At 44.7% G+C, this 144,179-nt stretch overlaps 1 protein-coding gene across 1 annotated transcript; it reads left to right on the plus strand.

The window, feature by feature from the left end:
• The first annotated feature begins 7,867 nt into the window (after nt 1-7,867).
• LOC134431553 (protein fem-1 homolog C-like) lies at nt 7,868-109,698 on the plus strand. The gene is given in 5 exon segments (XM_063179560.1): nt 7,868-8,411; nt 108,399-109,220; nt 109,223-109,415; nt 109,417-109,562; nt 109,565-109,698. Coding segments are annotated over 5 exon segments (1,839 nt in total).
• The last annotated feature ends 34,481 nt before the right edge of the window (nt 109,699-144,179 follow it).

A 144,179-nucleotide genomic window follows, 5' to 3' on the forward strand; every position in this document is an offset into this window, starting at 1 on the left:
AAATTGTGAATGGAATGACAAAATTAGACTTTGTTGAGTTAAAAGCTCTGGAGCTAATCCTTACCAATCCTTGGGAGAATTGAGAAGATATTGTAAAGAACCGAGAAATACAAATATCAAGTGGAAAGCCCCAGACGGAATTTATTAGATTTGTGGAAAGAAAGTGTACAGTGAACTACCCCCAAATTAGAAAAGATCATGCACTTTAGAGATGATTCAGCCTGTATTCTTCACTCTCCCCAGAACTAAGAGCAGCCTGTTAGGGGCTCCCCTGTATGAGACCCTGAATAAGGAAAAGAGAAGTCTGAAAAAGAAACTTCCTGCCATAGGCAGCAGCCAAACATGGGGAGAGGAGAAATGGCCAGCTGAAAGAATAATAGAATATTATAGCCCTGCTACATGGGCCCAAGACAGAAGCTGAAGATACAGGACCCCAATTTATCTACTGAACAAGTTAATTAAGTTACAAGCAGTTGTAGAAATAGTCTCAAGCCACACTTTGGAGGCCCTTGAGTTATTGAGCTGACAGCATTCTCAAATGCAGGCTTTTGTATATCAAAACAGAATAGCATTAGACTATTTGTTAGCCGAAGAAGGGGGAGTTTGTGGGAAGTTTAATGAGTCCGAATGTTGTATTGAAATGGATGACTATGGAGAAACCATCAGGGGCCTGGCAGCAGAAATCAAGAAAGTAGCTTATGTGCCAGTTCAAAAATGGAACTCTATCCTGCAGGCATCTTGGTGAGATTGACTATTCGAAGAAGCCTGGTGGAAAAAGATAGTATTTTTTGTAATGTGTTCAGTAGCCAGGGTCGTATTCTTACCATGCCTAATACCATGTTTTATTAGGCTGATACACTCTGTGGTAAAAGACATGCAAATAGTAGCCATGCCTATGGACCCTGAGCGGGCTTCCAAAAACAGCAAAGTATCCAAAATAATGAACTTGGAAGAAGGTGAACATGAAAGTAGAGCAGCAGAAGTCCTAGCAAAATTTGAGAAAGAATTAAAGAGTGATAAAATAGTTTACAGGATATACCAAGAAGTACCACAAAGAGAACAGGACACTGAGGAGGTCTGAATAGGTCCCTTGTTGGAACCCGGGAAATTCCTCTGGCTGCCCTGGAGGACTCGAGCCCCTGCCAGGGGCCTCAGAGACCTTGGCACAGAGCCCAAGACCCCTGTGCCTTTGACTTAGCCCTTGGAAAAAACAATTACCAACCTTATATGAAGAATTACAAGCCACGAAAGTTTAAGTAGAATGATAGTCAATTTATCACAGGGTAAAAATAGATTTTTGAGGTTTTTAGAATGGGAGTTCAGGGGGCAAGATGGAGGAATCTGGGCATGTCCAGCCTTTCTCCTTCTTCTTGGCCTCCATCTTCTGCTGTGACGTTGGCACTCTTAAATTGGTTTAGAGTAGAAGCTCACTGTCTAACATAGGTGATAGGTATTGGAAAGTAATTGTAAATATTGTACACATAGTTTTTAGTATAAAAAGATAACACTGCCCCGGGGGCAGGCAGAGTGCCTCAGACTGTCTTGCTGAGCGGATCTCGGGTGGGCAGAAGAAAGACTTTTATAGATAAGATAAAATATACAGTCTTGACACCGAGAACTGAAGAGCTCTGACTCCTTCGACTGCTGGGCTGGGAAAAGAGACTTTTTAACATATCTCAGGGTCACTCTGACCAGCTAGAGTCCCAAGAGTCGCTCTTCTCCTTGCAAAAAATTCTTAGAGGTGAAAGGTAGCTTTAGCAAGACATCGATAATAGAATGTATTATTTATTGCTCCCTTTTCAGAAGAAACTAACTTCTTCCTGCCTCACTCAGCCCTGAAGATGCCTCAGGATTAAGAGGAAGAAGTTGACACTGACCAGACAGAATCCTTTGTTTGAATGGAATTTATGCATCATGTATGAGATTTATGAATATGCAACAGGCTATTGCTTTTAAGGGTTAATCCTCTGTTAATGTGTGTCCTTTTTCGGGCTTATTTTGCCCAGAAAGAGGTACCTGGACTGTCAGTAACTCTTTGCTTTTATTGTCTCATATTGTCCTAACCCTAATTGTCCAAATTTTTATTACTCTAATTTTATTACTATTTTTTTGTATTCATTTTATTAATTTTAAAATTTTAAAAACAAGTGATTGGTGTTTTTCACACATGCATTATCCTAATTATATACCTATATACATCTAGATAAAGGCAGTGTGACGAACAGTTAACCCCAAAACAAGGTCCCCTTGAGGTATGTGTTGTCTCTTCATCCTTCTGCATCATCCACTGTTGGGAAGGATGAAAGTTTGACAAGAAAGTCTCACAGATATGTATGCTTGGCAGAAAGATTTTTGAATGTAGAATCTGAAGAAGGAATAGAGATGGAAGCAAGTTTTGATATGGAAAAAAAGAATTGCTGAGCCAGTCTTACTGGATAACCAAGGAGGCAAAGGGTGTGTTAGCTAGAAGGGGGTTTTTATGACTTAGAGCAATGGATAAACCCACCTCAAACAAGATGTTTTACCAAGCAGAAAGATAGCACAGGCAAGCAAGTCAGAAGATGCTGCAAGTAGAAAAAAGTCTCAGAATTTTCCACTGCAAGAAAACTGAAAAACAACTTCTAGCTTAAACTGTAACATACTATTTTTTAGTGACTGGAGAATAATAACATTAATATGGTAATTATAGTAGTTATGATAGACTATAGATAAAAGTTGAGGCATAGATTGGTTCTACTGTATTAAGATGCTCAGCAAAGAAAAGTATATAATGCATTTGTAACCTAAACTAAGGGTCTCCAGGCCTGCCTGCAGCTGGAGCTGACAGCTGTAGGCACAGGCTCTGTCACTCATGACCCTGGACTGCTGTAACATCTTGGATGCAATAAACTGCATTTTGAAGAGCCGCCTGGAGTCCCACATCCCTCATTTCGGCTCTTACAACCCACTAGGTGCAACCTGCTCCCTGAGCAAAGACAACCCCACTGATCGGTTTTTCTTTGCTCGAGGCAGAATTAATCCAAACAGTTTTTCCTAGCATACCACTCATGCATATCACCAGAACCTTATCCCTGTCTTTTGTATACAGGAGTTCAGATTGGGCAGGGCCAGCTAGGTTGGTGGAGCTTCAGGTGTTAACTAACCACATAGCCTTTGCTAAATGCCACTCCCAATTTTTGAAAGTCCCCCTGCTCAGTGCCTTCAAGGTGATTTTAAGCAATCCGTTGCACCACTAAAGTTTCCGAGCAGCTGGTTCATGGTGAGGAATATGCTACACCCACTCAGTACCATGTTCTCTAGCCCAGGTGTTTATAAGGTTGTTCTCGGAATGAGTCCCGTTGTCCAACCACCCTGGACACAAAACAAAAATGAAAATGGATATGAGATTAAAAAACTATCCCCAAGACATCGTCAAGTATATTTTGACAGAAATACATGTAGGTCCTGGAAATCAGCTTTGCCATGAAAAAGAGCAAAGTCATGAGACCTGCCCTAGAGATCCAGTTCCTAGGAGTGAAGTGGCATGACGGACGGCGTGAGATACTCACTGGGGTCATCACTAAGATCACAGCCATATCTCCACTGACCAGCAAGAAGGAAACACACACTTTCCTAGGTGCCATAGGTTTCTGGAGGATGCACATCCCTGAGTACAACCAGACTGTGTGCTCTCTACCTGGTAACCCGTAAGAAGAACAATTTCCACTGGAGCCCTGAATAGTAACAAGTCTTCACCCAGATCAAGCAGGAGATTGCTCATGTGGTAGCCCTTGGCACAGTCAAGACAGGGCCAGAGGTGAAGAATGTGCTTTACTTTGCAGCTGGGGGCAATGATCTGTCCTGGAGCCTTTGGCAGAAGGTGCCTGGCGAGACTTGGGGTTGATCACTCGGATTCTGGAGCCAAAGTTACAGAGGATCCAAAGCCAACTACCCTCCAACAGAGAAGGAAATCCTGGCAGCCTTTAAAGAAGTTCAAGCCACCTCAGAGGTGATTGGCACAGAAGCACAACTTCTCCTGGCACCCTGACTACCAGTGCTGGGGTGGATGTTTATAGGAAAGGTTCCCTCTACCCACCACGTCACTGATGCCACATGGAGTAAGTGGATTGCCCTCATCACACAGCGTGCCCATATTGGAAACCGAATCGCCCTGGGATCTTGGAAGTAATTATAAATTGGCCCAAATGTAAAAATTTTGGTCTGACTGACGGAAGAACAGGAGCAGGTGACCCATGCCGAGGAAGCTCCATTGTACAACCAACTGCCACAAGAAGGAACACACTATGTTCTCTTCACCGATGGTTCCTATCGCATTGTAGTTGTTACAAATGGATGTGGGGGTTTAGATAAGCCCTTGCCTTTTGCCCAGGCCTCCAGCAGCAGGCAGTCACTTTATTAAGGTGGCCAGCACCTCAAAACCCACTCTCATTTGCAAGTTCTTCAATAATGTCTGATTTGGTCTAATATAGAATGAATTATTTATTTAATAGACAGAAAACTAACAGACATAAGACTTTAATACTACACAGGAATTTTACTGGAGACTTCAGTATTGTTCGTGCTTAAATAAAACATACTTAAGGACAGCCCGGCCCAGGAAATAAAGACACTGCTTTTTGGAAGCTTAGAGCTGTGCATGAAGGATAAAGAATACCCCTGGATGATCAAGATAATGCCAGCATCCTAGCCCATCTAATGTGTGTCTGAAACTCTCCCAGCACTGTGTGGCATCATAGCTAAGTAACTAGCAAGACTGACTCCAGGGACATTTGAGTCAAGACACAAGCAGCGAGAATATTGCAAAAATATAGTTGCTTTACAAAATTTTACTATGATTATTAATGGGTAGTATGTGTGTATGTTAGTGATTTGTCAAATTGTGTTGTATCTGAATGTTTGAAAGGTATAAGACCCCTGTGTAAAACCATATTTGGAGTGCTCAAATTTGTCTGGGACACCTCATGCACAGGAAGAAATATTTATCCTTGTAATTCTATACTTTGTGTCCTGTCTTAGTCAGCACGGGCCAGTTGCAAATTTTTGTGATGAGGGCATTTGGGCTCCCATCCCTCCCCACAGGCACAGCAGAGCACTGAAGCCCCCACACCAGCCTCTCACCCTGGCCTTCAGCACAGGTGGGCAGGGAAGGTCTGCCTACAAACTGCAGGCTCTACAGACCTTCATGGCTGCCTCTCCCACAAAATGGAGCATCGAATTCCCCCCCCCTTTCCAATTCAGCAGTAAACCTGTGATGGTGGTCACAGGGGTTTTCAGGATGAGAGAGAGATGAGAATGTTGACTCCATGATCAGAAGGCTTGATTTATTATTTTATGATACATATACTACATTATAACTATACTAAAAGGAATAGAAAGAAAAGTTCTCAGAAAGCTAGCTAAGAATAGAATACAAAGAATGATCACAAAGGAGTTCTCAGACTCTGAGATAGCTCCGTCTTGATTGGCCATTAACTATAAACATCTAAGAGGGGCCAATCACAGGTGGACCTGTTGCATCCCACAGCAGCAGATAATGATTGTTTACATTTGTTGCTGAAACTTCTCAGCTCCAGCAGGAAAAATCCTAAGAAAGGATTTTTCACAAGAGATGTCTGCGACAAAACCGATCTATTTCTGAAGAGGAAACTATAAAAACGAGAGCAAGCTCCCGGTCTAGAGTGATTTCAGCTTTTATTATAAGAAAAAGAAAGGCCTAAAGCAAGGGGGACCGCGGGCCGAGCAGGAGCGTTCCCGTCGAGGGTGCTGCAGCGCCGGCGCTGGGTCTTGTTTTTAGCAGCGATGTAGCAATGTCCCCGATGTCCCAGATGGAGCGGCACAACTTCAGTGGGTCAGAAGCCCCCTTTTTATCCTGTTTTTGTCCCTTTGGATTGGTTTCTTTTTGGATCCTTCATTTGCATGAATATTTAAGGCACTTGATTGGCCCATTACAGTTCTGTCCAGGCTGGCTCATTTCGCTTGGGGGGTGGTGCACTTTACTTAGGTGTATTATGGTACGTTGAGTACCGTATGTCTTATAACTACCCTTTTAACCCCTTTTACAATATAATAACCAAACTAACAGTACATGCTTAACGATCTATTAACTATTTTACAACAGTTTCTAACCTATTTTTAACAGGAAACACACATTTTTCTTTCTCCAGACAGGGCAGGTTTTGCATCCCGCTGCAAGGGATGGGTTTATTGCCCGGAACTGCTGATCAGATCCACACATGGTCAGCCGTGAGGGATTTGCTCCTACAGCCCTGCGGGTTTTTGCTACTCTCCATGGAAGCGCCCCTCTCCAGGTACCATGCGCCCTCGCTGTTCCCTCACCACTGTGACATTCCTCCCCGCCGGTGCACGCTCCGCTCTAGCGCTGCCTTGCCTTTTGTTTTATTCTAGAGAAAGGAAAAGAAAACACGGGCTGGGGAAAAACAACTCCCCGTACCTGATCCCCACATACTACAGCTAATCAAAACCTACCTCCTTTCCGCTGCGTTCTGCCAGCCCGCACGCGCTTTAGTGGAGGGCGGTGCGAGGGGCCAGTACCACCCCCCCTAGAGGACAGCTACCGCATCACCACCGTCCGCCAGCACCGCCCCACTCTTAAGCGTAGATTGAGCGACGGCGTAGTCCCACCTCCCGCCCTGCTCCGAGTGGCTGGCGGCGCTCAGGCGTGTTTCTCATTGGGCTCAGCGGTGGCCGGGATGTGCTTGGTTGGTTCCTCTGTTTCGGAGTGTAGGGTTGGCGGTAGATGCTTGTCGCTGTGGGGACTGGTCGTTTGTGGAGGAGCTGGATGGAGTGGGGGAGACGGCGGGCGCTTCCGTGTGAAGGTGGCTTAGGTGGGAGAGAGCCGGTGGCGTCCTGGGAAGGTAGCCCGCATCCTTGGGTCCTTCCCCGCCTGTTGTGGGCGGCGCGGCGGTGCCACTGCTGCCGCCTCTGCGCGCAGGCGGTGGAGGCTGTCCTGTTCCAGCGGTCGTGTGAGGAGCGATTCTGAGGGAACTGAGAAGAGGCTTTTGGGGATTCTAGGGTGGTTTGGGAGGCGGGTGATTGTTTGACTAGAGATAGAAAATAGAGGGGCTATCTGAAGCGAGGCACGGGGTAATCCGGGGCAGGGGATAGGGAGGGTTGGGGTGAGAGGCAAATATAGCGTCGTCTTGAAGGAGGAGGTTTGGAGGCGGGGGATTTTGGGCAGGCCGAGGGTGTTTGTGATGGAAGGGCAAGTTCGGGGTTTCGGTGGTGTCTGATACTAAATCACACGACTGTGGCAAGGACGTGTTTTGTTTTCCCATCAGACTCTGAAATTGCTCCCTCGCCAGTAGGATGGAGGTAGCACGGGGACGCGTGTGTTTGTGAGCATGGGGCTCCTCAGAGGACCTGACGGGGGTGGGGCACGTGGTTTTTTACTTAGGCTGTGTTTAAAAGCAGAAGTTGATACAAGTGTACGGTTTGTTATGTTGTGAGGGGAAAGTGTTTTCCTGCAAATGGTATGCATAGCTCACTGCTAGGATCTGGCCTCCTGATCGATATCTTCCTTTAAGAGATACTGTGCAGTCCAGGGAAGTCCCATGAACAGCAGCTGGATGTTGGTGCACCACAGTCAGTGGTTTGTTTGAGTATAGCTGTAGAAAAATGTAATTGTACATACTTGTTTGAGAAGTAGAAGGTAAAAACATCCAGAATTTTTTCTTTTTCAGAGTTATCAAGTGAAGCCTCTGCTTTGTCAGGACCTTGTTCAGCATCTCCACGTTTTCCCATCTGTCTGATCTGAGAAAAAGTTGGGGCTGTGTGTTTCCAATAAGCTTTTGTATGTGACTCTGAAAAGGGCAGGTGTGTATCCTTCAAGAAATAGAGGTACAGATAAATGGATCTAAAGACAGCAGTGTTCAACGCAGCTCGTGATGGCAAGCTGTGTCTCCTTTCCAAGTTACTGGCAAGCAAAACCAGAGAAGAGGTGGCCTTACTAATGTCAGAAAAAACCAACAGTGCCACACCACTTTTGATAGCTGCTCGTTATGGGCACATTGACATGGTGGAATACTTGTTGGATTATTGCTCTGCTTCTATAGAGATTGGTGGTTCAGTTAATTTTGATGGTGAGATCATTGAAGGCGCTCCACCATTATGGGCAGCATCAGCTGCTGGACACTTGAAGGTGGTTCAGTGTCTGTTGGATCATGGTGCATCTGTCAACAACACAACTCTAACAAATTCAACTCCGCTTAGAGCAGCCTGTTTTGATGGTCACTTGGAAATAGTAAAATACCTTGTGAAGCACAAAGCAGACTTGGAAGTATCAAACCGTCATGGGCATACATGCTTGATGATCTCATGTTACAAAGGCCACAAAGAAATTGCTCAGTATTTACTTGAAAAAGGAGCTGATGTTAACAGAAAAAGTGTTAAGGGTAAGTTTGTTTTTTTGTTTTTTTGTTTTTTTTTTTGTAGTAAATAGGAGTGAAGTTACTCATATTCTTGAGGAGGATGACATCCATAAATATTCCTCTAGTCTCACAATGTGAATGTATTTTCCAGTAAGAGATGAAGTGTATTTAGCTGTTTTTACAATTTTTTTTAGCGTACTAATTTAATAGTGGCTATAAAATGTAATTCTAAATTGATACACTTTAACCTAAAGACTTTGCGTTTATGCAGGTGCAGAGTTAATTGACTTTTGCTGAGAACTATTTCTAGCAGGTTTGTACAGTAATAATAATGTGAGCATATATTGTGTAAAATTTAGGATGTTTTTCATACTGTTTCTTAACAAACCAAATATGCTGTATATCAAATTTACCTGTGCCACTAAGACTAGAAGAGGGAAAGATGCATAAAGGAGAATAATTATTTTCTACATTGGAAATGAATAATTACTTTGCTCTTTACTCCTCCTCTCCCTCAAACTCCTGAATCCTTTTGGACCTTTTTTCAGTGTTAGTAGACAAAAATGTGGTTTAGGATTAAGGAGATGAAGCTTCCTGTGACTGATTGCAGCAGAATGACTTACAGTGGTGCACAGATCACAAAGAATATCTTTGCATTGGTATTGGAATATGAATCCCAATATTACCAGGTAGATTGTGCCTGGGCCAGTCTGACCCTTGCTGCTAGGCCAAAGGCAGCAACTGTGGTGTATCACCCCAGAGACACCTTTAGCTTGCTGGAGATTGCAGCTGGGCACTGAAACAAGTCCAGACTTGGTAGGAACTCCGTTTACCTCAGGAGTGAAGGCTTCAGGCGAAGGTGAAGAGGAAGGAGACGGATTCTGCCGGAGGGTTTATATCCAGAGCTTTATTCCATGGTCACAGAGGTCTGAATGTAGGCAACAGCTCCAACAGAATGGCGAGCACATGGCCTGATTGACCTTTTAAGCTCCCGGGGGACGGGGAGGGAAGGAGCAGGTAAGCTACCAACCAGGTGAGAGGGGCAGGGTCTCAGGGGAGGATGACACATAGACAGGCCAATGACCTCTGGGCATAGGGGCATCTTTTGAACTTGACCAACCACACGACGACCTTCCTGGAATGTTAAGCCTGATTGACAGGACTCACTCAGCAAGGGGGCGAGGGGGAAGGGAGAGAGGTATAGGCACACCTGGGAAGGGACCCGGAAGTTTAAAACAGGACATTACAACACACCGCAACATCTCCCCCTAGTTTTGCTTGAAAAGAAGAGGACTGGGTTTCTGGTGCACAATGCTTGCCAAACCATGGTTGGTAAATCAGTTCTTCCTCTACAGGAGGGTCAGTGTTTTCCACTGAGGCTTCCAGGTCATCCATTGGAGCACTGAGGGCTTCCAAATGGTAGACCTCAGGAGGGGGAGATGAGCTTGAAATTAACTTGAGAACCATGCGTTTGATTGGTCCAAAAACAATGCTAACAACTACACTAACTATAACTAAAATAAACAGTACTAAAAACACAGTCTTCAGAATAGATCCCAACCAGCCCGAGAGTCCCCAGCCATTGAACAGTCCACTCAGCCAGTCATCAGTTTCTCTCTTGATGTCGCTCACCATGGTTTTCATCTTGTCAATCGTGGCATGGACGTTCCCTGCTTTTGATGACAAGTCGAGACAGCAGAGTCCTTCAAATTCTTCACAGCAATGGTTGTGCAGAAGAAGCAGATAGTCTATGGCTGCCCTATTTTGAATGGTGGCTTGCCTGGTAATTTCCTCATCTGATAAGAGGTCACTCAGGGCAGTAGAAGTGAGGTTTGCCTGTTTTGCAATCCAACATTCCAATCGGCCTAATTCTCCCATGGTTTTTGCTGCCGAGATCCACGGCAGAAGGACTGTAATTGCGGTGGCCTTAAGTCTGGACCAGTGAACAATTTCTGAATTACAATCAGGGTCTAATTGCCTTAGGTCTCTTTTTTTGATAGCCAATGTATGTGTGTTGTTTTTAGTTTGCCAATGTATTAGGTTTGTTCGATTTGGTGTTAACAGGCTCAGCTTGCCCAAGGTACATGGACCTCCGAGCAGACGAGGAGGGAGACCTGCCCATGCTCTGTCTCCACATATTAAAAACACACCTTTTGGGAGTTCACGAGGCTTGTAATCACCACCAGATGAGTGCATAACTAAGACTGAATTTTCACACCAGTTCTTGTCTGTGTAGTGTGGGTTGCTAGGGTCAGGATAGGTGTTTCGTTTAGCTTCATGATATGGTAAGCGAGAATTGAATTTAAAGTGAATGCAAAAGGTTGCATTCATGTAGCCTAAGAGATGGAACTCTTGTGGCTTCCTTTTTGACACTGGTAACTTTCTCGCCCACTCCTGCCAAAACAGTAAAGGATTGTCAGCAGGGTAACGGCCAGGGGAAGGTGCGAGTAAGTTAACTTCATTTAAAGCACTCCACATTTCATTTGGGAACTCTGAGGATTTAAAAGGAACTCCTACCAGGCAAGTTGACAGGGGGTCAGAGGCTGTCGCGGTGGAGAGGCAAATGTGATCTTGTCCAAGGGCTCTGGCCAGAGTGGTCCATACATATGCTTTGGGCTGAGGGACTAACCAGAAGATCGCTGGAAAAATGATCACAAGTAGGACAAGAAGCAGGCTCGGTCTCATGGCGTCTCGAGACTGCACACGAACAGCAGGATCTAAACCGGTAAAAGGAAACTTAAGACAAACATGTATTACAAACTATTCCAGATAGGAGGCTTCAATGGAATTTCCTCCAGAGAACGCGTGTGGCGTTTTCTTCTCCAGGCAGCATGAGCAAACTGGGGTGCTTCTGTAGACTTCTCTGAGACCTTGGGAACATAGGGCTTTACCCATTTGGAAGGAGCCCACCTTAAACCAGAGGGGGTGGACACACAGGCGTATCCATGTCCCCAAGCAACTAATTTGTAAGGTCCCACCATTTTCCAAGTCTCAGGTCCTTTACTAAAACTGGAGGTTTTTCTTTCATCAACCTATGACTGCTCCCCCCAAAGTGGCGTAGGATGGGTGGGTTCAGGCTGTCAAAAGAACAATTCAGAAAATTGATTGTGAATAGGGCCCTGGATAACCGGATGTGGGGAGGTTCCACCTTCAGAACCTGTTGTTGCTGGTCCAGGACTCTTTTAATATCACGGTGAGTTCTTTCTACAATGGCTTGACCTGTAGGGGAGTAGGGGATGCCAGTTTTATGCTCTACTCCCCATTGCTGCAGGAAGCTCCCGAATTCCTTGGATTTATAAACAGGCCCATTATCAGTTTTCAGCTCCTTGGGGATGCCCATGAAAGAAAAAGCCTGTAAGAGGTGCTTAATAGCATCAGTAGATGGTTCTCCTGTGTGGGCAGAAGCATAGACCGCTCCAGAAAAGGTATCTACACTAACGTGAACATATTTCTGCCGTCCAAAAGACTGTATGTGTGTAACATCTGTTTGCCACAGTTCACAACTGTTCAGTCCCCTTGGGTTTGCTCCCGTACTCACTGTAGGGAGTGCATTTTGGCAATTTGGGCATGTGCCCACAATCGCTTTGGCCTGTTCTCGAGTGATGTTAAACTGACGAACGAGGCCAGGTGCATTTTGGTGGAAAAGCTGGTGGCTGATTTTTGCCTGTTCAAAAACATTTGGGAGAGTGGCCATCACTGCAGGTGCAGCAAGAGCATCTGCCCTTCTGTTGCCTTCAGCGATAAACCCTGGCAAGTCAGTGTGTGACCTGACATGCATCAAATAAAATGGTTGCTCTCGGTGAGTGACTAACTTTACCAGTTTTGAGAGCAATTCGAAAAGTGTGATGTTAGACACTTCTTGCAGTATTGCTTGATCTGCCCTGGATACTACTCCTGCCATGTATGCAGAGTCTGTAATCAGATTAAATGGTTCTGAGAACTTTTCAAAAGCCCTAACAACCGCAGCCAGTTCAGCAACCTGAGGTGAACCTTCCACCGCAGCAACGTCCGTCTCCCACTGCTGGGTTTGAGGATCTTTCCAAGTCATAACAGACTTGTGGGACCTCCCGGATGCATCTGTAAAGACAGTCAGAGCCTTTTTTAAAGGTCTCCTACTTAGAGCACTTCTCAATTTTAAGGTAAATTGAACATCTTGTTCGAACAATTTGTGAGCGGGCTGCGCTACCGAAATTTGTCCTGAGTAGGAATCCAGAGCAAACTGCAACACTTCATTTTCTTGAAACAATTGTTCCAGTATTTTCATAGTATTTTGACCCGATTTTAACTCAACTGGAATATGAATGCACTTAAAATCACATCCTGCTAACTCCCTGATCCAGGTCCTTGCTTTCCGGATCAGTTCTGCTACCAGCTCCTGAGGCTTTGTCAGTCTCTTGGACCTTTTGTGACTGAGGAAAACCCATTCTATGACCAAGAGAGAGTCCCTCTGGTCCTGGCCCTTTTTAGGTGTGTCCTTTGCCTTAGGTGTTTGTTTTTCCTCCCACTGGAAAATAATTCCATGGAGGTGTGGCAACTTACCTAGGATGATAAATTTGAATGGCAGGTCAGGCCGGCATTGGTTGGCCTGTCTTGTGGACATTGCAATCTGAACCTTTTCTAGAGCTTTCCGTGCCTCTCGGGTAATGGACCTAGGAGCACCTGGGTCTTCTCCCCCTTTCAATAAATTGAAAAGAGGGGCAAGGTCTTCGTTAGTCAGACCGAGCCATGGTCTTACCCAATTCAAAGACCTACACAACTTGTGGACATCCGCAAGGGTCTTGATCCTTGGATTGATTTCTAGTTTTTGAGGAACAATGGTCCTATTTCCAATTTCTAAGCCCAAATACTTCCAAGGTGGCATCTTTTGAATTTTCTTTTCCTGGAGCTCAAACCCTGCAACAATCAATGCATCGATCGTTAGGTCAAGCGCATGTGTGAGTAAATCATCATTGGGGGCACACACAAGGATATCATCCATATAATAATAGATGATGGCCTTCTCTGCGGCTGCACGTACTGGGGAATGCAGGGAAGAGACATACCACTGGCAGATAGCTGGAGATACCTTCAATCCCTGAGGAAGAACGGTGCAATGGTACCTTTTCATAGGGGCTTCCATGTTGATGGAAGGGACCGAGAATGCAAAACGCGGTGCATCGTCAGGGTGCAGTGGTATTTGGAAAAAACAATCTTTAATATCAATAACAGCTAATTTCCAATCTTGGGGAAGCATTGTTGGGGATGGCATACCAGGTTGGGGAGAATCCATATCTTCAATTACATTATTAATTTGTCGGAGGTCGCAGAGGAGCCGCCATCTCTTTTTGTTGGCTTTTTGGATGACAAACACTGGAGAGTTCCATGGGGACATGGTCTCCACGATGTGGCCCTTTTTTAGTTGCTCTTCCACTACTTCTTCAAGCACCTTTATTTTTTGTTTACTGAGCGGCCACTGTTTCACCTCAACTGGTTTGTCTGTTTTCCACTTCAGTTTTTGGGTGGGGTGCTGTTGTTCAATGACTGCTGCACAAAAATGCTGTGGAGAGTCTGGAATATCAATTGTGACACCCCACTGGGCCATTAAATCTCTCCCTAACAAAGATTCCGAATAATCTATCACAAATGGACGGATATTTGCCAGTTGTCCATTTGGTCCCTCGATTTGAATAATGCTTTTGGATTGTCTTGCCAATTGCAGGCTTCCTACACCTCGAAGGTGACCAGCAACATTTTGCAAAGGCCAATGTGCAGGCCAGTCTTGTACTGGAATCACTGTGCAGTCTGCACCTGCGTCTGCAAGCATCTCAATGCGTTTTGACTCCCCACCCCCACTGACATTACACCATAATTTGGGTTTGTCTTTCCCAATAACTTGGACCCAGGAGACTGTGGGCCCTTGTTTTTCGATATTTTCAAGTAAAGATGGCACAGGGATAGCTTGTGCAACAATTTGTCCCTTGGGAAGAAACAGGGGTGGGTGGATACAGTGCAGGCCGAGAACGAATTCCTCAGGATCTGATGTTGTCATTCCTGGAGCAATTTTGATCTCTTGTGGTGTGTGTTTGGTGTCCCCAATGACGATGTACTTACAACGAATTCGGTTCCAAGTACCCTTCTGTTCAGGATTGACAGAGACAAAATGCCAGTCAGTGTCTTTCAGGTGGAGTGACTCTGTCAGCTGCAACCTGCAAGGCTCATTGACAGAAGACGTGGTTAACACAGGATCACTTAAATCAAAACAAAGGTTATTTTGTTTTACTTTTAACAGTGGACCAGCAGACATGGTCTTTGAAGCACCTGCTTCACTTACACAAATATTAATATTATCGCACACTTGATTTGTTTTGCTACCCTTTTTCCCTTGGCCTGCTCTTTTTGTGTCTGCACGCCTGGCAGGCGGGTGCTCCCTTTTCAGTTTTTTTGTTGTTGTTGACCCCCAGGGAGTACTTGTAGTTCTCCTCCCCTGCTATTTCTGAATTCATCAAATTGCCTTTTCAGGGGACACTGGTTACTCCAGTGCCCTAGGTTGTTACAAAGCAGGCATGGCTTTGTGGGCTCAACCATTGCTGGTCTCTGCTGCTGCCCAGGGTACTGCTGTGCTGAGGGAATGGGCGCAGGGCTGGCAACGGCGACATGCTGAGGTGGTCTTGGCAGCAGCCTTGGTCTTGTGTCTTCAGCCACACTCATCAGAGGCACTTTCCTGTTACAGACTAGAAGCATATCTTTTACTTTAGGGGGAGGTTCTATAGGAAAGCTCAGGATTGCCGCTCGACACTGTTCATTTGCATTTGTAAATGCCATTTCCTCTAAAATCGCTTCCCTAGCATTCTCTTTTTTAACTTGTATTTCAATGGCTCTAGTTAACCTTTCTACAAATTTCAAAAAAGGTTCTGATGGTAGCTGTTTAATTTTACTATAGGGCTCAAAAGGCCCCTCAGGTTGGAGGGAAAAGAATGCTTTTTCAGCTGCTTCTTTTACTTTCTCGAGTGTTTCTGCAGGAATTGCAGTAGCTTGGATTGAGGGTAAAGACCATTGGCCCTCACCACAGAGGTGCTCAATGGTGATGGGGTTACCACTGTTGTCTTTTGCTGTGTTTGGATCAGCATGCAAGCCTGGGAGAGCGTCTTTTAGCAGTTGTTTCCATGCTAATTCCCATAATTTGAATTCCGTGGAGGTCATGAGACCAGAAAAAAAGCTGTTTAAATCATGTGGAATCACCACAGTCCTACTCAGTTCAGAATTTAAAAGGCCACGGAAATATGGACTGTGTGGACCATATTCTTTATGAGATTTACAGATCTCTTTAATCAATTGTCGTCCAAAAGAACTCCAGTTAGCAGTTGGGGCTGCTCCTCCCTGAGCTGCAGGCTGAAAGGTAACAGGAGCCAGTGACAACATGGGACTATGCATTTGGTCTGCTGTTCCCTGCTCTGTATCCCTTGAATCAGAAGCATTGGGATCACAGATACAGGTTTGGGGACAGGCAGGGGGTGTGTCTCCACCGTGGGAACCCGGGGAGGGGGCGGGGACGCAATGGGTACAGGGGGCGGGGACAGGGCCTGGCAAGGGGCGGGGAAACTGTGGGAACAGGGGGCGGGGTCAGGGGGTGAGCAGCGGGCGGGGACACCGTGGGAACAAGGGGCGGGGTCAAGGGGCAGGCAGGGGGCGGGGACACCTGGTGACATCACGTCAGCAGACGCCCCCTGGGAGGAGTAGAAGGGCGGAGCTGAGGGTACTGCAGGAAAGGGAGGGGGAGGGGGGAAGGTGTCACGAGGAACAGGAAGAGAGGGGGATGGGTATGAAATTTTGGAATGCTTAAGAGGATTTTGGGAAGAAGAAGACCAGGTTTGGGAAGACGCCATGTGGCATCCACCATCTTGTGGACTCCCTAGGGACTGGGGGCCATTTTGAACATCACTGCTCTCTGGAAAGCTGACACGTGCTCTGGGTTTCAGAGGAGGGGACACAAGGGATTGGGAAAGGTTCCACGCAGCCTGGCCAGGGCCTTGTGGACAGGACAACTCAGGCATTTTAACAATCTCTGGGAGTCGACTTCCCAATGAGTGTGCTCTCTTTAAAATACCAAGTTTTGGGGTAAGAGGTTTAGGGGTTTTAGAGCTAGGAGAGGGAGAAACAGGGAGAGCAGAGGTACATGGCTTGGCATTTGGCTTTTTCTCCGATTCCTGTTGTTTGAGCAAGGCTGTTTGAATTTGTAAACTCCAGAACACAAATTTAGCTGAGGGTGTATTGCCAGATTGTCCTAAGGTTATCAATTCATTCCCAACTTTATCCCAGAATTGAATATTGTGGATTTCTTCAGGGGACATTTTTGGGAAGTGTAGAAAAAGCCATCTTATAAACTGTTTTAATTTTCCTTTTGAGAACTTCACATTACCACTGACTAAAATGCTAACAATATGATAATACACTCCTTTTTGTACAATGCTGAGATTCGAACCCATGTTAAATGTAAAAGGCAAAGTACAAAATCCCGCCTGACCAAAAACAAAGCCAAAATCAGCTACCGATTTCAAAAAAACAAAACCACAGATAGGAAAGCGATAATGAACAGACAAAAACTTCACAATGCAGCTGTATATACTGCTTTTAAAATTCCCGGGCAGCAGCAGCAGGGCACGCCCTGCCGAGCCAAGGCAGACACAAAGCCTATCCCGCCCTGGAATGCAGCCCCCCCACGGAGCTGAGAGAGCAGCCACGCCACGTGGCAAGCCAATACTGGGGCCGCCCCACGTTTAGAGAGCCCCCCTCCCCCGCACCGAGAGCCGAGCACGCTGTGCTGCCAAGCTGGGGGGAAGGTCAGAGAGCACTCCCGCACCGGCGCGAATTCCAAAAGAGAGCAACACACGTGGCAGAGAGCTAAAGCCTAGAACGCAATGGATTCCTTTGTGGAGGCTGCGCAGCCAAAAATGCAAAGGCAAAAGAGGATCAGAACTCGTGGCAGACTCTGTTTTTTGAGCTTCTGCTCCAACGAGAGCAGAGATACTCACCCGAAATGGAAGCTGTTGCTGGCTAGGGTTCAGGCAGGCAGGTCTCTTTACCGGAACAGGATCCCTCTATGGGCAGGAGAGGCTACCCTGTCCTTCCTCTGGAAAATCTGCTCACCGCAAAGGAACTGGGCTTTCCAGAGGCGCCGAACAGTCCACGAAACTTCTTCTGGGAATATTCCCAAAGTCTCTAGCTGAGAGCGATGCAACCAAGACTCCTTTCAGCTGGGTGCACGGCAGCCGAAAGCCTGCCCGAGGTACTGAGTGTCCGTCTGGAGCTGCAGAGTCGCTTTGCCCACCCAGGGATGCCAAAATATTGGAATATGAATCCCAATATTACCAGGTAGATTGTGCCTGGGCCAGTCTGACCCTTGCTGCTAGGCCAAAGGCGGCAGCTGTGGTGTATCACCCCAGAGATACCTTTAGCTTGCTGGTGGTTGCAGCTGGGCAGCTGAACAAGTCCAGACTTGGTAGGAACTCCGTTTACCTCAGGAGGAAGGCTTCAGGCTAATGGTGAGGAAGAAGGAGACGGATTCTGCCGGAGGGTTATATCCAGAGCTTTATTCCATGGTCACAGAGGTCTGAATTGTAGTAACAGCTCCAACAGAATGGCGAGCACATGGCCTGATTGACCTTTTAAGCTCCCAGGGGACGGGGAGGGAAGGAGCAGGTAAGCTACCAACCAGGTGAGAGGGGCAGGGTCTCAGGGGAGGATGACACATAGACAGGCCAATGACCTCTGGGCATAGGGACATCTTTTGAACTTGACCAACCACACGACGACCTTCCTGGAATGTTAAGCCTGATTGACAGGACTCACTCAGCAAGGGGGCGAGGGGGAAGGGAGAGAGGTATAGGCACACCTGGGAAGGGATCCGGAAGTTTAAAACAGGACATTACAACACACCGCAACACATTGGTATACAATTATCCTGACCCATTGTTCAAAGTGAAGACTTATGTCCTTTTTGCCGTGATTATATTTATGTGGACCTTTTATTCTAATTGCTGGCTTTTGTTACATCTCAAACTTATATGTGACTATGATATTGGCCTAAAGAGCATGTTGATTACTGCAGGTTATGGTTAACTTTTTTAGCTCATTGAGCCAGGATTGTGTCTCAGCAGCTTATTTTTTAACAAATATGTTTATTGATAATATATCTCCTAATAAAATGTTCTGTAGTATATTGCTTCAGTTGCCGTCTTCCGGCTAATTACAATTTTAACAGTATCATATACTTCAAGTATATTTTGACAGAAATACCTGTAGGTGCTTCGTTACTGCACAATATTTTAAAATTTTAAATACCAAATATTAGAGTAATCGCTTTGAAAAGCTGTTCCATTAAATATGCCTTTTTTCTGCAAGTCATGGAGTTATGTGGGTTTTATATAAAGAAAGCTAAACAAAAAATTTGTCATAGAGGTGGGCAGAGCAAAATAAATTTTCCTTTGGAAGGATTTAAGGCTGCCTATAAATCACGGACTTGTGGTGGGATAAAAATGTCATGTTTTTAGACTGGGCTCTTGGAATAATGAGCTAAATATAAAATGCTGTTATGGGAGATTACTAGAGGTTCTCTTTCTGGTATTTTTGAAACCAGGTGTGGCGGAGTAGTATAGAGAAGACTCTCGGTCGGGTGCAAGAAGTACGACATAGATTATATGGCTGATTATGATTAGATTTATTGCTAATACAGTATCTAAATATTGCCAATGCAGTATAAGCAGGTGTAAAGGGTTAAAATCTCAGCAGGTTCGGCTAGAAACACACAGGTTTACAGTCTTTGGCCTTGCAGAATGCACAATAATAAAGCATCTATGGAGCTACTTTAGGATTTTATATACATATGTGACCAGATCTTAGTGCTTTTACTTACCCATCCAAAAGTGAGTGTTTCCCATCTTTTGGGCTGAATGTACCTTGCAGCTGTCCCTGCCGGGGAGGGGGGAGGGATCCACCCGGAAGCTGCCTACAATCGCGGGAGACCAGTTGGTCCGTTCTCCAGCAGCATTTTAAACTCTTTTGCACCCCGATATGTGCCAAAGTCAGTTACAATCATCACAGCTCCCCCATCTATGGAATGCATTAATTGTGCAAGCAAAGGCTATGTGGTTAGTTAACACCTGAAGCTCCACCAACCTAGCTGGCCCTGCCCAATCTGAACTCCTGTATACAAAAGACAGGGATAAGGTTCTGGTGATATGCATGAGTGGTATGCTAGGAAAAACTGTTTGGATTAATTCTGCCTCGAGCAAAGAAAAACCGATCAGTGGGGTTGTCTTTGCTCAGGGAGCAGGTTGCACCTAGTGGGTTGTAAGAGCCGAAATGAGGGATGTGGGACTCCAGGCGGCTCTTCAAAATGCAGTTTATTGCATCCAAGATGTTACAGCAGTCCAGGGTCATGAGTGACAGAGCCTGTGCCTACAGCTGTCAGCTCCAGCTGCAGGCAGGCCTGGAGACCCTTAGTTTAGGTTACAAATGCATTATATACTTTTCTTTGCTGAGCATCTTAATACAGTAGAACCAATCTATGCCTCAACTTTTATCTATAGTCTATCATAACTACTATAATTACCATATTAATGTTATTATTCTCCAGTCACTAAAAAATAGTATGTTACAGTTTAAGCTAGAAGTTGTTTTTCAGTTTTCTTGCAGTGGAAAATTCTGAGACTTTTTTCTACTTGCAGCATCTTCTGACTTGCTTGCCTGTGCTATCTTTCTGCTTGGTAAAACATCTTGTTTGAGGTGGGTTTATCCATTGCTCTAAGTCATAAAAACCCCCTTCTAGCTAACACACCCTTTGCCTCCTTGGTTATCCAGTAAGACTGGCTCAGCAATTCTTTTTTTCCATATCAAAACTTGCTTCCATCTCTATTCCTTCTTCAGATTCTACATTCAAAAATCTTTCTGCCAAGCATACATATCTGTGAGACTTTCTTGTCAAACTTTCATCCTTCCCAACAGTGGATGATGCAGAAGGATGAAGAGACAACACATACCTCAAGGGGACCTTGTTTTGGGGTTAACTGTTCGTCACACTGCCTTTATCTAGATGTATATAGGTATATAATTAGGATAATGCATGTGTGAAAAACACCAATCACTTGTTTTTAAAATTTTAAAATTAATAAAATGAATACAAAAAAATAGTAATAAAATTAGAGTAATAAAAATTTGGACAATTAGGGTTAGGACAATATGAGACAATAAAAGCAAAGAGTTACTGACAGTCCAGGTACCTCTTTCTGGGCAAAATAAGCCCGAAAAAGGACACACATTAACAGAGGATTAACCCTTAAAAGCAATAGCCTGTTGCATATTCATAAATCTCATACATGATGCATAAATTCCATTCAAACAAAGGATTCTGTCTGGTCAGTGTCAACTTCTTCCTCTTAATCCTGAGGCATCTTCAGGGCTGAGTGAGGCAGGAAGAAGTTAGTTTCTTCTGAAAAGGGAGCAATAAATAATACATTCTATTATCGATGTCTTGCTAAAGCTACCTTTCACCTCTAAGAATTTTTTGCAAGGAGAAGAGCGACTCTTGGGACTCTAGCTGGTCAGAGTGACCCTGAGATATGTTAAAAAGTCTCTTTTCCCAGCCCAGCAGTCGAAGGAGTCAGAGCTCTTCAGTTCTCGGTGTCAAGACTGTGTATTTTATCTTATCTATAAAAGTCTTTCTTCTGCCCACCCGAGATCCGCTCAGCAAGACAGTCTGAGGCACTCTGCCTGCCCCCGGGGCAGTGTTATCTTTTTATACTAAAAACTATGTGTACAATATTTACAATTACTTTCCAATACCTATCACCTATGTTAGACAGTGAGCTTCTACTCTAAACCAATTTAAGAGTGCCAACGTCACAGCAGAAGATGGAGGCCAAGAAGAAGGAGAAAGGCTGGACATGCCCAGATTCCTCCATCTTGCCCCCTGAACTCCCATTCTAAAAACCTCAAAAATCTATTTTTACCCTGTGATAAATTGACTATCATTCTACTTAAACTTTCGTGGCTTGTAATTCTTCATATAAGGTTGGTAATTGTTTTTTCCAAGGGCTAAGTCAAAGGCACAGGGGTCTTGGGCTCTGTGCCAAGGTCTCTGAGGCCCCTGGCAGGGGCTCGAGTCCTCCAGGGCAGCCAGAGGAATTTCCCGGGTTCCAACAAGGGACCTATTCAGACCTCCTCAGTGTCCTGTTCTCTTTGTGGTACTTCTTGGTATATCCTGTAAACTATTTTATCACTCTTTAATTCTTTCTCAAATTTTGCTAGGACTTCTGCTGCTCTACTTTCATGTTCACCTTCTTCCAAGTTCATTATTTTGGATACTTTGCTGTTTTTGGAAGCCCGCTCAGGGTCCATAGGCATGGCTACTATTTGCATGTCTTTTACCACAGAGTGTATCAGCCTAATAAAACATGGTATTAGGCATGGTAAGAATACGACCCTGGCTACTGAACACATTACAAAAAATACTATCTTTTTCCACCAGGCTTCTTCGAATAGTCAATCTCACCAAGATGCCTGCAGGATAGAGTTCCATTTTTGAACTGGCACATAAGCTACTTTCTTGATTTCTGCTGCCAGGCCCCTGATGGTTTCTCCATAGTCATCCATTTCAATACAACATTCGGACTCATTAAACTTCCCACAAACTCCCCCTTCTTCGGCTAACAAATAGTCTAATGCTATTCTGTTTTGATATACAAAAGCCTGCATTTGAGAATGCTGTCAGCTCAATAACTCAAGGGCCTCCAAAGTGTGGCTTGAGACTATTTCTACAACTGCTTGTAACTTAATTAACTTGTTCAGTAGATAAATTGGGGTCCTGTATCTTCAGCTTCTGTCTTGGGCCCATGTAGCAGGGCTATAATATTCTATTATTCTTTCAGCTGGCCATTTCTCCTCTCCCCATGTTTGGCTGCTGCCTATGGCAGGAAGTTTCTTTTTCAGACTTCTCTTTTCCTTATTCAGGGTCTCATACAGGGGAGCCCCTAACAGGCTGCTCTTAGTTCTGGGGAGAGTGAAGAATACAGGCTGAATCATCTCTAAAGTGCATGATCTTTTCTAATTTGGGGGTAGTTCACTGTACACTTTCTTTCCACAAATCTAATAAATTCCGTCTGGGGCTTTCCACTTGATATTTGTATTTCTCGGTTCTTTACAATATCTTCTCAATTCTCCCAAGGATTGGTAAGGATTAGCTCCAGAGCTTTTAACTCAACAAAGTCTAATTTTGTCATTCCATTCACAATTTGTTTCTTTTTCCTGACTCTAATATCCTGTAGGAAGCTCTGGTTGCCAGACCCTGCTCCTACTGCTTGAATTTACCACTAAAGTGGATATACATGGGGTATATCCGACCACTTCGGTATATTCTTTTCCCTCTCGGCTGATACAGATCGTTCCAATTACTCTCTGATCTAATACTCAACTCTCAGGTCTCTGTGCTGTCTTGGAGACCTGAGTGCTATCTCATTTCAAAAGCTGCTCCCGAATTAAACTCTCACCTTTCCAAGACCACTTCTCATCAGATTTCAGCCCCCCACAAATCCAGAAGTTCTACAGTCTTAGCTCTGTAGCAATTTCTTGGATAAGATCAATGAATAGATTTCGGTTTGGGGCAGGTAATCTCCAGTCGGCATACTGCCTCTTGAGTTGCTCATATTGTTCACTTAAGATCTTTAATCTTTCTTGCTCTACCCTCCTTTTTCTCATTTCTGATGGCTGTCTCTTCAATTCTTGGGCTACTTGCTTCATTTTACTTTCAGGATCTATCCTTTCCTTGTTTTTCAGGAAACAGAAAGTTCTATCATATTGCAAACAGACCCTGTCATCACTTGCCTCAAGGAGGTCCAGGATGACAGGCTTGTTACCAAGGGAGAGCTTATTTTCATATTTTTAATTCTTTCTGACCTAATACGTCTTTCTGTCACATGTCCCGGCTAGATGGTGGCAGTGGAGGGGGCGACAGTCCCCCTCTTTCGGGGCTCTGCAGAATCCCAGCTACCAGCGGAGGCGCAGCACGGAACAAAACGGCCACAGCAGCACGGGCCTGGGTGGCACTAGGTTACTTTATTTGATGTTACACTCCCCGAGTCTTGGGGTCCCAGGCAACGGACTAGGAGCAAACAACAGCTTATACAGGGGGGCAGGTCTCAAGGGAAGATACAATGTTCAGCTAATCAGGAGAACTGGGGATGGAACACAAGGTAGGGAATAGAAGGAAGGAAAACTGCTTGGGATAGGAGGGGTTAACAACTGGATGTGGGAGGAAGGGGTTTGAAACTTGGCAGGAAAGTCTAAGTAACAACAGATAAGACACCTGGCTCAATTAAATAACAAAGGCAAGTCTGTGTCACTCTAAAAGCAGGGGGAGAAAAAGCCCAAAAACTACCAAACATCAAATCAAACAATAACCTGCAAAATAAAAACACACTGCAATATCTTTCCATCTATTACACACATTTCTAGCTGAGTATTATCATAACACAATTGGTTAATCTGGTAGTACGCCACAAAAATAGATTCCATTTTTTTTCTGACTCACACAGTGTGATTACATTGGTTGCAGACAGGAACCAATATCCATCTTACGTCCCTTTTGTGCATTTTGTGTTTGAATGCATCTGACAGCCCGTCCTTAATTCTCGCTTTCGGATCAAAACATAATGTTTCTCCGTCCAGTTTGCATAATTTGAGTGCCATTTAAAGTGCAGTACCTGCTTTGCTCTGTGATGCAGTTTTCTGTGGAGAGTCTGGTTCAAGCATGGCTTAAAGAAAGAGGCCATGAAGGTATACAGCTGAGGGAAAAGTAAAAGATAGCTGTAAAGCAGCATTTCCCAGGCTTGATTCTGTAAATAATTAGGCTCTCAAGCACCACTTTATAAACAATAAGATTCTCAGACAGTCTTCCCATAACAGGCAAAACATTCTGTCCTTGGGCTCTCTGGGAACAGATAGCTGCTCTGGGAACAGATATGAAGGTTTTGAGAACTTTTCATATCACAATGAGAACATTATTTTGGTTTCAATAAACAAGACACAGGTATTGTAAAATAAAAGGAGGGGTTAGAGTTTTCTCTGTAACCTATCGTGAGCTCGAATTTTGCAATATGCATGAAGTTAATTAACACTGTTATATAAAGTGGCTGATTTGATCAATAAATCGGAGTCGATGCTGATCAACAACAAGATGGGTCGTCTCCCCTCGCTTTCAACAGTTTTCCAGGGCCGGGTATGCTGAGATTCCCTCTCCTCCTTGTCCTTCCTGGAAAATCTGAGTGCATCACCTGCACTCATCAACAGGGCTCTGTCCTTTTGTGCAAGATGGGATCTCAGTGTGCAGACTGGCTGTCTTGCACATGACTAGACTCAGGCCCATCAGGATTCCTCATAGGCGTACTCCTCTGCCTTTGCCTGCGCCCCCTGGGGTGCCACCAGTGGCAAGGAAGACCATCTTCTCGGCAGCAAGAGTATTCTTCTGGGGTCCCGCTCCTGGACCAAGCTGCATACTTCTTTTTAAAGGAGCCCCACCTTGATATCTTGACTGCATTTGCACTGCAAGGTACTTTTCTCGACTTCCGGCACTCGATCTCTAAGATCTCAGCCTTAGAGTCTAGTTTCCCCCTTATAGCGTTTTTATATAATGTAATACCAATCTTGAGAGTCCAATTCTAGTATGCCCAAATTTGTAGCAAGAATTAAGATGCGGTTAGTCAGATTGAGTTCATCCTCTAAACACTTGGTACACAATCTCTTAGGCCACTGTGTCTTTCTGCAATGTACAACGGTAAACTTCAAGCCAGTATTCACATTTAAAGTACACAAACAGATAACATTCACAGCCAGGCAGTATGCAACTTATCTGATCTCTGTCAGTCATTTACTTGGTTGGTGTAGTTTTATCTTTAAGTCTCCAGGGGAAGAGGTGATCCTCCACTCAGGAGTCTCTTCCCGATTCTCTGATGCTCTACCTTTTTCACCTGTGACACGTGTGTCCAGCCTTTTTCTGCTGTTCGAATGGCCGTGTCTGTTGTCAAAAGGACAAGAAAGGGACCTTCCCAGTGAGGGGAGAGGGGAACTTCTTTCTAAACTTTTATAAGTACTTTGTCTCCTGGTTGTATTTTGTGGATAGCAAACCCTAGAGGAGCACTCTGTGTTACTATCCTATGTTTCCTTAGTTCTTGTAGATTCTTATTTATAGCTATTAAGTAGGGTTGAATTTGACTGTCCTCTAACCTGGGGTGTCCCACCAGCATACCATGTTCATATGGCATTCTGTATAGCATTTCAAAAGGTGAGAGCCCTGTCTCAGAGTGTGGCATAGTCCTGGTATTAAGCAAGGCTAGAGGGAGGCACTTCAGCCAGGACATCCGAGTTTCTAATATTAATTTTGATAACTGAGCTTTTAGTGTCTGATTCATCTTTTCAACCTGTCCCGAGCTCTGGGAATGCCACAGGGTATGGTATTCCCATCGGATGCCTAAAGCCTCTGCCAATTGCTTAATAATTTTTGAAGTAAAATGCGTTCCTTGGTGTGAATCTATGTAATTCACTACCCCATATCAGGGCACAATTTCTTCAAAAAGTATTTTGGATACTGTTTGAGCTGTTGTCCTTGAGCTCGGGAAAGCTTCCACCCAATGGGTCAGTTTACCTACTATTACTAACAAGAATTTGTACCTCCCAACCTTAGGTAATTCCGTAAAATCAGCTTGAATTCTTTCAAAAGGTCAGTATGCTATGATTCAGCTTTCCAAGATTGCCTGTTGTGCCCTGGCTCAGTTAACTTTCTGGCAGATCAGGCACCCTTGTACTTCTGTTTAGGCAATTCATAAATTCTTCTACACTTGAAAAACTTCAAAAACTGTTCCACAAGGGCCTGGGCCCCCCAGTGTGTTTGTTGATGCAATCTCTTTAGGATTCTTCTGGTATAACTTTTTGACACTAATTCCTTCTTGTCCAGTAATTTCTACTCACCTTCTTCTAATTTTCCCCCAGTTTTCTCGTAACCTTCTATTTCTTTCTGGGAAGGTTGTGGAGGATATTCTGGGACTTCGTTTTCTTCGACCTCCGGGGTACTTACCATTAGTAGGGCTGCATTCTTGGGTTCTTTGTCTGCTAAATTGTTCTTCCGGATCTGAAACTGTATTCTTGCTTGTTGCCCTTTCATGTGTACTATTGAAATTTCTTCTGGCTCCCTCACTGCTTCCAAAATCTGTGTTATTAATTCCGCATGCACCAATCTCCATCCTCTAGTGTAGATTAGCCTTCTTTCTTCTCAAATTTTTCCAAATGTGTGGACTACCCCAAAAGCATACTTTGAGTCCATAAAGATTGTCTTTCTTTTCTCTTTCAACCTTTTCAAGGCTCTTAAAACTGCGTATCGTTCACATGCTTGAGCCGACCATCCTGCATTCAGAGGACCCGATTCTATTACCTCTCCTGATCTGCCATCCACAACTGCATATCCTGATTTTCTTTTCCCTTTTATCACCTTTGCTGACTTATCCACAAACCATTTTTCTCCTTCTTCCAATTCTTCCTCTTCTAAATCCGGTCTTATCTTGGTCTGCAGCTCTACCACTTCTGCACAGTCATGAATGGGCTTCTCTGAGACCTCCCCGAACAAAAATTGGACCAGATTTTGTGCGGTTGTTGTTCGTAATTCCAAATCAGGCGAATGAATCAAAATGGCTTCATATTTCAATAGCCTAGTGTCTGTGAGCCATTTGACCGCCTTTTGTTGTAGTATTCTTTGCACGTTATGAGGTGCGTACACTACCAACAGAGCCCCAAAGGTTACCTTCTTAGCTTCTTCCACCAACAATACTACTGCCACAATTGTCTGCAAACAAGTGGGCCAACCCCTGCTTACATGGTCCAGAAGCTTAGACAAGTATCTTACTGGTTTCCTGGCCCCGGCCCAATCCTGCGTTAATATGCCATGGGCAGTATGACTGCTGACATCTACAAACAACTGGAATGGCCTTTTCACATCAGGGAGGCTCAGCACTGGTGCTGCCATGAGTATTTCTTTTAATTCCTTAAATCTATCTTCATCTTGTTTCGTCTATTTTAACTTGTCAGTGGTGAGCTTTTCGTACAGAAATTTTACCTTTTCGCTGTACCTTTCAATCCACTGCCTGCACTATCGTTAAAGCCCCAATAATTGTCTCACCTCTCTCTTTGTCTGTGGAGGGGGCAGGGCAATAATCCCTGCCACCCTTTCGGGATCTAACTTATTTTTGGCTTTGGCTAACCAATGTCCTAAATATTTCACTTCGGTGAAAAAGGCGGGGGGGGGGGTGGGGGGGTGGTCTCCCTCCAAGCTCCCGCAGCCCTCAGATTGGGCTTAACCCCGATCAAGGCAGTCCTTATCCGAATAACTCAGTCCCTCTGGGAGACGGAGTGCCCGAATACCCATGCCGCTGGAAGCCGTGGCTACCTTTGGCAAGCTAAGTGATTTTCAGCTCATTAGTGATTATCAGTTCTCTTAGGATTTCAGCTCTTGCTTGCCAAAAGCGCCATAGGGCTAGGGGGTAGAAGCAGACGGCCAGAGAGGAGGAGAAGTCCTGGCATTCCACAGCGATGGTTTATTGAGGGGTCTGTGAAGGGGTCCAATGACAGCTCTTCTTCTGCCGAATGGGCTAAACCAGACCCTTTTTGTAGGATATAGGGGGATCCAAACTTGTCCAATAGTAAGGGTTAGGGGAAAAGTGACCTATGGGGTTAAAAAGATAAGCTATGGGTCCAGGGGCAGAAGACAGGAGCTTATTTTGCTGTCTCATCATGACTCAGCAGTTCCTACTGTTATGTCTCAGCCCTCCACGGAGCCTTAGCCAATTCTATGGAGTCTGCTACACTTCGGGCTCTGTGAACTGAAGTTTCAACTGGGACACTTTCAGCCCTTTGTGCCCCAAGAAATTCAATAACACTATAGTACTCATCCTTACATCCTCTTCCCTTGGACCAGCAATCAATGTCATCTACATACTGCAACAATTTTGTCCCTTCCACTGGTAGAAAGTGACTCAGCACTTGTTCAAGTGCTTGGCCAAACAGGTTTGGTGAGTCCATGAACCCCTGAGGCAAAGATGTCCATCTGAACTGCTGCTTTCGGTTGGTCTCCCGGTCTTCCCATTGAAATGCAGGTTTATCTCTGCTGTCCTTGGCTAAAGGACAAGTCTAAAAGGCATCTTTCAAATCAATTATGCTATAACACATCGTCGGGAGAGACATTATTGAACAAATTGAAAGGATTCAAAACCGTGGGGAACAGTGTCTTAGTCTTTTCGTTCACAGCCATTAAATCTTGCACCAATCTGTAACTACCATCTGTTTTCCGCACTGCCAGTATTGGGGTATTATGTCTGGACATGCAAGGCTCCAATGTTTTTTTCTTTACCAGTTCTTCTATCACTGGTTTCAACCCCCTCCTCCCTTCCATGGGAATGGGATACTGCTTTACCCTAATTGGGTTTCAGGCCTCTCAATTTTGATGTGGATTGGTTCTATGTCTAACCTCCCTGCTTCCCCTTGTGTGTACTAGACCTTTGGATCTATTTTCCCTTTGTCTTTGGTGGTGAGTTGGTACAAACTCACCTTGAGCTGGGATTCCTGTACCACTAAGCGGATTTCTAGTGTTATCATTAAATCCCTTCCCAACAGGTTATAATCTGCTTCTTCAACCAGTATCATGTTTCCGATGCAAAGCTTGTTTTCTGATTCTCTTTCAACATTTTTAATAACCGGAACCTTAAAAGGTTCCCCCTTTGCCCTGATTACCATCATAGTATCTTTGCGTATAGAGCATCCAAGTGGTAACCGCTGCACAGTGCTTCGCTCTGCTCTAGAATCTACTAGAAATAATACTTCTTGCTTGTGGGGTCCTATTTTCAACTTTATCAAGGGCTCCTTGGATGTTCTGGACCCCAAATTAAAAAGCCCCTGACACCTCTAATCTTCCTGAAAAATTTTCTCATCCTTGATTCTCTTTGGACAATCTCTTCAAATGTGGCCTTTTTGTTTGCCGTAAAAGCACTCTATGTTCCTTTTCTGGTTGTTTGGGTCCTTACCTTGGGAGGGGTTCTGTTTCCTCAGTGGTGGTTGGCTTTGTGCTGGTTTTGCCGATTCTCAGACCTGTACCTGTTTTTGTGCCTCCCTTACTGCAGCCACTAGCACCTCTTCTTGGATTTTCTGTTTTTCTTTGTCTCTTCTCATGTAAACCTTTGTGCTTCTCTAAGCAAATCCTGCAATTCTCTATCCTGCCAGCCCTCTATTTTCTCTAGTTTCTTCCTTATATCTTCCCATGATTTTGCCACAAATGGCATTTTCAATAGGACAGCCCCAATTGGGGATTCAGGGTCTGTTCCCGAATACATTTGAAGGCTCTTTCTCAGCCTTTCCAAACATTTGGTGGGTGTCTCACCCTTTCCCTGGCATTCCTCGAGTACTTTACTCATATTTTGCCCTTTTGGTACCGCCTCCCGTATACCTTGTATCAACATATTTCTGAGGTTTATCATCTTCTGCCTGCCTTCCTCCGTCTGAGCGCTCCACGATGGTTTCTGGTCAGGCCACCTCTGGTCCCCTCACTCTCCCGGGGGATTCCTATGTTCCCAATCTCGGATCGAAGCTTGTCTTATCATTTCCCTCTCCTCGTTATTAAACAACGACCATAATATGGCATTCAGGTCATCATAGGTATAGATGCTGGTTCCTAGAAATTCATCTAATCTTTCTGCCACCCCCAACGGATCATCCATCAGCTTCCCCATCTCTTTATTGAAAGCCCTGATGTCTCCAGCATTGATCGGCAGGTTTACGAAGCTGATAATTCCTGGAGCGGTTGGTACTTCCCGTAAAGGGAAGAGGTTGGGTTTCTCTTCCTCATCCTCACTATCGTCACTATTTACCTTCCTCGTTCTTCGTTGTGTTCGGTGAGCTGGGGGAGAGCTGGTTCTCCCCGTGGGGTGGGTTCATTTCTCTTCTGCTTTTGGTGGTGGTGGGGGATGGGACTGCTCCTGTGGGAGCTGAGGTGCTGGAGCCTGCTCTTGTGAGAGCGAGGCTTCTGGAGGTGGTACAGGCACCAGAGGTGCCTGGCCTTGCAGAGGACCTGCGACTGCGGGCACAGGGACCTTGGCTTGCATGGGCTGGGGCGGAGGAATCAGATAGGAAGGTGGGAGGTTATCCAAAGGTTCTGTTTTGCGGAGAAAAGAAGAAACCTCACAACTTTATAAAAGTTGTAAAGCCCGGTATGTTTATTTACGGCGCGCCGGCCGCAAGTCCCCCAACAAGGCATGCGTACCTCTGAAGACCTCCGGTCGTCTTTTATCCCCCTCCCAAATGCATATGCATACAGTTTCACAATAAGTTCATACATATTCATTCCGCGTGACATTTAGCACTAGTTCTTCTTTATCAGAGGAATTCCTAGGTCTGGGGCAGATCGACCTTGCGGTGATTTCTGTTTTTCTTTCTCTGTCTCCTTGCTGTCTCTGGAATGCGGCCTTTCCTTCAGCTTTGGCCCTACAGACCTCTCACCTCTCCCAGGCACTTCACCTAATTCAGAATGGATCTTTACTCTGTCTCATTCCCCCCTTTCCTAGGAAATAAGTAAATTCTTTTACTTAATGAAAACCTTCACAACAGTAAGTGTCTTTTAGTGCTTCACCATGTGCTTTTGACAAAGATGTTAGTTCAGCTATTCGTTGTAGCATTCTCCAGTTCCAAATTAACAATATAATAGATAATCCTAAGCTTACCCCAACTAATAGTAGTAAAACTACAATGGGGTGGCACAACTTATTAAAGATTCCATTTGCAGTTGGTGACCACCCAAAGATCACATCCAATAATCTTAACAAAATTACATATACAGAAATTAGAATGGTTTCTACTAGACAGAATAACATCATTGCTATCAATTTGTACAGCAGCACAAGCAGTTCTCAAGCATACACCCTTTTCCAGTATATACGAGCACAGTTTTCTGGTCAGTGACTGGATGAATTTCAAAGTGACAAATACTCTGTTCAGTGTCCAAACACACATCCTGAGCATTAATAGTATTGCTTTCACAAATGAATCCCATCTGTTCTCTAGTAATGCAGGATTCCAAGTTTACTGTCTGCCACTTTCCATTCATCTTTCGTGCCCACACTCTATGTTCTGAAGGATAGAGTATTGTTTTTTCGTGGTTTAATCCTAGTGCAATGATGGGATGGATAACATAAACAGTGGCATTATGTATGGAAGCACAAAGGCAGTTGCCACATTTGAAACAGGATCACAGGTGAAATTCACCATAGTCTGCCAGGATTGAAAGTTCCTTTCAAAATCAATTGCATTATCCAACACAATTTCTTGAATTTCAGCTGGAAAATTACCTTCACCCCTTTCCCATATGATCAGAGCTGCTGTTGCTTGTATCCATAACTGTGCTTGTATACAACTGAAAGCTAAAGACACATTATCTTGTACTATACTAAGTGCTTCTACTATCAACTTGTGGTCTTGGTCCCCGGCCTTTTCATACTTCCTTACTTTGGCAGTACTTTTGAAATCTGTCACTGGCTAGTTCCTAATGCCAATAGAGATTACTATAAAGGCTGCTTCAATTTTGTTAGGCTACCTGCTGCAGTGGCCAGTTTATTCACCAGTATTTCTGAATCAGTTCCATTTAAAACTCCTAATTTTGTCCCTAATATACCAGTTAGATGTTTGTTATGGGGAACAGGAACTGCTTTCTGTTTATGACCATCCCTCCCTGCCAGAGGGATGTGCTGGGCTCACACTGCAAATTCAGACACACTTCACAAGTGTATCTGACAGAGGTTTAGGTCATATTTGAGGCAGATGTTTGTTCTGAAATGTAGAGACCTCAGGAATCTCCTTCCCCCTCCAGAGCACCTGATTTCCCAGATGTGTGGCCAGCAGGAATGTCTCTCCTGGTCTACGAAACCTCACCCACCTTGCCCCTAGCTTCAGGTCCAAGCCTCAAGTAAATAATGAAGGGGACGTCTAAGAGAAGAGCCTAAATTCATTGCAGTGCCTCAAAAGAAACTGGGATCAGGTTTCTGCTACTTGAAACACTCAGCACAAAAGTGATGCTCAAAATCCTACAGCCTGCTGCTGAGCTCTGAGGGGGGGTCTCTCTCTACCTCTTAATTTGAGCTCAAAGGCAGGTCACTTCTACAGGCTGTATCAAGGTGAAATTACACCAACAGTCTGATTCACTTAGGCTATCACAGACTTCCTGGTGTTCATATACACCAGGGGAGGTTCAGACACTAATTACATCTGGTCTCTCATAAGCTACCCTATTGATGACCTGGCACCCTACTTTGATTTCTTCTCCTCTCATTCCTTGAAGAGTCCACAGTTCCTGTTCTTGCCATTCTTGCTCCTCACATATCTGATTCTCGTGGATTACTACAGTAGATATGTTTAAATCTTTTATCTCAGAAGGTTTTCCTATGGATCCAGTATACTGATTAAATGCCAGGGACCAAGGCCATTTAGCATTATTTTGAACAGAGGTACTCTCAAGTTCTGAAACTTCAGTTATGATTACACACAATACAATTCTACAAACTAAAATATGAGCTACTCCCGACCGCAATATACTCATTTTGCCCGAGTAAGTTTTAATCTCAGTTCATTGTCTCCTGGTGTCACTCCTCAAGGGGTTTCTGGGCCTTCTTCACCCGAGAGTGATGGATCCAGGCATTCTGCTCCTTGATTTTGATTGCAGTGAAGGTGGTGAGAAGTACTCACAGTGGTCTGTCCCACTGTGGTTCCGAAGTCTTCTCTGTAAGAGACTTAACATATACATCATCCCCAGGCTATCTAACTCCCTGCTCCGAGTTCCAGCCACATGTTTCTCAATTACTCTGAACTGTTTGCTTAATGCCACCATGTAGGTGGACATTCTGGACATTCCCTTTGTATTCTATATGGTCTTCTATAAGGCATTCCAAAAGGACTCAGCATTCCTTTAGCTCAAGGTTTAGTTTGAATTTGCAATAGTGCTAGTGGAAGAGCTTGGGCTAGGGTAGATTAACTTCTTGCCCCAGTCTTATGATTTGCTGCTTCATTCTCTCCCCCTGGCCGCTTGATTGGGGGCGGTATGGGGTGTGAAGTTCCTAATCTATGCCCAGATGGCTACTAATCTGTTGCACTATTTTGGAAATGAAATGTGATTCTTTATCTGAGGATATCGTGGCTGGAACTCTGAAGCGTGGTATTATTCCTTATAAAAATAATCTGGTCACCTCTTGAGCTTTGACAGTTCTGGTGGGGAATGTTTCTGGCCACCCTGAAAATGTATCTATCAATACCAGTAAATACTGATACCCCCCTTTCCTTGGGAGTTCTGAAAAGTTAATTTGCCACTGCTGTACAGGCCCATGGCCTCTCCCAGTCTGACCGAGTTTTGGCCGGGGGCGTATTTTGGGGTTAGTCTGGAGGCAAGGATCACATTGTCGGCTTACCTGAGTGATAGTGGCATATAAATTCCTGACAACGATACAACGATTGTTTCAATCAGATGTGTGTTCTAGAAAGCCTGTGGAAATTACTGCTTCAAAGTCAACACTTCATTTCAATGCACTCTGTATCACTCGCAGCCTTGGTCATTTCGAAAAGGAGCCACACTCTATAAAAGGCTTCTAAGTAGTTAGGCCCTAGTGTGTTTTCTAGTGCCCTTCCTTCACTAGTAACCACGAAAATGGGAAGGGATTACTAGCTCTCTTTCAATGGTAGCCCACCCCTTGCAGTTGTACGTCTCTTTTGGTTAGTATTATTGTATTATGGCTTACCTTCGAGGAAAATCTGTACCTCACCCTTTGCTGCTTTCTTTGCTTCTCCATCCGCCAGCTCATTTCTTTCCTCCAATTTTAAGCTCACTCTCTAGTGTGCCTTAATATGCCTTTTCAGGTAGCTGAACTGCTTCCAGCAGCTGGATTGTCTCTTCTTTCCCTGTGAGGTCAGCATTCCCCTCTCTTTCCAGATGGCTCCATGTGCATGTATGACTCCAAATGCATTCCTTGGGTCTATGTAGATGGTTATTCTCCTCCCTTTTGCCCTTTCCAGGGCACGGGTCAGGGCAATTATCTCAGCCTTCTGCGCAGAGGTACCTGTTGGTAAGGGTCCAGACTCGATTACCTCTCTGCAGGTAGTCACTGTGAACTTTGCAATGTCGCTTTCCTGTCAGTGAACCAGGTCTCTGCATCGTCCGGAGGAGTGTCCCTTAAGTCTGGGCGGCGGGAGTAGGCAGCTTCGGTGGTCTCTAGGCAACTCTGGTGTCCACTGAGAAAAGAAGCTGGGTTGACAATATTAGTCACCACTATCTCTACACCGTCTTGCTCTACCATGATGGCCTGGTATTTCAGAAACCTCTGTGGTGAGAGCCAGTGGCCACCCTTTACTTCCAGTGCTGCACTTACATCTGGAAGTTTCAAAGCTGGAGCTGACATGAGGGCTCTCTCTAGCTGGCGAAAGGCCCATGTGGTATCTTGTGTCCACTGGAGATCTCTGTTTCCATTGGCATTAAGAGCATAGAGGGGTCTGGCGAGCAGTTCATAATTATAAACCCACAGCTGGCACTACCCTGCCATGCCTAAGAGGCCTCGGAGTTCTTTCGTTGTCTGGGGTTTCAGGGTTTGGCATATGGCTTCCCTGCCTTAAAGTCTGCTGCTCCGCACTCACTTCTTACCCCAGGTAGATTACCTTCTGTTTCACTACCTGTGCCTTTTTCTTTGAGACTCTGCATCCCTGGAGTCCTAGGAAATTCAAAAGGCTTACCGTCCAGGCTTCTCTCGCTTCCCTCATCCGAGTGGCTACTAGAAGATCGTCCACGTACTGCAACAGCCTCCTTTCCTCTTGTGGAGCTTCCCGGGACTCTGCGTCTTTGCAAGCTGTTCTCCAATCGGAGTGGGGAATCTTGAAGCCTTCAGGCACATGGACTATGTGAGCTTGAGTTTGAATGCAAAAATTTCCTGGCTGGCTTCGTGGATAGGGAGGCAAAAGAAGGCATCTCTTAGGCCTAAAACAGTGAACCAGGTTAGCTCAGGTGTTAAACAAGTCAGTAAGGTATATGGATTTGCTACCACAGGGTATAAATTCTGTGTTATCTTATTGACAGCCCTTAGTCCAGTACTATCAATTATTGGGCTGATTCCTTCCTTATCTTCCTTTTGAGGGTACTACTCAGTTCTCACTAGTTGTGTTTTTTCCTTAAACTTGATGCTCATGGGGGAGCATCTTTCACTTTCCCTGGTACAGCAGAGGCCCATACCCTTGAAAACACTTGTTTACTTATTCTAATATCTCCTTACTAATGTCTTTCTTAATTTCAGTGTCTGTTAATGTTAAGCCTAACATCTTTATATCATTTGCCTCCAGAGTAACCTTTCTCATTTCAGAATGTTTAGCAAATTGAGCGAATTGTACAAAAGCTTTTAGGTACACATAGTACACATATTACTTTAAAGGTTTGCACAAGGATGCCAGGATGCCTTCTCAGACTGGCCAGTTGTTCAGTTGTTCCCCACACTGCAACATAAACATTCTCCACAGGTACTAAAGCTTTATTTAAAACTGAATATATGGCTCTTGTGTCAACAAAATTCTTCCCTTTTGGGGAGGTCATCTTTACCCTTCCTCCCTTACCTTGGGAGGAGCCTTTAGCAAATCATATGTACTCATTTTGTGAACTGTGATTGCTTTGCATTTCAGCACGATAACCCTTGCCTGATTTCATACGTTGCTATCTTATGCTGCATGCTGAACAACATGTTTGATTTGCTTTCTCTTTGCCTTGTTTTCCCTTTTCAAGAAATCTGGGTGATTTCTTAAAACACAAAGACATTTCAGCATACAAAACTCTATCCCATTTATCCTCCTATTTTAAAACAGTACTAACAGCAATGAAGTATTATAAATCTTTTTATTTTCTGAGCTGCTCCTACTGGCAGCCTTCTCCCAGTGAGCCCCTCCCAAAAGGGGCTAATTTAGGAACCTTTTTGCTCTGGTCAGTTCTCATTATTTATTTCTCCTTGCCCTATCTCGCTTCCACTCAAACCTTTTTACAGACCTTCACAGTAATTTCTCAACTTTCCTCCTATACACACAGCTCCAGGTGGCAGGTATCAGATGTGGTTCCCACACACAAGTTCTAAGACCTTAGGTTCTGAATCCGCTTGACCAGAAACCTCTAATTTACATGTGCCCTGACACTTATTAGAACAGCAAAACCAGTGTTTCTCATAAACACTGCACTGCAATAATAACTACACATCCAGCTTTTGCTCACAGGCCATTCCCGTGTTCCCTGGGGAGACGGGGCAGCCAGAGCTGTCCCTGTGCCCAGGGGACAGCCACTGTCACCTCACACAGCATGCTAATCAAAAACGTGATATAGACACTATATTCTGATCAAACAAAATATCAGTCTTTTCTAGTTCTCTTCTTGCACAATCTAATTAAGCCCTGTGTCTACTTACACTTGTTTTACTGCCTTGCAAAAAGGCTGTGCTAGTCACAGCCGAAATTCTGATATGCCCTCAGACACAAACACTCACACCCGCACCCCCCCCCCTTTATCTCAAATTCGCTAGAGCCAAGGCTTGAATTGCTGTGAGAGGGGGGGGAGTTCTTGGAATTCCTTTAACTCTATCGTAATTAAGCATAAATCACTGTACTATAGTTCTCCTATGTAAAATGCCACTCTTGTTGCAACAAAATCTTAAAATCTCCACAAACACTACTATACAATGAGAATCAAATTACCACAATGCAGCGGAAGAAAATCACCACACAAAACCACTGGGAAAGGGCATATCTCTCAAAGTGCTTGCTTTTCTCAACACAACACAGCATACCATAATTCAGCATTTACTCACATCAATTTTCTTGGACACAATCAAAATCAAACATCCAAGGCAAAGGAACTCTCTGAGCTCATACTCATACTCACGGTTAAAATGTACCAGATCTACACAAATCACTACATTTAAACACGATAAATACCATCACTGACATTCTTCCACTCGTTTCTCTGCGGGGCACTTCTGTCCCTGCCCCCGCAGCCTGCTGCAGCCGGCGCCTCAGGCCTCACTCGGCTGCTTCAAACACGGGTAGTACTGACCCCCCCGCATTGTAGATTTATTCTCTTTTATACACCATACACTTATACACTTGCACGATTAGAAACACAGTGCACCGACCACACAATGCACACATTAACCATACAGCAACACAGTGTCCGGACATCACACACACACAAACAAAGCACACACGGGCTCAACAGTTCTGCTCTATCAGAACTATGAACCCCCAACCCACACATACACGGGTTCACCCGGCTCACCCCCAGAGCCTCTAGCGGTTCTGCTCTATCAGAACTATGAACCCCCAACACACATACACGGGTTCACCCGGCTCGCCCCCAGAGCCACTAGCGGTCTGCTCTATCAGAACGATGAACCCCGTCTCTAATACAGCTGCTCTATCAGCTGAACCCAGACGTCTCCGGGTGGTTTACTCCCTTGCTCTCCTTTCCCTCCCCCAGGGGCCCCTCAGTACATACCGTATCTTCCTCCGCAGGCCAGCAGGTCCTTGTCTGTCCTCGCAGGTGGCAAGTTGAGACGAGCGGAGCCCCACCAGGAAAAAATCCTAGGGCGCGCCTTGGAGGTCCGTCTATCCCCCCTGCCCCTGCGGGGACAGAGAACTCCTGGCTTGGCTCGCCATAATGTTTTGCGGAGAAAAGAAGAAACCTCACAACTTTATAAAAGTTGTAAAGCCCGGTATGTTTATTTACGGCGCGCCGGACGCAAGTCCCCCAACAAGGCATGCGTACCTCTGAAGACCTCCGGTCGTCTTTTATCCCCCTCCCAAATGCATATGCATACAGTTTCACAATAAGTTCATACATATTCATTCCGCGTGACATTTAGCACTAGTTCTTCTTTATCAGAGGAATTCCTAGGTCTGGGGCAGATCGACCTTGCGGTGATTTCTGTTTTTCTTTCTCTGTCTCCTTGCTGTCTCTGGAATGCGGCCTTTCCTTCAGCTTTGGCCCTACAGACCTCTCACCTCTCCCAGGCACTTCACCTAATTCAGAATGGATCTTTACTCTGTCTCAGTTCCCATTCCTTGTCCCGGGTCGCAGCATCCCTGTGTTCTTATCGGGAATAACCCTGAACTAGCATTCCCCCACAGTCTGGCGCATTCTATTTCCTCCAAGTCCTGCGGGTGCTTGCCAGCCACATGATCATATAAAGTTTGGCAAGTCCACCTCTCAAACGTGCCAAAAACGGGCCAGACCAAGTACCTCCTGATCTCTCTGCCTCCCCATTTCTCAATGCAAAAATGAACCATTCTCTGCTTAGATTTTTCCCCCCTCTCGGGGTTGTCTTCCCAATGTTCCAACATCCGCCCCAACGGACTATCCCTTGGGATTTCAGGCAGAACTTTTTCTTGGGCCCTCGAAGGCTTTTCCTGGGGTTTTCCCTGAGCCTTACTCTTGTTCTGTCCCATTTTCTGGAAAACGATTTTTCCCAACCTTTCTTACTTTAAGTTTTCTGCTGGAATTCTTGGAAAGAATCCTGGGTCTCTATCCGGTACCGGTTTTATACTTGACGTCTGTTAAAAAAAACCTACCAGCTTACTTAGCCTCTCAGAGAACCGTTCCGTGGGCTTTTCGGCAGGTAACGAGCTCTCTTACCTGAATCCCGGACCAGAAGGTTTACCAGCTCCCAAATCCCTAGGAACATCCCTTCCCTTCTGATCCAATTCCGTGACTGCACCCCTGAACTCTCCCCTAGTTTCAGGCTTCACATGTGCAATGAGTCAAGGAGTCTGCTTCCTCCACGACCAACCACTTCCCTCGCAGGAGAGTGGAACTGCAATCTTGGAGTCCACACTCGCTTTGTGGTAATATCACATCTCACACACACGCTTGATCACACTCCACTCAACCATGCGATACGGTTCCTTTTTCCACGTGGATTCTTCATGCATGTAGACTTTTTAGAGTGAGAAGACACCGTGGCTTTGGAGATCCCTCTCTAGATCTCTCCGAATTTCCCGAGAGCTCTGGGCCTGTTTTTATCCCCTCTTTGATTGTGGCTCTGGCTTTGGTTCGGAATCTGATTGGTTCCAAAGGTCCCCAATCCCGTCAGGCTGCTAAAATCAGCGGGGTACCTCCTGACCGGAGAGGGGGTCCCCGAACTCCCAAATAAGATCATGCCGGGGTCACCAGGATAGTTATAATTGATCAAAAAGAAAGCCAAATTAATAAATGCAAAAGATTTTATTTTCACAACCAAAAATACGGTCCTTGAAAGCTACAGTCAAAGAGACAGTGTCGAACCCGGGATCAGCACAGGGTGAACCTAGATCTGACCTCTATCGCATCGGACCTCCCTCTGTTCACAAATGCCGTCTCTGGCAGGGCTGTTTCATACAGTTTTTTCCGCCTGAGGCAGAGATGCCCCAATTTCTTTTGTCACCCCGCATATGTATGAAGCTTCTTTTTACTGTACAGGGCTGGACAATTGCTGTTTCTTGGGTGGCAGTGGGCGCTGATCATGTCAGGAGAAGTTGTGTATTAGGATGTATGTTTTTGACGACTTCTATTATCTTGATTGATGATACTTATCGAGTGCTGGTCGTTCTTGGGTGTTCCCAGAAGCTCATCTCCACACCAGCCACATCCTTTTTACTTGTTAATGAGGCATTCATTCCGGCTGCCACCAGGAGTTTCGGAACTTTGGTGCGGAAATCTGCCTCTGGGTAGTCAGTGGTCAGAGGCTCGTTGCATGTTTAATTTATTTTACAATTTTAATTTCATACATTTTCTATTTAAGCATGAATTACTTTACATTATATATTACACAAGTGTTGACACTTCTAAGGAAAACTTCAAATACTTGGAGATGACAAGATAGGTAAGTCACAGAGGTCTAAAAGCCAGGATGACAATTGAGACAGGGAGATAAAAGAGTAGTTTAAAAGCATGCAATTAACTCCTGCTTCTACAATACAGACATAATCCACCTGTGTTTTGGACTACTAATATTCAGAATGCAGATGTTTTGGAAGTAAAGTTGTGGAAGTGCAAAAGTACAGCGATTCAAAGAAAATCACTTAACGGCATAACCTGTTAAGAAAGCATTCCTTTATTCAGTACTGGAACGTGCTGGAGGTGTCCTTTTCCATAAACACACCTGCTTGGGCATTGTTCCCTCGGGGTTTTATACATTTTAATAGTCAAAGAATTCCCCAAGCCGCGCTCAAAGTCTGTCCCCCTTGGTACGTAATAGGTACGTAATTAAAAATTCCTTGGATTTTTGGTCCTTTATGTTTTCGTGGAGCAAGATTGTCATCTACTGTCTCTTGGTCAGAACTGCATTTTTTATTTTGGGGTGTTTTATATGATTCCAGCGTCTTCCTCATCATGTCCTCTGCTTGAACTTCCATGCTTGTGCATGCGCTGTCCATCTGTACTGACTTGTTCACCTCTTATCTTGGTAACATGAGACTCATGCAATTAGCCTCAGCAAGGCAAAACTTATGAGTCTTTCATCTTCACAGGTTTCTACTTATTTAGTGTTCTGAAGGTCTTAGGGCACTGTAATCAAGCCACAGCTGGGGAGGTTTGCTCATCTTCTCAGTCCCTTGTTATCAATGTTCTACTATGAGCTAATAGTCTAAATAGCAATTAAAACAAAGATACGAATGGCAGTTATATGGTAAAACTAAGCTATAGATTGAAAGTTACAAAGTTTAAGCAAAATCAAGGAAGTAAAACTAAATTATAAAATGAAAGTTACAATGTTTAGGCAAACTACAAAAACAAGTAAAAACAAGCTACCAAACTAGGCAAAAATACAAAGTTCTTTGTTTAACTCCTTTCAAAAGCTAGGATATATGATTTCTGAGTCTGATTCAGGTAGGATAGCACACTGAGGTAAAATATAGGTTTAGGACCATCTAACAGGACATGATGGTGAAGGAGGAGGTGAGTTGCGGCATAAGGACTTTACAATTAAAAATTGTAAAGCAGGTATGTTTTATTCCAGCTGGGACACATGGGGGATATTTCCACCAAAGACGTGCGTACCTGGCTAAGACAGGTTTCAGGTTTAAATACACATTGATCCTCCAAGCTCACACCTCCCTGCCTGCCTATTGCAGGTAAACCAGGACTCCTGAACAACTGACCAATATGATCAAGCAGAAGCCGTTCATTGTTTACATTACACACACTTTTATAGATTCTACAAACTGCTAAGATCACACTTCTTGATTGGTGCCTTTGTCTTGTTCTCTCGTTCTCTGCCTCCATTTCTCAGTGTCCGTGATCAGTTACCGTGCAGGTGTCCTACAGTACTCTGTTATCTAGTTCTTGCGATCCTGGTATGCCGTTTCTCAGCTTCTTCGTTCTTATTTTAGCACAGCTGATGTCTTAGTAACCTTGATGAATTCCACAGTGCCCTGAGAAAATTCTGATAAGAACAGTTACAAGCAGTATGGCTGGTGCACACTGAGGCCTAAGTTGTTCAGATACATTGCTACGATTCCCCCTTCTTCTTCTTGCACCAGCCAGACCCTCTTTACTGTATTCTCTACTAAGCAGGTCACCAACTTCATTATGCATGGAATAACACAAAGCAATAAAATAATGACTAATAATTCTAACAAAGTTCCCTTTACCATATCTTTCAACCATCCGGTTATTCCCCATCCCTTAAACCGTTCATCCAAACCCCAGTCATTCACAGTCAATTTCTTCATGTTATCTTGTAGTTGTCTGAGTTTCCTGTGAATGGATGCAGAATGGTCAGAGAGGTTCATACAACACATTCCTTCAAACTCCTCACAGATTAAAAAGATAGCTGATGGAAGCTTTCTTACAGTCACATTTGCACCAGCACTGCCAGGATAAGTCCAATTGTGGGAGTATTCGGTCACATTCTTATACCATGGAGAATTGGGATTAAGAATGACGCTATTATTTTTGGGACGTGGGACTAGGACATTGCTCATATCAGTTGATTTGGGGTTTAAAAAGTAGTTAAAAAACAAGTAATAATTTCCAGGTACCGAGCCTAGCAAGTCTAGTTCTTGAGGCTCTAGTCCACTTTCACTCAGTAACTGTGTTGTCATACCTGCTTGGAAGCCCTCGCCATTTGGCTTAATCCCCAGCCTTTTGCACACGTCCAATTTTGTACCACCACTGGTTATGTTACACCATCAATCCTCCGTGTTCGGCCCACTGGCTTCCACGTATGGTTTTCCTCCAGCTCCTACCCATTTTGCAAACTTAGCAAAGTCACTTATTGGGATACCAATTTAAAAATGTACGGAAAGGATCTCCTGGCATGGCTAAGGATAAACAAAAGGAATCTACCCCGGTAGCATTGGCCCAAGTAAGCTACATATTCTGCCAATGCCATCCTGGTGGGTTAATTTAGAGAAGCAGCCAGCACTCCGACCCCCACAGCCAACCAGTGTGAAAAGATCAGCCCCAGCAAGGAGGCAAAACCACAAGCTCCTCCACCAAATGAGCCAGAGTCTGAAAAACAAGATGGAAGCAAAAAGAGCACCGACAAACCCAATTGAAAGCTGAGAAGAAGCACAGCACCCCTCAACAAGGATAGACAACAACACTCCGCGAAGAAAAAGGCCAGAGAGTTCATCCACCATCCAGAACAAGGACCCCTAGAAAACACCAAAAAGCCCAAACAACCCTGCTTCCCACACAGCCTGCATGGCCACAACCCATGGGCACCAGGATGCATGAAAAGGAAACAAGCCCAGCGCTTCTTGAGGTTTATGGGGAATTAACTTTTATTCCTGTTACTTGGAATAACACCACCCAGGTATTGAACTTTTGGGTGTGCCGAGGTCTGCACTCTTCACAACTTGGGAAACTTCCTCCTCTAAACTCACAGCTATCTAATCCATGCTCCACATATTCTAATCTCACCCAAGGATAGCAAAAGTGTCCACAGTTCTGAGGGCAATGGATGTTTTCAGGTGGCGCTGATTGATTAGTTCACTACAATTACCTACTAACCATAGATGATTCATAATATGAACTGCTTTCAGCACTCTGTTCTGTGGGCTCAGCCCATCTGTTGGAGAAGATGAAACAGGAAAGCCTTAAAAATATGATTGCCTGGCAAAAGATTTTGAGAATATGGAAACTATAAGCGAGATTGAAATGAAAGCAAGCTTTGAGATACCAAGCCTTAGTTACTGAACAACTGGAAAACAATGGTATGGCTGGCTGAAGGTAATCTCCTTTTGATTAAACAATACCCCCTGCTTGCAGAGAGGTCCAAGAGTCAGAGCAGACCCTACTAGCTTGGCAGAAGGAGTCCAAAGAGTAGTTTTTAGGGTTTAAAATGCAACACAGTATGGTAATGTAATGATTCTTATAGGCTGTATGTAAATGCTATAGGATTTGTATCTTGTACTAGATTGGTTAGTGAAAATTAGAATATTCAGCACAGAGGAAGATTTATTGTATTGTAATGGGAACTTCGTCCTGTTTTACTCTTCTTCCGTCCTCTCTTTCTCTCTTATTCTTTGCTCTCTCTCTCTCTCTTTCAGGCTCCTCTTTGGGGCCTGCTCTGAGCTGCGGCTGGCAGCTCCAAGCAGGGCCCCTGCACCCACGCCCTTTGCAATAAACTGCAAGTTCCAAGACGTGGCTTCAGAGATCTCTCGTCTCTGTCCGTCTCAACCGTCCTACCCACCGTCGCTCCTACACCCATCCTCCCTCATTTCTTGTTTATCAAGCAATCCTTTCAGTACCTGCTGTGTCCCTTCACCTCAAGGATTTCACTGAGCCATTTGCTTTTGCCCTGCCAAGTAAGGCCTGCTTTAAAAGTTTTATCGACGGGCATCAGTAAAAACCATGAGGCCTTCTACAGGTTGCTTTAATAGCTAGGCAGTTCTTCCACCCGTTGATGCGAATAAAAAGGCTTATGAGGGGGAAAATGAGTGCTAATATGACCTGGAAAGTTCAACAATGCCCATTGCAAGGTGTCTTACATAGCTTTGATGATCTTTTCTGGTATAGGCCAAATTTTTTCTGGTACACTGCCCCAGCAAGTAGAGAATGGATTTTCTGGAGTAGCAGTAGATAAACACAAAGTATCTAAACCTAAAACATTAACTAAAGTCACCCAAACATTTGTTCTAGGTAGGCTAACCAGTAAAGTTGCACTACTAAGAGCAAATGAGGCCAAAAAGCAGAAGTATAACATTCGATCAAACCCCATATTTCCCTTAAGCTATCAGCTAACAAAAATTCTACAACCCTACTGATTCTCACACTTATAAAGGCCACAATTTTCTGTGGTTGAAGCACAAGACGTCAGGTTCAAGTCGGAATCTCCATGCAATTCACGTCCGTGTGTTCTCCTCTCTGCTTATGGAGTGGTCAGCATTTTCTTGCATTTGATAGGGTCTCATGCTCTTTGTGGAAATTTACCCAGATTCCATACTTGCAGAAACACAAGCAAACTCACACCCCCGCAGGGACTGGAGGATTTTCTTAAAATCTTAGAAGTGAAAAATGGGCTCTAATACAAGAAAAAAATATTGATTAGTTCTGCTTTGCAAAATTATATAGAGATAGATAAGATAATGACATAAGTTGTCACCACTAACACCCTTTGATTATTAGCATGAGGAAACACTAGAGCAAAACAATGCATGTAATGAAGAAGAAACTGACAGCAATTATGAATTAATCAGACAATACACCTAATCAATAACACATGTGAAATTATATCATTAATAAGCATTATAACACTGAACCATTATCCCAGAGTCTGCAACAGCTGATAAATCTCAAATCAATGGAGAATTGGAAAATCATGTCTGGATAACGATTCCCCAAGCTCACTTTTAAGTAGGTTCAGCTATCATATTAGCAAGGTCAAATTGTCAAGTCAAAGCGACTTAAATCTAGTTTTGATGCAGAAAACACCTGGGTTTGTTGTTAAACATCCCATCCAAGTAGAATTAGGGCCTGGCCACAGCCCAAACTCTGATTGGTGGTTGTCTTTTAACACATTTTAAAACAAGGCTCTTAAGAATAACAGTCATGAGTAAAGACATTAATTGAATCCCTCTGCAGTTTCCTTCAGGATAAAGATGCTTCAAACACAGCAAACCTCTTCTTCAAAGATCTGAAAGTGGTCACAGGCAGGATTGTGAGCCTGGCTCTAGACACCGAGAGTGGGAAGGTGGAGGAAATGCAGATGCATGAGAGACTGATTACCCAGTATGAAACCCAGAAAAAAAAATTAATGTTGCAGCTGGACTCTATAAAGTGCTTTTGTCATAACTGAGGAAAGCTACAAGACTAGCACTCTGGAGGAGGCTTTCAATTAAGCTCAAATATCTTTTCTTAGAACTCTGAAAAATACTTAAAATTATGAGACAGCATTAGATCAAACCATAAGGTTAGTGTAGGGACCAGCCAGAGAGTTAACCTGGTCTAAGAGATGCATTAACAGCTAGAGAACAACAATAACAAAAAAGGTAGGATCCTGAAACGACACGTGTCTTATAGGTGATCACGAAAAGAGATGGCAAAGCTGGCTGGCTGATGGAAGCTGGCTGTAAATACTATAACAATACCTTGTAAATAATTCTTATTAAAAAAAATCAGTGAATTCACATTATGCAATCAGTATAACAGCAGCAAATGTTTGAAGAAGTTAAGACAACATTTTTAAAACATTCATGTAATATTAATAACAGTTACTATTTATCAAAATCACCTATAAAAGACAAAAACAGCAGAGACTGTAATGAAGAATAGAAATTTCGATGAAATTGATGATGTAACAAACTGCATTTTCTTCCACTCAAACAGGTGTTTGTTAGCATCTCATCTCAGCTGTTTCAATCAGAGCTGTCTTATCTCTCTAGAAAAAAAACTACATATCTTAAAATTTAGACAAATAACTTTTAACAAAACCTAGGATAAGTTATATTAGGCAACACTTAAACTTGGAATGAATGAATTCTGATAGCAAGAAATAATAAACTTAATTTTAACAGAATATCAAAGTGGCAAGATGTAACTTAAGAGTACTTAGACTTAAATGTAGTGAAACTTAACTTTGCTTGATCTTATCAACACTCAACTTATTGAAAGTTATTATCTATAAACATTAAAGTTCCCTAAGTGTTCTGTCTTTGGAGAAATTTCAGATGGTTGTCATTAGAAAATACTTTTCCCAGTAGAAGATTTCCATCTATGTCATATTTAGAACAATGCTGTTTTGCATGGTGTTTTCCCTTTTTGCATCTAAGACATTGATTAGGTTACTTTATATTTTTTGTGGGCTCTGAGCCATATTTGCCAGTCTTCTTCATCTCTGAAGCATGTTTTGATGGCTTCTGTTTGCATTGTGGCAATGGTTTGTGTGAGGTGGTCTATGGATGAAATTAATGACTCAGATATCCCTTGTACTATTTTTGTATATGTGCCCTCTGGGTTTCCTGCTGGTTGGGTTTGCAGAATTGCTTTTTTCTGAATGAGCACTTGATTTAAAATTTGAAAAGTCTCTGGTATCTGGAGGACATAAAATGGTTTCTTTAGATATGGTTGAGCTGCATTCTATAGATTTGTTTCTTCTGTCGGTGCTCCTGTGGAGAACTTTTTGTCGTCCCTTTTTCTTGCAATAATAGAAACGGCCAGAGGTGGTGCTGTAGTTGGAAGTCGGTAGTCTCGATGGTTATAAAATGGCTTCTACCGCACTGCGCATGCTCGGCACAGGGGGCCGCCCTCTTGTATGTCACTTTTCTGTAGGGGGCCGCCATTTTGTTGTACGGCAACTCCCTATAAGACGCCGCCATTTTGTCCCAATGGAGCATGCCTGTCATATATGGTCAAATTGTCAAGCCAAAATGACTTGAATACATCTGCTTCACATGCCCAATAGTGATATAAGAGATCTTGGCACAGCCTTTCGTGTTTTGGGACCGGGAGAGGTTTTGGGACCTGTGAAAAATGCTTGTATTTTATGATTGGCTTTTCGCAAATATTAAAATGAATATTATATGTGTTGTGTTAGAAAATAATGCTGTATTAATTTTCTTCAGTACTGTGTTAAATATAGTTTTAGGTTATAAAAATTGTTAAAATAGAAACGATGCTATGTAAGATGCTTTGTTTAACAGGAAGGGCTTGCAGCGAGATAGCAGCCACAGGACACCTAGATCTTTCGGAGAAAGGGAATTTATTGCCTTCTTATCAGAAGAAACGAACTTCTTCCCGGCTTGGAGGCGCTGTCAGGATTAGAAAGAAGTTGACACTGACCAGACAGAATCCTGTATTTGAATATAATTTATCATCATGTATGAGGTGTATGAATATGCAACAGGCTATTGTTCTTAAGGGTTAATCCTTTGTTAACGGTTGTCCTTTTTCGGGCTCGTGATGCCCAGAAAAAGGTACTCAGACGTCCGTAACTCTTTGTTTTTATTGTCTCATATTGTCCTAATTTAATTTGTCCAAATTGTTATTACTCTAATTGTGTTACTATTCTTTTTAACTATTTTATTACTATTAAACTTTTAAAAATTTTAAAAACAAGTGATTGGCGCTTTTCACAATTTGGTAGCAGAGGATGGTTGCTAACACCTCGCTGCCGGTGCTTTAGGAGAGTCAGAGTGGGGAAGGCGTGCCCTGCCCTCTTTGGCAGCCTCGCTCTATTTCCCCTGAAGTGACCGACAGACGCAGGTTACGATCTGTGGACAAAAGGAGACAATAAAACAAAGAGAAGGGAAAAAGGCTCCCTACAACCGCGGTAATTGGCCCCCTAAAACTAGTAGTGCGCACAAAGAACCCGGGAAGGAAAAAGGATTGGTAAGTGCTTCTCGGGGGGGGGGGGGGGGGGGCAGGTATGGGGGGATGAATGTGTGTGAATGAGAGGAGGGCTGGTTTTCCCAGACCTGCCAAGTGAGTGTGGACTGGTTGTCCCCCATGCTGCGTTTCCGTCTTTTCGCGAGAAAAGCGGCCAGTAAAGAGACGAAGCGAGTGATAAGAGAGTGAAAGAATCCCCTGGGGTAACTGGGACTGGGTCTCAGGGAGGGGTTGGACCCCTCGGAGGTAGGGAGCGAGGTTTCCTAGCCCAATCCACTAGGAAACAAGACAGGAGCGGCCCCTAAAACCTGCTGGGTTGAGGGATTTATATTCCAAGAGCATCCAAGAGCAGGGTTGAGCAGAATTCTGTCGGAGTGAGGATATGCCCAAGAAAACTCAGGGTGAGACAACACAGCTAGATTGGGAGATGAACATTTTGCCCAACAGTATCCGGGGTTGGACAACACAGCTAGATTGAGGGGTGAAAATTTTTGCCCAACAAGATCCAGGGTTGAACAACACAGCCGGATTGAGGGATAAAAAAATGCCCAAGAACATCCAGGGTTGGACAACACAGCAAAACAAATTAAATGCCCAAGAGCATCCGTAGTTGTACCACACCGCTGGGTTGAGGGACAGAAAATGCCCAAGAGCATCTGGGGTTGAACAACACAGCTGGATTGAGGGAAAAATACCCAAGAGCATCTGGGGTTGGACAACACGGCAGGACTGAAGGAAAATTATCTGAGAGCATCTGGGGTTGGACAACACGGCAGGATTGAGGGAAAAAATTGCCCAAGAGCATTTGGAGTTAGATAACACAACTGGGTTGAGGGATATCCAATAGCACCGGGACTGGCCAGTAACACCTAAACTTGTAATAGGTGATGTGAAAGTAAAAGGTACCTTATTGTTGTTTTGTGGTGTGTGAGAGTGAGACACACACAAAGTCAGCCTCAACTTCCCGGGCAGGTGGGAAGGGGGAGGCAGTGGAAAGAGGAGTGAGTGACCTGCACACTCACTGTAGGCTGTTGCTCCCAGGTAGATGGGGGCTTCTGGGCCGAAGGGCGTGTGTGACCTACGCACCAGGCTGTTGCTCCCGAGTAGGTGGGGTCTTCTGGGTCAAAGGGTATGAGTGACCTACGCACCAGGCTGCAGCTCCCGGGTAGGTGGGGGCTTCTGGGCCGAAGGGTATGAGTTACCGACGCACCAGGCTCTAGCTCCCGAGTAGGTGGGGGCTTCTCGGCTGAAGAGGAGTGAGTGACCTGAGAACCAAGCTAGTGTTCCCTGGGTGTGTGAGGGGCCGTAGCTGAAGAGTGTGAAAGACATGCAGACAGCCTCACAGGTGAACGGACACCAGAAGCAGCCAGAGTCAGGGCCCTTCTAGGGGGCCTGGTGACACTGAGACCTGGAGGTAAACCCCAAAGCGAAAGAGGAGGCCACAAGGACCTGTGATTTCCTAGCAATAAGGATCCACTTTGTGTCTTGAGAGTGTGAAGGAATGTGTGAAAGTGAATAAGAAATAAAAGTGAGTGAATGTAGACGAATGAAAGTATAAGTAATGTAGATTGTGCATTTTAAGCCTTACCATATCTCCTTGGAGGGAGGTGGATTGTATTGAAAAGCAGTGTGAAAAAAGGAGGTTTTTTCAGGTGTAAGTAGTTGAAAGCAAAGTAGTATTTAAGTTGTTAGTAAAAAGTGAAAAAGGGAAGCAGGAGACGAATAGATAGAAAATTGGAAAATGAGACAGAAATCCAGTAAGGTAGATACAAGAAAAGAAAAGCAGAAAAAAATTACCAACAGAAATACCCTAAGATAGCACTTTGGGGGTTATGTTAACAAACAGAAATACAACTCCTTGCAAAATATAAGGTATGCAGAAGTTGATGAGAAAAAAAACAAAAACAACAAACAGGCAAACTTTTGAATTATATACTTAAAAAGAGCATTAGAAAATTTAACACAAAAGAAAGGAATTATATATTGATTCAAAGTACGCCTTTAGAGTAGCACATACCTTAAGAGAAATTTAAAAAGGGAGATTACTTAATTAAAGAAGAAAAAGATTAGTACATGAGAAACTTATTTTCGAGGTTTTAGAGGCATTAAAACTACCTAAGAGAGATAGCAATAATACATATTAAAGGACACCAAAAGGTAAAGACCCAGAAATAAGAAGAAATAATTGGCAGATCAAGAATCTAAAGACGCAGCAGAAAATAGAGCTGAAAGAGTTAATATTAACTCCAAATGAAGAAAAATTAGAAATTCCATAGTTTAGAGAAGCAAAAAAAAAAAAAAAAAGAGAATTAAAACAAGATAGGTGGTGAATAAGATAAATCGGAGAAATTGAAACATCTTGATGGAAGACAATTAGGTAATAAAACGCTTACTAGAGAATAGCAGAAGACATGTATCAAAAAAAAAAAAAAAAAAAAGCCCGGTGGGATACTCAGGCTTTGTGTGATCATTTTTTAAAAAGAACTATGGGTGCGCTGAGACTTTTAGAGTAGAAAAACAAGTACCTGAAACATGTATAATTTGCCAAAAGATAAATAAAAGGGTCATGAGAAAAACAATATGAGAAGGTCGTGAGTTAGCTCGTCGACCATTTCAAAGTATCCAAGCAGAAGTTTAGATTTGTTAAACTCTAGATTTATTTGTAAAAACCGTTTAATCCAGAAGAAATGCTGGGGAGGGGGGAGGCTGTAAGAAAATAACATTTTTGAAAGGCAATAAAAGCAAAACGGGGAAAGTATAGCGCTGAGAACAAATTACCTCATCCATTCCCGTTCGTTCCCCCACTCGTTCGCATCACCCCTCCCAGCCCCTGTGCCGGCTCCGGCACAGTCCGTCAGCCTCAGTCCCGGCCGCCTGGCCCGCGGCCGCTCCGCAGTTCGTGCCAGGGGGTGGGGGTCTGTCCTACCGTGTAGACCGTGGTTACCGCGCTGATCGCACCGAGGGAGATCCCGTCTGTCCCATCCCCGGCTGCCTTGATTCTGTCGGCTCCCGCCGCTGCAGCCGGGGTCAGTCGGCTGCTCTGTCTCTGCCAGATCAGCCACCATAAGCCATGTGGGGGCTATCCACGCTCCAGCTCGGTCTGCACCGGAACAGCCCCTCGGGCGATCCCGGCTGCAGACCCCGCCTTTAGAAGACCGAGACTCTTGAGCTGTGCCGAGTCTCCCCGTCCTGCCCTGAGCTCCGTTCCCTTGGTAACCACAGCTCCGGCTGCTTAGGAGAACTTTCTAAAAGAATCACTTTATCGAAACACTAAATGTTCAGTTAGAAGAAAGCCCTCTCCCGATTCTTCCTAAAAATACAGGAGAAAGGCTATAGAAGATAAAAATCCAAAAAGAATGAGATAAAGAGATTAGTCTATTTCCATTAAGAGAGGTTCTCATAGGAGGAGATAGATCATAGTTTGTAAATGCTCCTTTGACTTCGTCTGAGGTCTGAAATTTTAAAAAATAAATAAAAGAGATATTTAGAAAATCCCATAGGCATAGCTGAACAATTAGACCAACTTTTAAGTCCAAACATTTATACTTGAGAAGAGATGCAGTTAGTAATGAAAATAATATTTTTCTCAAGAAGAAAAGCAATTAATCAGAGCAACTGAAATAAAAGATTAAGAAAAGGATAATCTGCGGAGACCCCCAGAGAAGACAAAATGACAACTGTACCTCCTGAGTGGGGTTAAAATAATGAGGAGGGGAGTAAACACATGAATTGTTATCGTAATTACATAACCAAGAGAATGAATGAGACAACATATCAAAGGCAAAATGCCAAAACAAAAAGTTTTTGAAGGGCAGCTTTTAAAGGAGAAAGAAGAAACTCCAACTAAATAGATAAACAAACCTGAGAGAAAAAGGAAAATAGTCCTAAGTAAGCAGAAGATCTGAAAATCTGTAAAGAAATGAGCACATAAAAGAAATAAAGTCATAAGTTCTAATTTTTTTCGAGACAAATACCATCTAGAGCCTGTGATAACTTTACAAGTGGGAGAATTAGAATTTGTAATAGACACAGGGGCAAAGAGAACCTGCCTGTTAAATGTTCCAGAAAGTTATAGTGTAAGCAAACATATAGTGAAAGTAACAAGGGCAAAAAGACAAAGTTTTGCATTTCTAGTCATTAAAGATGTAGTAATTGAAAGAAGAAACTAAAATTTAAGTGGGAGATGTGTTATTGGTCCCAGAAGTAAGTAGCAATTTATTGAGAAGAGTCTTACAAGTGCAATTAAGAATAAGAGTTATATCAGAAAATAAGAAAATGACAGGTAGAGTTTTGAAATTAGGCCAAGAAGATGAAAGGAAAAAAAAAAAAAAAAGACAACAAAGAAGTTTGGGCAGAAGAAAGAAATAGGGGAAGATTAAATATCGACCCCATAAGGGTTACAATTGAGAGAGGAGAAAGAGAGAAGTTGAAGTAGAGAAGTAGTTGAGAAACTCTGAGATGTTAGAATGTGAAGTGATGACATCTTGGTGCTAGAAGAGAGTAGAAGTGTAAATGAAAGTTTTTACATGAAAAGCAAAGAACTATCTTAACACATAGTTGCTAAGAAGTTATTCAATGCCACACTGGGGTCCAGAAAAGCCTTCGCAGAACAAGCCCTACTTGAAAGAAAAAGAGGATAAGTTGACTAGAAAAAGAAAAAGAATGTCAGGAGCACCTGGGCACGCCAATTTTGAAGTTGTCAAAGTTAAGAAGTGTCTGACCGCTCCCTACGAGCGGCTGGGTCTCCGGGGCTGCGGCAGAAATCGATCCATAGAGGTGACCCGCGGCGGTGCTGGCAGCAGAGGACACAGGTTTGCGGCCAGGAGTGGGCTGGCTCCGTAGCAGAACTGCTGGGGGGGCTCCCAGACTGTCAGAGTACCGAGTCCAAGACAGCAGCGTTAGCCCTGGTAAGTGGGCCGAGAGAGAGAAGGAAAGAGAAAGAGAGAGAAGAAGAGAGAGAGACGGGGCAAAAGAGATCCAAGGCATGCCCCCAGGGCCCCATGCCCGTGGCTGTTCTCCCGTGCTCCGGCCCTGCAGCGAAATGGCAGCACCGGAACAGTATTGACAGCAAAGCTGTGAAAAGAGGGAGAAGGGGCTAGCACTAAAAGATAGAATCAAAGCAGAGATTGCTGACTCTCCAAACCTCACAAAGTGGTTTGTTTTTCTTAAGTAAGAAGGTTTTTGGTTTTTTTTTCTTTTGTGTGTTTTGTTTGCTGTTAAAAAGAAATTGTTTAAGTTTTTTTCTTAAAGAATGAGTTTGTAAAGCTAAAACAATTAAATACTGCAAAAAAGTAAAAAGCAATAGATGTGATACATCTCGTATTAAAATTAGTCTAGCTTTTCTTATTTAATTAACTGTAACTCACAGAAAGAAGAATTTGTCTCTGCAGCTATTAGCACAGCTAGATACAAGAAGGGGCTGCTGTGGAGAAAGCTTTTAGCTAAACCCAAAAAGTTTAGAAGACAAGCAAATAGTAGAAGTTAATGCAGTATTATATTTCTTTTATTACTATGCTATTAAAAAGTCCTTTCCAAGTACTACTAAAGCAACGATCAGAATCGTAGAAAGAGGGTGAATTCATGCCAGCAGAATCAAAAGACTTGTCAAAGAACCTAAAGAATAGACTATCACATTTAAACCGGGTGATACCAAATTGACTTTCCAGTGGGGACTGAGTGGTAATAGTTTAGAAAAAAAGACAAATGATCCAAGAAATGTACAAAGAATAACACTGAATTAAGAAGTAAGACAACGCTTATATCACTAGTTTCGAGCACTGCATGAATAAAACATCTCCTTGAGAGAAGAATACTTCAGATAAAAAGATCAAGACAGTTTTTGTATTCTGACCTTAGCCTGAGAGTTGTACAGGGGAGAAGGGGAATTACCATTTCCATCAGTAACTTTATTTGATTCATTCCAATACCAGACATGCTAGCTGGGTTATAAGTAAATGCTTAAATTGTGAGAGTAATTAGTGTTGTGATTTGCAAAATTTATGCTCTTATTGCAAAAAAGTGTTAAAGTAATAACTTAGTTGTGTAGATGAGAATTATTAGTGCCTGTTGAATGAGAGATACCTGAAGAACAGTAAGAGACCACAGTTAAAGAGTGTCAAACACAATTTGCCTACAAATTAGTTAAGAGAAAGTGACAAGGAAATAGAGGGCAAGACCAGATTAGCCTCTGTATTTCACCACCGAGAAGATCAAATAAACCTGCTGTAAGTTGCAACCTCACAGGCATGGGAGGTGGGAGTATAAGCCATACTAGACCTCTATTATTCCTGTTTCTAGCACTCATTTGTTGTCCTTTCCCTTTCAAGATACCAGCAAAATCATGTCCAAAATGCTACAGAAAGCATCACATAAAAAGAAACCAAAGTTCCTCTTTTATTACTCACACACCTATGTCAACAACCACTGTTATAACCCATCCAAATTAAAAACTTGTTAGCAAAATAGAGTAAATTATTAGATTACAAGAAACTTAATAAAAAAAATGACAATAGATTTAGAACTGAATGTCCAAAAGGAGAGAGATGGATTTGTTTTAAATTTAATCTTGAAGATGCAGTTCAAGATTTAAGAAAAAAAAAAAACAAATAATAAACGAAAAAAGTAAAACCAGCACAACAATCTAACTCTGTATTGACTCCAAATTATCTGTTGAATTGTATTACGAGACTCCAAGCAGTTATAGAAATGATAGCAAATAAAGCTGCCCAGGCATTAGAGTTAATATTAAACCAGCTAAGCCAAACAAAAATTGTAGAGTATTAGAATAACTTAGCTTTAGACTATTTATTAGCCAAAGAAGGGAGTGTTTGTGGAAAGTTCAATATATCAGATCGTTGAAAATTGATGACCACAGAAAAGCCATTCTAGCAAAAGCAAAAGAAATCAAAAAGAAAAATATATATGCATATAATAACCCAAGTACCAATCCAAAAATTAGAAAACAATGTTAAAATCTAGCTGGTGGGGTAATGTATTAGAAGAAATTAAGATCTTTCATTTTGTGTTACAACTGTTTTTATATTTCTTACTTGTGTAATCCCCTGTTTTATTTTACCAGCATAGTCCAGAAGATAGAAGTAGAAAAAAAATATTGCTCAAGCCAAATAATTTACAAAGAATACGAGCGGGGATTGTGAAAAATGCTTGTATTTTATGATGGGCTTTTCGCAAATATTAAAATGAATATTATATGTGTTGTGTTAGAAAATAATGCTGTATTAATTTTCTTCAGTACTGTGTTAAATATAGTTTTAGGTTATGAAAATTGTTAAAATAGAAACGATGCTATGTAAGATGCTTTGTTTAACAGAAAGGACTTGCAACGAGATAGCAGCCACAGGACACTTAGATCTTTCAGAGGAAGGGAATTTATTGCCTTCTTATCAGAAGAAAGGAACTTCTTCCCGGCTTGGAGGCGCTGTTAAGATTAGAAAGAAGAAGTTGACACTAACCAGACAGAATCCTGTATTTGAATAGAATTTATGCATCATGTATGAAGTGTATGAATATGCAACAGGCTATTGTTCTTAAGGGTTAATCCTTTGTTAACGGTTGTCCTTTTTCGGGCTCGTGATGCCCAGAAAAAGGTACTCAGACGTCCGTAACTCTTTGCTTTTATTGTCTCATATTGTCCTAATTTAATTTGTCCAAATTGTTATTACTCTAATTGTGTTACTATTCTTTTTAACTATTTCATTACTATTAAACTGTTAAAATTTTTAAAAACAAGTGATGAGCGTTTTTCACAGGACCGGGACACCCGGTTTTTCGCCCGAATTTTCAGTTAAAAGTTCAGGGAGGCTGCTGCCTTTTTCAGGACTCTTATTCCCGACGCTGTTATATTCACGCATAAAGTCGAGGGAGTCATCCTCCCCTCTCAGGGATCCCTCCCTCTCCTCCGGTGTAATATTACAAGTGGTCAAAGGCGGTGTTAGCTAGGTAGTCGGGGTCGAAGATGGCACCTGCTGTTCCGCAGGAGAAATTCCAAAGATAGCTTTGCTAGCTTTGCTGTTTAACGAAATCTCATTAATTACAGGGCACATTGAAAACAAAGCAGCTGCAGCCTTATCTTTCTTAGTAAGAATATTAAAAAAGCCGAATATGAACAGAGTCCCAGAGTTCAGAGATGTTCTTAATGTTGCCCGATTGATAAATGACACAAAACTCGGATAAGTTTTGTGGGTGCTTTATTAAGGGCCCGGGGAACTGGGGGACTCACGTCCCAAAGTCCGAGCCCCCCAAATTCACGTATGGGTGCTTTCCTCTTATACATGCGATTAATAACAAAGTCTCCAAGAAACAGTTTCCCCGTTCCCCTTGCCTAGTCTCTAAGAAACAGTTCCCCATTCCCCTTGCCTGGTCACAGACCCCTTGTGATACATTCCTTGGTTCACAAACAAGATCATTAATCCTCTGCTTATCTTATTCTAAGAGCATTGTATGCTGCCTCCAGACAGGTTAGCATTCTTACTTTCCTGCACTAGTTTAATTATTTATTAAATCCCTAAGACTACCTGCTAGGTTACACACAAAACCCAACACACACTTTCAACGGCTACAAAACTACTTTTTAACAAACCAGTTCACACAGAACTCACTATAATTAAATATTTTGCTAAATTTCATTTCTTTTCCAACATTTCCCCCCTTTTGAGCATCCTTCAGTCCTGCTGCAAGGATGCTCAATGAACAGTAACATCTTCATAACGAGGTGGGGAGTGTTCTTCATTCTGCCGCCCGCGGGTCATCGCCTTCAGCAATCGGAGAGATCGCCTCTTTTCCTTTTCAATCACACCTAAGAGGCATCTATATACAATCCATATAGTCACTAAAAATACTAAAAACATTAGTACATACTGTATAGCAGACGTAATCCAGCCAGACAGGTGAAGCCCCAAAGAATCAAATACTGCTCCTATCCAATTATGCTGTGCTTCCTTTTCAATTTCCTTGGTTTTTGTTTCCACTTCTGCCAGTTGAGAAATATCTTTCTCAACTTCAAGTGTAACATTTGGAATGTGTACACAGCAATTATCTATTCTCCTACTCAGGTAACCACAAACTCCATGTTCCTTTAACAGTAGCAAATCCAATGCCATTCTGTTTTGTAGGGTCATTCTTGATGTAGCTTGCAATTGCAAATTTAGATCTTTAAATCCCTTCTTAGTAGCTGCTGCCAACCTTTCTGTCTGTCCTAACAAATTGTTGAGCATTTCCCTGTTTCGATATGTCGCTACCGGAGGGAATAATGACTCTAATATCCATCCAAATTGCACTCCTGAGCCAGGTTCATGCCACTGCTCCTCTAGGGATTCTTCCCTCTTTCTGAGTCCTTTCCTTTGGATCAATCTATTCTGTTTCCAGTATGGACACCATGTGGGAACCCCTAGGGTGATTTGTGTTACTGATCCATCTAGAGGTAAATGTGTTCCACTGTCCGTGTCCCAACACCCAGACTAAATTTCCAGGGCTATGCACAGTAGTATATCTGCAATCTATAGGTCCATCCATGGACTCTCTGCTAACCGTGTGATCATACCCCCTACACTCGCATCCCCACTTTAATGCCATTTTCACCGGTACCAATCCGATTCGGTCTTCCGGTGTATCACATGTAAAAACCTCAGTACAATTCCAATCCTCTTTCTGCGGTCTGAACTCTCGGGAAGATGTAGACGTGATAAGGGCCCTATAATGTGACTGATTCTTTACTCCTGACCATTGGATGCACCATTGTACTTCCCCAAGGTAATTATAGTGTTCCAAAACACTAGGTCCCCATAATGTCTTCCAACTATTCCAGGTGTCAAAATTCTGTGTGACATTCTGACAACTCATCTCATTTTGTTGGGATTTCGTTCTTATTCGTACTGTATTGCATGGCTCATCTATTGGGGTTGCAATTAAACACCTCCTGGTATTTTGAATCCAACCATAATGATTGGATTTCTTTTCACATTCCTCTCTAGTCATAGCCCGAATGGTCATACACAAATCCTTCCATACCTCTACTGGTTTGGGAACTGACTGGCAGGACCATGAAACATTGTTGAATGTTTCAGGCATTTTGGTTACTGGTATTATTCCCCAGGGAATTGGTTCACCTGCAGCCTGTGGTAATGGCAGGCAAGCTGTTATTTTAGTCACATTCTGCATGATCCCAAAATCTCTGATTAATCCTACCACTAAGTTTTCCTGCTCAGTATTTCGTTCTATTGTATCATTAACCTCCCGTCTACTCCTTCTACCATGTCTCTGTAAGGATAACATCATTCTGTCATGCCTCCACCATGCATTTCCTATTCTAGGATTAGTGACACTCGACCACCCACAACCTTTGCCTTCCTTCTCCCACCAACTGGTCCCGTCCTCTATTCTGTCCCAGGTCAGTTCCCTATTTTGCTTCCACCATTTGACCCAAAGGTTCCTTTGATATCTTGATCTTACTAGGAAGGAACAATTTATTCTGAGAGGTGGCCCATCCCACATGTCCACTGCCATTGATACTGGATTAACCTTTACGTTTTCAGCACGATCCCCTGTCCATGGCAAAACCCTCATACTCACTCATTTGTAATCAAAACTATCCCGTATTTTGACCAAACATGTATATTCTCCCGTATCGTTTGTGGTTACCTTGGTAAGATTCAGTACCGTGTTTCCTTGTTGTTTATCCTGATCCCAACCGACTCCTATCTTGCCTCGGCTTCTTTCAGCCCCCCGTTGCCATATTGCAATAACTTCACCGGCCTCAACTTTCTGGCTGTCAAAGATAACACAAGTTAATTGAACATCCATCCCTTCCATGACTGTAACCTTTGTTTCTTCAACCTGTACTAGAGTAGACCCTTGAACGGGTAATAGTCTCATGATCACTAGCAGTAATATAATTAAGAAGGCGGCTTTGCGCGGAAGATCATCCGGGTTGGAGACACTATCTGGGTTTCCCACTGGAACGGTGCCTTCTTTACCCTGGTGTAATGGATCCAAGCATCCATCCCCTGGACCTTCACCGCCGTGTAGGTCGTCATCATCACCTGGTGGGGTCCGCTCCATGATTCCCGTAGCGGATCCGTGATCCACTTCTTGACGTACACCTGGTCCCCAGGCTGGATGTCGTGGACAGAATTCTCCAGCGTGAGCGGTCTATTCCACTGTAACGTATTTCTTAAAGAATTCAAGATCTTATTAAGTGACATAACATACTCTGCAATCGCCTGGTCCCCACTCACATGTACCTCCCCTTTTAATACAGTTGCATGATATGGTTTGCCATATAATATCTCATATGGACTTACGCCTACCTTTTCCCTTGGTTTAATTCGAATCCTGAGTAGGGCCAAAGGCAAAGCTTGAGGCCAGTGCAGTTTAGCTTCCTGGCAAATCTTTTTGATTTGTCCTTTCAGGGTTTGATTCATCCTTTCCACCTGCCCACTAGACTGAGGTCTCCAGGGGGTATGCAAATTCCAGGTTATATCTAACATTCGTGCTAATTCCTGCGCTACCCCGGCTATAAAATGGGGACCCCTATCTGATGACAATCCTAAAGGTACTCCAAATCTTGGTATTATTTCTTTTAACAAGGTTTTTACCACCTCCTTAGCCTGATTAGTTCTACATGGAAAAGCTTCCGGCCACCCTGAGAATGTACATACGTACACTAACAAGTATCTGTATCCCTGTGCCCTAGGCAATTCAGAAAAATCAACTTGCCAGTAATCTCCTGGTTGTGGCCCGACTTGCAACTTTCCCATTTGTATTTGTCTCCTAACTACTGGATTATTTTTCAAACATACTGGGCACATTGCATTAACTCTTTTTGCCATTGTTAACATCTGATTAGAGATTATCTCATTCTTCAAAAATTTTACCAATACTTCTGCCCCCCAATGACATTTATTATGTTCTGATTCCAAAATAAATTTCATTATGCGGGTAGGTACCACTATTTGTCCCATTGGTGTAACGTACCACCCAAGTTGATTCTTCTGTGCCCCTAGCAAGTTTATTAGTTTTCCATCTTCTATTGAATATTTGGGCTCCTGATTCAGGTATGGGGTAGCCGGATTTGTTCTTACCGGTACCAATGCCATTTGAGTCCATACTTCCCGTGCCACTTGCCATGCTGTAACATCAGCAAATCGATTTCCTCTGTAAACGTCTCCTTCCGCAGTCTGATGTCCTCTAACATGCATTACTGCAACTGCTTTGGGACTGTGTACCGCATCCAGTAGCTGTAGCACTTCTTCCCGGTGCTTGATGTTGGTTCCCTGTGAATTCAAAAGCCCCCTTTCCTTCCATAACGCCCCATGTACATGAACCACACCAAAGGCATATTTAGAATCTGTCCAGATATTAACCCTTTTGTCCTTGCTCAAATACAGGGCTCTGGTGAGTCCAATCACCTCTGCCTTCTGGGCCGAAGTTCCAGGTAACAAAGCCTTTGCCTCTATTACCTGATCCAATGTTACCACTGCATACCCGGCATAGCGAGTCCCATTCTCAACAAAACTGGATCCATCAGTGTATAGTTCCCATTCAGGTTCTTCCAATGGTTCATCCTTTAGGTCGGGTCTGCTGGCATATACTTGTTCAATTACCTCTACGCAATCGTGCACCAGTCCCCCAGCCTCCTGGTCACTGCGTAAAAACTCTGCTGGATTAACATGATTAGTAGTCCTTATTTCAATATCATCCTGTTCTCTCAGGATGGCCTGGTATTGCAACATTCGACTGGATGATAGCCAGTGACCCCCCTTTTGCTCCAAAACGGCCATGACCATATGGGGAACAAACACTTTCATTTTTGCCCCCAAAGTCAATTTCCGGGCCTCTTGAATAAGAATTATTGTTGCCGCCACGGCTCGTAAACACGAGGGCCACCCGGAACTTACCGAATCCAGTTGTTTAGAGAAGTATCCCACTGGCCTCTTCCAGGATCCCACCTTCTGGGTGAGGACCCCCAATGCCAGTTTTTGCCTCTCATTCACGTACAACTGGAATTCCTTGGTCAGGTCAGGGAGTCCTAGGGCTGGGGCCTCCTTTAGTGCCTACTTCAATTCCTGGAAGGCCTTCTTTTGCTGTGTCGTCCACTCCAACCGATGCTGCTTCAAGGCCTCATATAGTGGCTTGGCTAGGAGACCGAAATTCATGATCCACAGTCGACACCATCCCACCATTCCTAGAAAAGATCTCAATTCCTGATGGTTACAAGGCAAAGGAATAGCACATATTGCCTCTATTCGGTTTACTCCCAAACGTCTCTGCCCTTGTGTGATCTCACAACCGAGGTAAATAACGCTATTTTTGACCAATTGAGCTTTTTCCTTAGAAACCCGATACCCTGCTTGGCCAAGCATGTTGAGTAATTTAATTGTTAATTCCACGCACATTTCCCTTTCCTTAGTAGCCAGAAAAATGTCGTCCATGTACTGCAGGACTACATACAAGGATGGGGATATTGTTACCTGGGTTATCTTCCATTCCTCCAGCTCCTTGGCCAGTTGGTTTCCAAAAATAGTAGGGGAGCATTTAAATCCCTGTGGGAGTCTCGTCCACATAAGCTGCTTCTTTCTCCCAATATCAGGACTCTCCCACTCGAAGGCAAAATATTTCCTACTCTCTACTGCCAGTGGGATGCAGAAGAAGGCATCTTTAAGGTCAATCACTGAGAACCATTTAAACTCCTCCGATACAGATGTTAACAAGGTATAAGGATTAGCAACAACTGGATGTATGTCTTTCACTATTTCATTAATAGCCCTTAAGTCCTGTACCAGACGGTACTTACCATTAGGTTTCTTTACTGGAAAAATTGGAGTATTATACTCCGATTCACATTCCTGTAATATTCCTTGAGCCAAAAATTGTTTAATTAACGGGGCTACTCCCCTCCTTGCCTCAAGCTTCAAGGGGTATTGCTTTATCCTCACTGGTCGGGCCCCTTCCTTTAGTTCCACCTTTATTGGCTGTGCAGCTTTAGATTTTCCGGGGACCCCCGACTCCCATACCCAGGGTACTACAGCCTGCTCAATTTCTTCTGGAATAGGAGAAGCATCCACTTCCTTGATTACAAAAATGCCTGCTATTTGTTCCTCAGGTATTTCCAATTTCACCCTTCCCCCTTCAAATATTATTTTCACATTAAGTCGGGACAACAGGTCTCTGCCAAGAAGAGGTGTGGGGCAGTTTGGCATATACAAAAATTGGTGATCTAATTCCTTCCCCCAAACCTAAGATTTAAAGGTTGTAAAAATGGTTGTTCCTCTAGCTTCCCTGTTGCCCCCACCACCTGTACCGTTGTGTCACTCAAAGGTCCCAATCGTCTATTGAGTACAGAATAAGTAGCTCCAGTGTCTACCATAAATTCTTGATCCTTTCCATCTATTTCTAAAACTACCCTTAAATCCTTTTCTAGTCAGCTTTGATTCTGATAGTTTCCCAAAACTAGTGCTTGAGCGACTTCTGCTGGTCCTCCCGTGAATCCTCCCACAGGGGCATTCCCCATTGGACCTGTCCTTAATCCCATGTTTCCCATGCCCATACCTCCTCTAACCGGGCATTCATTTTTCCAGTGTCCCAATTGTCGGCAAAACGCACACTGGTTTGGATCCAACCTCCCCATGTTAGGTGCAAACCCAAATCCTCCCCGACCTCTTGGCAACCCCCTCTGTCCGCGATTAGTTCCTCCCCGACCTCGACCCCTAATGGGTCTTCCTCCCGCCCCTGTCTGTTGCATTACAGCCAGAATACTAGCTTGTTGTCTTCTTGCAGTTTCTTTTTCCCTGTTGTTGTATACCTTCCACGCTACCTCCAGCATTTTATCCAAACTCCTAGTATCCTCTCCTTCCAGCTTTTGTAACTTTTTCCTAATATCCTCTTGTGATTGTCCCATAAACAACAATGCCAATTGAAGTTTTCCTGATTGATCCTCTACATCTAAATTAGTAAACTTCCGAGCCATGTCTTTTAATCGTTCTAAAAAGGCAGACGGAGACTCATTCTTGTCCTGCTTGACTGAATACAACTTAGACCAGTTCATAGTCTTAGGTATTCCTGTCCTAATTCCTTCCACCAACAATTCCTGATATCATTTTACAGCCCTTATTCCTCCCGTAGAGTTTGGATCCCACTTAGGTTCCTCACTTGGTACCAATTCATCAACTGTCTCATTTAGTTGTCTCAACCGAATTTCCTCACGAACCTTTTCTCTAGTGGCTCTAATAACCATTTCCTTTTCCGTGGAATCCATTATTGTATCTAATAATACCTGTAAATCATTCCAGTCTGGATTCTGAGTCTTTATTACCATTTTAACCACCCTTGCCACCCTTTCAGGATCCTCCCGATAACTCCCCGCTGATTGCTTCCATATTACCAAATCCCCGGGGGAGAAAGGCACCTTTATAAGTATCCTTTCTCCTTGTGGTCCCACAGCTTCCCTTAACGGCGCAATTAACTGTGGCCCCTTCTGCCCCTTCCTTCCCTTGCGAGTCCGCCCTGCTAACGGAGTTCTTTTAACACTCTCATTCTTTTCACCATCACCACCATCACTATCACTCTCACTAGATCCCGTTTTTATAGCTATATCCGCAGAGGGAGCAGGGGGCACATTAGGAGCAACCGGAACCCTCGGAGGTGCTATACAATAAGACAAATCTTCCTTGACTGAAGGATACAAATTACGCTCCTTTCTTTCTTTACATCCCACACACTCCCTTTCATCATTCACTTCTAAAACAAAAATACCGCATTCCTTTTGCCATTCCTCTTTCCGATATAAAACGAAAAACAAATCCAAATATGGTATTTCATCCCATTTCTCATTTCTCCTTAAAAAATGCATCAAAGATTCCATTATCCCCAATTCCAGTGTACCATTCACCGGCCATCCCGCTTCCCTAATCTCATATTCAGGCCACCAATGATTACAATAATCTATCATTTTGCTTTTATCCAATTCTTGATAATACCCCTCACTTTTCCACTGTTTCAATATACAACCTAATGGTGTATTTCCAGGTATTTTACCATTGGCTTGCACTAAGGTTTTAAAAGTTTCAAAAGACATCATATTACAACCTTTAATTCCACTATTAATCCAAATAAACCAATATACCTTAAACCAATATACCTTCTCGCCGTCCTTCCCTAAAACAAACAGGAGGAGATTCCGGTCCTGCGTCCTTAGACGTCTTATGGCCGGAGCCAAGGCTTTTTTACCAACCACCAAATCCAAATCCAATTATCACCTTTTTCCAATATAAAGCACCTTCGGGCTTACCTTGGCAATTGTCCAACAGGCGCGGGGTGTCGGGCACGACCGATGACTCCCCGAGAAGTGCTCGGTGCCGGCTTGGAGTGGATCGGGACGCGAACCGCCCCAGCAGCCCTTGGAGTCCTGCCGCGGTCGCCAGAAAACTGTTGCCCGATTGATAAATGACACAAAACTCTGATAAGTTTTGTGAATGCTTTATTAAGGGCCCAGGGAACTGGGGGACCCACGCCCCAAAGTCCGAGCCCCCCAAATTCACGTATGGGTGCTTCCCTCTTATACATGCAATTCATAACAAAGTCTCCAAGAAACAGTTTCCCCGTTCCCCTTGCCTAGTCTCTAAGAAACAGTTCCCCGTTCCCCTTGCCTGGTCACAGACCCCTTGTGATACATTCCTTGGTTCACAAACAAGATCATTAATCCTCTGCTTATCTTATTCTAAGAGCATTGTATGCTGCCTCCAGACAGGTTAGCATTCTTACTTTCCTGCACTAGTTTAATTATTTATTAAATCCCTAAGACTACCTGCTAGGTTACACACAAAACCCAACACACACTTTCAACGGCTACAAAACTACTTTTTAACAAACCAGTTCACACAGAACTCACTATAATTAAATATTTTGCTAAATTTCATTTCTTTTCCAACATTAATTGCCCGGAGTAGTAAATCTTCGAATCGACAATTTAATCTTATCAGAGTCTTTAGTTTAGTATAAACGCCCCTTTGTTCTGACACATCTCAAGCCGTGCCTGAGCTAGCCGGCCTGAGGAGCCAGCGCGGGCTGCCTCTCGCTGCCGCCGCACTCTCTCCTTCTCAAAGCGGCACAAGCTTTTGCATTTGTATATCTGCGATTTGCATTCGACAACCCGCCGCAGTGGCTGGGCGGCAGTGAGTCAGAGGGCGAAGAAGGTAGCGGGGGAGAGATTCGCCCTCCCATCGCTGTTGTTAACTCTTCAGGGGATACCACGGGGCACCCCGTGCGTAAACCCGGTGCCGGAGGAAGGAGCGGCAGATCCACCTCCACCCCCTCCGGTTCCAATGCAGACTGCGGACCCAGTGCGGCATGTAGGACCGCGTTGTTATTGTCTGAGACTGTCTGTTGGGCCTGCAGCTCCGGCTCCGCGGGTGCAGAAGGGGGTATTAATGGGTCCTCCCCCGCGAAAAACTCTGGGGCATATGCTGGAAAAGTCATCGCGGGATCGTCTGCCTCTAGGGCTGCTGCTGCTCCGGCTGCAGCTGTCCTCTCCACTTTTAATTGTTTTAAAAATGTTATCATTAATTTCCATGTTGTACTCAATCCCTTAGTGTCTTTGAACCCGTCGCTGATTGCATCCCAAAGGGCCATCCCGAGCTTTTCCCACTCAGAGGTATCGAATATGCTTTCAGGGTTAGTAAAAAGCCTTTCTCCTGACTCCACTTTAGCATTTTTTTCAAAACTTCAGTGTTATGAACAAAAATTCGGTTAATATTTTTTTTATGAGAAAAAGTTTCAAAAAGGCAGCCAGATCACTGGCCCTGCCCAAGTTCTGTGTGTTTTGTTATTGTAATCACGGGTCGTTGAGGCTAATCGCTCCTTTTGTATCAGCAGAGTCTTGCCCGAGGCTAAGTTGTACCTTTCTCATAGTGAAGACACCTGAGAAGGTGGGGGGGGTTATGCAAAGTAACTCCAAGACCACAATGCAGCATGGTCCCCCACTGTACTGAGAAGACCCCAAAAACAACGAGCCAAATAAGAGTAGAGAGACTGGAGTGATGTCTGGATGTGAGGAGCAGAGCGCTAGGCCTGCAGAGATGCAGGAAACCTTCATCGTTCCTCACCCTGTCCTCGAGATCCCCCGGGCCAGGTCTGGGAGGGAGCGAGACCCAGACCGAAGTACCATCTGAAGGGACCAGCAGGCCCTAAAGGCTCCCACGAGGATCTGATCCCCAGCTCTGCCCCTTGCGGACAAAGCTGTGCATATCCTCCTCCTCTGAGTCGCTTTGGGAGAGACGACGGACGCTGCAGACCTGTCGAGCCGCCCAATCCTGAGCTGATCACTTTTAATAAAGGCATTAAAAAGGAGAAGAAGTCTCCTGGCCCTGTTTATTTCATTCAGGGTCATGTTTACCTCTCTCCTAGAGAGAATATGCTGGAGGACTGTTAGAGCAGCCTGCTCTTCCTTTGACAGCGCCTTTCCCATCCTCCAGCCCCCAGTCGCTCACCTGTGCTGGTGTAACAGCTGCAGCTTAAACAAATTCTTTCCAGAGCTGTTTACCTGGCGCATTCTCCTTGCTCTGTTGGAGTCGTCCTCCGATTCCCCCCGCCCCTGCAGTCCAGCCACGGTGGTCTCTGAACAGGACCCCTGCCTTTTCACTCAGTAGGATCGCCTTCAGGGTCCAAAGGGTCTAAGAACTCCTCTTTTAGAGTCTAAAAGTTTCGATCTACTTCATTAACACGTTCACTATCACATCATGCGTCACCACTGTATTGCAGGTAAACCAGGACTCCTGAACAACTGACCAATATGATCAAGCAGAAGCCGTTCATTGTTTACATTACACACACTTTTATAGATTCTACAAACTACTAAGATCACACTTCTTGATTGGTGCCTTTGTTGAAATAAACAGGGCAGGAGACTTTTTCTCCTTTTAATGCCTTTATTAAAAGTGATCAGCTCAGGATTGGGCAGCTCGGACGGGTCTGCAGTCTCCCGTCGTCTCTCCCAGGGCAACGAGGAGGAGGATATGCGCAGCTTTGTCCATTAGGGGCAGAGCTGGGGGTCCGGTCCTCGTGGGAGCCTTTAGAGCGTGGTGACCCCTTCAGATATTACACCTGCCGCCTCTCTTGGCCCGCTCCCGGTCGTTGGGACGACTCCCGTGCTCAGGGTGAGAGGGACTACGAAGGTGTTCCGCATCTCTGCAGGCTCAGCACTCCGTTCCTGATGTCCAGACATCACTCCAATCTCTCAACTCTTAGGTGGCTCGTTGTTTTGGGGTCTTTTTTAGCAAGCTAGAAGCAGTAGCTTCTCATGGCATGCTGGTCCTTGGGTTATTTTGCATATCCCCCCTCCCCCAATCCCCCCCCCCAAAAGTCTCTTCTCACTGTTCGGGAGGTCCCCACCCTTCACTGTCTCAGAGAAGGGCCATTAACTCGGCCCCAGCTTGGCTTTTACTGATACAAAAAGAACTATTAACGGCAACGACCCGTAATTACCATAACACAAGCAGCACCCCAGCAGCAACCGCGGTAAGCTTTTTCTCACAAAAAAAAATTGGCAGAATTTTTGTTCATAACATTTGTCTTGTTCTCTCGTTCTCTGCCTCCATTTCTCAGCGTCCGTGATTGGTTACACTGCAGGTGTTCTGCAGTCCTCTGTGAAATAAACAAAAAGGGCCAGGAGACTTCTTCCCCTTTTTTAATGCCGTTATTAAAAGTGATCAGCTCAGGATTGGGCGGCTCGACGGGTCTGCAGCGTCCGTCATCTCTCCCAAGGCGACTCAGAGGAGGAGGATATGCACAGCTCTGTCCACCAGGGGCAGAACTGGGGATCAGATCCTCTTGGGAGCCTTTAGGGCCTCCTGATCCCATAAGATGGTGCCCCTCCTGAAATAAACAGGGCCAGGAGACTTCTTCTCCTGTGTAATGCCTTTATTAAAAAGTGATCAGCTCAGGATTGGGCGGCTCGACGGTCTGCAGCGTCCGTCGTCTCTCCCAAGGCGACTCAGAGGAGGAGGATATGCGCAGCTTTGTCCACCAGGGGCAGAGCTGGGGATCAGATCCTCTTGGGAGCCTTTAGGGCCTCCTGATCCCATAAGATGTTGCCGTCAGATGTTGCCCCTCCCACTCAGTCGGCCTGGTCTCACCGCCGGGGTCACCTCCCATGGTCAGGGCGAGAGGGTCCGAAGGTGTTCCGCGTCTCTGCAGGCTCAGCACTCGGTTCCTCACGTCCAGACATCACTCCAGTCTCTCAACTCTTAGGTGGCTCGTTGTTTTTGGGGTTTCTCCATGCGTTTGGAGATGGGGGTCCCACAAAGCATTCTGGTCTTGCGAGTCACTTTGCATAACCCCCCCCCACCTTCTCAGGTGTCTTCCCTATTCTGAGAAAGGTAAAACTTAGCTTCGGGCAAGGTCCCCACCCAGGAGAAGGGCCATTACCTCGCCCCAGCCAGGGCTTTTACTAATACAAAAACAACCATTAACGACAACGACCCGTGATTACAATAACAAAACACACAGAACTTGGGCAGGGCCAGTGGTCTGGCTGCCTTTTTGAAACTTTTTCTCATAAAAAAAATATTAACCGAGTTTTTGTTCATAACAGTCCCCCCTCTTTTTCTTTGATCGAGCTTAAACTCTAAGCTCGCATCAACTCTTAATTTTTGTTTTGAATCTAATATAAATCTCTTGTGCACTTTGGTAGTCATGGTTCCTTAACCTTGTTACTTTCCTTGGTTTCTTCAGGTTTGTCTTCACGGCAAACACTATTTTACTGAAACAGATAAATAAGCATAGTAAAAATAGCAATCTTCCAAGTGCACACACAGCGAGAAAAACTACCTTTTCCCACACATCCTTTTTGAAAATCTCCAGGTTCTCCCACCCACTGGGATCAAGTGTAGGAGTTTGATCTTCATTATTTACACATGCTAACCTTTTTATTTCGTTTGAAATGTTCCTAATAATTGAATTCTTTATTTTTAATACTGCCTGGAGCCAGATAAGTTTGTTTAACATAGATATTGGGATCCGAATTTGGCTTTTACAATTTTGGATTTTCTCAATTTCTATTTCACGGTGCCTGTTCTGTTTAATTTCTCCCAAATTATATATAGGAACTCCCAAACTTGATCCAATTTCTTTGGGTAATAAGAAAATTGGTTTTATCATTCCAGCGGTGCAGCTGCCAGACAAGATCAAATCTAGGGGTTTAAGGCTCCCCTGAAATGTGTTCCTAAAGGGGTTTATCTCTTTTCCAGTACACTCATATAAATACTTGTAACAAACAATTTTTCTTACCATTTTCACCATTTCTTTGCTTTTTACTAGATCTGCTGAGCTTGTTTCAGCAGCATCCCATTCAAAGCACAACCAGGCTTCCCCTATAGGGCACTCTCCTAGGAGTGGCTGCCTAAAAGTGGCAGTATTGTATACTATCCAATACACTCTCTTATTTTTTTGATAAAGGACCAATTGGGAGAGGTTAACACAATCAGGGTTAGAACTGATGTGGACTCTCGACAAGGAGCTCACTCCCTCCTCACAGAGGGGTTGGTAGCATTCATTGCACGGCTCAGCTGGGCTCCCCTGAGCACTACCAGCAATCAGAGCCATCAGCACTACCCTTCCCAAGAGTCCGGTATGGGTCATCTCACACAGCCTGCCCACCCGGCCTTGCCTCTTGGGGAACTTTACTGAGGAAAAGCTTCCAAGCTCTTTAGAGTCCCTTCTACCCGTTTCTCTGGTTAAACCTCTCTTGGTCTGTTCCCTACCAATTTTGGTTTCCCCTCCCAGGGGAGTGTTCTGTAGAGGATTAACCTGGAGTCTTTAGAAATAAATTGGGGAACTTAACTAGAATTACTTATTTACAGTCTTAAACTTTTTACCAACATAATTTACACAGAACAGTCTTAAAACATTTTAAGCAATATTAGAACTCTTAACAATTTTTTTTTTCCCCACACAGTTCAGTCTTTTTGACTCTTCCTTCTGAGAGTCAACTTTAAATCCTTTGGTCCTTTTACCACAGTGTACTCAGGTGATTTAGCTTGTGAAGCAGATGAATCTCGTCCAGCGCCGGGGGGTGAGAGTGGTGTAGACTCTGGCCCAATGCCAGAGGGGGAAGCTGATGTTGGATCCAGTCCCGTACCTGGGGGTGAGACTGGCCCTTTTATTCTTGTGATATGAGTCCAACCTTTTTCTTTGGTCCGCACAGCTGAATTTGTGATCAGGAGCACCTGGAAGGGGCCTTCAAATTTAGGCATTAATGTTCTCGTAGTCCATGATTTTATCAAAACCCAATCTCCTGGACTAATGTTGTGAACTTTTGTGTCGAGAGGGGAAGTTTGAGGAAGGTATCCTTTCTTTCTAAGTCCCTCCAGAGTTCTTCCAATTATTTCTAAATACTTTCTGGTAGCTTCTTCCCCTTCCAGATAGTCTCCTGTGCTATAAGGTGTTAACAAGAATGGCAGCCCAAACATCATTTCATAAGGTGAAATTCTTATGTCAGCCCGAGGTCTTGTTCTGATGCGCAATAGCGCTAGGGGCAAACACTTCAGCCAATTCATCTTTGTTTCCTCAATCAATTTAGTTAATACATTTTTGAGAGTTTTGTTCATTCGCTCCACCCTCCCAGAACTCTGGGGGTGCCACGGAGTATGCAACCTCCATTTCATTCCTAAAGCCTCAATTATATTTTGTAATGTTTGGGACACAAAATGTGGACCTCGGTCTGAGTCTATGGTGTTCACAATACCATATCTGGGGATAATATTCTCTAGGATTGCTTTTGCCACGACTTGAGCTGTTTCCCTCCTGGTCGGGAAGGCTTCTACCCAGTGTGTGAGATGATCAACTATAACCAGTAAATATCTGTATCCTTGCACTGGGGGCATTTCAGTGAAATCTATCTGTATGCTTTGGAAGGGTCTCAAGGCTAATTCCCTTCCTCCAGGTGCTACTTTTCTCATAACTTTCTGGTTAAATTTTTGACAAATGATACACCCTCTGGTAACAGCTTTAGCCAGGCTATATACCCCGATGCATAGGTTATTTCTTAGGAAATGATCACATAGTCCTTGGACTCCCCAGTGAGTTAATTTATGTAGTTCTGTTAGCACTGTCCGAGCCAGTGCTTTATTCAAAAACACCCGTGCATCTGAGGTTAACCACTCTCCCTGTTGTCCTTGATGCAACTTTAAATCTTTTATTGCTTCTAATTCTTCTTTACTAAATATAGGTTCCTCCCCTTTTTCAGGTGTCATTTTTGTCTTCAAAATTTTTACTGGGTCCCCTGGTTCTAGAGCTGCTTCTTTGGCTATCTGATCAGCCAGTCGGTTTCCTTTAACTTCTAAACTGTCTCCTCTTTGGTGCCCCTTTATATGGACCACTGCTATTTCTATAGGTTTTTGTAGGGCCTCTAGTACTGATCGGACTAGGTTCTCATGGGCTAAGCTCTTTCCCTTTGAACTTAAATACCCACGTTCCTCCCATATTTTCCCAAATGTATGAACTGTCCCATATGCATATTGGGAGTCTGTATAAATGGTTCCCCGGTCCCCCTCCAGTAAGTCCAGTCCCCTTTTCAGGGCATATATTTCACAACTTTGGGCTGACCAGCTTGGGGATAGTTTCCCTTTTTCTGCAATTTGTAATGTTTCTCCATCTATAATGGCATAACCTGAAGCTCTTTTTCCATTTACTACCCTCGAAGAGCCATCTATGAATAAGCTTCTTCCAGTTGCTAGAGGCTGATCTTCCAAATCTTCTCTTACTTTTGTTTGGAGATAAACCAATTCTAGACAATCATGTTCTAAATTCTCTATAGGCTCTCCCATTAGGAATTGTGCTGGATTGAGGGCATTTGATGTGATAAATTCTAAGTCTTCTGTATTCATTAGTATTATCTCATATTTTAATATTCTAGCATCGGTTAACCACTGCGGAGCTCTCTGTCTCAGTACTGCCTTAAGATCATGAGGAGTATGCACTTTAATTTTTCCCTGTAAGGTCAATTTTTGAGTCTCTTCTATCAGGATTGCAGTTGCTGCTACTGCCTGTATACAAACTGGCCAGCCTCTAGCCACTGGATCTAACAATTTGGATATGTAAGCCACGGGTTTCCTGCACCCTCCCCACTCTTGAGTTAATACTCCATAGGCTATACCTCCTTCTGCACTCACAAACAGGTCAAAGCCCTTCCTGAGGGCTGGTAAGCTTAGGACCGGGGCAGAAGACAATTTGTTTTTTAAGTTTTCCAATTGTTGATCATCTTCAGCTGTCCAAATTACGGGTTCTGGGTCTACTAGTTTATTATTCAGAAATTTCACACTCTGTGTGTATTGATCCAACCATAACTTACAATACCCGAACAAGCCCAGGAGTTTTCTCACATCTCTTTTCGTTTTTGGGGCCGGGAGAGCTAAAATACCTGAAATTCTGTCAGGGCTTAGTTTCTTATACCCTCCCCCTATTATGTGCCCCAAGTATGCTACTTCTGATTGCACAAATTGTAGTTTCCCTTGGGAAACTTTTAGTCCTTTCTCCCCCAGAAAATTCAAAAGTTTAATACTAGTTTGTCTGACCTGATCTTTTTCCTTTCCTGATACCATCAGGTCATCAACATACTGCAAGATCTGCACTTCTTGTTCAGGGACAAATTGTTCCAACAAACTCTCTAAAGCTTGTCCAAAGAGATTGGGGGATTCAGTGAACCCCTGTGGTAATCGGGTCCACCTTAGCTGTTGTCTCCTTTTTGTACTCGGGTCCTCCCATTCAAAGGCAAACCAATCCCTACATTCTGCTGCCAGAGGACATGCCCAGAAAGCATCCTTCAAATCTATGACAGTGAACCAAGCATGTTCTCTTGGAATTCTGCTTAGGAGACTATATGGGTTGGGCACAACTGGATGTCTGGCAATGGTTCTTTTGTTGACTTCCCTCAAATCTTGTACCAGCCTATATTTCCCTTCAGCCTTTTTAACTGCCAGTATAGGGGTATTATGTGGTGACATGCAGGGTTCTAAAATTCCCTCCTGCAACAGTTGCTCGATAACTATAGCAAGCCCCTTCTTTCCTTCTAGGGAAATCGGATACTGTTTAACCCGTATGGGTGAGGTATCATCCTGCATTTTTATTGTTATCGGTGGAATGTCTAATAAGCCTCTCTTTCCCCCCTCAGCCCATACCTCAGGATTTATTTCTGCAACATCTCCTTGAGACAGCTTCATCACTTGTACTACCATCCTCCCTTCCCTTGGAACAATCCCAACCCCCAAATGGACTTGCAGATCCCTTCCTAACAAACTTTTTTCTAAGTTAGGCAGATAAAGAAAATTAGCTTTATATTGCCTTGAGTTTCCAATTATTTTCACTTCTTCAATCACCGATGCTCTAAATGGTCTCCCCTCTGCACCCAATACTTCACAAAATTGTCTCCCAATTTCCATACCTTGTGGTATTTTGTTGAGACAGGACTTATCTGCCCCTGTATCAACCAAAAATTCAAATTCCTCATTTAGGGGTCCCACTTCAAAGTTTACCAAGGGCTCTTCTAGATGTTTCATCGGGTCCCCTATAGTAAAAAGCCCTTGACACCCCTAGTCCTCCCCCTTAAGAATCCTTCCTAAATTGTCCTGTTCCTTGGCTATTGCCTCATCGAGACTGAGCTTTCTACAAAACCTCCTGGTGTGTCCTACCTCCCCACAGTAATAACACTGTCGTCCTCTCAAAGGGACTTCTTGAGGTCTCCCAACCCTTCGTGCCCCGGTCAGTACTGGCCTACCTCTGCCTCCCCCTGATGGTGGGCCCGCCTCTCCTGCACTTTCTCTAGCTACTGCAACCATGATCTTAGCCTTGGCCTTTGCTTTATCTTCCTCCCTCCTTAAATACACCTTCAATGCCTCTTTTAATAACTCATTAATGTCCTTCTCTTGCCAATCTTCCATCTTTTCCAATTTTCTCCGTATATCAGGCCAGGATTTGGTAACAAATTTGACTTTTAGCAGCATTTGACCTTCCGGGGTGTCTGGGTCTATTCTAGAGTACAACTGAAAGTTCCGCCTTAGGCGATTAAGCCAGGCAGCAGGAGCTTCATCTTTCTCCTGTGCACCCTCAAATGTCAATTGGGTATTAGTTCCTTTGGGAACTGACTCTTTGATCCCCCGTATTATCAAAGACCTATATTCCCTCATGGCCTTCCTCCCCTCCTCCTGATTAGGGTTCCAGTTGGGCTCCGTTAGTGGCAATTTCTGTTCACCTGATGGCACCTGGGGTCCTGGACTGTTATCTTTCTCCCAAATTTTTATGCCAGCCGCCCTTATCATCTGGACCTCTTCTGGGGAAAATGATATACTCAGGATGGAATTCATTTCCCCCCAAGTGTAGATATTTGGACCTAGAAATTGATCCACTTGTTTGGCTATGCCCACTGGGTCCTCAACTAAATGCCCCAACTCTTTCTTGAATCCTCTCACCTCAGAAGCAGTTAGGGGAGCATTCACAAAGCCAACACCTCCCGCCACTCCTCCCATAGGAACCTCTCTGAGGGGAAAGAGTCTCTCTGCCTTGGAGGTCTTGGATCTGGTGCTACAGTATGGCCCATCTTCAGATGCCAAACTACTTTGAGGGTTCTCTGGGTTACCCTGAACTTTCTGCCCATCAGCAGGTGTATTTGCTGATAGCTGTCTACTGGGCGAGGAGGCGTTTGTGTCCCAGGTAGAAGGAGGTAAAGGGACAGCAATAGGAGGGGGAGAAGAGCCTGAGTAGATATTAAGCGGAGCTGGAGAAGGGGTGGAGAATGCAGCAGGTGGAGTAGGCACTCGTGGTGGTGCAGAAGGAACTGGAGGAGATACTGGGTTTATCATAGCAGAAGCTGAAGAGGTAGAAGGAGGAGTTTGAGCAGGTGGTAATGAGATGGCAGCCGGGGGAGGAACCGGACCTGCCATTTGAGGTGCTTGAAGAAGAGGATTATAAGGTGGAGGGGCAGAAGGAGGCAAATAATCCAGGGGGTCCCATCTTTTACTAGTTCTATCATCCCCTCCTTCATTCCCCTCTTTCTTCCTCTGTACCTTACAAATTCGCACCCCTTCATCCCCAACAGCACTCTTTAACCAGCAAGCCACATACAATAATTGCTCAGGATCAGTATCCCCTCGAGCTGTCAGATAATTATTTAATTGTTGGCACATCCACTTATCCTTTGTCCCACACCAAGGCCATCCTCCTTGCAACTCTAATTCTGGCCACGCTTCCATACAATAATGGATCATTTTCACTTTATCTAATCCCTCCGTGGCCTCTATAGAATCCCATTTTACTAACAGTTCTCCTAAGGGACTACTAGGAGGTATATCCCTCAGTCTCTTGCCAGTCTTTTTACTACTACAACATCCCATTTTTCAAGTCTCAATAAAAAATCCCGAAGGTGCCTCTACTGACCGGGAATTTCAAAAAAAACCTTCCTTGAGGAGCTCCAGCCTCCTCCACTGAACTTCAAATTTACTGCCTGATGCTCAGGACTTTATACTGAAACAACTGCCCAATCTCTTGATTGCCCAACTTCCCAGCGTCAGGTCTTACATCTATCGGGACTTAAACACACGAAGCCACGGCCAAGAATCCGGGTCGTGCCTGACACCCTCAGTCAGGAGAAACAACTGCCTGATTTTTAGTTTTCCTAACCCGCCAATTTTTAGGCTTCACCGTATCAGGACTTAAAAGCAAACCGCAGCCTCCTTCGCTGGGGTTTGTGCCTGACTCCTTTGTCAGGACTTACTTTGCCTGCAGGGCTTGTGAACCACCCGAATCCTTCTCGGGACTGACAAATCTTACTCGAATCCTTCTCGAGACTTACAAAAGTGCCTGACCTCCCTTTGTCAGGACTTTGGGGTGCGTGCCACTCATACACAGTAATTCACTCCGCACGCCCGGAGTGGGGGGGCCCTTTATTCCCCCTTGGGAGACGACTTCGCTCACGCTAATTCCACTCGCGTCCCCCTGTTCCTGGCCGCTTTTCTCGCGAAAAGACGGAACCGCAGTAATGAGGGGTCCACTCTCGCTTCGAAGGTCCGGCTGCCGGCCCTCGTCTCACTCACACACACATGCGCACGTCTCCCGCTCCCGCCACCGAGTTTCTCACCAGTCCGGTGCTCCGGTGCTCCTCTGCGTCGCTGTCCTGAGCCGGTCCCTCTGGTCCTGGTAGCCAGCTGTCCTCTGAAGATCCAAGATGGCCAGTCCTGAGTCCTCTTGCAGCGTGGCTATCCCGGACGAGAGCCCCCAGCTGAAATAAACAGGGCCAGGAGACTTCTTCTCCTGTGTAATGCCTTTATTAAAAGTGATCAGCTCAGGATTGGGCGGCTCGACGGTCTGCAGCGTCCGTCGTCTCTCCCAAGGCGACTCAGAGGAGGAGGATATGCGCAGCTTTGTCCACCAGGGGCAGAGCTGGGGATCAGATCCTCTTGGGAGCCTTTAGGGCCTCCTGATCCCATAAGATGTTGCCGTCAGATGTTGCCCCTCCCACTCAGTCGGCCTGGTCTCACCGCCGGGGTCACCTCCCATGGTCAGGGCGAGAGGGTCCGAAGGTGTTCCGCGTCTCTGCAGGCTCAGCACTCGGTTCCTCACGTCCAGACATCACTCCAGTCTCTCAACTCTTAGGTGGCTCGTTGTTTTTGGGGTTTCTCCATGCGTTTGGAGATGGGGGTCCCACAAAGCATTCTGGTCTTGCGAGTCACTTTGCATAACCCCCCCCCACCTTCTCAGGTGTCTTCCCTATTCTGAGAAAGGTAAAACTTAGCTTCGGGCAAGGTCCCCACCCAGGAGAAGGGCCATTACCTCGCCCCAGCCAGGGCTTTTACTAATACAAAAACAACCATTAACGACAACGACCCGTGATTACAATAACAAAGGCCGCAGCCCAGCAGTAGTGGTAACTTTTTGAAACAAAAAAATATTAACCAAATTTTTGTTCATAACACTCTGCTATCTAGTTCTTGCGATCCTGGTATGCCGTTTCTCAGCTTCTTCGTTCTTATTTTAGCACAGTTGGTGTCTTAGTAACCTTGATGAATTCCACAGTGCCCTGAGAAAATTCTGATAAGAACAGTTACAAGCGGTATGGCTGGAGCACACTGAGGCCTAAGATGTGCAGATACATTTCTACACCCACCCATTCCCTGCCCACTCTCTGCCTCCTTGCACTTCACATTATAATTAGTCTTCTGTGGTGCCATGCCCCCTGGGGGTCGTGGGCAGGGGTCTTCTTGATGAAGTAAGAGGTCTTCCTCAGGTGTTCGCTGCTTGACCTTGTCTCTGGGCAGGTGCGGTGGAGGTTTGGCTTTCTCTCAGGTCAGTTTGCCCTGGCCAAAACTAGGAGCCTGGTTCTTGCTGACTCCTTAAGCAAAAGGTTCTGCTTTATGGGTTTCAATAACACCTGAGTCTTGCTTTGCTGAGTTTTCTTATCTTTATGGCATTCACCTAGCAACTAAATTCTTATGTGTTCTGTTACAAGTTGTTTCTACCTAGCAAATTACATTCCTGTTACAAACTGTGTTCTGTATTTTTGCAAACTCGCTAAATAAGCTATATATATTTTTTTGTTTTCCTCCACCTGCCCAAATACATTATATGATTCTAAAACTCTGAATTTTCATAAACATACACATTTCCCATCTCAGAGGTAACAAGATGTTTGGGGTTAGACAAGTGCTAATCTGCAACAGATGGTCAATAGTTTTGAATTTAAAATATGAGCATTTAGTTGTCTTTCTTCTTGCTGCTGTTTTACTGATCTGACTTTTACAGTTTCCCCAAACTTTTATGAAGAACATATGTGCCACAGAAATGGAAACAAAGGATTTTCTTAACCTGAACAGTACAGGGCGTTGTGGTGGTGGTAGTGGTGATGTTAAACAGGATAAGAAAACTCTTTTGTTTTTTGTTCAGAATTGTGGAAAATAGCATAGATACCTGTAGAATTCAAGACCTTTTTAGAAAAGCAGAAAGTAGTTAAAGCAATGCTTACAATGTGAGTTAATTCGGCATTGTCATCCTAATTCAGAGACTTTTCCAGTACATTGCTCTTCGTTTGAGAAGCTGCAGGTTGCAGCTGGGCTTGATAGGTTTCACTGATATGAATCAGAGGTCTTGAACAGCAAATTAGTTTGTGTGGAATTTTTTTTTAAATTGGGTTTTTTGTTGGTTTTCCTCTTAAAAGAAGGAATAGTATGGACAGTACTGTGTGTGGTGGTTTGACCCTGTCTGGATGCCAGGCACCCACCAAAGCCATTTGGCCACTCCCCTCCTCAGCTGGACAGGGGAGGGGAAATATGAGAAAGGTTCTCGCACTGAGATAAGGATGGGTAGAGATCACTCACTGACTGATTCCCGTCATGGGTAAAACAGACTGTTCTCTGGGGTTTTCTCTTTTGCTGTGGTATTGTCCTGGATACAGAATAAAGGAGGGGGAGAGTTTCTAGCACTGTTTAATTCCATACCACCTACATGGAAGCATGGTTTCAGCAGAAAACGATGAGCCGACGGAAGTTCGTGCAGGTTTACCTCCGTTGGGGAAAAAGGTAGATGTTACAGGTTAGTTGTGGTGGGGAATTAATCACCGACTAATAAGTCCAAATAAAATGAAATTTATTAATTGATACAGCAAGCGATAATAGGCAAAGTCAGCGCCCCGGGTGCGCTGGGCGACAGGAGAGTCTCCGCTCTACCACTGCCGCACTCTTCTGATATTTCGTGGAGTTCTTATACAGTCCTGTTTCCGGGTTGATGTGTAGTACTCTGCGTATTCTTCTTTTGTGTCTAGGTGGTCATAGTCCACCCCCCGAGGTCTGAAGATGAAAATTGGCATTTTCCTTTGTCTGATTCCTGGAATTTTAGGCTCAATCTGCTGAGTTCCTGGAATCTTAGGTTTACTGAGCGGATAAGCTGATACTGTGCTATCAATCACAGCAAACCCCCCACCCATATTAACAGTTTACTAAACAGATAAACAAATGTTTGTGAAACCCATTGTCTTTGGTTTCACCTTCCTTATCCTTTTAAGTCTGGAAATTTACTTAAGCAAACAACTAGAGGTGGTGCAACAGTCTTACTGGAATAACTTTGTCAGCTTTGATGAACAAACCCAAAGTTTTAACCCATTACAGTAGACTGGTTCCTTAAACATGTGGCAAGTGGTAACTGTTGCTGAAGCTGCAAAAAGGGGTAACCGCTGCTGCAGCCACAGAATGATGCAACTGCTGCTACTGCTGCAGCCGCTGAGAGCCCCGCCACAAGACACAGTGCCCACCAGGGCTGCCGCCAGGACCACCACCACCCTGGGGGGAGAGAGCCCCCTGCATCGGGACCACTGCTGCAACCGAGAGAGCCACTGTTTTGGCAGCATAGCTCCTCTTCGGACTAACTAGGTTTCCAGGTACTGTGCAATCCACTGCGAGGGGGGGATGGGGGGGCAGGCGCCATGGTTGTCTTTTGTTTTGGCCCGCAAGGCCTTGGTCCGGTGATCGCCTTTTAGTATGTTAATCATCCTCTTTTTTTGTGTGCTTGTCTATTAATCTTGTTACTGTTACTGTGCGGGAGATCAGGAATCCTGGACAACTAACCAATGTGATTAAGCAGAAGCCACTTTATTTTTTACATTATATTCTAGTTATACATTCTAACACTACTGCACACGTCTATCACGCATTCCTTGATTGGTGCCTCTATCTTGTCCACGCACTCTGTGTTATGAATAAAAATTCGGTTAATATTTTTTTTGTGAGAAAAAGTTACCACTACTGCTGGGCTGCTGCCTGTGTTATGGTAATTACGGGTCGTTGTCGTTAATAGTTGTTTTTGTATCAGTAAAAGCCCTGGCTGGGGCGAGTTAATGGCCCTTCTCCTGAGACAGTGAAGGGTGGGGACCTTCCTGAACAGTGAGGAGAAGAGACCTGGAGGGGAGGCGTTATGCAAAGTGACTCCCAAGACCAGAATGTTTTGTGGGACCCCCGACTCCAAACCCACGGAGAAACCCCAAAAACAATGAGCCACCTAAGAGTTGAGAGACTGGAGTGATGTCTGGACGTGAGGAGCCGAGTGCTGAGCCTGCAGAGACGCGGAACACCTTCGGACCCTCTCGCCCTGACCATGGGAGTTGACCCCCGGCGGTGAGACCAGGCCGACTGAGTGGGAGGGGCACCATCTGACAGGGACATCATGCCCTAAAGGCTCCCACGAGGACTGGATTCCCCCAGCCCTGCCCCTAGTGGACAGAGCTGTGCATATCCTCCTCCTCTGAGTCACCCTGGGAGACGACGGGACGCTGCAGACCCTTCGAGCCGCCCAATCCTGAGCTGATCGCTTTTAATAAAGGCATTAAAAAAGGAGAAGAAGTCTCCTGGCCCTGTTTATTTCACTCTGCACGCACTTTTCAGGATATGTGATTGGTTACAGTCTAGGTGCTTCACCGCCCTCCTTTATATAGTTCTTGTGGTCTTAGTATTTTTTTTTCTCAGTCTCTTCTTTCTTATTTTAGCACAATTTATGTCTTAGTAACCTTGTAGAATTCTAGAGGGTGCTGATAAGAATAACTAAAAGTGGTTTGGCTGGCGCACACTGTGGCCTAAGCTGTGCAATTACATTGCTACAATTCCCTCTTCTTCTTCTTCTTCTTCTTGAACCTGCCAAACCTTTTTTACTATATTTTGTGTCAAGCAAGTCGTCAATTTTATTATGCATAGAATAATACAAAGCAGTATAATAATGACTAATAGTAATAATAAAGCTCCCTTTACGATATCTTTCAACCATCCAGTTATTCCCCATCCCTCAAACCACTCATCCAAACCCCAGTCATTCACAGTCAGTTTCTTCATGTTATCTTGTAGTTGTTTGAGTTTCCTGTGAATGGATGCAGAATGGTCAGAGAGTTTCATACAACACGTTCCTTCAATATTGTCACTCCCGCACCCATGTGTTGATAGCAAAAAATCTATAACGGCTCTATTTTGCAGTGTGCCGTGTCTAATACTATCTACATCAGTGAGCATCTGATTTTAAATAGCTGAAGTTATGTTTAATTGTTTGGCTGTCCAGCATTCCCGCTTGTTACGCGTAGCCAAAGCTTGAGCAGCAGCAACACCCGGAGTAAGGAATGATGCTATTATTCATCCTGAAGTGCCCCAAAACTCTATGTGATTTTCACAATCAGGTCCCAAAGTTGTGATTGCTCTTTTAGTTCTCTTGTTATGTCCCGCTCTCCAAATAGTCTGATTCAGCATTTTGCGCATGCTGGGGGCAAACATGGTTAGCTTTCCTGAGTAACAAAGACCACCAAACTAATTACTCGGAATTGTAGGCCATGTCCTATCCCCACAGATTAAAAAGACACCTGATGGAAGCTTTCTTACAGTCACATTTGCACCAGCACTTCCAGGATAAGTCCAATTTTGGCAATATTTGATCATGTTCTGATGCCATGGAGAATTGGGATTAAGGATGGCACTATTATTTTTGGGTCATGGGACTAAGACATTGCTCAGATCAGTTGATTTTGGGTTTAAAAAGTAGTTAAGCTGTAGTAGTAGTTAAGTTAAAAAGTAGTGGAGCTGTACTGTGGAGCTGTGCTTTGCTCCTCCCTTCCCTGCATTCTGCATCCCTCGCAGAGTCTCTGCTACTTCCTTAGCAGCTCTGCGGCGCCGACTTGCTGCTGGAGAATTCCTGGAACTCTGAAACCCCGGATTTCCAAATCCCTGACTTTCCAAATCTCCGCATTCTTGAACCCCTGAACTCCTGTAACCTCGGATTTTGGAATCCTTGGATTCCTAAACTCTCGGATTTCCTGAATCCCCGGATTCCTGAACCTCCGGATTTTGAATCCCCTCCCGTCTGGTTGTTTCTGAGGTGTTTGTTAACAATGGTTTCTACAAGATCAAAAGCTGTGGCTGGTATAAGTGATCAAGTTGGGCCCTCCAAAAAGGACGTGAGTGTACAGACCCATCCCTGCCCAGAGTGTTTGAGTTTATTGGTGGCATCAGGGAGTGCTGTGGAGGAAAACTGCTTGCGCTGTGAACAAGTGAATGACCTCCTTTCACTGGTGGCTGAGCTTAGGGAGGAAGTTGAAAGGTTAAGGAGTATTAGGGAAAGTGAAAGGGAGATAGATTGGTGGAGTTCAGCCCTATCATCTTTAAGGGAGGTTACTAATCAAGAGACTGAGGACTTATATGCCTCCCACTCTCAGACGATAGAAGGGCATCTGGTGGATGAAGAGGAATGGAAACGGGTCCCTGTGCGGGGTGGTAAAAATGAAAAGACCTGCCCCCCTCCATCATCCAGCCAAGTACCACTTCAGAACAGGTATGAGATTTTGGATCCAGAGATGCAACTAGATGGTTTAGGAGTGAATTGTCTGCCTAGTGAACCCCCTAATTATGATTCACCTGCAACACGAATTATTACCTCTAGTACCAAGAAGAAAAGAAGGGTAATCGTCGTAGGTGATTCCCTCCTGAAGGGAACTGAAGGCCCCATATGTCGACCAGACCCATCCCACAGGGAAGTTTGTTGCCTCCCTGGGGCCCGGGTACAAAATATTACTGAGAGACTTCCTGGACTGATTCAGCCCTCTGATTATTACCCACGGCTGATACTCCAGGCTGGCAGTGATGAGATCGAGAAGAGGAGCGTTAAGGCAATCAGAAAGGACTTTAAGGTACTGGGTCAGGTAATTGACAGGGCAGGAGCACAGGTAGTGTTGTGCTCAGTCCCTCTGGTGGCGGAGGATAATGATGAAAGAAACAGAAGAATCCGTATCATCAACAAGTGGCTTAAGGGTTGGTGTCATTGGCATAATTTTGGATTTTATGGTCATGGCGAAACTTTTACAGCATCTTCTTTGCCGGAATCAGATGGGGTACACCTCTCCATTAAGGGCAAAAGGATTTTAGCTCATGAACTGGCAGACCTCATTGAGCGAGCTTTAAACTAAGTTTGAAGGGGGAAGGGGAACCAGTTGAGCTATCTGGAAACAGGCCCAAGAATTGCAAGCGTAAGATAGGGGTGAACTCAGTTGCCCAGATGAGGTGCATGTATACCAATGCACGCAGTTTGGGCAATAAACAAGAAGAGCTGGAGGCCATGGTGCAACTGCAAAGCTATGATGTTGTTGCCATCACAGAAACGTGGTGGGATGACTCATATAACTGGAGTACTACATTGGCTGGATACAGACTCTTCAGGAGAGATAGGAAAGGAAGAAGAGGAGGTGGCGTAGCCCTTTATGTTAAGCAAACCTTTGATGCCATCGAAATTGAAACAAAGGAAGAAGGAGTTGAATGTTTATGGGTAAGAATCAAGGGGAAGGCCAACAACGCCGACATCATATTGGGAGTCTGTTATCGTCGACCCGATCAAGAAGAAGAAGTAGACGACTTATTCTATAAGCAGTTATGCAATGTTTCAAGATCATCAACCCTTGTTCTTGTGGGTGATTTTAACCTACCAGATATCTGCTGGGAACTTAATACAGCAGTAAAGAGGCAGTCCAGAAAATTCTTAGAATCTATGGAGGACAACTTTTTGTTGCAGCTGGTGGATGAACCCACCAGGGAAGGGACTACATTAGATATGTTATTTACAAATAGGGATGGGCTGGTGGGAGATGTGATGGTTGGAGGTCGTTTGGGGCAGAGTGATCATGAAATAATAGAGTTTTCAATACTTGGCGAAGTCAGGAAGAGCACCAGTAAAACTCTTACACTGGACTTCCGGAGGGCGGACTTTGGCCTGTTTAAGAGATTAATTCAGAGCATCCCTTGGGAAGCAGCCCTTAAAAATAAAGGAGTTCAGGAAGGGTGGGCTTACTTCAAGGCAGAGATCTTGAGGGCACAGGAACAAACCATTCCTGTATCCCGAAAGATCAGTCAACGGGGTAAACGTCCAGCCTGGCTGGGAAAGGAGATCTTGGAGGAACTTAAGAATAAAAAGAGGACGTACCAGAGTTGGAAGAAGGGTCAGGTCTCCAAGGAAGTATTCAAGAGGGCTGCTAGAGTATGCAGGAAAAAAATTAGGGAGGCCAAAGCTCAGTTTGAACTCAGGATGGCGACTACTGTTAAGGATAATAAAAAATGTTTTTATAAATATATTAATGGTAGGAAGAAAGGTAGGACCAGCCTTTGTTCTTTACTGGACAAAGGTGGGAAGTTAGTATTTGCAGACGAGGAGAAGGCAGAAGTGTTTAATGCCTATTTTGCCTCGGTTTTTAATGGGAAGATGACTTGCCCTCAAGACTCCCGTCCGTCTGGGCTGGTTGATGGTTTTAGGGAGCAGAATGGTCCCCACATTATCCAAGAGGAGGCTGTCATAGAACTATTGAAATGCTTGGATATTCATAAATCTATGGGACCAGATGGGATCCACCCCAGGGTAATGAGAGAGCTGGCAAATGAGCTTGCAAAGCCACTCTCTATCATTTACCAACAGTCATGGCTTACTGGTGAGGTTCCGGATGACTGGAAGCTGGCCAATGTGATACCCATTCACAAAAAAGGTGCAAAGGAAGATCCTGGCAATTATAGACCAGTCAGCCTGACCTCTATACCTGGCAAAATAATGGAACAGTTTATATTATGCGCCATCATGCAGAATTTGCAGGACGGCCAGGGTATCAGACCCAGTCAGCACGGATTTAGGAGGGGTAGGTCATGTCTGACTAACATGATCACCTTTTATGACCAGGTAACCCAGCTAGTGGATGCAGGGAAGGCTGTAGATGTTGTTTTTCTGGATTTCAGCAACGCCTTTGACACTGTTTCCCATAGCATACTCCTAGACAAACTCTCCGGCCGTGGTCTGGATAGGAATACCCTTTGCTGGGTTCAGAACTGGCTGGATGGCCGGGCCCAGAGAGTGGTGGTGAATGGTGTCACATCCAGCTGGCGACCAGTCACCAGTGGTGTCCCTCAGGGGTCTGTGTTGGGGCCAGTTCTGTTCAATATTATTATTGATGACATGGATGAGGGCTTAGACTCTTTTATTAGTAAATTTGCTGATGACACTAAATTGGGAAAGAGTGTAGATCTGCTAGAGGGGTGTAGGGCTCTGCAGAGAGATTTGGAACGGTTGGACGCATGGGCAGAATCAAACGGGATGAACTTCAATAAGTCCAAGTGCCGAGTATTGCACTTCGGCCAAAATAACCCCCTGCACCAATATAAACTGGGGACGGAATGGCTGGATAGTGCTCAGGTGGAAAGGGCCCTGGGGGTGCTGGTTGACAGTCGATTAAATATGAGCAAGCAGTGTGCCCAGGTAGCCAAGAGGGCCAACGCCATCCTGGCCAGTATCAGGAATGGAGTGGCCAGCAGGAGCAGAGAGGTCATTCTTCCCCTGTACTCAGCACTGGTGAGGCCTCACTTGGAGTATTGTGTCCAGTTCTGGGCCCCTCATTTTAGGAGGGACGTCTGTAGAAGTCCATCCGAAAATCCTTCATTTTTGCCTCACAATTGTCATGAGAAAAGACTACCGAAGGGTTAAAAGTGCTGAGCCGGTTGGGAAAGAAAGTCTCCTGCTTATCTAGTATGTTCACAAGTGATGTTTGCAGAACACGCCATGCTGTACTCGAAGGGGGCATGCTGCCCTTTTCTGGACAATTGAACTGGACTTTCTTCCAAACTCCTGACCTGGCTGGACTGAGCTCTGGGGTGGTTCCCCTCCGCTCCATGAGAAGACCCCTCTTGCCTGTCTTCCATCACCGTGACGGACCAACAGAGATGCGAATCCCCTCATCAAGGAACCAAGAACCCCTCTGGCACCCTATTGACACCCCCATGGCACCCCCCCTGGCAACCTCCTTCCAGAGACTGGGACTGTACTCCCTCCCAATTCAGGGAGGGGGAAAACTTAACGTACCTGTGAGCATTCGGCCATGAAAACAATGGACTTCTCCTGTCGCAGACATTTCTCCACAGAAATCCTTTCTTTTGGATTTCTGCGTCTTCGGGAGGCCAGAGGCCCCCGAAGAGAAGGTAAACAATTATTATCAGCTGCTGTGGAATGCAACAGGGACACCTTGATTGGTTCATTTCCTATGTTTATAATTAAGGGCCAATCACCAGTGCAAGCCAGGGGACTGAGTCCCTGGACACAACTTTGTTTGGGATTCTTTTCTATCTATTCTTAGCTTAGCTAGCAGCTCTGCAAACCTCTCTCTATATTCTATTAGTATAGTCATAATGTATTATATATATTATCTTAATAAATAAGCCTTCTGATCAAGATACAAGATTCACCGTCTCTCTATCACCAGCCGCACCCACTCAGGTCGCTGTAATATTCTCCCCTCCATGGAAACCTAATTTCAGTCACCTTCCCCCAACCAAGAACAGTATATATATTGGGGTTTGGCCCGACTGTCCTTTGAGATCTCCCCAAGACATGTACCAGCGAGTTTCGACGGCGGGACCCCGAAGACATTACGTTTTGGTAGCTATACCCCATTCCCTGACCTCCTTTCCTCCCTTTTTCCTTGTCTTACCCTTCTCTTCCCCGGATCCCTCAGCCAAACGCATATTTAGCTGTGGTTATAATCAATAAATTGCACCTTGTTGATTTGTTACTTCAAAACCCCTGTGCCTTGTGTTGGTTATTTTTGCACCCAAAAATCATTCGTCACCCGTTTATTTCGGGCGGACCTTCGCAACGTCGAGTTACTTGAGCGTGTCCAGAGGAGGGCAATGAGACTAGTAAGGGGCTTGGAGCACAAGCCATACGAAGAGCGACTGAGGGAGCTGGGGTTGTTTAGCCTAGAGAAAAGGAGACTAAGGGGCGACCTCATCGCTCTCTACAACTTCCTGAAGGGTGGCTGTGGTGAGCTGGGGTTCGGCCTCTTTCTCCGGGCGACAACAGATAGAACAAGAGGACACAGTCTCAAGCTGCGTCAAGCGAGATGTAAGTTAGAATTAAGAAGGACATATTTCACAGAAAGAGTGGTCAGATACTGGAATCATTTACCCAGTGAGGTGATGGAGTCATCATCCCTTGAAGAATTCAAAAAAAGACTGGATGTGGCACTTGCTGCCATGATCTAGTTGAACAGTTAGAACATGGGCTGGACTTGATGATCTTATAGGTCTCTTCCAGCCTTGAACTTCTGTGATTCTGTGATTCTGTGTGATAAAAAACAAGCAATAATTCCCAGGTACTGATCCTAACAGGTCTAGTTCTTGAGGCTCTAGTCCACTTTCATTCAGTGATTGTGTTATCATACCTGCTTGGAAGCCCTCGCCATTTGGCCTAATCCCCAACCTTTTGCACATGTCCAATTTTGTACCACCTCTGGTTATGTTACACCAGCGATTCTCCGTACTTGATCTATTTTCTCCCACATATGGCTTTCCTCCGGCTCCTACCCATTTTGTAAAACCAGTAAAAGTACTTATTGGGATGACGCTGTTGAGTCGGGGACGGTATGAATGGCTCCAGTCATCGGAAGGCGAAATAGAATTTGTTTATTAGGAAGAAGTTGCAACTTTTATAGTCTGACTTGCTAAGCTGATACCTGATTGGTCTCAAAGTGAAAACCTCTCACACTATTGGTGAACTATGAACAGCACACTCTGGAGAACCATATCTACGAATAATGGTTACAGACAGAGAGATAATAATTTTTAAAATTCTTTCCTCTAAATTTCCCACAGCTTCTACACAATTTCCCAGGATTTTCCTGGGAGAACCATGTCTGTCTCTGTTCAGAGGATGTAGCAGCCACAAGGCCTGCAAGGCCTCCCTAGCGGTCAGTTGCCTAAGATAAGAAATGCCTAGTCACGATGACTGGACCAAAGTAGCCCCTCTTCTGCCTTCAGACCCTCGTAATCTCTCTGTAAGATGATAGGTCATATTCGCCTCGACCCTTACTATTGGACTGTTTCCCAAAACCCCTATACCCTATATAAACATCCACTTCTGCCCAGTTCTGCCCTTCGCAGAAGCTGCCAATAAAGACACCTCTGTGGAACCTCATACAGCATTCTCCTCTCTCTCCCTGCGTTTGCTGAGACACTTAGCAAGCAAAGAGCGGAAATCACTAGAGCTGAATTCACCAAAGAGCTGATCTCACTTAAGAGCTGAGCTGCTTGCTAAGATTGCCTGCGGCTGGGAGCCTGCCTGAGGGACCTGGACAGGTTGTGCTTAGCAAGACTTAGCTATCCGGACACCTATGTCAGTCGGGGTCAGAGAGACCCCAAAAACCCCCGCCATAAGAGGATCTGTAATTACTACAATTGGGATACCAATTAAACATGTGCAGAAAGGATCTCCTGGCATGGCTAAGGATAAACAAAAGGAGTCCACTGTCACAGGGCTTGCAAGGGTTGCAGGATGAAGAGAGAGGCAAGAATGTTGAATCCATGTTCAAAAGGCTTGATTTATTATTTTATGATATATATACTACATTATAACTATACAAAAAAGAATAGAAGGAAAGTTCTCAGAAGCTAGCTAAGCTAAGAATAGAAAAGGAATGAATAACAAAGGGCTGTGTCTCAGCAGAGAGTGAGACCCAGCTCTGCCATGAGTGGTCAGTAAATCCAAACATCCACCCGAGACCAATCACGGATCCACCTGTTGCATTCCACAGCAGCAGATAACCATTGTTTACATTTTGTTGCTGAAACTTCTCAGCTTCAGCAGGAAAAATCCTAACGAAAGGATTTTAATGAAAAGATGTCTGTGACAGCCCACCCCAGTAGCATTGGCCCAAGTAAGCCACGTATTCTGTTGATGCCATCCTGGTGGGTTAATTTCTTCTGTACTACAGATGTTGCCACATATTACAAGTAACAGAGGGAGACCCCTAAAACCCCGCACATCTAATTTAAGACTATTTTTCATCCTGATCACTGGTAAAAAACCCTTCCCCTATGAGATCAGGGAAAAAATCCAAACTGACAGTGCTTCTTGCTCTTTGCATCCTTCTCCTATTCTGTCTTCTCTGTTTCTTCTCTTCCCACCTCTGCTTTGTTTGTTCCCACTGATCCGGTCTAACTCCCCAAGTCCCAGGGATAAGTATTCCTTTCCCACATTCAATAGCCTTGATCTTATTCTCTCTCTCTTTTTGCTCGGCCTTTTGGCGTTAGTTATGAAACCACCAAATAGCCTGCCCCAATTGCTCCTGAAACTCGAATAAATGCAGCCCTTCTCAACAGGTTTCAGGGGAATTAACCATTGTTCCTGTCGTTTGGGATAACACCACTCAGGTATTGAATTCTTGGGAGTGCCAATATCTGCACTCAATACACCTCTGGAAGCTTCCTCCTCTGTAGTGACACCACCTATCTAATCCACACCCCATACATTCAAATCTCACCCAAGGATAGAAAAAGTGTTCACAGTTCTGAGGGCAATTGGTGTTTTCAGGTAGCGCTGGTTGTTGGTTCATTGGTGGTACTAGGGATCAGTGTCCTTCTCAAGCCTGGGGCGAACCCATTTCATTGGTATCCTTCAGGGTCCTTTGCCTGTAATGACACAAGCATAATCCTTACCCCACATTAATAAATCTGCAGGTCCTTCCCATAACCCTGTCATAGGATTTTTAAAATGAATTTTCGGTCGGTGCTGTATCAATTCAGAATCCTGCTGCAAACCTGAGTAATGTGTTAATGCTGGTGGGTTACTGCGAATACATAGTAACCATAGATGATTCATAACATAAACTGCTTTCAGCACTCTGTCCTGTGGTGTCAGCCCATCGTCCCCTGTTTTTTGTTTATCAAGCAGCCCTTTCAGTACCTGGTGTGTCCTTTCAGTGATAGCTTGTCCTGCAGAGTTACCTGGAATACCTGTGCTATGCTTCACTCCCCAACGAGCTGAGAAATCTTGGGTCCATCGGGCTATATATCCTGGTCCATTGTCCGTCTTGATTTCCTGCAGCAAGTCCATTACGGCAAAGCAGCCTCACAGGCGTCAAATGACAAAACGAGATCCTTCGCTTGTCATAGGAGTGGCCCAAACCATGGCAGAAAAGGTGTCTATCGTTACATGAATGCATTTAAATGACCAATCGGGGCATAGATAGTTACATCAGTGTGCCATAACTGCAAGGGCCCCAGGCCACGAGGGCTGACCCCAGGAACAAATCCGCCAATCATGCCCTGGCATTGTGGACCAGTTGTGACAATTCCTTGAGCATCCTCTAGTGATATTCCAAGTTGTTAGTGTAAAACTTTTGTGCTTTGGTGAAAAAACTCGTGAGCCCTTCTGGCCTGGCCAAACTTATCAATGTTAGGAGAAGCAGAGGCCCAGAGTGGTGCCACCAATTGGTCAGCCTTCTTGTTTCCTAAGGCCAGGCCTCCCGTCAATCCAGAGTGGCTCCATATATGGGTAATAAAATGATCCTGCTTGCGAAAATTAAGTAACTGCCACAGTTGCAAAAAGACTTGCCACAGCCACTGGTTCTGAATTTCCTTCAGTAATGCTCGCTCCATGTGCTCAACAACACCTACTAGGTAGAGAGAATCAGAAACAATGTTAACGGGATCATTTGGCCATTTTTTAAGCACCCTGATAACTGATAACAGCACGTAACTCAAGAACCTGTAAAGAGTCTCCTGGTCCTTCAAGGATTTCACTGAGCCATTTGCCTTTGTACTGCCAAGTAAGACCTGCTTTAGAAGTCTTTTGACTGGCATCAGTAAAAACCATGAGACCTTCTACAGGTTGCCTTGATAGCCATGGTAGTTCTTCCACTTGTTGATGCAAAGAAAAAAGCTTATGAGGGGGAAAATGAGTGCTAATGAGACCTGGAAAGTTTAACAATGCCCATTGCAAGGTATCTAAATTCTGTAATGACCATTGCAAATAGTCCTTTGTTAATGGGAGAAGAATATTTTGGGGTTCCATTCCTGCAATTTCCAATGTCCACTTCTGTGCCTTGATCACAATTTTTGCTCTAGCCTCCATTTGCGCGGTCAAGGATTTTTTCAAATTAAATGGTAAAAACACCCATTCAAAGATTTGTAGTGGCTGTTTAGCCTGGCCATCCCACTGCATTAGTATAGCCATTGCGTGTTTTTCTTTATTCAGCACAGCCACGGACAATGGCAAAGTAGAGGACCAACGATCTGAAAAGGAATTACCCAATTTTGTGGCAATTTGAGTCAGAGCCTTCTGTTGTTTTTCAGTCAGTTCTTGCAGCACATTGGCCTGATTTCCGCCCTTTAATAATGGCATTAGGGGCTCAAGGTCTTCATTAGTTATGCCACAAGAACTACGAATCCACTGTATGTCCCCAATTAATTTTTGAACATCTGATAAAGTCCGAATTTATGGACAAATAGTTAATTTTTGGGGCCGAATTTGGGCTTCGGTGATACGCATACCCAAATATTTCCATGGGACCTGTTGTTGGACTTTTTCAAGGGCAATTTGAAGGCCTGCCTCTTGTAATTGTTGCTGTATCTTGCTGTTCTCCTGCTATAAGAATATCATCCATGTAATGATAGATAAGATACTGTGGGTATCGTTTTCTCAGCAGGGCTTGCACCCAGGCAACATACAGTTGGCCCATCATGGGAGAATTTTGCATCCCTTGTAGCAATACAACCCATTGATACCTCTTTGCTGCTTCTGTTTTGCGGAGAAAAGAAGAAAACCCCACAACTTTGTAAAAGTTGTTAAAGCTGGTATGTTTATTACCGGTCTGGATGCATGCGGAGATTGCTCTCCTCAAAAAAGGCATGCGTACCTTTGAGAACTTCAGGTCTCTTTTTATCTCTCTCTCAAATACATATGCAGACAGTTTCACAATAGGTTCATACATATTAATTTTTATGGGTTTTGTGTGACTTTTACCACTAGTTCCTTTCTATCAGGAAAAATACCGAGGTCAGGTTGACTTGCCCTTACAGCAGTCCCTGTCTCTCTCTATCATCTTCTGTCTCCCCCCCTTTATCTCTGTCCTTCACTGAAGTAACTTCACTGAGCTTAGGCCTTGCAGTCTGGCTAAATAACTATGGTTTCTAAACACAGACTCAACTCAAAAATGTACATTTCACCTAAATTAAAATGGATTTCTATCCTGGAAAATTTTCACTTTGCCTCACTTCTGCCTTGTTAATGGATGGCACTGAGAAGACAAGCTTCTCACTATCGTCCTCATGCTGGGGGATTGTGAAAAAGCAATCTTTGACGTTGATAATTAACAGTTGCCAATTGACAGGTAACGTTGATAGCGAGGGTAGGCCGGGCTGCAGGGGTCCCATATCCTGCATTACGGAATTAATGGCTCAAAGGTCATGTAATAACCTCCATGTTCCTGATGTTTTAGGGATTGTAAAGATGGGTGTGTTCCAGGGGCTCATGGAGGGTATGACATTCCTCCCTTTTTCAGTTGCTCATCAACCAATTCATTAACATGGACAAGCTTTTCCTTAGACAGTGGTCATTTGATCAACCCAGATTGGTGTCTCTGTTAACCATTTTAATTTTAGGATTGGCTGCCCTTCAATGGCCACCGCTAAAAACCCTCATTGGTGAGACAGAAACCCATCTGGCTCAATGCGTCCCGTCCCAGCAGCCAGATTGTTTTATTCATCACATCACATAAGGTCTCACCTGAACACAGATGTGCATCTTCATCAACCCACAGTTAAGAATGTTTTACTAATTCGAGTAATTTGCATGCATCCCACCCCCTTAACTGGTGTTCCCAGGGTGTTCAGAAGCCATGTTGCAGGTCATGCAAACAAGGGAACAATGGTGACATCTGAACCCATGTCCAGCAGTGCGGCTTTTGTCATGAGAGTTCCTCCATTGGGATGCTGAAAAGTAATAGGTATAACTGGTTTTGCTCCAGATAATGGTAACATAAACATGACCTGAGGGGTTCCCGTTAACTGAAAACCTCCATTCCCCCTCAGCATGACCCCTTGTCTAGGAACCTTGGCCTTAAAAGGAACTAACTGTGCCAATCCCGTGCCTTTTGGAATGTGGATGGGTGGCTTCAACATTTGCACCATTATCCCAATATTGCCTAAATAATCTGCATCAATTAGTCCAGGCCAAACAAAAATGCCTTGCTTTGATGTGGATGATCTCCCTATCAGCAGGGCACTAAGTCCATGCCCTAAGGGTCCGTTCGCTGTTGATGGGATTACCTGTGCATCAGTGTTTTCCAGGGTTTCTTCTGTTGCTGTATCCAAGTCCACTCCTGCAGATCCTGCTGTTGCTGAGTGGAGGATGTCCAGGCAGCTGCCTGGTTGTGGGGGAGCATTTGTGTCATTGCACGTCTCCCCTTCGCACTCTGTTTTCCGTTTCCCTACGGTGTTCCATCTTTCTTGCATTTCAACTGAAATTCTGGTTCGATGACCAAATTTATCACGTCTATTGCAGTTTCCCGTGAAACCAGTAGATGTCGATGTTGCCTTACTTTTCTTCACAGCTTTAGCTCGGCACTGGGCTTTATAGTGTCCAGGTCTACCACAGCTGAAACATTTCAGGCTGGAGTTGCCTTTTCCTTGCTGTACCAGTGGTTTAAAGGCAACTGCCATCACTTCTGCTAGGTAAGTGACTTTTTCCTCTGGAGTTCCCACCCTAGAACAAGCTTCTATCATGTCCACCAAGGTGGCGGTTCGAGGCAAGGTCTGCAAGATCCTCTTACAGGTAGAGTTTGCGTTATCCACTGCCAGTTGCATCCCCAGCGTGCCTTTTACATCTGAAGACTATTCCCGGAACTCGATCAATTGCATCTCTAAGGCGATCTAGGAAACTCATAAAAGTCTCTTTTGCCTCTTGCCTAATGGTTGTATAGGATGGTGGTGGAAGTCCCATGTCTGGGACAGCATGGAATGCTTCCCCTGCCAGCTTCTGAGACTGTTGCAAAATTGCTGTATGTAAATGTGCCTGAGTTTGTGGGTCAGCAAAAGGCCCTTTCCCCAACATCGTATCTGGGGTGGCGAACTGCCTAGGGTCCCCCTGAGGGAGCCTGAGATTTTCAACCACAGCAGCGTCTACCCGCCTTTCCCAGTCCGCTTGTCACAGCAGTCTCTGTGTGGGTTTTAAAAAGGTTTCTGCCAGCTTTTTACAATCAAGCGGGGCCATTAAACTGCTAGTAAAAATGTGGTCCAGCAAGGTCTGCACATATGGATTAGTTAGCTCATACTGCATTATGGCTTTCTGCCCCTCTCGGACGAGCTTCCACTCCAGCCCCACCCACTGATGTTGATTTGGGTTACCGGGGACAGAGATTACCGGGAGCGCTTGTGGGATAATCTCACCCTCGATGAGAGCTCCTCTGATAATACCTTGCCACCGCCGAGCTGGGTTACAATCATCGTCGGACACAGAACGGCTAGTAAATCTCCATTCAGGGCTCTCTCCTTCATTCGGGGCTTCTCCCCTCCTTCCGCTGTTGCATAAGCTCCTGGTTGTCCTGTGGAGTGGGGGGGATCTGACATTCTTCGCATTCCGTGGTACCAGTGGAAATCTTGCTCCTGCCATACTCTCTCCCCTTCAGCTTCTCGCTCTACGCTGCTTCCTCTTCTCCTCCGCCCACCAATCTGTTTCATCATCATAAATCGTAGGGCAGGCAAAACTTCTATCAGGGCTACCTTCTTTGGAGAGCTGGGCTCGGCGATCCTTACTGCCCTTACAGTTCGGAGAATCGATAAGGCAATAAGCCAATCTCACAATCGATCCATCTCCCCTTCTTCCCATCGCCATCAGCAAAGATCTGGTCTTTTCTCTTTCCCCTATTTGTAGATATATTAAAGCTCTGAGTTCAGCTACCTCTCTCTCCTGCCACCGGCATTCCTCCACCTCAAAGCGGCACAAGCGTTCTGCATCTGTATACCCGCAGTATATCTACATTGCATTTGAATGATGCATCTGAATATCCGCTGCAATGGCTAAGCAGCAGTGAGTCAGGCAGCAAAGGTGGTAACAGAAAATACTAGCCCCCCTGATGCTATTGTTAACTCCTCAGGGGACACCATAGGGCACCCGTGGGTAGTGGGTAATCCCAGTGCCAGTGGAGGGAGCAGCGCATTCATGTCCATTTTCTCTGGTTCCGGTGCGTGCTGTGGAGCCAGAGTGGGCTGTAGCACTGTGTTGTTACTGTCTTAGACGGCCTGTGGAGCCTGTAACTCCGGCGGTGCAGAAGGTAGGGACAATATAATTGGTTCAATTCCCCCAAAAAAATTCTTACACAAATGCTGGGAAGGTCACTGTGGGGTCATCTGGCTCTAGGGCAGCTGCTACCCCTGCTGCAGCTTTCTGCTTTTAACTGCTTTGGCACTGTTATCATTAACTTCCATGCTGTGCTAAGTCCCTTGGTTTCCTTTGACCAGTCACTTACGGCATTGCAGAAAGCAACTCCTAGCCTTTCCCACTCAGGGGTGTCAAATACGCTCTTGGGGGTGGCAAAAATCCTCTCTCCTGTCCCCATCTCAATAGTCTTTTAAGGACCTCTGGGTCATAATTGCTCTCTTAGACAGAATAAGCTGGAGGACAGTTAGCATGGCCTGCTCTTCTTTTGACAGTGCCTTTCCCATCCTACCAGCCCCCGATTGCTCACCTTTTCCGGTGTCCGCTGCAGCGTAAGTGTACTTTTCCCAGATCCATCCTCCGACTCCCCCCACCATGGTCCCACTAAGGCGGTCTCTGACCAGGGCTGTTGTGGTGTGTTTGTTTTACTCTCCTTTTGCTTGATCTGTTCTCCCTTTGTTTGAAGTTGGAATGCTCTGTTTCCCCCCATGTTGTAATGGTTCTCTATTACAGCAACCTGATGAGGTCTTCATGGGTGAGAGAAGTGGACGAGAATCTTAGTTGATGATCAGAAGGCTGAATTTATCGATATATGATATATAATACATTATAACTATACTAAAAAGAATAAGGAGAGAAGTTTCAGAGGCTGCTAAGCTAAGAATAGCATAGAAAAGAAATGAACAACAAAGTTCTGTGTCCAGCAGAAAGCAAGGACAAACTCTTTCTGTGAGTGGTCAGCAAATACAAACACTCACAGAAGACCAATCACCGCTGCACCTGTTACATTCCACACCAGCCGATAACAATTGTTTACATTCTTCTTCTGGGCCCTCAGCTTCCCAGAAGATGAACAAATCCCAAAGAAAGGATTTCTATGAAAAAATGTCTGCGACATCTCACCTTTCTAAATTGTATAAAATAAAAGAAAAATTCTGATGTGAAATGAACAGGGAATTTCTTCACCTGTAAAATATACAATACTCACAAATCACTAAAACAATCCTACAATCTAAGAAAATGTAAAAAACAATGCAAAGAAAATTCAAGTCCAAGCAGCTGAGTTTCAGGAACAGTCCATCAGCTGAAGTTGTTTCTCTTGGAATATCTGAGAGTCCTTTTTGGTCCTGAAACAGACTTCTGCAAAAGTCCCATCAATAGTTATCACAAACCATTGACAGTCTTACAACAATTTCAAACAATTTCAAACAATTTGAACAATTTTGGAATGTCCTTTTCTTGCCCTTCAATGCTGCAGTGCTTCAGAGCTGCTGCCCGCTATTTTCAATTTTTTTTATTTAATTTAAATTTTTTTTTTTTTTTTTATCGAAAAGAGCAGCAGCAGAGCAGAGCAGTGCCAGAGAAGGAAAGACCCCTGGGGGCCCCGGCCCATGATGGACCAGGAACCCCAAAACTGGCCCACAAAGGGGGACCAGGAACAGTAGGAGAAACCACAACTCCCAGAAACATCAGGAGGCCAAGTGTTGGCCCTAGCCCAGAAACTTCCTGAGCCCAACAGGCCAGGCCAAACCCATGACACAGGCTTTGCATTCCCACAGGCCTGCACCCTGCTACCAGTACAATGGCAGCACGGGTGGTGACACGTTTCCTTTCCTTAAAACCACTGAGGCATGCCAGCAGTGAGGGAACAGAAGCCTTCCCCAGAAATCCCATCTAGGGTCTGGAGATGTTTGTTTCCCACAGCAAACCAGCTATGGTCTCCTCCATCTGTGCCCTCTTCCCCTGCAATGCAAATGCATCAGGTGTATCTTCCATCCGCCCCATGGCATCACTCCCACTGGGCTGGGGACCAAAGGCAGAGCTCTTGGGACCCACCTGCCCCCTGCCACTAGGGCGCAAGAGAGGCAGCAGAGATGGAAGCCTCCATGGGACAATCCCCGAAAAACCACCCCCCAACCCACCGAGAATGCTGATCTTGAACGCAGGCAGATGCACTGCCCCCACAGTCAGCTGGCAAGCACCCCCCGCTCCATGGAAGGAGAGACCAGCCGCTGGGGCCGCTGCAGGGGCAGTCCCGGGACAACCCGAAACACTCGGAGGGGGGATCACGCTGGGTGTAGGAGTGGCCGCGGGCTGTTCTGAGGGTCCCGTGGGTTCGGCGCCGTCTCCAGCACCATCCTGAACAGGGACCGTCTCAGCCTGAGGCGGCGGGAAGGCCGGTGGAAGCGGCGGGGGGGCTGAAGGGTCTGGAGAAAGCAACTCCTCCACTGAGCCAGAAGCTGGAGACGCGTCATCGTCGCCTAGCAACTCAGCAGGCATAGGAAGTGCTGTTTCTGCATTCTCAGACGCAGGCGGGGAAGCCGGTGAAGCCGCAGGCGGAACCACCTGGAGAGGCAGAGACGGGATCGCGCGGACAGGCGACTGTGCCGGCGGGGCGGGGAGGCCTCGGGGACCGGTGCCACCCCCATCTCTGAACGGGGCAGGGTCCGAGAGACCGGCTGTGGCAGCACCGTCCACTCCCATTCCCCCTGCGGGAGAGAAGGTGGGGGAAGAGAAGGTTCCATCTGTGCAGGCTCGGGAGAAAGAGTAAAAAAAACTTCTTCGCACGGCAAAGTTTCACCCCCCCCGCCGCGAAGCAGGGGGGGCTGGGAGGCCCCAACTCATCCCCCACCGGGTCTTCTCCCACTGGGGACGGTGGAAACGGGGCCTGCCCATAGCAGTTAGAAATCCATGGAAAAACAGCTGCTCTCCATTTCAAAACCGGGAAGAGCTTTCTAAATGCTGGGTAGACAGGAGGGAAATCGCACCCCTGACCCCAAACGAATTGGAAAATGGAGTCCATGCACTCCCAGAAGAAAAGATCCAAGGCGTATAGCACATCAGTAAAGAACCCAAAAAGCTTTGCCCATCGAAAGAACTCATAGAGATCTGTTGCTGACAGAAAAAATCCATCTTCTCTACACCATTTTTGCCAGAGGGGAATAAGATTCTCCTTTGAAGGAGAGAACTGAACCTCTTCCTCCAAGGCATGTGTCTTCCATACGAACAGCCACAAAGTTCTGAGGGCTGGTTCATCAGGAAGGGAAAAGCCAACAGTACCTTTTGAAAGAGTCCAGCATGCTCTGGCCCACTCCACGGTTCGGCTGCTCTTTCTGAACCTCTCCCGGAGGGTTTTCAGGTTCTCTTTGTGGTCAGCCTTGGCTGTGAACTCTGTCCAAATCAGGATCTTCAGTTCTTCAGCTCCTGGCTTGAATCCACTTCTGTGGTCACTTCAAAGCAACCATCACATGCTACACATACAGGATTTTACCCAGTGCAGCAATTTGCTCCTCTGGTCTTATCAAATTAATATTGCTCTGACACGAGGGGTCACCAAATATTACAGCGACCTGATGAGGTCTTCATGGGTGAGAGAAGTGGATGAGAATCTTAGTTGATGATCAGAAGGCTGGATTTATTGATATATGATATATAATACATTATAACTATACTAAAAAGAATAAGGAGAGAAGTTTCAGAGGCTGCTAAGCTAAGAATAGCATAGAAAAGAAATGAACAACAAAGTTCTGTGTCCAGCAGAAAGCAAGGACAAACTCTTTCTGTGAGTGGTCAGCAAATACAAACACTCACAGAAGACCAATCACCGCTGCACCTGTTACATTCCACACCAGCCGATAACAATTGTTTACATTCTTCTTCTGGGCCCTCAGCTTCCCAGAAGATGAACAAATCCCAAAGAAAGGATTTCTATGAAAAAATGTCTGCGACAGTTCTCCCCAGTTTCTCCCTCCTCTGCCAGTTTAGTGTCAATCTCTCTGGTCCCCATAGCACCCAATGTATCCAGTTGTACTCCTCCCCGGTTACCCTGACAACTCAATGTATCCTTTCTCCTACTCCTCCCCAGGGCCCTGCCTGTCACTCCCTGCTCACTCCCTTTTCTACAGAAGCTTCTCTCCAGGGTTTGAAGTGATTGGGTCAGGGACTGGGGCCCCCCCATTTTGCTGTACCCATTGATCTCCTGTGTATGTCAATCTCTTGTACCCCTTTCCCCCTGGATTCCCATTGGTCTCTGTGCCAGTTCCACCCCTACCACCCACTCCCTTTATAACCACATGTATCAACCGTCAAACTCTCTTCGTTTTGTTGGCTTCCCTGGATATCATTTAAGCCGGACTTTGCCCCAAAATGGAGAGCGCTCTTTATTCCTGTTCATCGCAGCGATTACGGGTCTCGTCCGCACCTGGCAGCGCCTACAGCCGTAGCGCAAGGTGCCTGCTTGAGGCGCTCTCCCGAAGCCAAGCTATCAGGACAAGTGCCCCCCTGTGCTGCTAGCGGTTGCTGGCCGGCTAGCCTGGGCGATTGACATTAACACCACCGCCGCACCGCTGCACAGGGCCTCCTGCCTTTTCAGCTCAGGAGACCCCCTTCAGAAAACAAAGCGTCTGGTCTGCAGCATCACGTTGTCGAGTCACCAGCTTGCGGGAGATCAGGACTCCTGGGCAACTAACCAATGCGATTAAGCAGAAGCCACTTTATTGTTTACATTATGTTCTAGTTATACATTCTAACACTACTGCACACGTCTATCACGCATTCCTTGATTGGTGCCTCTATCTTGTCCACGGGCTCTGCATGCACTTTTCAGGATATGTGATTGGTTACAATCCAGGTGCTTCACAGCCCTCCTTTATTTAGTTCTTGTGGTCTTGGCATTTTTTTTCTCAGCCTCTTTTTTCTTAATTTAGCACAATTTATGTCTCGTCGAATTCCAGAGGGCTCTGATAATAATACACTGTGGCCTAAACTGTGCAAATACATTGCTACAGTTACTGTTCATTTTTCTTATTTCATTGCCGTTTTGTTTTTTTTGTTTTTTTTTTTCAAGTAAATGGTTTTTAACATGGAATCTCTGCTTTTAGTCTCCCTTTCACCAGAGGGGGGACAATGGGAGGGACACGAAGAGAGCAGTTTAAGTGGGGGTTAATTTTTTAGCTGTGTTTTTAAACCAGCACAGGTATGTAAATCAAAACTCAAACCATCAAGTTTAGAATCAGGATAAACAGTCTTTGTGACAGGCATTTTATATAGCTGCTTCAGTGATTCAGTATAATTGGAACCCATGCTTAGGACGCAGAAGAATGCATATGAACCCTGAAAGGGAAGGAGTATTGGTAGTGGTAGAAGCTACGACTCTTCCCATCAAAGGTTAATCATAAAAGTCGCATAAACAGAAATGTCTTTCTCAAATATAAGAGATCCCAGGATAAACCTACTGTGGTCATCAGTTGGAGCTCTCTGACACATCATGAGGACTTTGTGATGTACACTTAAATTACTTTCTTCATGATAAAGCTTCAACCCTTGATGTAAACATGGAGTCTCTTGACTTTGGAAAAGGGCCATGTTTATTTAGTTCTGTTGTCAGTTGAGACAGGCTTTCCCAGATTTTTTTTGTGGTTTTTTTTTGTTCTGCTTTCAACAGTCCTGAAGTGATTGATAGGATGTTTATTACTTTTTACTGTATATTAAGCTCTTTCACAAAGGGGTTGAATATGCTGAACTCTGAAGGGGAATGCTAGGTGGTACCATTTCATAACCACACTTATATGTGATGTTTGAATTGACTATACGGGTGATGAAATTTTCACTTAATCAGTGTTTTACAAGGGACATTAGTATCCTTTTAATTACTGTATGTTTCTGGAGTTCACTTAATGTTTGAAGCTGTTTCTCATTCTGACTTGCTGTTTGCAATTCAAGAATGTAGGGAAGAGTTGATTAGCACTAGTAAGCTATTGCATGAGATAAGGAAGTACAAGTAGCCTGCAATAAAAGAGTAAAACCAACCTCACTGAAAGTGAGATGATGTGCATAAACTGAAAGATGGGGTTTTTTCATTAAATAAAATTTGTTTCCTTAGATTTGAACTTGTATGGACATAAGAAGCCTAAAAATAAAAGAGGCACACAACATCAGTGTGCCAGAATCATGTTTGGAAATGAGCTGTTTTCACTTCCCATTTAGGCTTTCAGATGAGCATTCTATTTTTTAATTTAAAAATTGCAGCTGTAAGTTTAGTAATTCACTTTCTATTCCTGAAGCTCGAGGAAGCATATTTCAGATGCAAAAAATCGTTTCTGTTGAAAGTCAATGATTTGCAACATTTTATACCTTACTTCCACTTTGTATTATTAACCTTGGTAATATGAGTTATCATTAAGTACTTTTGTGACCGAGAGAACGGTTATTCTATACAGAACATAGAACAACTTGTTGAGGTTAATAGCTCTTTGCAATTTTTACTTTTTACAAAGAAAGACAGACCTTTAATTTTCCTTTGTCAAGTATACTGAGCATAGACATGTAAACCAGTTTTCTTTTGCATGGCCTGTTTGTATGCATGTAAGTATCAATAATTTTTTCTTCAAAAGTCAAAGTTACTAGAGGACTTATTTCCTTCAAGTGGTCTGCTTAAAAAAATGAAAAAAATTGTTTTATGAACAATTTCATTTTCTGAAGGTGATTAATTTCATCTATGAGGTTGCAAAAATATACATTCAGTTCCTTTTAAACAAACAAAGAAAAAATTATTTAATTTGAAAGATTGACCAGTGTGTAAAGTTCAGCAGCTGAGTGTGTATTTTCAGTAAGAGATCTTTAGTTTGGTACCACATTGCTATCATACTTTAAAAAAAGTATTTTTATTTAAAAAGTTTTGTTTACCAGAATTTTGATTAAGAATTTTGCAAACTTTAGTAGATGTAGTTAATATTGGTTGCAAATCAAGCCAAATCAGTTTCTTTCCCATGTCACAAGCTATCAGCCTATTTTGAGAATAATTAGCTTCTGACACAATCTCATTAGACACACCTCCCTTGATGAGCTTCCTGTTGGGGGGGTTTTGGTGGTTTTTTTTTTTTTTTGGACTGTTTTGGTTTGGGTTGTTTGTTTGGTTTTTTGTTGCAAGACTGGATAGTTGGGGAATTAGTTCTGTGATACACCAAGCATTTGTGTAAAGTTCATATTATCCCTGTTAAAGTAGGGCTAGAAAGAAACGTGAAACTATTTGCTCTTTCATACAGCAATAGATATAATGTTGATTTAAAATTTTTACTAAAGAAATTGGTACAAAAATTGGATTGCCTTAACTGCAGAATTGCATAGATATGTTCAGGCACTGTTTATTCCTGTCACTATAGATGATGCAATATTTTTGAAATGGGTAAATTGTGGAACATAGACCTTGACTTAGATATCAAGGCTAACTGCCATGTCCTCACAAATGTAACACTTCATAATTACTATGTAGATGTCTGGAATTATTGTTAATTCTTAAGGTTGAGGGGCGTGTGTCTCTGTGTGTTTGTTTAACTTGGCAATTCTATACGCATCTATCTGCCCATGTCCGCTTTTGGTTTATTGAAGCTTGTATTCTTATATTTCCTTCCTGCTGCCGTTGCATCCAGTCAAACTGAAGTGCAGCTGCTAAAAATTAGTGGTGATCACTTTCATTAATTGTCCTGGTTTAGGGCAAATTTGGGAGAAACCCTCCAAAGGGGGCCCCTCCAGAAAGCAAATCCACGCGGCCCCTCCCCCCAACCAGTTTGGGAAGGAATCCTCGGAGAGAAGTGGAAAGAACCTGTTATTTAACAGGCAAAGCACCCCCCTCAGCACACAAAATGAACAATACCAGATGACAGCACTCTTTCACTGCTCTGAAAAAGATGACAAATTCAGAAAATCTCTCCTGGGAGTGGTCGCTCTGTTATCGGTCCCTCCGGCACTGGGGGTAGCTGCTGCAGGCCACAAGGTGCAAATTCTCAGTGTTTCCCAGGTCCCAGTCTGGAGCAGGCTCGAGTGGTTCCAAAAAAGGGAAAGAAAAACAGTCCAGGGAAAATTCGGAATGCCTAGCTAAACTAATTAACAAGCAGAAGCAAAAGCAAGAGCAAAATAAAGCAAAAGTTGCATTATGTACTGCCCTGTCTCTGTGTCCTGCCAGTTGTGGGGGAGCAGGCTGATAACAAAACAAAACAAAACTTTGCTCTTCAGAGCCAGTCTTGAAGGCACAGAACATAATATCCAACATAAACAGAAAACATGAATGGGGATACAAGCATCATAATGTCACCCTAGGACATTTATTAATTTGTGCATTGCTTGAAGTAATTGTGGTCTCCAAGGCCTACTACATTATAAGTAACTAGAAATTACCCTATTCCTGATATGTTTTCAGTAACCACTCTTTGAGTAAATAACTATGATAGTAAGAAAAAAGCAAGTCTTTTAATAAAGGAAATCCAGATGGGGAGAATACTGAAAATCCTTGGTGATGTGGGAATATTTCCATGTGTTATGCATAGCTTCATTGTAAATTAATGCCGTATAAATTGTTGGTGTGTTCTTGGATTATGGAGGCACTGGCTAAGCCTAATTTGTATGACTTTTTTGCACTATTAGTGTGTCATGGCATATATTTATGGTAACTGATAAAAGAGCATAAAGGTCATAGGTATGTGGTGATGGATCTACAATGTGTAATATGAATAGTTGCCATTGATCCTATTGTCAAATATAGCAATATGTATATCAATAGTTGTAAAATAATTGTAAGAACTTTGGTGGTACTAGTGCATTTTGATATGTTTGTCTGTAATATGCATTTGTTATGACTTTTAATATTGTAAAAATATTGAGTTGAAGGTAGAAATAAAGGATTGTGAATGATAATATGTAAAGATGAAATAGTTGTGACTTAAGGATGACTATAATATTTCAACAAGTACAATATGGTACAATATGGTCTGCAATAAAACATTTTTGTGAGGTTGTATTTTTTTAAAAATCAACTGGCACCTCAAATACAACTTAAAATATGTATATGAATATTTTGAAATTTAAATGTTTAATTTGCCCAGCTAACACAGCATTCTGACATGTATTGGTAAAAACATTTGTAGTTCTGAATCTTTTTCACCCCAGGCCATGTCTAGAGTGGCATTGGAATTGGCAGCCCCCAAAAGACCTTTCTAGTGTTTCATAGCTCTGCTGTGAGTGAGGTAGCATGGACTTGAATATACCCTAAACTGGCTACAGTAACTCATGGCTTGGCCACACCCAGATGGATATGGTTTTGGCTTTATCAGTAAGTGTTTTAGAAGTGTAGATGGCCTGAGGAGACAGTCAGTATTTGCTTCTGGGTTGACAGCTATAGAAAAGTTTTTACTAGGCTTTTTCCAGCACAGCAAGATTACTTTTGTAATGTGTGTGTATATTGGTAAGCTAGTTGTCTATTTGTCTGCTTTTGCTCTCTTTTCATCTTAGGAATTTAAAGATCTCATGCTTGTCAGTCTGGAGGTATGAACAGTTTTGCGCAATTAAAAAAAAAAAGGAATTTTAGTTAATAAACTGCAGTTGACAAACCAAACTTTTAATACACCTAAATTTGGGAAAAAATATCCGTTCCTGTGATTGGAGAATTTGTTGGTCTCTGTAGAAACTGTAGTGTGACCAGACCCATGTGTTGATCAAGCTCCTGTCACTGATTTAATTCTCCATTAGTGACAAAGATTGCCTAGGGTATTTGAGACTGAAAATCACTTCCTGTTAAGACCTGATTTTAGTTTCATGAGTATTGATCTAACAGATAATTTTGGATGCTGCTTTGTGTGGAGTGTCTTCCTCAGTTTTTCAGTTTATTTTGATGCCCTGTTTAGCTTTTAAGTCAAATCACAGGCACACTTTAGGGACCAAATTAAGTTTTACTGGCTAAACACTCTAATGTAAAAGGTAAACTGCACATTCTACAGATAACAGCCTGGGGGAGGAAGGGAGTACATTAAGGTAAATGTACTAAGGTAAGTCTAAGCTAAGTTGCTGAAATTAGGAGACTGTATACCCTCAAAATGCACTTTTCCCAAACATCAGCTGAAGATTTCAGCCCTATTGATTTCTTTCCCTACCTACTTCAGTTTTGTTTATACATCTAAAAAGCCAAAGAAAAGGCTACTGCAATTCAGTGTCTTGGTGTCTGTCATGGTTTGATGCTGGCGCAATGCCAGTGTCCCCATGAAAATACACTCTCCCTGGTGTCTGCTGTGAGATGTGACCAGGAATAAGCAAAGCAGGCTCTCACTTAGAAATAAAGAAAAGAAAACTTTATTAACTAAACTGCAACTATAAGTAAAAAGAAACACATGGGGGAAATGAAAACCTTCCATAAACATTTCCTCCTCCTCACACCAAATTTCCAATGCATCCATCCCTCAGATCACCAACTCTCAGTCCATCACCACCTTTAGATAATCAATTCTCAGTTCATCAAGGGGTGAGGAGTCCCTCTTGTGCCATAGGCTTCCCCTGGAAACACAGTTGAGACCTCTTGTGTTTCCTGTCACACGTGGCACCGCCCGGAGAACATCTGCCATCGTGACATCTTCCTTCCATGCCCAGTGCTCTCACCACTGTGCATGGACCAGGGCTGCTTCTAGGGTTTTCCCTTTAAGGATGCTTTGTCCAGTTCCAAAAAAGAGCACAGTCTATCACTTTCGGGACACCTGTCCCCCCCAAATTTCACCCCCTGAGGCCGAGTGGTCTCAAAAACAGAGATCTTCTCTTCCACTGAAGAGCGAGGGCACCAACCACCCTCCTCACCTGTTGCCTCTGTTCATGCACTCTTGCACATAACATGACTGCACTCCCTTGGCTCCGAGCCATTGCCTCCCCCTAAATGCAGTCTCTGTGTCACAAGGAAAAAAAATAGCTCTGTCCATGGCTATACAAGAAAAGTCCAGCCAAAAGGCCACTCCATCATCTCCACCCACCTAAGAGTCTTCTCCACTTCCCTCAAGGCCCATTTCCTCTTATCTCTTATCTCTCTTCTCATTCAGCTCCAGGAGGATTAGCATTTCTAAGGTTTCCAGGTTTCCATCATGCAAGAAAAGGGTTAAAAATCTCAGTCTCTGCCTGTTCAGAGCTCCCACACTGCCCTGGGGGCACCTTCTCGCTGCACCCCCCCCTTCTCCTTCTCAGCCGGCTGCTACCAAATTCAGACACCCTCTCTCTCTCCTGGGAGGCGGGGGGGACAGGACTGCCCGATGCCTCTTGGTGTCTTTCCACCCTTCCATCCTCAAGGGCCTCTTCATCTCCCATCTCTGTCCAAGCCCCGGGCCTACCTCACCCAGCTGCATGGCTGCCCCTCCCCCGCCCAGCAGCAGCAGCTGGACGGGGGAGAGAGATCCGAAGTCTTTCCCGCCGGAAACCCAAGAGAGCTTCCCAGGGCAGTGCTCTGCTTTTTAACCCCTGTGTTCTCAGAGGCGTATCCAAGGTCCTCAGTGGCCACACCAGGTGCCAATATTCAAATCTGAACCCCATTGGTGTGACCACAGCATATCCCAGAAAACTTACTTCCTCTCAAACCATGTCAGCGTCATAGAAAAAAGCCTGCCAAAAATGCAAATGAGAAAGTTTATGAAAATCTGTCTCTGAGATTTTTTTAAAAGCCAAATCAGATGACTGTGAATGTACAGAATCCTTGGAAAAGGGTTCTCTGATTTGAGGATGTGGAAACTTGCTGATGATATGACAGATAATGATGATCTGGAAGCCAGTTAACCAGAATTTGCAAGGCTGATGGTACAAGATATTCTAATTGGGGAGTGGGAGGGTGGGATTCTTACATGGGTGTGCTGTTAATTATTTTCATGTTAATGTAGTGGGAGTTGGTATGCCTGAATCTGTAGCATATATGAAAAAGAAGCTAGGTTTAAATTGTGTAATTTTAAAAGCAATAAAACCCCCAAGAAGCTTTATTGTGGTGGTGAGGACGGAGACAGTTATTGTTTGTCCATTTTCCTGTCTCCCCCAGTGAACTACTCAGGTATGGTCTTAAGCAAAACTTTCTCCTACTTAAAGCATAGTAATTTGATATTTAATTGTGGTGTTCAATGATTTCTTTTAGTTCGCTACTAATGTTTTGCAGTCAGTTGCCATTACTGCTTGCTGGAAATTTCACCACATAGTATGAGTGCCACCTGAATGCCTTTAGCATGATATTGCATGTTCTCTTCATAAGAAATAATCTTATTGTAAATGATAAGACTTATAAGACAAATGGCTGGATGCTGTGTGTTGAAGGCACTGTTTGAGTTTGGGGACTTGGGGTTTTTTTTAACTTTTGAGAATCCTGAGCAGAGGGGGGGTTTATGTGGGACTTCAGAATAAAGACCTAATAAAGTACTAGAAATAGTTTGTCTGTGTGTATACATAGGCTTGACAAAATAAGTTGGTCCCTCAGAATATTCTGACAGTCTCTGGGGCCCCAGCTGATATGAAGGGCCTGTTGTGATGAGCTGTATTTGCCTTTATGTACAATTATTACCTTGGAACACTTTAATTAAAGGCTTTGGATGAAAGAGAGAGGAAGAGGTACAGTACAGCAGTGAGCAAGGCCAGTGTTGAGTTAGCACAGCTTTAATTTTTATACAGATCTTATTATTTTTTTAAATTATGAATAGAGATAGGGATGAAGGAAATTTGACAAGGGAAGAAGGGAAAATGTAACCACGTAAGGTGGCAAGCTTAGGTTTCTGTTTTATACTTGAAAGCAGATATAAAATTTCTCATGTGGTAGAGAATTCTAGTTTAAGTTTTGAAAAATGAGACATGTCCTTAAAATCTGTTTAATTCTTTTGGGTAACAATGTCAAGCATTTTGGTTTATATAACTGTGTGGTAGCCATGATGTTTTAATCAGATCTTGAATGTTTTTAACTTGTCATTTAAGCCTTTCATAGTTTGTAGATGTCAAATTTTATTTTTTTTACCTATTAATGGAGTGATATCTGGACTATAATTTAATTATAATTTATGTAATTGTTTTTCCTCTTTTGCTAGGAAACACTGCATTACATGACTGTGCAGAATCTGGAAATTTAGAGATCATGAAGATGCTTCTCAAGTATTGTGCGAAGATGGAAAAGGATGGCTATGGAATGACTCCTCTTCTGTCAGCCAGTGTGACAGGCCACACAAATATTGTGGACTTCCTGACCCAACATGAACAGACTAGTAAGATAGAATGTATAAATGCTCTGGAACTTCTAGGAGCAACATTTGTGGACAAAAAGAGAGATCTGCTTGGTGCTTTGAAATACTGGAAGCGAGCTATGGAAATGAGATACAATGATAGGATTAGTATCCTGAACAGACCTGTACCACAAACACTAATTATGGCCTATGATTATGCTAAAGAAGTAAACAGCTTAGAAGAGCTAGAAAATCTTATTGCAGATCCTGATGAGATGAGAATGCAAGCACTATTAATTGGAGAACATATTCTTGGTCCTTCTCACCCAGATACATCCTACTATATTAGGTACAGAGGTGCTGTCTATGCAGACTCTGGAAACTTTAAACGATGCATCAACTTATGGAAATATGCTTTGGACATGCAGCAGAGCAATCTAGATCCACTGAGCCCTATGACAGCCAGCAGTTTGCTATCATTTGCTGAACTCTTCTCCTTCATGCTGCAGGACAAGGCAAAAGGCCTGCTAGGCGCTACTGTCACATTTGATGATCTAATGGGTATACTATGCAAAAGTGTTCTCGAAATAGAGCGGGCTGTGAAACAAATCCAGTGTCCTCACGATCCAATACAGCTAAACAAAGCACTTTCGATCATTTTGCATTTAATTTGCTTGTTGGGAAAAGCACCTCAGAACAGGAGCATTTTAAGAAACAGACTATATATAAGTTTCTTAAGCTTCAGCCTAGAGGGAAGAATAACTTCAGTCCACTTCACCTTGCTGTTGACAAGAATACTACATGTGTGGGTCGCTACCCAGTTTGTAAATTCCCCTCTCTACAAGTTACTGTTATCTTGGTGGAATGTGGTGCTAATATAAATGTCAGACTCTGATAACAACAGTCCTTTACATATTGCTGCACTGAACAACCATCCAGGCATCATGAATTTTCTTATCCAGTCAGGTTCACACTTTGATGCCACAAACTTGCATAAACAAACTGCTAGTGATCTACTGGATGAGAAAAAAATAGCAAAAACTTAATCCATCCTATAAATCATACTACATTGCAGTGTCTTGCTGCTCGTGTTATAGTGAATCATAACATATGCTATGCAGGGCACATCCCTGAAAAGCTAGAGAAATTTGTTTTGCTTCATAGATAGTAGTGTCCAGGCTTAGAGTGCTGTTGTTGAAGCATGATTTGGTGACAATGTTTTTCTGGTGCACTGTTGCAACATATCAGTATTCCTTTAGTTTGCTCCATCTTGCTCTCATTTTCTGAAGCGATGTTAGAATTGCATCTGCAGAGTTGGTTAACCAGTATTTGAATATGCCATATGTTATAGTTTTTGGATTATTTAGAAATATAGTGTTATATTTAGACTTATAATTGTTTGCCATAGGTTTGTCTATTCTGGTCCTTTTTTCCTGTCAGATGTTTAGGACCAAGTTGAATATTTTCCACTGATTTCTTTTTACTACAACTGTTGTGTGGATTTTATACAGTTGGAGGGTCATCTTTTGTTGGTTTAGCTTGAGCATTTCTACTTTGACTCTGTTCTTTTTCTATGGACTTGTTAACATTTGCAACTACCATAAGTGCTTTTTATCTTCTCTATGCAGTGACTTGAATGTGACTGTTTGTGATGAAAAATTCTATGCAGCAGTTGGACAATTTCAACTTAAATGCCCATTTTGATTTGCAGTTTTGTTTGGAGCTCTTTTTGAGCATGCTGCCTTCATAGCATTACAAATTTTGGACCTACATATCACCTTTCTGAACTGGGGTTTAACTTTTTTATTCTAGCTGTAACTGATGTTGCTTTCCTGCTGATCCTCTGGAAGTCAGTGCTAAATTTGGGAGAAAAAAAATCTCTCTTGTTCTCATGTTAATCCACTTGAACTTTTAATCTGATAATTGTTTTCTCACATCATGCAGTTAGGGAAAGAGTAGTGATCATGTAGAAATGACAGCTTCCCTTTTGCACTAATGTCTTGCTTGTGTTGGTTATGTGAGTAGATAAAAAGCTTGTTCAAAGTTGAACCAGAAACTTAATTATACATTTCATCTATTTCTCATTAGAGTGTATGCCATAGTTTAAATTTACAAAACAACTTCTTTAGCTACAAAAGAAACTAAAGCACATTGGTGGTGTGATGCTTATCAGTCCAGAAATATTGGCATCACCAGTATCATTATAACATAGTAAATGGCTGTATGGCAGAGTAATAGAAATTCTATAGCAATTTCTCCTCTTCTTAATTTCAAATATCTTTTTAAATGCATGTTTTTTCTATCTCTTATTATGTCAGCTGTATTTAAGAAAAAGCAGTTTTTTGTGTGAATATATAATTCCTAATTAAACTTACCTATTTTTATAATATTTGCATAATAGCTTAAGTTTCACAACAGAAAGGGGTCTTTTGACTCAATAAGAATCTATAAAAAATTTCATAAAGGAGAGTGAGATTCAGGTATTTAATATAATTCAGCACTTTACTGTTGATCAGTAGTAGAATTTATTATGGCACATTAGCCCTGCAAATGTCTAAGTGAAATTAATTTGTGTTGAGTAGAATATAGTTTACTTCCAAATTTATTATTCCAGCATATTGAATATTGTTGACTTGGTGTTTCATTTCAGTGATGGGCAGTAAATGGGTTTCTTGCTCCAGAAACTCAACAAGTTGATTTAGGCTTTTATTGGTGATAGAGGTATTTAAAAGCCAAAATAAGTAGATGAAAAGAAAAATTATTTAGGAGAATTTTCTAAAATTTGATGGTGGAGTATTTTTCTTTTGTGATTTAAGTTGTCGAAGAATGTCTTGAGAGTATAAAAGAGTATACATAAAAATTCATCCTCACTTCTTGGCTGTTTTGTGTTTTCTCTTAATATTCAGTGTGGAGCCAACAAGTTTAGCCATTCTTGGGGAGAATATTGTAATACTTTCAAATAAAGATATGTTGAAAGTAATGCTATTTGTATATTGCCACTTTTAAGCTATTATTTTGAAACTACTTTAATGTGTTTGTTCCATGGTATACCTATACTGTATGAAATTCTGTGTATAAGAAAATCCTATTTGCTTCTCTTGCAAATCTGCAGCAGTAATCTTGTATTAAATTGGCTGATTTTTTTTTTCTGATTTGTAATGATTAAACTACATTGCACTCAAGTTGTCAACCCATAAAGATATTCAGAAGGTTGAGGAAAAAATGGTATGCTCTATAGGGGTGAAATATAGATATAAAAATTTATTAAATAATTTGCAGGTATGTATTTTTAAAGACAAGGATATTGATAGCCCATTGCTTGTTGAAACATCTGAAATTAGATTTATTTTTTTTTAAATAAATACTCAAAGCATTCTTCCAGGGGTTCCACTGAAATACTTCAGCCAGGAAGAAGAAAATTATTGTGGTTAAAAATAAAAAATGAAAAAGCTGTTATTGTCAAATTCTAAAATTATATTCCTATTTTTATATTGCTTCTGTCAGTAACAAGATTCCAGCTGTTTGTAGTATCTCTGAGGTTCTGATTGTTAAGCACATGGTAGAAAGCACATTTTAAAATGCAAGGCAAGAGTGTGGTTACTTGTCCCATGCATACTCTGCAACAGTCCTTGGATAGGAGGTATTTTTATATATTACCTAAATACCAACAAATCTCTTTTACCAATTCTTTTGAAACTGGTTGAAATTAGTGTATTTCACTTTTATAAAACACTATCTTATAGAAGGAATGGAATGCTATAGCAAAATTCTTACTGAGATATTAAAAAAAGAATAAAAACCTTAATAGAAAAGACATATGCCTGTTCTCAGTTTTACATCAACTGCAAGTTAGTAGTGGCAGGATATGACTACTCTGGAAATAGCTTCCTTGTGCTTTGAATTATGGAGTGGAATGCCTTTTATACTCTCAAATATTGACAAATGTGAGTACAAAGACTTAACACTAATTTCTGTGTTCTATGACCACAATGAAGTGGTATTTCATGTTTCAAAGTAACTGAAGAATGTGATGGAGACGTGCTAGACTTAAATATAGTTTCTTTTACATTGTTTAAATTTTTTTGTTATGAGGATGAAAGTTACTGTTGAACCCTCAGTAAGCAGAATGAAAAGTTATTGTTCATTTGGTTTTAACTAACTCTTTGTGTTCCATTGTATCACAGACTTGCTGTGCAGAGAAATTCCATGTGATTGAAATATTTGAATTATAAACTCAAATATATCAATTCCATGTATTGAAATACTGCAATTTCTTTTTAAAATTAGCTTCAATGATAATGTAAAAAAAAACCAAAAAAAAACAAAAAAACAAATATATTTCTCTACTCTTACTCTTTTTTGGCTCTAAATGCAGATTACATTAAAAATATGCTCTGGATGACATCTGTCTGAGTCCATATATCTGTTTTCCTCAGGGTTACTGGTTGCTGAACCTCTTTTTCAGTTGAGTATGAATAGTTAAATGTGAATGTTGCAGATTTAGGCTTTGATCTTCTTGTTCATCATTATACCTGAAACATACTATCGTGTTTCATTCTCATACTATGCTCCAACCAAACCTTTGAATTCTGGTGATGGGCAGCAGTAAGGAAAAGTCTTAAACTAGAGGATACAAGAGACTTTCACTTTTTCTAGAAAATGTATTTGGACATGCTATTAGCTCTGTCAAAACATAATTGTGTTTGTTTATAGCATAAATAAAACTAGCAAGAAGCATAAATAAAACTAGCAAGATCTTGTAATAAATAAGCAATAAACACTTTTCCAAGAAAGTGGCACAATTTAATTTAATAGCTTTTATTTAATAGCTTTATTTAATAGCTTTTCAAGTCTCTTACCTATTGCTTCCATTATGTAAAAAGAGAAAAAAATACTTCCAGGATGAGAGAATTATGTTAAGATTCTTATTAAAGAGGTCTTAAAATGTCTTCTGTTCTGTAGAACATCAGCATCAGAATTTTGAGATTGTTATAGTTATGCACAGTAGTCATACTTAAAAGGCAGTTTACACTTCATTTCAGAGTTTATTTAGATTGATTCTTAATTGGTAACAAACAGCATTGAGCTGAGGCACTGGATGAGGAAAACTGGTCCAGAACTTTCACGGTAAAATAATTGTTACATAGATAACTTACAGAATCAAGTATAGATTATTTTATTCAGAAGTAAAGAATTGGAATTACATCATTATTCATCTCTCTGTAGTTGCAGATGATGATGGATGTTTAGTCTGGAAGTGTCTGAGCGACTATCTAAACTATGCCTATGCAAAATCCGTTTTTCTGAATTTTCCAACTCTCTCTGATTCTCTTTGTGCAGAAGTGCTGCTCCAGCTGTGATGACTTATAATCATAGAATTGTGTAGGTTGGAAAAGATCATCCAGATCTGTTGGAAAAGAAATGAAATTTAGCAAAATATTTAATTATAGTGAGTTGTGTGTGAACTGGTTTGTTAAAAAGTAGTTTTGTAGCCGTTGAAAGTGTGTGTTGGGTTTTGTGTGTAACCTAGCAGGTAGTCTTAGGGATTTAATAAATAATTAAACTAGTGCAGGAAAGTAAGAATGCTAACCTGTCTGGAGGCAGCATACAATGCTCTTAGAATAAGATAAGCAGAGGATTAATGATCTTGTTTGTGAACCAAGGAATGTATCACAAGGGGTCTGTGACCAGGCAAGGGGAATGGGAAACTGTTTCTTGGAGACTTTGTTGTGAATCGCATGTATAAGAGGGAAGCACCCATACGTGAATTTGGGGGCTCGGACTTTGGGACGTGAGTCCCCCAGTTCCCCGGGCCCTTAATAAAGCACCCACAAAACTTATCTGAGTTTTGTGTCATTTATCAATCGGGCAACAGATCCACCTTTAAGATCATCCAGTCCAACTGTTAATCTATCACTGTGAAGTCTATCACTAAACCATGTTCCTAAGTGCCACATCAACACATCTTTTGAATACCTCTAGGGATGGTGACTCAACCATGTCCCTGGGCAGCCTGTTAAATGCTTGACAACTCTTTCAGTAAAACCATTTTTCCTAATATCCAATCTAAACCTCCCCTGGCACAAGTTAAGACCATTTCCTCTTGTCCTACTGTTTGTTACTAGGGAGAAGAGACCAACACTCATTTCACTACAACCTTGTTTAAAGTAGTTGTAGAGAGTGGTAAGGTCTCCCCTCAGCCCTTCCTTTTCTCCAGACTGAAAACCTCCAGCTCTCTCAGCTGCTCCTCATAAGACTTGTGCCCAAAACTGAACATGAGATTTGAGGTGTGGCATCAGCAGTGCCGAGTACAGGGAAAGAATCACTGCCCTGGTCCTGCTGGTCACACTATTTCTGATACAAGCCAGGATGCCCATTGGCCTTCTTGGCCATCTGGGCACACTGCTAGCTCATGTTCAGATGGCTGTCAACCAACACCTCCAGTTCCTTTTCCAATGGGCAGCTTTCCAGCCACTCTGCCCCCAGCCTGTAGCATCGCATGGGGTTGTTGTGACCCAAATGCAGGACATGGCGCTTTGCCTTATTGAACCTCATACCCTTGGCCTCGGCCCATTGATCCAACCTGTCCAGATCCCTTTGCAGAGCCTTCAAAAAAATTATATTTTTCTCCCTGCCAAGGAAGAAATTTACTTCATTTGCCTTCACCCCCACTGAACTCAGCTGTCCACTCTGCCTATCCAATCTGCCCTTGCATTGTACTTTGTCTTGGTTTGAGATAATTTAAAGTAAAACACTGGAATGAGTTGCCTCCCTTTATAGGTTCAAACAATCCCTTTCCACCAATAAGGAATGAATATGAGTAGATATAAGAGAAAAAAATAACAGTTTACTATTAAGTGGAGCAGCAACAGGCAAAAAATAACAGCAAATAACTGCTAGATACAAAATTGCTAAATCTTGTGGACTCCCCAGAACAGAGACCCAAAAATGCCAGTGACAGCCCCCCACCTCAAAATGGCACTCCACAGCTGAGCATGTGGTGTGAAGGACAAAGGGAAAGGTGGAGTCAGTCTTCCCCCTGCCTCCCCATTGCTCTGGTTATCTCCCCGATAGCTGGCACTCCAACTGATATTCTTCAGATCAAGGGCTAGAACTCGTGGAGGGACTTTACCTTCCTTGTGGCAGGAAACAACAGGACAGGCAAGGCAAGGCGGCTGGGCTGGGGCGACTCATGGTCTTCTCTCCTTGGCCAAGTGCCATTGGAGGGTTGGAGCATATCGAATTTAGGGCAACCTCAACATCTGGGAATGATTGGCATCTGACTTCATGATTCAGAAGGCTGAACAATTGCTTTATTAAGACTATATTATATTACATTATACTATACTATATTAAAGAGAAACTATACTATACAAAAGATACATATTAAATAAAACCCGTGACTGTCTGAGACAGCCAGGACACAGCTTTAACCTGATTGGCCAAGGAATCAAAACAACCTTCACTGGTGTCCAATTAACCAAATCGCTTCAGGTAAACAATCTTCCTAACACATTCCACATGTGCAAAAACTACAGGAGCAGCAAGTAGAGATAAGAATTGTTTTCTCTGCTTATCTCTGTGCTTCTCCAGGAAAAATCCTGTGAGAGAGAATCTCTCTCTGTTCCGAGAATGTGAATATCACAGGAGCAGTTTGGGCTGGAGCGAGGCCTGCCCCACTTGGTGGCAACAGGCAGGAGCCCGTGGAATTCACCCCAAGGCACCCTCTCTGAGACGAGAAAAAAGAAGAAAGAACAAAAAGAGAACCCAAAAAGATAAAGCCTTTGCCAAGCAACGACCAAATAGCCAGTAAAGCAAAATACCACGTGTCAAAGACCCGGAAACTGCCTGTGACAGATGATTTTAAAAGTGCCCATGATAACGTCCCCTCCCCACAAAGTTCTCATTTGTAGGGTCTAAAGATACAGTAACAGTTTTTGGGTGCAGATGGATATGGAACACAATAACATGAATCACCCCAGGACATTTCTACCCCTTTTTCCATATCATCGAATCGTGCCCAAAATAATATATTTCAACTGTAAACACATATATCTATACATACAACTATATACAAATACAATTATTTCAGTAGCCTCTGACTACCCCCTAGGATATGAATTGAGTTCATTTGCTCCGTGATTGGTAAAACAAGGAGCAGTCCATTCTCATTGTCCATGATAATTACAACATGTAGTGGCAGTAACATTCAGCAAACAGTGGTACATAGGCATTCCAATATTACAGCCTTTTCTCGCCCAAAATCAAATCCCCCTGAGGCACACAACGTGTACCCCGTCCCTCTGCATGACCCACTAAGGGTAACCGGGTCCTTGAGCAAAAACAATCCCATGGATGAGTTTTCCTTTGCTCAAGGCAGAATAAATCCAAACAGTCTTTGCTAACATATCTCTCATATGCACCACAGGGACTTTGTCTGCTGTATGCAGGGGTTCAGATTTGGCAGGGCCAGCTCGATTAGTGGAACCTCTGATGTTGACTAACCATGTAACCTTGGCTAAATGCAGATCCTACTGCTTGAAGGTCCCACCATTCATTGCCTTCAGTATTGTTTTTAACAGTCCACTGCACTGCTCAACTTTCCTGGCAGCTGGTGCATGATAAAGAATATGATACATCCACTCAATACCATGTTCTCTAGCCCAGGTGTTTATAAGGCTGTTCTTGAAATGAGTCCTGTTGTCTGACTCAATTCTCTCATGGGTGCCATGCTGCCACAAGACTTGTTTTTCAAGGCCCAGGATGGTGATCCAGGCAGTGGCGTGAGGCACAGGGTGCATCTCTAGCCATCCAGTGGTTGCTTCTACCACTGTGAGCACATAATGCTTGCCTTAGAGGGTTTGTGGAAGTGTGATGTAATCGAAATGCCAGGCCTCCCCATACCACAAGGGCTTTACCTGCTTAGCTTACTTGATCACAGTGCGCATCTCACAATAATGGATTACCTGAGCTATGGTTTCTGTGGTTAAGTCCACCCCTCAGTGTAACAGCCCAAAACATTTAAATGCAAGGAGAGGAGGTTGTATGAGGTTCCTTTACTCTGGATTGATGCACAGGAGACATACTGACCAGATATTCTCAAGAGATCAAAAGTTTACCAGCAAAATATAGAAAATCAAAGAACTTTGGCAAAGGATTTAGTACAATATCCAATTCAACATAAAACACTTAGCATTAACTTAGCCCATTTAACTTAGAAACCTTTAAACCCATTTGATGTTATGTTACTCAAAATGTTTTATGAAAAGAGAATTAGAAGGAGAAGAGAGAAAGATAGAAAAGTTATATAAAGGCACATATAGTGGGACCTCTAGTCACTTGGCCACTCAAGAGCTGGGTTAGGCTAGACTGGGGCAGCCTCCAGTATGCTGTGATTGACAAGACACTGTGGGGCTGAGGTGCTCCAGCTCTGGGCTGGGGGGTGGGGCAATTCACTGCCTCACCTGGGCAAGGCCTGACCTGCCCCTCCTACCACACACACACAGGCATCCCAAAATGTCTCAAGACCAATCTTTTCCAGTCTCTGACACTCAGTCATGAGCCCATCGGTATGTCACATCTCTTCCCTGATGACCTAAGGCATCAAGGGCCCACCTAGCTAGAAACAACTCACCCTTGTGTTGCCAATCCAAATATACCTGTGACACCTTAGTTTTGACATCCCAATCCATCTGTTCATTGTTGTGGTGCTCCTCATTAGCCCAACTCTTGGGCACATGGGCATTCACATGACGGACTTTCACTGTCATCATCTCTAACCAGGTAGCAATGTCTTGCCACTCTTTGGCAGCCCAAATCAGTTTTCCTCTATGCTGCCAATTGGCCTTTTTCCACCTTCCCAGCCACTCCCACAGAGCATTTACTACCATCCACGAGTCAGTGTAGCGGTAGATTGTTGGCCACTTCTCTCACTCGGCTATGTCCAAAGCCAGCTGGACAGCTTTCAACTCAGACTGGATCCAGCTTGTCCTTCAGTAGCTTCTGTGACTCGACACATAGGGATCCATATGGCTGCTTTCCATTTCCTACTGGTTCCTACGATATGGCAGGATCTGTCGGTGAAGAGAGTGTATTGCCTCTCAGTCTCCGGTAGGTGGTTATATTGTGGACTCTCCTCAGCACATCACCTGTTCTTCTTCCTCTTCCAATGATAATCCAAAACTCTCAGCTTCAGGCCAGTTTGTGATGACTTCCAAGATCCCAGAGTGATTTGAATTTCCTATTTGAGTTTGCTGTGCAATGAGGGCAATACACTTACTCTAGGTAGCATCAGTAGCATGATGTGTAACAGGGACTTTTCCTTTCAACATCCAGCCCAGCACTGGTAGTTGGGGTGCCAGAAGAAGCTATGTTTCAGTGCCAATCACTTCTGAGGCTGATGCCGAATGATTTTTGCCTTTTTCCTTTTATATATTCTCTGTATTCTTCACATATATATTTGTAGCCTATTATTGTATTAGTAGCTAGTCGCAGTACTTTTCCCTACCTTTTCCTTAGGCAGAAAGACAAAATATATTCCAGAGTTCCAAGTGTTTTGCGGAGAAAAGAAGAAACCTCACAACTTTGTAAAAGTTGTAAAGCCCGGTATGCCTTTATTACAACGCGTCGGACGCAAGTCCCCCAACAAGGCATGCGTACTTCTGAAGACCTCGGGTCTTCTTTTATCCCCCTTCCAAATGCATATGCATACAGTTTCACAATAAGTTCATACATATTCATTCCGTGTGACATTTAGCACCAGTTCTTCTTTATCAAAGGAATTTCTAAGTTGGGGGCAAATCGACCTTGTGGTCTTTTCTGTTTTTCTTTCTCTGTCTCCTTGCTGTCTCGGCATGCGAGTTCTTCCTTCAGCTTTGGCCTCACAGTCTTTTCCCCTCTCTTAGACACTTCACCTAATTCAGAATGGATCTTTACTCTGTCTCACAAGCCCTGGGGAATACAAGGCCTCTATCCTATCTTGGTTCTTTCTGGGAACCAAGGCTAAAAAACAGCTCTTCAAGACACATTTTCATAAACAAAGTTTAGTTTCCATCTGAGGGGGGAGGATTTAGAGAGGGTTGAACTGGGGGAAATTACCTTACCTCTTATGTCTCTAATTGGTGTTTTTTGTTAAATATGCTAATATTTGCTAATTTGCTAAACTTATAAAACTGTATTCACCCCACGTGGGTGTGGGCATTTTGTGGACATTTTCCCTATCTGCCCCTGAAGGCCTCTAATAAAGACCAGCCTTTATATTACCTCCTATACTAACATTATCTTCAAAGTGTGTTGTTTTATTTCTAGGTTCTTTAAGGCATCAGGCAGCTCAAACCCCTTTATAGGCTGATATGATCTCTTTTTCATTTGGGGTGTATCTGGCCTCAGATCCTCTGTATGCCTAACCCCATTGTCCTTGAATCTCCCCAGAAACCTTCTACCAGAGGCTCCAGGACAGAACATTCTTTCCATCTGTGGTATAGAGCACATTCTTCACATCCTGTCATGTCCTGACTGGCCCAAGGGCTACTGCCGGGGCAATCTCCTGTTTGATCTGCTCGAAGGCTTGCTGTTGTTCAGGGCCCCACTTGAAATTGCTTTTCTTTCATGTAACAAGGTAGAGAGGACCTACAATCTGGCTGTACTCCGGGATGTGCATCCTCCAAAAACCCACAACATCTAGGAAAGCCTGTGTTTCCTTCTTGCTAGTCGATGGGGACATAGCAGCTGTCTTACTGATCACCTCTGTTGAAATTTGTGTCCATCTTTTCACTTCACCTCTAGGAACTGGATTTATTGGGCAGACCCCTTGACCTTATTTTGCTTAACGGCAAAACCCACTTTCAGGAGAATCTGGATTCTTTTCTCAAAAGCCTCCTCTGCCATGTTTCCCCACACAGTGATGCCATCAGTGTACTGTAAGTGTTCTGGAGCCTCATCCTTTTCCAGTACAGTCTAAATCAGTCCATAGCAGATGGTAGGACTGTGCTTCCACCCCTTGGGGTGGTCGATTCCAGGTGTACTGCACACCCCTCTGATACCTGTCGGTTTCCCGGCTGTTTAGGTGACCTGGAAAGGCCCGGGGTGGCCTTGGACAGCCCGCGCTTCAAAGGACGAGAAGAGGCTTCAGATCTTTTCTCAGTCTCGGTGTTTATTAATTGTTTATCTAAAAGATTTTCTCTTGGCCCAACAGAGGTCTGCACAGCAGCCAGCCATGAGCACACTGAGAGCCCCCGGGGCGGTCACCTATCTTTATACTCGAAATTACGTATACAATATTTATCATTTTTCCCCAATATCTTTTACCCTTATTAACCAGTGCACTTTTAGTAATAACCAATCCCAAAGTGCCAACATCACCACAGAAGATGGAGGTCAAGAAGAAGAAGAAGAAGAAGGACAGGACACGCCCCAATTCCTCCATCTTACTTCTTTAGACCCCCCTGTACAGAAATCTTAAACCCTGTGTTTCACTCTAACTAACTTATCCCTTCACCATTCACCCCAGTGAAATCCTCCCATCCTCATACAGGTGTTGTCTCCTGTGTAGGATCAAAGTCCAGCCACCAAACACTTCTGGCAACATTCCAGGACTCCCGAGCCCCCCAAGGGTGGTCTCGGTCACTCTGCACATCAGTCCTGAGGTGCTGAGATCCCACAATACCAAAAAGGTTAATCCAAATTCTAGTGTGTCTGTGTACTTTTAGCAAAGAAACAGGGTATGCAGGATCTGCTTTCTCAGCAAGAACAGAAGGACAATAAGGGGAAGACACCTGGCTTAGGAATGCAGATATAGCCAAAACAAGACTTTAAAAATAACCCTGAAAAACTGAATTTGGAAATCTGGGGAGGGTCTTATGGTTATGAGCATTTATAATATGCATGTAGTGACTTTCTATAAGCAACGCACTTGGAGTAGTTGGTGTGCATGGAAGGTGGAGCTATCCCCTGTGAGACTGGGCCTATAATAAATAATGCACTTAATGCTACATTGATGGTAAGGAGATTTATTTGACCACTTTTCGGTGAATATCGGTGACATATCCAGGTGAAAGCAAACTGTGCCTTGCACTCTGCTGCTAAAGGAATGGAGAAAAATGTGTTAGTAACATTGATGGTGGCACCACTTTGCTGCCTTTGACTCTAGTTTGTACTGAAGTTCCAGCATGTCTGGCACAGCAGCACTCAGTGATGGCATGTCTTCATTCAGGCCATGATAGTCCACTGTTAGTCTCCATACTCCATTAGACTAATGCACAGGCCATACGGGATGATTGAAGGGTAAGCAAGTCTTACTGACAACTCCCTGGTTCTCCAGTTCACAGATCATCTTCTGGGTGGTGATCATGGAGTCTCAATTGGTGCATTATTGCCAACTATGTACTGTTGTGGTGGTGATTGGTACCTGTTGTTCTTCCACCCTCAGGAGTCCTACTGCAGAAGAGTCCTCTGAGAGACCAGGCAAGGTGTTTAACTGTCCAATGTCTTCTGTCTCCACAGCAGCTATCCCAAAAGCCCACTGTAGAGATTAAAAACACGGACCCTGGTCTGAGTCAACAGAATCACTTTATTAAGCACATGAGTATTTATGTTTTTCCTGTGTACAAGTTTAGGATCAAACTATGCAGCCAGTGAGTAAGAGAGGGAGCAGCATGCAAACAGAGAAGATGTTTCTTGCTCTTATCAAAAAACATTCACACGTCCCACACAGGCTTCTCACAAAGCATTCTCACATAGGCATTTATGGCTGGAGATGATCCTTTGGTATGTGCTTTCCCATAGGAAAAGGGCTGCTGTTAAGGTTGAGCAGGCCAAGCAGCTGCCGCTTCTACAGCTCACCAATGTCCTTTTGGGTCATTGAAATAACCACTCCTGAGGCAATCTATGCCAAGGACACACAGGCCCTCTGGAACAGTCAGAATTGGATGTTTCCTGCACTCCTTCCCAGTCAAGCTCACCTCAGCTTCACACAGAGTCAACTGCTGCAACCCCTCTGTCACCCCAGCAATGGAAACAGGTTCTGTCCCCACATGTCCCATGTTGCCTTCTAGATCAAGGCAGGCGACCTGGTTCTGAGGTACAGCTCGACAGCCCTCTCTCTAGGGCCGTTCGGGCCAATGACATACGCAGACACCAATGTGGTGGACGGTCAAAAGGCATTTATTACTTCTTCTCATGGGGTCTTATAGTCTTAGGGGTCTCTACGTCAAAAAGGGGTTTGTCCTTCTTACCTATGGTTAGTAGGGAATGGAAAAGTACTGGGTAAGGGATGGCAAGTTACTGGCTTCAGTGGGGCAACATTCCTATTGTTAGTGGGACCACATTCCTATGTTAATTTCTTATCTATGAGTACCTGAGGGTCTTATCTATGGGGAACCGAGGGTCCTGGCTTTCCGTGACATCGCGAAGTCTTCCGCAGCGCCTCTTCCCTAGCTACCACATCTCTCCCTCCCTTTTCACAAATGAATGAGGTAGTCATGTACATAGATACTGAATTGAGGTATAAGGTTGTAACTTGACAAGGGAAAGGGATTTTGGGAAACCTGAGTAAGCTTTTGCCAGACAAGTTTGGAAAATCTTGTGACTGGCAGTGTTCTTTGGTTGAATTCTCTGGTTGAATTCACAGCAGTTGTCGTCGCCCTATGAACAGGATGTTGGTCCGTTCCAGGCGACTCTGAACGAACGAGACCAGCTTGTTCAGCAGGCATGGTCCGAAGGTGACTGTTAGAAACAGCATCGCCAATGGACCTATCAGGGCAGAAATCAGAGTGGTTAGCCAAGGTGATTGATTGAACCAGGACTCGTACCAGCTCTGTTGGGCCTCCCTGTCTTTCTGCCTCTGAGCCAGTCTGTTCCGGAGTTCCGTCATGGAGTCTCTCACGACTCCCATGTGGTCTGCATAGAAACAGCACTCCTCTCTCAAGGCAGCACACAGACCCCCTTGCTGCATGAACAGGAGGTCCAGGCCTCGCCTGTTCTGCAAGACCACTTCTGAGAGTGAGGAGACTGACTTCTCTAGATAGGAGATGGATTTCTCGATCCTCTGCAGGTCCTCGTCAATCGTTGTCTGCAGTTGGGACAGTCCTTGGTGTTGGGTCGCTAGGGCTGAGACACCCGTTGCCGTTCCTGCTGCTCCCAGGCCGAGCAGCATTGCGATAGTTATACCTGTTATTATTTCTCTTTTGTGGATCCGGCTGGGTCCCTCAAGAAGATGGTACATCTCTTCGTCTGAGTGGTACAAGACCCTAGGAACAATCAGAACTTGGACACAGAAGTCGTTAGAGTCATTGAATTTGGGAAGGAACACACAAGGACTCACTCCGGATCGCTGGCAAACCCACATCCCCGATGCGGATGGGACTGCCCACTTATTGTTTTTCCTGTTCAGCCTGCCAATTTTGGTGCAGATGTTACCTTTCCGCTTAGCTAGGGTTGCGTTGCCAAAGCATCTGCCTCGGCCTGTGACTTGACTCAGGGTGATTCCTTTGCGAGGGGTGTCCCATCTGCACTGGTGAGGGGCGTCGGCTGTGGAATAACTGAAGGGAGTGTCTAAAGCGACTCCTTCGTAAAAGGGGGGTTTGACATCATAACAAAGCCAGCAGGATTCGGTTAGGTTAGGGTTGGATTCGTTCAGGGATACAAAGGTAGCTTCTAACATACGAAGGATTGGGTCTGAGTCTGACTCGGTTAAGCGGCTCATCTGAAAGGTTTCCGCTTGACCGGTCGGGACATTGCTGACCCCTGTGGGTAAGGTTTTGGGGTAGGTTATGTTTCTCCCTTTCGGCACGCTTTTAATCACTTTGTTGGGTCCGACTGCTCGGGGTGCTGACGGCTGGAGCCTGATAATTTGCACGTTCACCCTCTCTTTTGACCCTTGAAGGACCACTGTCCACGTTCTGCCTGTGGCCCAGCTAGGGTGGTCTGGCTGCAAGACCGTCATGTTGTAATCAGTGCATGCCCGAAAGTTAGGGATTTTAATTTGGTTTCGATGGGGGTTTTCGCGAAAGAAGAAGGGTATTTTGCAGCTGATGGGTGCCCAGGTGAACTGTAAGAATTTGTCTGGCTCTTGTGGATCCCACCCAGGCCCCGACGGTCTGGCATCTGTGACTATGGTTTCGCAGCCCCAGTGCCCACAATATCCCCACCCTGGGTGATTGCAGTAGCTTTTCCCAGGGTTTGAAGCTGGGCACCAGTAGGATAGGTACGAGTATTTGGCGTGTAGGGAATAGGGGTTTGCCCTTGGCTGTCCTGGAAACAGGTCGGTGATGCGGAGCACGAAGGATGGAGTGTTCGGTGTGGTGATTTCTCTGAGTGCTTTGCCACTACTAAGGTGTCGCATGACCCACCTGAAGGGCTGATGGGGGTAGTGGTCTGGGCTGGCTTGCCCTCTAGCGACAAGCCCCAACAGCAAAATCACACAGAAACACCCTTGGTGCTTGGGTCTCACCCGTGCGGGTCTCTCGGGTGCTGCCTGACGGCTTGGTGGTCTGTCACTTTCGTCTGGAACCGGGATGTACGCATCACGAGGACGTCCCACGAGCAGGTCCTGTAAACAAAGACTCGCAATTCTCGTCAGTCTCATTCTGCTCGCTATGAAGGTCCGGTTTAATCGACTTAAGTGGACACCACCTGATTTTGCCGTCCTTTTTGACAGCCGCGTACCCTCTCCCCGTGAGCATCAGCCTCCAACCCCGTTCCCACTCGCCTAGCTCGTTTCTGATTACCACCTGTGGGCCCTCTTCTAGCGCTCGAGTGGCCCAGTGTTTTTGGACGGGACTGTTTGTTTCGTCTCCCCTAGGGAATTGATTCAGTGCCAGCAAAGCGGTTGCCAGCATGCGTGCCTGATCTCCTGGGGGAATGGCATTGGCAAAGCCCTCTGCTTTTGCCAATACTTCTATCTTGGTTTTCAGGGTCTGGTTTGCTCTCTCAACTATGGCCTGCCCGGTACTGTTGTGTGGGATGCCTTGCACTAACGTGATGCCCCATTTCGCAGCGAATTCCTGTACTTGTTTGGAGGTGAAATTGGAACCGTTGTCAGTTTTGATCTGCTTGGGGATACTAAGCCAAGCCATGGCTGTCAGCCAGTGCTGAATTGTGGCTTTGGAGTTTGCTTTGGAGTGCTGTGTGGCTATGATCGTCCCGCTATAAGTGTCTACCGTCACTGCAAGCCATGCTCGGGGCTTCAGCAGTTGACATGAGGTGAAGTCCGACTGCCAGATTTCTGAGGGCTTGAGACTTCTCGGGTTGACCCCGCAGGTCCAAAGGGGTGACTTCTGGCAATGAGGGCAGGTGGCTACCACATGTTTCGCGTCCGCCGTCGGGATTCCGCATCTCTTCGCCAGTGCTTTGGCTCCGATGTGGAGCGACTCGTGCAGTTGACGAGCTCTTTGCAAGGTCCAAACGCCTTTTGCTGCGGCGTCCGCTTTGTCGTTGTCGGTCTGAAAGTAGCTTTTGACTGGGTCATGGCTGTTGATGTGGATGACTGACACAGTACCTTGTCGCGAGGAGAGTGCTTCTTCCAGCATTAGGGCTGCTGCTGATGTCGACACTCCTGGTCCTGCCATGGCTAGGCAGAGCCTTGCCACGAATATAGAGTCTGTTACGATGTTGAGGTGTTCGTCTTGGAAGAGTCCGCACGCCAAAACCACTGCTGCTGCCTCCAGCTGTTGCACTGACAGTGTGGGGTCACACGCTTTGACGCAGTGCCATTGCTCTCTTGCCTGCCACACTGCTGCTGCGGTTGAAGTCGTGGAGGAAGCATCTGTGAAGACCGTTGGTCCTGGCTGCGGTCTGTCCATGACCTTCGGTGGCACGTCCATGTCGACTACGGTCAGCAGCTTTGTCCAGGGTGGCTTGGAGGAGTAGGAGATTTCTCCTCCGAAGCCGGAGAGAGCAAGGGCCAGGTACTCCGATATTGTGGCTGACTCCGAGGTCGGCTGCTTGCGAAACGGAAGGTGGATGCTTGTCGGCTCTGTCCCTAGGTGTTTCAAGGCGAGTCTCCTGCCTTTCATGATGAGGCTGGCGATGCATTCGATTCCCGGGGAAAATGCACGAGCGAGTCTTCCGAGGACCACCCATTGGATTGGTCGGGCCTTTTCAGAAGGCCCTTGGGCCAGCGCTCCCACTCCCCCCTTCGGTGTAAAGTGGACGTACAAGTCCAGTCACATGGCTGGGTTCCACCTGGCAAGCGTGCCAGTGGACATCTGGTTTTCGATGAAGTCGAGGGAGCTCGTTGCCTGCGGCGTCAGCTCCTTGGGTTCCCAGGGGTTCTTCCCTTTCAGGAGTTCGTACAGAGGGTCCATGACCTCGGGAGGAATCAGGACGACGTTGCGAAGCCACTGCAGCGATCCCACCAGGCGTTGCACGTCGTGGAGCGTCTCGACTTCTCGGTTGATCTTCATCTCGGGGGGTGTCACGTAGGAGCTTGTGATTCCTACTCCCAGGAAGGCCACGCAGGGTCCTCTCTTGATCTTTGCGCTCGCGATCTCGAAGCCGTTGGCCTGAAGGGTCTCTGTGATTGTGGTCACCAGGTCATCTACTTGGCTTGTTGATGGTGCTGCAACCAGGATGTCGTCCATGTACTGGATGATGGTTGCGGTGGGATTGGAGTGTCGGACCGGCGTCAGTGCTTTATCCATGGTGATCTGGCATATGGTCGGGCTGTCGACTAGGCCTTGTGGAAACACTCTCCACTGGAAGCGAAGGTTGGGCCGCTCGCCGTTCCGAAACGCCACGGAAAAGGCAAATCGTTCTCTGTCCTCAGGGTGCAGGGGTATTGAAAAGAAACAGTCCTTGATGTCCAGTACTGCGCACGGCTGCCCTGTGGGGATGGCTGAGTTCGCGGGTAGCAGTGTCTGGACTGGACCCAGGGGTCGGATCGTCTTGTTCACCTCTCTCAGGTCGTGGACGAGACGATAGCCTTGTCCGGACCTCTTGGGGATCACGAATACAGGGGTGTTCCATGGGCTGGTGGAGGGTTCTATGTGACCCTTTTGCAGTTCGCGGTCGACCAGTTCCTGCAAGGCTGCCATTCGAGGCTCTGTCAGGGGCCCCTGCTCAACCCATACAGGGTCTGATGATTTCCAAGTCAATTTGATCGGCAGCAGGGGGTGCACGGCAGTGGCCTTCATGATAAATTTGTAATCCGAAATCCGAGCATGGAAAGGACGTCCCGTTTCCCCGGGGCCGGGATGCTTGGAGTGAGGGTGCTGCCAGGGAAAGCTGTGTCGGCTGGGGACAGCTCGCTGAGTTGTTGCCCTTCCTCGGAAGCCTGGGCTAACGCGGTCGTCCTGCCATTCCTGCTTAAATACAGTCCGCCCCGCCCCATCAAAAAGCATGCGGCTTATTTGCTTAATATCAAAAGTGAGCAGATCGTTATTGCTAGAAAGGTCATCCTCAAGAGTGTGTACTACAGCTGAGTTGATCCCTATTTCTGAAATCGCTTTGGCTTCCTTTGGGTTAACCGGGGTATATGCCCTTTGTTGGTTCCCCCGCGCTCAGGCAACCCCCCCCGGGAAAGCGTGCATGGAGGCTGCCGGTGCCCGGTCCCCACAGGCTGCTTTTATTTTTCCCCAATCGCTGAGTTTGTGTTGCGATTGTTTCTCGATATTGTTTAAATCTTTATTCGGTTTCGCTCGAAACCGCATTAATTCTGCTCTCTCGGTTTCCGAGTCCCAGCCGGACTCGGTCGGCTCTTCCGAGCTGTCTGAGCAGCTGTTACTTGACTCTGAGGCGGAAGCTGACTGCCGGTACACTTCTGGCGCTCCGTGCCGTTTTGTTCGGCTTCGACCTCGCTCCTCCCTTTGGGGGTGGTGCTGCTCCCTCCCCCTGGGGTCCCCCCGCCTCCTGCCGGGGGAGGTCCTTACCCTACAAGGACCTAATTTGAATAGAGCGCTCTGATTGGTCTTACGCTCCTCCGCGGGGGCCGCCCCGTCTCCCCGCTCGCCCGTGCATGCGTTGTTAAGCAGGCTGACTCCGTTTCCGCCCCCCGCCTCCTCCCTTCCGCCCTCGCCATGTGGTTTGGCGCCATTTTTAAACGCACATGGCGGGGGCGAGTTTTTACCGATCCCGGCGGGGTCCGACAATCCGGCCTCGTTCCGCGCCTCCTCCGCGAGTCCCTGCCAGAAGCATCGCGCGTGCTGCTCTGCTTCTTGCGCCGGACCGGCGGCCGGCGGGGAAGAGACGGATAGAGAAACCGCGGCTTTTTCGGACGGTTCCGCGGGGGTTCTAGGACCCGGCGGGCTTCGCGGGAAGGTCGGGGGGTCCCCTGGGGGTTCCGGGGGGTCTCCTGGGGGCTCTGGGGGGTCTGGGCTCGGGATCGGGAAGGGGTGGAACGCGCCCGGCCCCCGCATATTCCCGCCTTCAATCCGATCGCTCTCAGAGGCGGTCTGCGTCGCGGCCCCCACCCCCGGCTTTGGTGTAGCTAATAAACGTATACGCGCGGCTTCCCGCGTCTCCTGTTCTTCTAACGTCTTGCGTGGGGCCTCTTCTACTTTCCCCCACGCTTTGAGGTTTTTACCACTGCCTGCGGACTTAGAGTCCTCTGCTGAGGCAGCAGTGCACTTCTCCCGCGCTTCCCAATATAATATATTTACCGGACGTTCGATCGTCCCCAGCTCTAGGAGCCTTGCAATAGCAAGAGTAGAGTTCCTGAGCTCACCTTTAATTCCCCATTGCTCATGAGCCTGACTTACAACCTTCGCTGTGGATTCCATGGTCCAAGCTGGTCCGGGGGGCGTCCCCCCCCCGCTGCGGTCAGTCCTGCTGCCGCAGCCGCTGTCCTCTTTCCAGGAGTGTCCCCGTTGGCCGGGCACAAGCCGCTGTCCCGGGTCTCGGCACCAAATGTTGCCTTCTAGATCAAGGCAGGCGACCTGGTTCTGAGGTACAGCTCGACAGCCCTCTCTCTAGGGCCGTTCGGGCCAATGACATACGCAGACACCAATGTGGTGGACGGTCAAAAGGCGTTTATTACTTCTTCTCATGGGGTCTTATAGTCTTAGGGGTCTCTACGTCAAAAAGGGGTTTGTCCTTCTTACCTATGGTTAGTAGGGGATGGAAAAGTACTGGGTAAGGGATGGAAAGTTACTGGCTTCAGTGGGGCAACATTCCTATTGTTAGTGGGACCACATTCCTATGTTAATTTCTTATCTATGAGTACCTGAGGGTCTTATCTATGGGGAACCGAGGGTCCTGGCTTTCCGTGACATCGCGAAGTCTTCCGCAGCGCCTCTTCCCTAGCTACCACAGTCCCAATGGTATTGAAGTACACTGTGCACTTGTGTCAACCAAAGCTTGTATTTTTGTGATTCTGTGTACCAGGCCATCTGATCCACACAGTTCAATAGATCTGATGTCCGCTGGCCTCTACCTGGCTAGAGACAGGGCCTCTAGTTCTGGCTATTGTTTCCTCCCTGGACATAGATTCTGGAGATCCCTTCAAAGGGATCAGACATATCATCGTCCCTTCTGTTATACCTAGCAGCTGGGTCACAGGAAACTGGAGCTACATTCATTCTGATGGAACTCCCTGTTAGTAGTTTTCACTTTTAGCTTATGCATCCATGCTGCCAGGACAGGAGTGGGTTTTCCATCCCATCTTCTCATATCTTCCTCATGCTCACACAGGAAGAACCAAGGTCAGCTCATGGCGTGTATCCCCACTCCCTAGCTGGGGCATGTCAGACTTCTAATAACAGGGGCTCATGTCTTTACCAGAAGACTTTGAGAAGGCCCTCTTTAAGCTCCTTGCTGAGTTTCTGATGGGTGTCTCCAATCCTGTCTTCCAATTTCTGCATACACACTGTCAGGTCTGTTTCCATAGCCAAGATTTGGGCTCATGTCAGGGCATGGACAGTGTCTTCATATGTCCAGAGCCTTCTTGTCATAGCACCCACTGTCTCGTTTCCCTCATTCCACTGCAGCACCACTTCAGTACGGGCATATGCTTGGGTCCCAAGTGGTGGGAGTTTGAGCCATATCACTATAGTACATTTTACCAGGTCTGGTCTCTTAGTGGTTTGGTTGTTATTTCAGAAAAGGATCTCTATCATGGCTAGCTCCCGTAAGCATTGGATTCCTTCCTCTGTGGTCTTCCAAGGGCCTTGCTGTAGCTGGAGATCTTCTGGGCAAAGGTATCTCTCCTTCACACTTGTGTCCAGAGGCTGAGGGGCTCTGGCCTCCTCATGATCCCTGGTCAATACTCACATTATGCGACAGAGATCCCAAGTGCTTCGCTTCAGTACTGTCCAAAATTGTACCATCACCTGCAGTGTCCCAGACTCGGATCAACCAGCCCAGTACAGACTTGTCAGGTCATTGAGTAAGGTTTTTTCTCAGGTTGCAGACACTTCCTAAGGACAAAGACTCAGTGATTATTTCTGGTTCTGATTCTTCTGCTGGCTGTGAGGGTCCTGCCTCCCCATCATCATCCGCCAGGCAAATGGATTTGGTCATATATTTCCTTCTCTGAACAGGGGAAACTGCTAATGGCTTAGGCTGCCCTTCTGGTTTTACTGCAGCCTGAGTGACGGGGTGTCTGCTGATTTGTTCTCCTGCCCCTGTGGCTGTAGCTGCTGCTGTATGGTATCAAGCAGCATGCAATAAGCATTAGCCAGGGCCCAGCACAGTGCAGTGAGCTGCCTCACTTTGGAGCTGTCATTGCAATTTTCTTTCAGATATTTTCCGACCTCAGCTGGGTTCTGAATTTGTTCAGGGGGGAAAATTCCAAACTATCAGGGCAGAGTATTCCTTCAGGGCTTTGTAGCAGGCACAGAGCCTGAAAGGGCCCCGTGGTGAGCAGAAGTCTAAAGATAAGAAATGCCAAGTCATGGTGAATAAGCTAGAAGCCTGTCTTCCAACTTTGGACCCCTGCTTATCTCTCTGTAACCCTATAGGTCACTCTCGTTTAACCCCTGCTATTGGACAATTTCTGATCCCCCTGTATCCTATATAATGGGCTGTTTTAGCCTATTTCTGGTAGAAGAGCTGTCACTGGAACCCTTCTAAGATGACCCAATAAAGACATTGCTGTGGAACTCTGAACAGCCTTCTCCTCTCTCACCCTGCGTCTGCCTGCCTGTGGCACCTGGCAAGATAAGAGCTGAAATCACAATGAGCTGATGATCACTAAAGAGCTGATATCACTTAAGCTTGCTAAGGTTGCCAGCGGCCAACAACTGCTTGGGTATTCAGGTAGTCTGTCCCGTAGAGGACTGAGCTATCTGGACCCGTGCAGCCTGCCTGGGGACAAACCTGAACCCAGCAGGAGGTTGCATTAGGGCTTGACCTATATCCTCCCACATCTCACTCTAGCAGGACTTTCCCCTGCCACAGGAAATTTTATCTGTTCTGCCTATCATCTGGTGCAGTACCTCAAGGTATCTTCCCCCTCACATGAATTTGCTACTTGGTGAAATAACTCAATCAGGACATCTTGTCTGGTAGTGAGTTATTTCAGTGCCGTGGAGGTGACATTCCCAGCTGACAATAAACATCTTGCCTTGAAAGTGAGATAGTAGGAAGATAAGCTTGAATTTCTGACTGCCAAACACTTCACTTTACAAACTGTAAAAGCTACACAAAACTTTCACAAAGCAGAAGTCTTCTGCAAATTCCCTGAAATGTGTGGGGTCTTTTCCCCAATGTTTGGACACTGTTTTGTGATTACTCTCTCAAGGGTTGAGTGAAGGACTCTGTGTACACCATCATCAAATCAGTGGTTACACTGACTTCTAATCCATACTATTTATTTACTAGCTATAATATAGGTACCTTTATGTCATACACTGTTTTATAAAATCTACTAATAGTTCTTTGTTTTATCCTGTGTAGTAACTCTGTTGAAGTCTTTTGTCTGTTACCTTCTGTCTATTCAATAAATAACTCATTTTATAATAGACCTGATCAGCCATTCTTAAGAACTTGCAAGCCAGCATGGTTTAGGTGCCGGTCACCTGAATTTAAGCTGCTGCCAAAAATCTGAACCTAAGGCAGGGCTTTTCTAAAGCTCTCACTCGATCCATAACACCCATGCCACTCAAGATTTTCCACCACTGGGGCAGATGTTGCAGTAATGAAACAGATGAGACTCAGTTTCTTCATGCAGAAAGCCTATTTGTTATTCACAAAGCTCATATTTATAGGAAAATATCAGAAGGCACTGTTAAACCTAATTGGCTAACAATACACTGACACTCTAGTGGTCGGTAAATGGCCAGGGTGTATGTCTGTCAAATCTCTCTGGTTTTGGTTAGTTTACATATTTTGTTCACTGATTCCCATGGGAGAGATTTCTTGTTTATTGCAGGTGAAAACAGTTTTTTTACCAGAACAGCTTGTTGTGCTAATTGCTTTCATTCTTATGATTTTCCACATGGGAAGTTAGCTAGCTGCACTTAGAAGAAGTAACAGGCCAGCTGGTAATTTAGCAGAGCAAGTCCTGATTTTATAAGGCCTTTCTTTTATAATATCTCTACTTGTATGCAACAGGGCAGATCTCTGGACAACCTCTCTGGAAATCTCAGCCCTGATTCTAAACATGCTGTAGGCTGTATGAAGGAGAATTAACAGAATTAACAACAAAAATATGACATGTTTAATATCCAAAGGGAAATTAACATTCTCACAAGGTGACGTGCCAGACCAAAAGGGGAAGAAGGAGGTAAAAGCCTGGGAAACATAATCCCCTACTTTTCCCCCAGCAGGCTGGGTGGTATTATTAATAAACCCCCAGAAGAGGCAGCTGGACCAGGACAGGAAAACAGCAGAGAATACACATGCCAAATAACTCTCATTGCCTCTGATGCTATCTTTCCATAAATAATTTTCACAGAGTATATCAACACAGCAATGTTGATTTGTGTCCCTTATGTAAAAAAGATATATGTCTCAGGAAGAATTGCCAATATATATATATGGATAGGTATACATGCCTAGGTGACAGAAAGCCATGATTAAAGCAGGTAGCATGGTGACTAGTGAGTTTTGTACCCAATGCAAGGTCTTCCAGACTGTCACAGAACGAGTGGGAGCTTCAAGCAAGCCCTGCCTTTAGCCTCAGAGTTTTGGGAACACCTTAAATTTCAGAAATCACTCTGACCTGCAAGTTCTAAGGATGGCAGATAAGGTCTATTTATAAAATGAGTTAGCTATTGAAAAGATAGGAGATAACAGACAAAATGTCTTAATCGGAGTTACTACACAGTTTAAAACAAAAATAACTACTAGTAGATTACATAAAACAGTGAACGATATCAAGGTACCTTGTTGCAGAGTGTTGCAATATCCTGTTTTAAACTTCCCAGTCCCTTCCCCAGGTGTGGCACTACCTCTCTCCCTTCCCCCTCGCCTCCTTGCTGAGTGAGTTCTGTCAATCAGGCTTAACATTCCAGTAAGGCCATTGTATGGTTGGTCACGTTCAAAGGATGCAATCCAGGCCTGGGGTCATTGGCCTGTCTAGGTGTCCCTCGTCCCTTGAGACCCTGCCCCTCTCACCTGGTTGGTGCTCACCTGTCCCTTCCCCTCCCCCTGTCCCAGAGCTTAAAGGGTCAATCAGGCCATGCAGTCGCTATTCTGTGGGAGCTGTTACCTGACATTCAGACCTCTGTGACCATGGAATAAAACTCTGGATATTAACCCTCCGGCAGAATCCATCTCGTTTCCTCCTCACCATAGCCTGAAGCCTTCCCACCTGAGGTAAACTGAGTTTCTACAAGCCTGGACTTGTTTCAGTGCCTGCTGCAACCTCCAGCAAGCCAAAGGTGTCTCTGGGGTGAAACACCACAGTTGCCGCCTTTGGCCGAGCAGCAAGGGTCAGACTGGCCTAGGCACAATCTACCTGGTAATATTGGGATTCATATTCCAATATTTTGGCGCCCAACGTGGGGCAAAGCGACTCTGCAGCCCCAGAAGGACTCTCAGTACCTCGGACAGGCTTCGGCAGCTGTGCACCCAGCTGAAAGAGCCTTGGTTGCAATGCTCTCAGCAGAGACTTTGGGATTAATCCCAGAAAAAGTTTCGTGGACTGCTCGGCGCCTCTGGAAAGCCCAGCTCCTTTCTGGTGAGCTGATTTTCCAGAGGAAGAACAGGGTAGCCTCTCCTGTCCATAGAGGGGTCCTGTTCCGGTGAGGAGACCTGCCTGCCTGGACCTGGCCAGCAACAGCTTCCATTTTGGGTGAGTATCTCTGCCCTTGGTGGAGCAGAAGTTCAAAACCGACTCTGCCGTGAGTTCTGTTCAGTTTTTGCCTTTGCATTTCGGCTGCACAGCCCCATAGATGGGATATCATTGGGTTCAAGGCTTTAGCTTTCTGCTGCGTGTGTTGCTGTCTTTTGGAATTCGCAGCACCGGCGGGAGGGAGCTCGCTGGGCGGGGGGGGCTCTCTCTGTGCGGGGGAGGGGGGCTCTCTCCACGTGGCTGGGGGGGGATCCCTCTCGGCGCGGGGTGGGGGGTGCTCTCTACACGCGGTGGGGAGGCTGGCCCTGGTTTCGGCTTGCCACATGGCGTGGGGGAAGCTGCTCTCTCAGCTCTGCGGGGGAGGCTTTGTCTGCCTCGGCTCGGCAGGACATGTCCTGCTGTTGCTGCTGCCCGGGAATTTTAAAAGCAGTATATACAGCTGCATTGTAAAGGTCTTGTATGCTTGATATTGCTTTCCTATCTGTGGTTTTTTTTAGAAATCGGTAGCTGATTTTGGCTTTGTTTTTGGCCAGGCGGGAATTTATACTTTGCCTTTTACATTTAACATGGGTTCGAATCTCAGCATTGTACAAAAAGGAGAGTATTATCATATTGTTAGCATTTTAGTCAGTGGTAATGTGAAGTTCTCTAAAGGTAAATTGAAACAGTTTATAAGATGGCTTTTTCTACACTTCCCACAAATCTCCCCTGAAGAAATCCACAATATTCAATTTTGGGATAAAGTAGGGAATGAATTGATAACCTTAGGACAGTCTGGCAATACACCCTCAGTTAAATTTGTGTTATGGAGTTTACAAATTGGAACAGCCTTGCTCAAACAAAAGGAATCGGAGAAAAAGCCAAATGCCAAGCCATGAACCTCTGCTCTCCCTGTTTCTCCTTCTCCTAGCTCTAAAACCCCTAAACCTCTTACCCCAAAACTTGGTATTTTAAAGAGAGCACACTCATTGGGAAGTCGACTCCCAGAGTTTGTTAAAATGCCTGAGATGCCCTGTCCACAAGGCCCTGGCCAGGCTGCACGGAACCTTTCCCAATCCTCTGTGTCCCATCCTCTGAAACCCAGAGCACGTGTCAGCTTTCCAGAGAGCAGTGATGCCCAAAATGGCCCCCAGCCCCTAGGGGGTCCACAAGATGGTGGATGCCACGTGGCATCTTCCCAAACCTGGTCTTCTTCTTCCCAAAATCCTCTTAAGCATCCCGAAACTCCAGCCCCATCCCCCCCTCCTCCTGTTCCTCGTGATACCTTCCCCCCTCCCTTTACTGCAGTACCCTCAGCTCCGCCCCTCTACTCCTCCCAGGGGGCGTCTGCTGACGTGATGTCACCAGGTGTCCCCGCCCCCTGCTTGCCCCCTGACCCCGCCCCCTGTTCCCACGGTTTCCCCGCCCCTTGCCGGCCCCCTATCCCCGCCCCCGGTACCCGTTGCGTCCCCGCCCCCTCCCCGAGTTCCCACAGTGGGGACACACCCACTGCCATCCCCCAAACCTGTAGCTGTGATCCCAGTGCTTCCAATTCAAGGGATACAGAGCAGGGAACAGCAGATTCAATGCATAGTCCCATGTTGTCACTGGCTCCTGTTACCTTTCAGCCTGCAGCTCAGGGGGGAGCAGCTCCAACTGCTAATTGGAGTTCTTTTGGACGACAATTGATTAAAGAGATCTGTAAATCTCATAAAGAATATGGTCCACACAGTCCATATTTCCGTGGCCTTTTAAATTCTGAATTGAGTAGGACTGTAGTGATTCCACATGATTTAAAACAGCTTTTTTCCTGTCTAATGACCTCCACGGAATTTAAATTTTGGGGAATAGCATGGAAACAAATGCTGAATGATGCTCTCCCAGGCTTGCATGCTGATCCAAACACAGCCAAAGACAACAGTGGTAACCCTATCACCATTGAGCACCTCTGTGGTGAGGGCCAATGGTCTTCTCCCTCGATCCAAGCTACTGCAATTCCTGCAGAAACACTCGAAAAAGTAAAGGAAGCAGCTGAAAAAGCATTCTTTTCCCTACAACCTGAGGGGCCTTTTGAGCCCTATAGTAAAATTAAACAGCTACCATCAGAGCCTTTTTTGAAATTTGTAGAAAGGTTAACTAGAGCTATTGAAATACAAGTTTAAAAAGAGAATGCTAGGGAAGCAATTTTAGAAGAAATGGCGTTTACAAATGCAAATAATCAGTGTCAAGCGGCAATCCTCAGCCTTCCTCTCGAACCTACCCCTACGTTAAAGGACATGCTTCTAGTCTGTAACAGGAAAGTGCCTCTGATGAGTGTGACTGAAGACACCAGACCAAGGCAGCTGCCAAGACCACCCCAGCGTGTCGCCGTTGCCAGCCCTGCGCCTGTCCCGTCAGCACAGCAGTACCCTGGGCAGCAGCGGAGACCAGCAATGGTTGAGCCCACAAAACCATGCCTGCTTTGTAACAACCTAGGGCACTGGAGTAACCAGTGCCCCCTGAAAAGGGAATTTGATTAATTTAGAAATGGCAGGGGAGGAGAACTACAAGCCCTCCCTGGGGGTCAACAACAACAAAAAAACTGAAGAGCCAGCGCCGGCCTGCCAGGCGCACAGACACAAAAAGAGCAGGCCAAGGGAATAAGGGTAGCACAACAAATCAAGCGCGCGATAATATTAATGTTTGTGTAAGTGAAGCAGGTGCTTCAAAGACTGTGTATGATTTAGGTGATCCTGTGTTAACCACGTCTTCTATCAATGAGCCTTACAGGTTGCAGCTGACTGAGTCACTCCATCTGGAGGACACTGATTGGCATTTTGTGTCTGTAAATCCTGAACAGAAAGGTACTTGGAACCGGATTCGTTGTAAGTACATCGTCATTGGGGACACCAAACACACACCACAAGAGATCGAAATTGCTCCGGGAATGACAACATCAGATCCTGAGCAATTCGTTCTCGGCCTGCATTGTTTCCACCCACCCCTGTTTCTTCCCAAAGGACAAATTGTTGCACAAGCTATCCCTGTGCCATCTTTACCTGAAAATATCAAAAAACAAGGGCCCACAGTTGCCCGGGTCCAAGTTATTGGAAAAGACAAACCCAAATTATGGTGTAATGTCAGTGGGGGTGGGGAGTCTAAACGCATTGAGATGCTTGTAGACACAGGTGCAGACTGCACAGTGATTCCAGTACAAGACTGGCCAGCACATTGGCCTTTGCAAAATGTTGCTGGTCACCTTCAAGGTGTAGGAGGTCTACAATTGGCAAGACAATCCAAAAGCATTATTCAATTTGAGGGACCAAACGGACAATTGGCTAATATCCGTCCATTTGTGTTGGATTATTCAGAACCTTTGTTAGGGAGAGATTTAATGGCCCAGTGGGGTGTCACAATTGATATTCCAGACTCTCCACAGCATATTTGTACAGCAGTCACTGAACAACAGCGCCCCACCCAAAAACTGAAGTGGATAACAGACAAACCAGTTCAGGTGAAACAGTGGCCGCTAAGTAAACAAAAAATAAAGGCGCTTGAAGAACTAGTGGAAGAGCAACTAAAAAAGGGCCACATTGTGGAGACCATGTCCCCATGGAACTCTCCAGTGTTTGTCATCCAAAAAGCTGACAAAAAGAGATGGCGGCTCCTCTGCGACCTCCGACAAATTAATAATGTAATTGAAGATATGGGTTCTCCCCAACCTGGTATGCCATCCCCAACAATGCTTCCCCAAGATTGGAAATTAGCTGTTATTGATATTAAAGATTGTTTTTTCCAAATCCCCTTGCACCCTGACGATGCACCGCGTTTTGCATTCTCAGTTCCTTCTATTAATATGGAATCTCCTATGAAAAGGTACCATTGGACCGTTCTTCCTCAGGGATTAAAGGTCTCTCCAGCTATCTGCCAGTGGTATGTCTCTTCCCTGCTTTCCCCAGTACGTGCAGCCGCAGAGAAGGCCATCATCTATCATTATATGGATGATATTCTTGTGTGTGCCCCCAATGATGATTTACTCACACATGCGCTTGACCTAACGATCGATGCATTGATTGTTGCAGGGTTTGAGCTCCAGGAAAAGAAAATTCAAAAGATGCCACCTTGGAAGTATTTGGGCTTAGAAATTGGAAATAGGACCATTGTTCCTCAAAAACTAGAAATCAATCCAAGGATCAAGACCCTTGCGGATGTCCACAAGTTGTGTGGGTCTTTGAATTGGGTAAGACCATGGCTCGGTCTGACTAATGAAGACCTTGCCCCTCTTTTCAATTTATTGAAAGGGGGAGAGGACCCAGGTGCTCCTAGGTCTGTTACCCCAGAGGCACGGAAAGCTCTAGAAAAGGTTCAGATTGCAATGTCCACAAGACAGACCAACCGATGCCGGCCTGACCTGCCATTCAAATTTATCATCCTAGGTAAGTTGCCACACCTCCATGGAATTATTTTCCAGTGGGAGGAAAAACAAACACCTAAGGCAAAGAACACACCAAAAAAGGACCGAGACCAGAGGGACCCTCTCTTGATCATAGAATGGGTTTTCCTCAGTCACAAAAGGTCCAAGGGACTGACAAAGCCTCAGGAGCTGGTAGCAGAACTGATCCGGAAAGCAAGGACCCGGATCAGGGAGTTAGCAGGATGTGATTTTAAGTGCATTCACATTCCAGTTGAGTTAAAATCAGGTCAAAATACTATGAAAATACTGGAACAATTGTTTCAAGAAAATGAAGTGTTGCAGTTTGCTCTGGATTCCTACTCAGGACAAATTTCGGTAGCGCGGCCCGCTCACAAATTGTTCGAACAAGATGTTCAATTTACCTTAAAACTGAGAAGTGCTCTAAGTAGGAGACCTTTAAAAAGGGCTCTAACTGTCTTCACAGATGCATCCGGGAGGTCCCACAAGTCTGTTATGACTTGGAAGGATCCTCAAACCCAGCAGTGGGAGACAGACATTGCTGAGGTGGAAGGTTCACCTCAGGTTGCTGAATTGGCTGCGGTTGTTAGGGCCTTTGAAAGGTTCTCAGAACCATTTAATCTGATTACAGACTCTGCATATGTGGCAGGAGTAGTATCCAGGGCAGATCAAGCAATACTGCAAGATGTGTCTAACATCGCACTTTTCGAATTGCTCTCAAAACTGGTAAAGTTAGTCACTCACCGAGAGCAACCATTTTATGTGATGCATGTCAGATCACACACTGACTTGCCGGGGTTTATCGCTGAAGGCAACAGAAGGGCAGATGCTCTTGCTGCACCTGCAGTGATGGCCACTATCCCAAATGTTTTTGAACAGGCAAAAATCAGCCACCAGCTTTTCCACCAAAATGCACCTGGCCTCGTTCGTCAGTTTAACATCACTCGAGAACAGGCCAAAGCGATTGTGGCCACATGCCCAAATTGCCAACAACATGCACTCCCTATAGTGAGTACGGGAGCAAACTCAAGGGGACTGAACAGTTGTGAACTGTGGCAAACAGATGTAACACACATACAGACTTTTGGACGGCAGAAATATGTTCATGTTAGTGTAGATACCTTTTCTGGAGCGGTCTATGCTTCTGCCCACACAGGAGAATCATCTATTGATGCTACTAAGCACCTCTTGCAGGCTTTTTCTTTCATGGGCATCCCCAAGGAGCTGAAAACTGATAATGGGCCTGCTTACAAATCCAAGGAATTTGGGAGCTTCCTGCAGCAATGGGGAGTAGAGCACAAAACTGGCATCCCCTACTCCCCTACAGGTCAAGCCATTGTAGAAAGAACTCACCGTGATATTAAAAGGGTCCTGGACCAGCAACAACAGGTTCTGAAGGTAGAACCTCCCCACATCCGGTTATCCAGGGCGCTATTCACAATAAATTTTCTGAATTGTTCTTTTGACAGCCTGAACCCACCCATCCTACGCCACTTTGGGGGGAGCAATCATAGGTTAATTAAGGAAAAACCTCCAGTTTTAGTAAAGGACCCTGAGACTTGGAAAATGGTGGGACCCTACAAATTGGTTACTTGGGGACGTGGATATGCCTGTGTGTCCACCCCCTCTGGTTTAAGGTGGGTTCCTTCCAAATGGGTAAAGCCCTATGTTCCCAAGGTCTCAGAGAAATCTACAGAAGCACCCCAGGTTGCTCATGCTGCCTGGAGAAGAAAACGCCGCACGTGTTCTCTGGAGGAAATTCCATTTAAGCCTCCTATCTGGAATAGTTTATAATATATGTTTGTCTCAAGTTTTTGTGGCAGTTTAGATCCCGCTGTTCATGTGTAGCCTCGAGACGCCATGAGACCGAGCCTGCTTCTCGTCCTACTCATGATCATCCCACCTGCGATCTCCTGCATAGTGCCGCAGCCCAAACCACATATGGACTACCTTGACAAAGGCTCTCGGACATCAACAGAGAAACTGACAACTGGCTGAATGGACTGTTCAAAGGCTGGGGACTCTCGGGCTGGTTGGGATCTATTCTGAAAACTGTGTTTTTAGTGCTGTTTATTTTAGTTATAGTTATTGTAGTTTTTAGCATTGTTTTTGGACAAATCAAATGCATGGTTCTCAAGTTAGTTTCAAGCTCATCTCCCCCTCCTGAGGTCTACCATTTGGAAGCCCTCAGTGCTCCAATGGATGACCTAGAAGCCTCAGTGGAAAACACTGACCCTCCTGTAGAGGAAGAACTGATTTACCAACCATGGTTTGGCAATCATTCTGCACCACAAACACAGTCCTCTTCTTTTTAAACAAAACTAGGGGGAGATGTTGTGGTGTGCTGTATTGTCCCATTTTGGCCTTCCAGGTCACTTTCCCAGGTGTGCCTATGTCTCTCTCCCTTCCCCCTTACCCCCATGCTGAGTGAGTCCTGTCACTCAGACCTAACATTCCAGCAAGGCGTCGTGTGGTTGGTCAAGTTCAAAAGATGCCCCTATGCCCAGAGGTCATTGGCCTGTCTGGGTGTCATCTTCCCCTGAGACCCTGCCCCTCTCACCTGGTTGGTGGCTCACCTGTACCTCCCCTCCCCCTGTCCCTGAGCTTAAAAAGGTGATCAGACCATGCGGTCATTGTTCTGTTGGAGCAGGTCCTCACGTTCAGACCTCTGTAACCATGGAATAAACCTCTGGACATTAAACTCTCCAGCAGAATCCTCTCCTTTTTCTCTTCACCATCGCCTGAAGCTATCCCTCCTGAGGTAACGGGGTCCCTTACAAGCCTGGACTTGTTCAGTGCCCAGCTGCAACCACCAGCAAGCTAAGGTATCTCTGGGGTGACACGCCGCAGTTGCTGCCTTTGGCCTAGCAGCGAGGGTCAGACTGGCCCAGGCACAATCTAACTGGTAATATTGGGAGCTTTTTTTTCCAATAGGGAGAGATTTAATGGCCCAGTGGGGTGTCACAATTGATATTCCAGACTCTCCACAGCATTTTTGTGCAGCGGTCATTGAACAACAGCGCCCCACCCAAAAACTGAAGTGGAAAACAGACAAACCAGTTGAGGTGAAACAGTGGCCACTCAGTAAACAAAAAATAAAGGTGCTTGAGGAACTAGTAGAAGAGCAACTAAAAAAGGGTCACATTGTGGACACCATGTCCCCATGGAACTCCCCAGTGTTTGTCATCCAAAAAGCTGACAAAAAAAGATGGCGACTCCTACACAACCTCTGACAAATTAATAATGTAATTGAAGATATGGATTCTCCCCAACCTGGTATGCCATCCCCAACAATGCTTCCCCAAGATTGGAAATTAGCTGTTATTGATATTAAAGATTGTTTTTTCCAAATACCACTGTACCCTGACGATGCACCGCGTTTTGCATTCTCGGTCCCTTCCATCAACATGGAAGCCCCAATGAAAAGGTACCATTGGACAGTTCTTCCTCAGGGATTAAAGGTCTCGCCAGCTATCTGCCAGTGGTATGTCTCTTCCCTGCTTTCCCCAGTGCATGCAGCCGCAGAGAAGGCCATCATCTATCATTATATGGATGATATTCTTGTGTGTGCCCCCAATGATGATTTACTCACACATGCCCTTGACCTAACGATCGATGCATTGATTGTTGCAGGGTTCGAGCTCCAGGAAAAGAAAATTCAAAAGATGCCACCTTGGAAGTATTTGGGCTTAGAAATTGGAAATAGGACCATTGTTCCTCAAAAACTAGAAATCAATCCAAGGATCAAGACCCTTGCGGATGTCCACAAGTTGTGTGGGTCTTTGAATTGGGTAAGACCATGGCTCGGTCTGACTAATGAAGACCTTGCCCCTCTTTTCAATTTATTGAAAGGGGGAGAGGACCCAGGTGCTCCTAGGTCTGTTACCCCAGAGGCACGGAAAGCTCTAGAAAAGGTTCAGATTGCAATGTCCACAAGACAGACCAACCGATGCCGGCCTGACCTGCCATTCAAATTTATCATCCTAGGTAAGTTGCCACACCTCCATGGAATTATTTTCCAGTGGGAGGAAAAACAAACACCTAAGGCAAAGAACACACCAAAAAAGGACCGAGACCAGAGGGACCCTCTCTTGATCATAGAATGGGTTTTCCTCAGTCACAAAAGGTCCAAGAGACTGACAAAGCCTCAGGAGCTGGTAGCAGAACTGATCCGGAAAGCAAGGACCCGGATCAGGGAGTTAGCAGGATGTGATTTTAAGTGCATTCACATTCCAGTTGAGTTAAAATCGGGTCAAAATACTATGAAAATACTGGAACAATTGTTTCAAGAAAATGAAGTGTTGCAGTTTGCTCTGGATTCCTACTCAGGACAAATTTCTGTAGCGTGGCCCGCTCACAAATTTTTCGAACAAGATGTTCAATTCACTCTGAAATTGAGAAGTGCTCAGAATTGGAGACCTTTAAAAAAGGCTCTATCTGTCTTTACAGATGCATCCGGGAGGTCCCACAAGTCTGTTATGACTTGGAAGGATCCTCAAACCCAGCAGTGGGAGACAGACATTGCTGAGGTGGAAGGTTCACCTCAGGTTGCAGAATTGGCTGCGGTTGTTAGGGCTTTTGAAAGGTTCTCAGAACCATTCAATCTGATTAAAGACTCTGCATACATGGCAGGTGTGGTATCCAGGGCAGATCAAGCAATACTGCAAGAAGTGTCTAACATCGCACTTTTCGAATTGCTCTCAAAACTGGTAAAGTTAGTCACTCACCGAGAGCAACCATTTTATGTGATGCATGTCAGATCACACACTGACTTGCCAGGGTTTATCGCTGAAGGCAACAGAAGGGCAGATGCTCTTGCTGCACCTGCAGTGATGGCCACTCTCCCAAATGTTTTTGAACAGGCAAAAATCAGCCACCAGCTTTTCCACCAAAATGCACCTGGCCTCGTTCGTCAGTTTAACATCACTCGAGAACAGGCCAAAGCGATTGTGGCCACATGCCCAAATTGCCAACAACATGCACTCCCTACAGTGATTACAGGAGCAAACCCAAGGGGACTGAACAGTTGTGAACTGTGGCAAACAGATGTTACACAAATAGAGTCTTTTGGATGGCAGAAATATGTTCA

This window comes from Melospiza melodia, chromosome W (genome assembly GCF_035770615.1).
Source record: "Melospiza melodia melodia isolate bMelMel2 chromosome W, bMelMel2.pri, whole genome shotgun sequence".
Classification (NCBI taxonomy): Eukaryota; Metazoa; Chordata; class Aves; order Passeriformes; family Passerellidae; genus Melospiza; species Melospiza melodia.